The sequence below is a fragment of the Vipera berus genome (genome assembly GCF_964194415.1).
Source record: "Vipera berus genome assembly, chromosome: 2".
NCBI lineage: Eukaryota > Metazoa > Chordata > Lepidosauria > Squamata > Viperidae > Vipera > Vipera berus.
The window spans coordinates 47194834-47339012 of record NC_138203.1 but is presented as its reverse complement, the minus strand read 5'-3'; positions in this window follow the sequence as shown (position 1 = coordinate 47339012).

Here is a 144179-nt window from a genome sequence, read left to right as displayed (position 1 = left end):
CTCTGGGCCCAACCAGGTCTCCGTAATGCAAGCCAGGTCCGCATTCTCCTCCTCAATCAACTCGTGAATGAGAGGAGCCTTATTCATTATGGACCTGGCATTAAAATACACGAGCCTGAGCTCAGGTGGCTGCTCATCCTCGCTCCCGGTACCACGAGCTGAAATCAGAGGGACGGAGCGCATCAACGCTTGAAGACAGCGGGGACGCACTCCCGGATATTGATACGGCCCTCTGTTCATACACCTGCAGCCATTCCCTACCGCCATGGGAATAGGCAATCCCACACCCCGCTACAGGGCCCTGTAGGCCCCCAACCCAAGCCCCACCACGGCGCAAGCAATCCCCGGCCTGGTCTGAGAAACGGTTGGTGGAACCCCCCCAGTCCCCAACCGAACCTTTTTAGAACCCTCCCCTCTCCCTAACCCCATAAAAAATTGAGATAAAAAATGCACCAGGGGCCTCTTATTAAATTTGTGATAGAGGCTCCTGCCCTTGCCCTTGCCAACCATCTCTCAGGGTCCCAATAATTGGGCCCGTCATCAAGAGGATAGGTTGAAATGTAGGCGGGTCGCACCCAGGAAGGGGGGGCACCCCTGAGCGCGAGTAAGTCCGTGTCAGAATAACGTAAGCGTGCCATAACTGGCCATGTGAGTTCGGGAAGTGGCAGTCAGATGTTGAAAGATGATGTCATATCAGGAGGAGTATATGAGTCTAAAAACCGCCAGTCCAGCACCACTCTCACTTGTGCTGGGTACCCCAGAAACAGTCAGCAGTCGATCTCTCACCCCGACCTCGAGGCTGATCTGGGAGGCAGATGGAAACCCCATCCAGGGAGAGAGAACATACCCTCATGGATCTCTCACATCCGGAGAGGTTGTAGATGAAAAGAAACTGAGCCGCCCTCTCACAGCGACTCTTCACCCCGGGTCCTCCTGAGTCTATGGGGGATGGGAGAAATAGCGTACAAGAGTCCATCTCCATATGGGTGATAGGCGAGCCCAGCTCAACTTGGAAGCCGTAACTCCAGGCCATGATTGAAAGCTGCCTCAGATCTCTTAAGGCAGCAAATCTTAATCAACATAGGAGATCAACACCATCCTGATCTTTCCCTCGATAATCTCCAATGGCTGCTTTAAACCAGCAGTGGGTAGATAACAGCAGGTAGCAGCTAGGAGCAAGCGAACAGCTAGGAACAAGGAGCAAGCGAGGCATCGATGGAATTATCCAGCTCCTCCAACAGCATTCACCCATGCCGCGGTTTCTCCGGTTAATCCAGCCATTCGGAGCCATGGCTCTATCTGCCCCAAAACTGGGGCGTTTCAAGCCGTGGCTCCTCTGGCAACAGTCACTTAAGCTACAGTTCATCCGGTTCCCCCAGCCTTTCCAAATATTCCAGGCTGGGGCATTCACTCCCTCCGCAGTTCCTCCAGCCATTACAAGCCATTTCTGATTAAGTTACAAGCAGATTCAAGCCGTGGCTCTTTCCGCCCCGAAAATCAGCTGCTCGGGCGTTTCAAGCCGCGGCGTTTCAAAACGGCCACAATCTCCCGGCAAGACCTCCTCTGCAGTTCCTCCAGCCGTTACAAGACAATTCTGATCAAATTCAGGCCGTTTCGGTCTAATTCAGACAGATGCAAGCAGGTTCAAGCCGCGGTTCTTTCCACCCGAAAATCAGCTGATCGGGTGTTTCAAGACGCGGCGTTTCAAAACGGCCACAATCTCCCGGCCAGACCTCCAGCTGCCTCTCGCCGATATGGAGGGCACCAACGCCCCCAAAAACAGGGGTGACAAAGCAGTCTGATCATCCAGCCCTAACATGGAGGCATTATGCACTCCAAGGGCGCCCCCAAGACCACCAAACCAAACCAAGGACTTCAACCACTATGCATTTCTGATAGTAGGGCAAATCCCAGGAGATCGTGCAAAAAATAAAGTGCCTCATTTTGTTGTGGTTTAAGGCTGGAAGCTGCTCTCTTAGTTTCCATTCTTCTAAAAGTTTATTCTAGGGGGGAAAAAACTTTGCAAAAGCCTTGTAATTGAAGTCTCCTTGCTTCTTGCTTCTTTATTCATTTGCACAACATCTTTTGCAACCCACACTTTGCAGCTAGAGGAAAACAGTGTGAATGTGAGATAATTCTTTGCTTGAATGGCTACAATGACACGTACTAAAGCATTCATATCTAGAGACGATTTTCAGAGGCAAACAATTAGATGTTCTTAAATAGAAACAAACTGTTCTCCAAAGAGTCTGTGACTTTGACCATAATAAGATCACTTACATTGACTATGTCACAGTGCAAACATTTGATGATCTTCCTGAGTTATGAAAGGTCAGCAATTGTGCAGTTAGAGAAAGAGAGTTTCTAGAAATTACAATTAGATTTATTAGGCTTGATTACAGCATGCAAAACAGTTCATCTTAATAAATGATGCATTTATCACTTTTTATAGATAAATTCATTCAAGCCCTATATACATTTTGTTTTGCTCATATAACTTTTTGTTGTATATGCATTAGGTATGTATGTAAGGATCAGGCAACTTTTCACTGGTTGGAAGCTGTGCTATTTTAGGGAGGTGAGAGGGACGCTTCAAGGAATATAAGAACAATGACATGTAAATGCCAGCAAAGGGAAAAAAACATGGCTTAATTTTTGAACACTCTTTGGAGTATTTTTAAAATAGTTGTTTTCTCAAGATAAATCTGTCCGAGGCTTCAGCCAACTTGCTTTTATTATTGTATGCCACCATAATTGCTTTTTGTGAGATGAATGGTTATACAAGTTTGATAAGTAAATAAAATTTGGGAAATGAAAACACTATTGGCTTTTGCTGCGTAAAAATGGTTGCCCATTTCTCACTAAATATGTGCAAATATCCACCAGATGTACAGTAGTCATGCACCATCCAGGATGCATTACCAATGTGTTTTTTATGGCTAATGACTGCAGTGTTAAGAAATTTCCATCAATCCTTCCTGTGTTTTGTATAGCTAGATGTTAAATAGCAGAGCATAAATTCAGTCAAAGAACACCGAAATATAACCTTTTTTAAGTATTCCATAAATAATATATACTTGCATAGATTTGAGGTCAACTTTTCATTTTGCAGTGCCAGAAGAGTTTGAGTGCTGATTGAGTGGCCCTTGACTGTCCAATGGCTTTAATAATCCTTCATCAACTATTTGGTATGTTAAGTGCAATGATCTGAAAGCTTGTTTGATTGTTCATGGGTGGATATTCTGGAAGCACTGCGCCCAACTAATCAAACAAGTGAGGCTCAAACTACTTGTCATCATGTCTGATAATTTTCTGATTTCTGATGGTAAAATTGAACTACAATACTATATAGGCACCAGACCTGATTGAACAAGCTCAAGTGAAGAAGGCTAAAAGATGCAATAAGATGACTGAAATTATGCTTGGCTAAGTAATTGTACAGCTATTTAGGGAAGAAATTGAAATGAAAATGTGATTGCTGAGATACTTTAGAAATGAAAGTTGACTATAGAAGAGCAAACTTTTCTATTCCAGTGTAATGCGTAGTCTTTCCAAAGGAAAAAAAAACCCTTTTAATGTTTTGAGGCAGCTATTTTATTCAAATTCAAAGCATTATAAAACATAAATGTGAGAGGATGGAATGATTCTCTATAAATAAATATCACATAAATAAAAGAATGGCTATTCAGTTATTAATATATTTATAAGAACTAAAGCTACGTGGTAAGTTGCAGATCAGAACAAACAAAGTTTTATAGCATTTTTATGTGAGAAACAAGTTGGCGTAGCAGTTAAAGCTTCAGGCTAGAAACCACGACCTTTACTCCCACTTTGGGTACAAGGCCAGCTGGATAACTTTGCACCAGTCACTCTCTCTCAGACTTAGGAAAGGACACATTGGCAAACCACTTCTGAAATCATGCCAAGAAAACTGTAGGGATTTGTCCAGGCAGTCTCCAAGAATTAGTCAGAAGAAAAGCTAGGGTATTGATTGAAGTATCAGTGACTCAGGGGTGAACTGTGGGGTCCTTGGTACCCTCTGAGCTGGGTTGTTTTCTTGCAGACATTTCATTACCAAACTAAGTAACATCAAGGATCTTACAAAGGAAAGCTGTGTTATCAAAATGTTCTGCAAAGAATATACATTTATTTTTATATAAAAAAAACTCCATAACTGGCCAGGAAAAAAAAGTCACACAAGAGTAAATATTCCTACTATCTGAAAAATGAAACATCTTTGAGTGAAAATAGAGAAAGTCCAGTTACCTTTTGAAATAGCAGCTTTGGGACATTCATGACCTGGATGATTGAGAATCTCCACAGACCTTTGGCAAATTCCAGTTTAGCTCCTGCATAAATAATAATTTAGAAACAGACTAGATCACCACTACCCGTTTAATTCTAATTTTTGATTCTGAATCTGGATTTTAAAATCTCAGCTATAGATTTAGTATTTTCAGGCTGTTTTGTTTGTTTTCTTTATCTAACTACCACTTGCTTATAAAGATAACTACCCTGATAGTTTTTGCTTTAACTTATGGCAATGCTGCTGCATGTGAAGCAATCTACATGTGAGCTCATTCAGCTAATGATCATTGCGTTGTTTGAGGGATTTTAAAATACAGATCACAGCTCATTAGAGGCAGGCTCCTACTAATCTTAAGCAACAGAATGGAGTATTGATGCAGCTGATGCTATTGTACAGAGAGCATTAAAGAGAACAGAAAAGAAGCATTAATATAGTTGAGTGTATTGTATGTATAGCATTCAACATATGCCTTTGGCACAATTGAGGGGAATAAAATGTATAGGTCCTATAATGTTATTTATTTTATGACATTTTGTCTGACACTAAATTGGATACACATTTCCAAGTTAAGGTAATTTTTAAAAAGTATGGATCAATTCATTGATTTGCAGGCTATATTAACTTCTTTTGTGCACCTAAATTGCTATTGATCACTAGTAATATTAATTTGTGGTAAACTAAAGCAATAAATTTTATATATATTTTCTCTCCAGAAGTAGTGATTCTGTATTGGTAGTCAAATTTGTGGAGATGACAAAATGGAAGAAACTCAAGTCCAACTTAACTAATTCTTTGAGCAATGCAAATCAGATAGTTCATTACAAAAAAATATAAATTGGACATTCATAGAAATATATATAGCCTTCTATCAAAAGCTTGCTTATATAGACAATAGTGTTTGTAGGGCACCTTTGTCTTTAAATGTCACTTTCAAGGGAATTTGCCAATACTCATTTGATAAAGACAAAGTAGTCAGGAAATTGGCATTCAAAACATGATCTACAATTTTTTTCCCATTGCTGCTATAATCCTGGGCAATAAAACTTATCCAACAGGTTACACCTCTCCTAACCTTTCCCCTCTGCTTTGATCTCCCCTATATCTGTACAGCATGCCTGCCTTTATAAGCAAAAAAGTTTTTTTCTACCTATTTTTACCTACTTTTCTCATTTTCAGCAATGGTTCCTCTGAACCAGTCCAATGTGGGTTCTTTCCTATTCTCTACTTCCCACTTTTAATTCAAAGCTTTCCCTCTAGCTTTATCTTTGTGTCTTATCTACTTATTTTTTCAAGGAGTCTTCCTATCCCAAACAGGTTAGGGTTAGGGTTAGGATGAAAAATAAATATGTAACAAGATTCTTCCATTTCTTCCTCTTTCTTCTCTGCCTCTTTAGCTTCTGCTCTTGTTAGAACTTCTGGCTTTCTCTCACTAAAAGACAAAAAAGTCTAAATTATCTTAACAGATTAAAAAAAGTGGCTAAAGGTTATAAAATGAAATTTAATAATATTTCATGTCACTTCACTTAAGAAATAGAAATCAAATATACAAGTGTAAGATGAGGAATACCCTCAAGTAATGTCCTGCTTTGATAACAGGATGTGTGAAAAAAGTCTTGAAAGTATAACCAAACAAAAGCTGAATTTAAGTCAATACTACAAGATGGCTGCTAAAAAGGCAAATATAATTTTAGTTTGTATTAATGTATATACAGTATTAGTCTTAGCATAAAAAAGTCAGATTATGGCTAACCATTAAGGAAAATGCAGTGACAACAGCAATTTGACAATGGAATAAATTGCTGAGAGGGATGATAAGCTTCACTGGAGATTTTTCAAATAGATGCTAAATGCCATTTATCAGAGAAGTTTAAAATAGATTCCTGCTTGAGGAAGTGATTACTCCATGTAAGCTTACGTTGTTATGTTCTTAAACATTCCTTTGCTTTATCCTATTTTACCTCTCTGTTAAATAAATTCCAGCTCTTATTTTTATTTTTTGCTAAAATCCTGTAATAAAATGTTTTTCTTACTGCTGTTTTTCAGTTTTAAACAATAGGGCTTTATGTACTAGACGTATTACATCTAGCATTTTGGGATGTAGCATTTCCCATTTCCCATAACTCATTTTTGTAAGAATCCAGAGTGCATGATTCAAACTATTGTAATTCATTATTGACACAGAAAATAGGTTTATACCATTTGGAAGTAATAAAAAGATAGTGTTATTATTGTCCCTATGAACATTACAAAACATCTCTTATATATATACAAATTAATGCACCATTGGGAAAGGATTGTAGCCTTAACTATACATTTTGTTATTAGAGACATGCTGTTGTCACTCATAATAAATTGTAAAATGAGAATGACAGATCTACAAATTGTTACAGCTACCCATTAGCATAATTAACACTGGCGTATGACATAGCAATACTTTTAATCTATCATCACTTAGATCAATTCAGGCAATCAATAGATCACTTCCAGAATGTGTGCGGGTTTCAGAAGTTGTGGTCCTAACCTAATACAACTCTCATGGGTGCTTCAGCAATGTGTGGACAATATAAACAGGCAACACAATCAGGCTTAAAATGAAACATGCACACAAGTCATAGTAATCATGCAAATCTTTTTTTGAAGAGTCGCCAATTCATGGAACGGGCATGTATATTCAGTTAAATATTACTGAGCGACAATCAGTCTGGAAGTTGAACATAATTCTGCAATTGGTAGTCATAAATCAGTTAATTGTGGGAGTAGACATTCTATTAGTCATATGCATGACACTCATAGATCTGTTCCACAAATGTCTTTCAATAAATAGAACACATTAATTCTCTTTGAACTTTTGCAACATGGAATTCAATTGCTACCAAGTACTGATTTTCTTGTTAAAACAGATTTTCTGTTGCAGACAAATGCTGTTTGTAGGGTTATGTCACTTGTGTTTCCTTGGTTCTCTTTTCCTAAAGGACTGCTTTGCATTTCATGTGGTTTCACATCCATAGGTGTGTTTTGTTTTTAATGTTTCAGTTAAAGATAAAAGAAAACCTTTCATATTGGTTGTACATGGCATTTGTTTAAATTTAATGTATTGAATAGCAAAAAAAACAACACTAAAATATTTGGTCATCACTTGCATTAATGCCATAATTCTTGTCTGTGACATACAACCATTTAGCAAATGAATTCCCTTAGTAACCGGTTGTCCAGATAAGAAACACATCATGTCAGCACAGCTTTTTCTTCTTCCCCATGCTCCTATTTCATTTGGTGTATTCAAATGTTTAATGCTTATAATCTGCAATCTTCAAGGGCTACCATAAAAAATTAAGCAATTCAGTATTTTTTACAAAGATATATTATTATTATTATTATTTATTTATTAGATTTCTATACCACCCTATTCCTGAAGGACTCAGGGCGGTTTACAGGGCAAAATAAAAACAGATAAAACAGTACAAAAATTAAGATAACGTTAAAATTAAAATAGGATTAAATAACAATAGCCCAAATTTAAAATTTGAATTTAAAATTTAAAAATTTAAAACCCCTCAGTCCAGGCCAGATAAATCAAACAACCAGGTTTATAGGTCCCGGCAAAATGAACAAATGTCGGGGGTGGTCCGAAGTTCCACAGGCAGGTTGTTCCACAGGGCAGGCGCGCCCACAGAGAATGCCTTCCCCCTGGGGATCACCCGCCGGCACTCACTGACCAGCGGCACCCTAAGGAGGCCGTCCCTGTGGGAGCGCACAGGACGATGGGAGATTGATGCTGGCAGCAGGTGCTCTCTAAGATAACCCAGACCCATGCCATTTAGGGCTTTATAGGTCATTACCAGCACCTTGAATCTCACCCGGAGGGCAACTGGGTGAGACACAAGATTTTTAAATGACCAATAACCCCATAACTCTAATTTTATTTCAAGCAATGGAAGAATAACCACAGGGATGATGGAAATACATTGCAGATGGCTTTTGTATTTATTTACTTCAGCTTCACTGTCCTATAAGGACATTCATTTACAAACAACATATTTATATATTTGTATATTTATGCATGTTTGACTACTCCCAAATACTATGGAATCATATAATAATGACTAGGCCCAATGAAGACCTAGTAGTTATTTTAGGCCAGGATGAAGCACTTAAGACCACATTGCTAATATTTGATGGACCATGAAGCAGGAATTTCAAAAGAAAATTGAAGTTAGCAAAGCTTTTGAGTCTGAAAAATTATGTAATGACCAGAAGGTAATGGGCATTCCTGGACATTTGATTCAATGTCACTAGCCACTATCAGAAGAAGTCACTATAAGAAGAACTTATGAATACACATATTGGTTCAGAATTAGAAAAAGTCTGTAACACAGCTGTATAGTGTTCTCGTTTCTATTAATTTACAAATATGGAAGTTTTTGGCTATCTTAACTTACAGTATGTGAATAAAACTTAGAATAAGAATTGGTGGCAGAAATACCAGCAATTTTAGATATGCAGAAAATACCATTTCAGTGACAGAAAATAAGGAGAATATGAAAGTCAAGAAAGAAAGTGAAAAAGCTAGATTGCAAATGAAAATCAAGAAAACTAAAGTAATAAGTGCAGCTGAAAATTATGATACCAAGATAATAAATAAGAGTGAAGAAACTGAATCAGTTGGTTTTTATTTTCCTGGGTTCCAAAACTGACTGAATGGGAGTTACTGAATCCAAAATTAAATGTAGGATAGCTATGGCTAGCATGGAGAAGATCTAGTAAAACAAGTGCATCAGTTTAAATATCAAGTGTAAAACAATGTTAATGTTTTCCCTATAACTCCTGTTATAAAAGATGAGCAATCAAAAAGGATACAAGAAAACAAGTTTCCTTTGAATTATGAATTTGGAGATGTCTACTGTACATAACTTGGTTAAAAAGCATTGTGGCTAAGAATTTAAATTTCATCAAGTCACAAATATCACTGGAAACTAACATTACCATGTTAAATCTGTTTTGTTTGTGGCATGCCATCAAATTCCATAGAAAAATCAGTTATGCTATGAATGATGTACTAGAAAACAAGACTGCCAAAGAACATGTTGGATAGCTGCCATAAACACTTGATAATGATTTAAAACCACAAAACATAAATTAAAATTGCAAAATATAAGGCAGAATGGAGAAAGCTAATCTATAAAGTCTTTGAAAATTAGGTGTAATTGAATAGATAAAGGCAGACATTATTTATGGATTAGGTCTAATATGGAATGCCTATTGTGCAATACTATTAAACTCTGTGCCAAAGAAGCCTATCAGTTCATATCAAATGATAGATTCCCTTTGAATATGCTCATGCAAAACACTTGTGCAAAATATGAGCAAGGTGAATCCATCTGACTAGCTACTTGTTAAAATTTGTATCCTCCCAATTTCAGACCCACATTAAAAAGAGTTAATATTTCTTCTACCAATGACTGACATTTGATGGAAAGGAAAATGAAGGCAAATGAATCCACAAATCATGAAATCAAATGTCTGGACTTGTCACTGGGACAGAGTAATTTCATTCTTAATAATATACATTTCTGCTGCAGAAGGTTTATAGAAAAGAAATTTAACTTCTCCCTAGGAAGAGACTCCATAGTATTCCTTGATAATGGATACATTTTTTGTTTTCCTGATTACCACTATCATTCAGATAAATCTAAGAAAGTAGGCTGGCTTCTAATTGAGCCTAACACCTCAGTTTGGTTCAGCTGAACATGGTAATTTGGCTATTTAGGGTTTGTCTTGTTTGTTTGCTTAAAAGATTTATTTATCTGCTAGCCAGGAGACTATTGATAGAAGAGATATTGCAATATCGGTTGAAGACTTTACACATTGACATTCATTGAAGATATAGCTGTCTGATCATGAAGGAGGCCCACAAACATTACAGTATCTAGCAGAATTTCTTCTAACAAATAAGATGTCTAGGAATTCTAGAGGAATTTTCAACAGTTTTTTTAGGTATCACTTATCATTGCTAGTTCTGATTCAGGAGTCTCATTTGTTGATGGTGCTAATTAGAAATCAAAGGCTTCCTACTGTCTCTTATTTGAGTGGAATCTCCATTCAAAGGAATTCATTAGTTTGCAACCTTTACTGGTATGGATTGTTTATGTCTGAATCAAAGGAAAGGAAGACAGAAAAGAATAATGTTTGAAAATGTTTGAGAATATGACATTACTGCAAAAGGAGAAAAATGTTATTTTAGTAGTGGAATTATCTTGAACTGATGAAATTATGGAGAAACAGAAGGATATTTCCAGATTCAAGGCTAGAACATGTCTTAGGATATTTGCTGTTTTATTCATTGCTGTTGTAATACGCTGTGTTAGAGATAGAATGCATATGTTCATTTTGATGGCTTTTGCTATTTTTATCTAATGCCATTTTAAATATGTTCTTCTTACAAGACATGATTTAGGTTCTTGCACCTAGCCAAGCTCTATATCTGCTGTGGTTGATGAAAAAGACCTTGAAAAGAATGACAGGTGTCAAGCAATGTGGATGCCAAGCAAGCTATTTTAATAAGGTGAGTCAGTGGTAACAGCTGGCTCAAGATCCATTTCTCTAGTCTATTTGGCAAACTATATTACTCTAATGGCTGATATTACAAACCTGACTGTCAGCCAGCAGTATGGTTTAAATTCACACTGCCAGTCCTTCCATTTCTGGATAACAATGGGCTTTTCAGTAATCATGACCTTGCTTACTGTTTTCCAACAGTTTGTGCTAACATTTTTCTCAGTGATAAAAATTGAAAATATTAAAATATAGACATAAAACACAGAAAAATAGAATTGGAATGGACCTGGGAGGTCTTCTAGTCCAACTTGAACAGGAGACTCTATACCATTTCAGACAAATGGCTGTCCAGTCTCTTTTTGAAAGCTTCCAATGATGGAACACCCACAATATCTGAAGGCAAGTTATTCCATTGGTTGATTGCTATCATTGTTAGGAAATTTATCCTTAGTTCTAGGTTGCTTTTGTTCTTGGTTAGTTTCCAACCATTGTTTCTTGTCTTGCTTTCTGGTTCTCTGGAGAATAGTTTGACCCATTGTGTTTGTAGTAGCCCTTCAAATATTGGAACAGTGCTATCATGTCACCCCTAGTCCTTTTCATTAGACTAGACATACCCAATTCCTGTAACTGTTCTTTGTATGTGTTAGCCTCCAGCCCCTAAATCATTTCTTTTGCTCTTATATTTGTTTGGAAATTCAACCAGTTTCAGAAAGTGATTTAAGGAAGTTGGTTGATACAGGTGGCATTATATTGTAGCCTTTACTTGCATAGTAGGATTTCCCATGATCTAATAATGTTGTCTGTACATTATTAGATAAGGTTGACAGAATTGCCTGGAGTTTGAGGTAACATTTACTTGTTCAGGTAAGGTTCACCAATTATTGTTGGAATTATTTTTCCTCTCATTTTACTGATACATGGTTTTTAAAGAATATAAGAAATGATGCAAATTGAAAAATTAGTTAAAATTAGATAAACAAGAAATCTGAAATATCATAAAACTATATTCTAATGTACCTTTTGAAGTTTATGATATAAGGTATTTCCTACTTATTTTGGAATCAAGTCATGTTGCTGCTAAAATTTACATTAAAAACTTCAGTTCAAATAATTAAAAAAGGATTTTTGATAGTAAACAATCCATTAAACTAGTACTATAAATTGTACTTCAGATTAAGATATGAACTCCAAAACCCAATTTTAAAAGGGTTCATTTCCATTTTCTTTGTTTTTACTATTTTTCAGTTGTTTTTACCTAATTATTAATAAACTAAAGGATCATTAAAGGATGGCATGTTTTCAGTAACCCATGATATTTCTATAATGAATCATGTATTAAAGCAGACATGTCAAACACAAGGCCCGGGGGCCAGATCCGGCCCGCGAAGTGGTTTCATGTGGCCCACGAAGCCATCCTGGAAACAGTGAGGGAACGGCCCCCACTGCCTTGGCCCTGGCCCAGAGACCCTCCTTCTGCCAGAGACCCTCAGATCTGTCCCACTCCTGCCCAGGCCCCCCATAGGCACCCTTGATACGAACGATGTAGAGCTGGCCACGCCCACCCAGTAGGCCATACGCACTCTAGCCACGCCCACCCAGTAGGCCATATGCACTCTAGCCACGCCCACCCAGTAGGCCATACGCACTCTAGCCACGCCCACCCAGTAGGCCATGCCCACCCTAGCCATACCCACCCGACCCTTGAGGGCAACCGCAATGCTGATGCGGCCCTCAATGAAATTGAGTTTGACACCCCTGTATTAAAGGAATTGACTGCAGATAGAAAAAAAATCTAGTTAGATTTATCTTTTAAAATGAAGCTATTCTACACACTGAGCATACACCCACAGTTTAATTAGCCATTATTTCTAAGAGGGAATCAAAGATCTGTTCCCTTTAAAAAAAATCAACATTAGATTTAACAGACCATATTGTTAATATCATATAGCCTCAGGATTACTGGAGGCTACTGGAAAACAAACTGACTTAATTTTCCCCTTTATATTTCCTACAGGAATTTTAAAGAGAGGGTCCATTTTCCTATTTATGAAATTTTCAACAGTGATTTTTTTAATGGCTGGACAACCACCATTCTATAAAAGAATACTTGGCTAGCCAAATAAGTTATATCTGAAAATTTATCTTCAGTGGAGAAATCTGCAGGGCAATGAATCTGCAACTGATTTGTTTGTGATGGCTCTGTGCATAGAATAATTTCAGCTTCAAGATTATTCATGAATTTCTCATCAGAATGAGTCATCATGAAACTGCTGCCACTTTTGTTTGCCATCTTAATCCTTTAAAGCAGAAGACCTGGTCTAGAGATAATCAACAATTTTATATGAATATCTTTTTTAAATGCTCCTGGAATGTAAGCAAAGGTGCACATTTTTTATACAACTTTTAAGAGCTAAAAGGAGGATCTGCTTGCAAAAGCACACTGCAAATGCTTTTGCTCTCTGATTCATTTTTAAACTTAATTTATATTATTATAACTTGTTTTTAATATTTTCTTAGGTCTACAGCCTATATGCTATGTAGGGATGTATTAATGATAGGAACATAACATTTCAAAAAGAAAAAAAAGCAAATAATTAAATATTGGCTAGCATAGTCTTTTTAACTTCTTGTTCCTTATCCTGATGTGAGAAATCCATGCACTGCAGTAACTTTTCATATGATGAGTTACTTTTATACACAGGCTTCTGAACAACCTTCCTTGCTGTGGCTCAAACAAGTAAAGCCCCATCCATGAGATGCAGGCAGCACACAACAACAACAACAGTCTAGAGAAAAGAAGGACTAGGGGTGACTAGGGGTGACATGATAGCAGTATTTCAGTATTTGAGAGGTTGGCACAAAGAGGGGGGGGAGCAACTGGTACCCACAAACAAGTAAAGCCCCATTCATGAGATGCAGGCAGCACACAAATCCATGTGCCAGTCTGAAGAAAAACCTTTCTCCACAGAACCGGTCCCTGGTGCTCAAAAGGTTGGGGACTTCTGCCCTAGTGACTTTCCATGGCTGAGGTGAACTAGAACGTGAGCCTCCAAATTCCTAATTCACAGACTTTCAACACTATATGCTGCTTTCTAGTAATAGATAACACAAATGCTCATATCATCCATTACTCTTTTTAATGCAGTTTTTAAAGAAAAGCAAAGAAACAGTAGATTTGCATTTCATTTCTAATAATCAAAGAGCTCATTCATCCAGTATCTTTTTAGTCAGTTCAGAGCAGATAAATCATCAGAAAGATACCCTGACACTGTCTTGCTTATGACTGTAACCTCTTACTCTGTGGCTTCTTGTGTAAATATAGTATAACTGAACTGTGATAAGAAAGCTTACATCTTATAAAATCCATCATAACTTCTCCTGTTGCTATCACATCAAGATCAGTTGAAACCACAGAAACACTGCTGCTTTATGGAATATTCAGAGACAACTATTTTTTTTCTTTTAAATCAAATAAAACAACCTGTCAGTAATTGATTATAACTAGATATTACCAAATTTTATATTTCCTTGTGTTGGGGGAAAGGAGATGAAGATGCTTCAATTTTAACAAGGAAAGTTTATTAAGGAAGTTACTTTTCTCAGTAGAACACATCCTGCATCAGTTAGGGTTTTTTTGTTGTTGTTCTATTGATGCCAGAAAGAAGAAGGAAGAAGTGTTCTCTTCTTGTATAGGAAGCAACCTGATGGGGGAGCCTCAAGATATTAATCTTCTAACCATAGGAAAGCAATGCAGAAAAAAAGAGGGGAATTAAAAGTTCCCTTCCTTGCTAGTTTCACATCTAATGCCCCTAATGGCCAATAGGATAAATAATGCAAAATGCCAATGCTTTCCAAGCTGTTGCTTCAACATAAATCATTGTTTTTCACTGTCTCAGATCAATTGTTATTTCCCTTTAAAAAATATTGAGAAATCTTGTATTTTCCAAAATCTAGTAGAGTTTTCTATGTAAGTCTAAGACACTATCTTATTAGAGGTCGTGGACTTAGCAATGAGACCGTTAGGTCTCCATGTATCAGATGTAGTGAACTGTAGTTCATGAAAGCTTATGCATTTTAATAATGTTTCTGGTCTGAAAAGCTCCTACTAGACTCCTAATTTTCAACATGGGACCATCTGGGTTTAGGCTGCTGCCTGGAGATTTTCTGTTAGTGATTAACTGATGAATTGAGGTTGGGGAGATGAGTGCTAGCAATTTCTTCCTATATGGGTGGGAAGCTACAGAGAATTTTAATTAATGTAGGACTATTTCTTTCCCCTCCTTTACTTATATGCACCTTTCAGTAACCTATTTGTGATGTCTGTCTGTAGGCATTATTTGCAGCATACGTTTCCCTTTCCTGTGCTCCAACTGTCACAGCAACTTGCAACCATGGTTACGGTTACTGGGGAAAACATCTGATTTTAAAATTGCCAATGTACTATCCTTTAAACATCGGAGCTAACGATAAGCTTTTAAAAGCAATAGAACAATGGTTGCTTGATACTTTACTGATGCTTCTTTATGGCAATTTCTCATAATGCAAATGGCCAGACAAGTGTTCTGGGCTATTGATTGATCAATTGGGCTGGTAGGCAAAGATAGTTTTGTTTTTCCTGGACCTACAGTAGCTTGGAGTAGGAAGCTTACTGAATGTTTTGCTTGAAATATTTGATTCCAAGATTGAACAGTATATGAAAATGTTAAAAGTATAATATATATGCCTTTCAGTTGTGGGCTATAAAACAAAACAGAAATAAAACAAATGTACTTTGTATTGTCATTTTATCTCTCATGATTGTAATGTTTTATGGTGTAAACCACCAAGAGTGGCTTCAAAATGAAATGGGCAGCAAATAAGCTTAATAATGATAAATAATAAATCTATAAATCCACTAGAGTGCAGGACTAAAGATCAGTAGCCCTATAATCACTGCAGGTTGAATTCCAAGCAAACCATGGGGAGAGGGAGTTGGTAAGTTTGGGAAATCTGTGCCCTCCAAATAGTAGTAAGCTACAACTTTCAGTACTACAATCAATGGTCATAAACAGTGAAACTGTATTTCATCATCTGGAGAAGCATAACTTCTTCAAGCCTATTCTATAGTTTTCTTCTGATAGAAAATATAAAGGCAAAATCAAAATAAATAGCATTGATATGCCATATATTGAACCCAGCTCGGGAAATAGTGGGCTTGTTATATATCAGGTCCAAAAGGAGCTCCCCATGTTAGAATATCCTTGGATTTTCTATGTACTAATGTTCAGAAACATATCATAATTTGAATTTGTACATACTTGTGAGATATGTTAATCCATACCAGAAACCTGTGAGATCCTCTAATCCAGGGGTAGGCAACCTTGGCTCTTTTATGACTCATGGACTTCAACTCCCAGAATTCCTGAGTCTGACTCAGGAATTCTGAGAGTTGAAGTCCATGAGTCATAAAAGAGCCAAGGTTGCCTACCCCTACTCTAATCCATAGAACTGTGACTTAAAGCTACTTTTGTTCTTTTTCCCATATTTTATTTAACATGATTTAAACGTGTGTTGACTGCTTTGTAAGTTGTTATGACTATCCAAATACTTCAATTACATCACATTTAATGTTTTTCATTAGCTACTTTTGAACAAATCTAAATATTTGCTTCTTTTAAAAGTGTGTTCCTTTTTTGTAATTACACATACATGTGACTAGAACTACAAGTGCTAGGATCTCCTAATTTAATTTGCATGTTTCATTACAAAATTCTTGCTCTGTTTATTTTGCCATCTAGCATAAATGTTTGAAAGCATAAAAGATAAAGCATTACACAAACCTCTCTGCATCCAATATAATACTTTGCCTCTGCGTAAAGGTAAAGTATACATGCATGGAAAGGATATTTGCAGACATATGGAAATAAAAATCTCTTTTGTTGATAATGTAAAATGGAAAAAGAAGTACAGCTGTACAAAGCTGTTTCTTGAATCTGTTACTACACAGGACACATTTCTGTATGAACACACATGGCCTTGCAAATTTGGCTTTGACATTAAGTCATTGTGAGTGGATTTTCTTTTATGTTCAGCCAATAAATAGCACTTAAAAAGGGTCAAATGAAGCAAATATGAGCTTTCTCTTCATGGGGTCTAATTAACAATGTAAAATGGCTAATTCTGTGTCATTTTCTTTTTTTAAAAAAACTCACTTTCTAAGTAATGAAAAAATGTATTATATAAAAATGTATTTCAATGTCTCTAGAATTTATGTGAGAGCCAGTTTAGTGTGAAGATTCAGGCATCATGTTAGAAACTGGAAGACCTTGAGTTCTAGTCCTGCCTTCGGCATAAAGCCAGCAGAGTGTCCTTGTGCCAGTCACATACTCTCAGTCCTAAGATGGAGGCAATGGCAAACCACTTCTGAAAAACCTTGCCAAGAAAAGTGCAGGAACCTGTCTTGAAAGTTTCTGAAAATTGAAGCTGATTGAACTGAATGAAACAAGCAAATGGCATTTATCCATGATTTTTCTTTTTCTTTTTTAAATATTTTATGCAGGATCAAGTCATCATGAAGGAATGTCAAAACATTTTTCTTTGCCTTCATCATTTACACATTTGTCTAAAATATGTATATAATTGATATTATTCTAGTTAATAAATCAGCTGTAAATGAGATGAGGTTTAAGGACAGTAACAAGAATTGACCTTGAAAGAGATGTTTGCATTTGAAACTAATATGAACAGATTCAAAATCATACCTCTCTTTCTCCTTTCCATTTACATAATATCTTAAATAAATCTGGCCTACCTAATAGAAACAATTGTCAATACAAATATCAAAGTCTTCCTTTTTATAAAAATGGTTTCCTCACTGGGTCATTTATCCTTTAGTTAGTGAAAAAACAAAAATAAAAACAAGGTACCACATAATCTCAGATCTGCGTTGCAACAGTTTTTAAGGAACACATTTCTCCCATATCCATTTATTCCATATGTTTTTATGATAATTTTTAGAATTTATTTGTAACCTACTCAGAGGGTTTTTTTTATTTTATATTTTTTTATTTATCTTATGAATTGGGCAGCCACCCAAGTCAAATGAATCTAAAAGCAAATAATTTGCAATAAGCTCACATGGTCTTGATCTTTACTTAATCAGTGAAGTGCAAGTTTCTAAAAAGAACTATGTATCTGAAAATAATGGGGGTCATATTGGAAATACTGGAACTTGCAACCCAAAACGTATACGTGGTATTTGTTTTGAAAAAGAGTAAAATCAGCTAAGTGGTACAAGATGGCTAAGCTTGGTATTAAGATATTGGTGTTATGATTTCTGGCCTACATGGCTGTTTTGTCTGTTTTTGATATTTGATAGTCATTAGTCATCCCAAAAGGTTTCATGTCTTGCTACTATGCTCCGTATGAAATGACGATAGACCAGGGGTGTCAAACTGCCTGCCCACGGGCTGGAAGTGTCAAGTGGAAGCTGTGCCCACCCCATTGCCAGTAATGGCAAAACTGTCCCGATACATCGCACAACGTCACGTGATGTCATGAGTTTGACATGTCTGCCATAGACGGATCAAAATAAACTGAAAGATGATACACCTATGGATAAGTTGCCAGGTCAAATTGAATAGGAAGTCAAAGAACTTTGAGTAGACAATGCTCAACCTTCTTGTAAAGAAGATCTCATGAGGTGTGAAACACACAATACATTTGTATTGCAATTTATTCTTTATAACACTCCTTCCTGTCAAAAACTTATAACAAGGTAAAATATAATCCTAGGTGGCATCATGAAGCTATCCATGTAGTTTTCATGGCAACTGTATAGATATGTTTGACACAGCCTTTTCTTCACATTCTTGTTTCTTGAGTTCCTAATCTAATTGACAGCCCTGAGATTCCCTTGTAGTCATACATCCAATAACTTAATCTATTTAGCTTCTGAGCTTAGAAAACATCTTAGTATATAGTTAAAATATTCAGTATACGTGTAGGTCTCAAAGATGTCCAAGTCTGGCATCCACAGGGAAACATAGAGGGGCAAATGATGATACAGCCATAATTATCTCATCATAGAAATGGGGCAAGTACAGATTTATGTAATTGTACCTGATATCATGGAATAATTATATAACCTTACTATTTGTTCACTAATTTCAAGATATATGACAGTTAGATGTTATTGTGGTTTGTCACAGATTGCTACATATACATATAATTGTTACACTGATTATTCATATTATTACATTTAAATTATGTAATATAAGCTTCGGAGCCTCATGTCTTTTTGAAAAAAAACATTTTTGAAATGTGTGCAACTGAGCTAGTTTTAAAAGCTAATTAAAACTTTCAGCAGATCAATTGTATACATTTTAAACAGGTCTGATAAAAATGTATTGGAGACCATGGTTTTGTTGGGAAAATGTTTTTTTTTACACCTCTGAAATGCAGTCTTGAACTCAATTCTGTCTTCATTTTTAGTGGGCATTGGGTCAAAAGCAATACTAATCAAGCAGCTGTGCAGAGCATAGCACACAACAGACCAATAAAGTTATTATCACCTCTTCTTACACTGAGGGACCACAAAAAAAAAGACTAGGAAAAAGTTAAAGGTTAAGGATTTGTTATAATCTGTCTTGGGAAAAGGTATCACTCTTTTGAATGATAACTCCAGAATCTAACATAGCAGCTAAGTGACCATTTTCTTCTGAGCCATATTTTTTTCTTCAGTACTTTAAAATGTTGTTTTTAAATTGGGTTAAATGTGTTCAAGAATTACTCCAAAAGACTTTTCTCTCTGCTTTTAAAAATGTGACATTTGTTATAAATAATGTGAGTAATCAGTAGTTATGAAATATATTTTTTTGAATTTTTACCTGATAAAAAAGTAGTTCTGAGCACTTATTCCTCAGATTGACCATTTAATCTCTTTGTAATAAGTGCATTATTTCTAACAGTATGAAAAACTACACTCTACCTGCATAATCTAGAACCTTTTTATACAATCTAACATTAGATTTCAATTTATCATTTCATTTCCTAAAAAAATAATAATTCCATTTTGCTATACTGATTCATTCTCAGTGAATAACAGGAATCAGTAAAAACCTCAGGTGCTCTGTGCACAATGCAAGACAAGGTCAATGGTGATAGATTGGGAGAAGTTAATATCAAGAAAGGACTACTTCAAGGAGATTCACTATCACCACCACTGTTTGTCATTGCACTCATTCCTCTATCAGCCATACTGAATAACTAAGGCCATGGCTATCAAACATCCAAATCATCTGCCAAAATATCCTTCCTCCTTTACATGGACAATTTGAAGTTGTATGGAAAAAGAACCATCTGAAATAGAATCACTGCTCAACACTATCCATATATACAGCTGCAGTGGAGTTTGAACTGGATAAATGTTTCATACTCACCATCAAATGGGGAAAAATAGTGAAAACTGAAGGAATCAAGATGCCTTTGATGGAAATAACATTAAGTGTTTGGATGAAGATGATCACTACAAATATCTGAACATCCTCCAGGCTGACAATATTAATCACATTGGAATCAAGAAAAAGATTAGAAATGAATATATTAAGGAGGTGAAGAAGATCTTAAAATCCAAAGTCAGTAAAGGAAATACCATCAATGCTAACACCTGGGCAATTCAAGTTATTAGATACACAGCTGGAATAGTAGACTGACTCAAACAGAACAAAAAGCCCTGGATAGGAAGACCAGAAAAATAATAATAATGAATCATGTCCTTCATCCTTGCAGTGATGTTAACAGACTCTACTTACCAAGGAAAATAGGATAATAATAATAACAAAAATAACAACAACAACAACAATAGCAACACTGTCTATATATATAGCCAAGATATTTTAATGGAATTTGGCTTGGACAAATGTGCCACACTTACTATCAAACAAGGAAAAATAGTGAAAACTGAAGGAATCAAGATGCCCCATGAAAATAACATTAAAAGTCTGGATGAAGAAGATTACTACAAATACTTGGGTATCCTTCAAGCTGACAACATCAAGCACACTGAAGTCAAGAAAAAGATTAGAGGTGAATACATCAAGAGAGTGAAGAAGATCTTAAAGTCCAAACTCAATGGAAGAAATACCGTGAAGGCAATCAACACCTGGGCAATTCCAGTCATTAGATAGACAGCTTGAATAGTGGACTGGACTTGGGCAGAACTAAAAGCAATGGATAGGAAGACCAGAAAAATAATGACAATGAATCATGGCCTTCATCCACGCAGTGACATTGACAGATTCTATCTACTAAGGCAAATAGGTGGGCATGGAATGCTGCAAGTACATTAGATGGTTGAAGAAGAAGAAATGGCTTTGGAAGAATATCTGAAGGACAATGATGAAGATGCACTGAAATTAGTATATCAGGAAGGCTTATTGACTACTGGAGAGACCAAACTGGCCTACAAGAAAGACCAAATGAAGAACAGAATAGAGGCATGTACTGGAACTACATGGCCAGTACATTAAAAAAAATAGCTGGGAAAGCAGATAATAACAAGACCTGGCAGTGGCTAAGAGCAAGAAAATTGAAGAAAGAGACCGAGGGACTAATTCTGGCTGCACAAGGACAAGCCTTAAGGACAAATTCATACAAAGTCAAAATTGAGAAGACAGCAACAGACAATAAGTTCTGCCTATGCAAAGAAGCTGAAGAAACAGTGGATCACCTGGTAACCTGCTGCAAGAAGATCTCACAGACTGACTACAAGCAGCAGCATAACAAAATAGCAACAATGGTGTATTGGAAGATCTGCAAGAAATATCATTTGCCTGTAAGCAAAAACTGGTGGGATCATAAAATAGAGAAAGTCATAGAAAATATAAAATTTAATTGCTCTGGGACGTCAGAATTCAAACAGACAAGCACCTACAACATAACAACCTGGACTTAACAATTGTCGATAAGAAAAACAGAAAAGTCTGGATAGTGGACATGGCAGTGCCTGGAGACAGCAGAATAGACGAGAAAGAATTGGAGAAGATAATTAAATACAAAGACCTAAAAATAGAAATAGAAAGACTGTGGCAAAGGCAAGCAAGGGTAGGACCAATAGTAATAGGAGCCTTGGGTGCAATCCCAAAACAACTGGAGCACCACTTGAACACCATTGGCACTGACAAATTTGCCATTAGTCAACTGCAAAAGACAGCCTTACTAGGAATTGCTTCCATCCTGTGACGATATCTGTAATACCATCAAACATCCACATCTGCCTATCCCAATTCCTTGGTAAGGACTCAATAGGTAGACAAAAATGCCAAATCCAGTCTGAACATCTGGCTGACTGTGCAAATAATAATAATAATAATAATAATAATAATAATAATAATAATAATAATAATAATAATAATAATAATAATAACAACAACAACAATAACAATAATAATAATAATAATAATAATAATAATAATAATAATAATAATAATAATAATAATAATAATAATAATAATAATAATAATAATAATAATAATACTCAACACAGTTCAACTGTTTAGCAGCGACATCAGAATGGACTTTGGACTTGGAAAATGTGCTATATTATCCATGCAGCGAGGAAAAATGGGAAAAAATAGAAGGAATAGAACTGGGAAACAGAAGTATTATGAAAGCACTAGCAAAGGATGATGGTTACAAATACCTAGGCATAATGGAAGCAGATAACATCTTAAATGGAAAAGTCAAAGAATCAACACAAAAGGAATACATTAGGAGAGTCCACAAAATAATAAAATCAAAGCTGAATGCTGGAAATATAATTAAAGCCATTAATACATGGGTAGTCCCAGTGATACGCTACCCAGCTGGAATTATCAAGTGGACTTTGGCTGAATTGGAACACCTAGACTGGAAAACGCGTAAACTTTTGAATATGCACTACACTCTACAAACACAAAGTGACATTGAAAGGTTGTACCTGCCAAGAAGAATAGGGGGCAGAGGGCTACTACAAATCCACCAAACTGTGGATTGTTGTGTTCTATTTCTGTAGAGATGTAGTTATTTCTTATATAGAGAGCAATTCCACATCCTCTTTTATTTGGTCTGTTTCTTTTAAATAATTTAAATCCCTCTAGCTGTGTGCTCCATTTGTGGGACATAAATTTCCATAATGGCAACAATATCATATCTGCCCTCATTTACCTGAATTTCTAGTTCACCCTGTTTATTACTCAGTGCACATTTGAGTCCTTTATGACTGACCCTGTGTTTACTTTCTATACAACCTGTGTGGTGCCTGATTTCCACTATTTTCTTACCACCTGTTTGATTAGTGCACTTGGTGTGGAATGGAATGTTGTAAATATATCAGATGAAAAGATGTAGAAAAAAGGGCATTGGAAGAATTTGAAGAACAGTGAACAAGGTGCACTGAAGCTAGTACACCAGGAGGCTTACTGAATACTGGAGAGACCAAACTGGCCTATAAGAAATACCAAATAAAGAACAGAAAAGAGGCATGGGAAGAGATACTATTACATGGCCAATATGTTAAAAAATAGCCAGATAATAACAAGACCAGGCAATGGCTAAGAGTAGGAAAGTTGAAGAAAGAGACAGAGGGGCTAATTCTGGCTTCACAGTCCAAGCTTTAAGAACAAATGCATACAAAACCAGAATTGAGAAGACAGTGACAGACAGCAAACAGAAGATTACACAGTGGCCACAAGCAATGATGTGATAAATTAGCAACAATGCATTGGAAGATCTTCAAGAAGTACCATTTGCCTGAAAGCAAGAATTGGTTGGACCATAAAATAGAGAAAGTAACAGAAAACCAAGAAATTAAAGTGCTATGAGAATTTAGAATTCAAAAAGACCAGCACCTGCCACATTCCAGACTTAACAATTATTGATAAGAAAGTAAAAAAAAAGGTCTGGATAGTGGACATGAAAGTACCTGAAGACAGCAGAATAGAAGAGAAGAAAAAACTGGAGAAGATAACAAAATAAAAAGACCTGTAAATAGAAATAGAATGATCCTGGCAAAAGAAAGCAAAGGTAATACCATAGGATCCTAAAACAACTATAGCACCTCTTGGCATTGATAAAATCCATATCAGTCAATTCCAAAAGGCAGCTCTACTTGAAGCAGCTTCCATTGTACAACAATACTATTATCACTATCAAACAACAACATCCATGGAAACAACTCTGTAGTATATAAAAATGCCAAATCCAATCTAAACATCTGGCAACCAACTATAAGAATAATATATTTCTGACCTAGTCTTCTCAAATGCTATAAACCTATTATTTTTATACATAGTTCCAATGAATGTGTGAAGGAAGAGAGGGATTACATCCACAGCCTCCTTTCCTATGAAGGAGTATGAAAGAGGCTTAATGTGACTGTATAAACTCAGCATTATCAGAATTCTTGCTCAACCATCAGAATCTGACTGGTGAATACAGATTCAATGACATGGCCATTTTCCAGATTGCTATTGTGATTGCTACAGTAGAATGTGATAGTCCAGCAGCAATCAGGTTATAAAGATGTGGAAATATGTGAGCCTTACTAAATGATAAATGAGATTTATTTCTAATTACAATTGGGACTACAGCTGTATTCCTAATTCACACAAGCAGTATTGTGACAGCTGCATTAAAAAGCAATTATATGAAATAGTTCAATTTGACTACTTTATACATACCAGTTTACTATCACTGGGTAATTTAATTTTTGTGGTATAACTAAATCTTTCAGAATAGATTCTTTGAAATCATGACTGCCACTACTGTTAAATCTGTTTGCATATTATTTATAATATAAACTGCCAGAGGCTGCTGGGAAAAGCTACAATACTGTGAGTTAAGAAGAAGGTGGGTGAAGGAGCAAAGTAACTAAAAATCAAAAATAGTGGTGGTACATTCAGGGCAAGTGCATCTAGGATTCCTTTCATCTCAGCATGTCTGACTTAGTTCAGTGCAACACTTGTTTTGCAGCTGTCTTTCGCAGCACTCTTTTCAAACTGGGAAACTGTCCTATCTGTACACAAATCACTAGTCTACAAAGACAGATTATTTATCTAGGGTCTGTAATCTGTGCTCTTCAGGCAGAAATTAAGTGTTCAGTTCAGCACTCCTACTCTACTGAGCCTCTGCGCTGTTAGCCCCCTCTACCACAAAGATCCTGAAGGAGAAGGGCAGTGTGGACAACCGTGGGATCTGGCATGGTGAGAACTGTGAACCATAAACCCAAAGGTTTCGCAATGTCCCTGCATAACAGATACAGTGCCTTTGCTGACCTTAATAGGGACATTAAGGAAACAGGTCAAGGTAATTCTGATGATAACTCAAATAAGCAGGAAACCATGATCCGAGATGAACTTGTTTTTGACAGGGAGTCATGCAAGAAAAGAAAGGTACCCAAAAAGAGAAGCCACCTACTGGTAGGTGATTCAATTATAAGGCATGTAAATTTAAAAAGGATACAGAGGTTTCAAAAGAGGTCAGGTGTCTTCCAGGTGCTACTGCCAGTAGGGACAAGAAGCATATTTTCAAAATAGTCAACAATGCCAGCAAGGACTGTGATGTGGCACTAACAATCTGTCCCCTAAGGATGTACTCTCTGTGCAGAATGATTTCCAGAGCTTGGGGCAGAAACTCAGCAGAATAGGCTGTAGGCTCACTTTTTCAGAGGTCTTCCCAGTGTATAAGGAGCAAAATGGAAAAGGCCAGTGTATAGCAGAACTTAATATGTGGCTAAAGGAGTGGTGTAAAGGAGAAGGCTTTGGTTATATTAGTCACGATGTCTGTAGCTGGTCCAATGAAAAAATGTACAAAAGAGATGGTCTGCATCCATCCAAGAAAGGGACTGAGTTAATTGGCAATAAATTCACAGCTTTTCTGGAGGAATATTTAAACTAAACAATGGGAACAGTGAGTTAATTTATACAGAACATCACTGTCCCTGGCAATGTAAGAAAATAGGGAAACTCAGGCACCACACAAGTTATGTAGCAAGTAAACACAGGGTCAGTCATAAAGAACTCAAATGTCTATACACCAATGCGCAAAGTATGAACAGTAAGCAGGGCGAACTAGAAATTCAGGTAAATGAGGGCGGACATGATATTGTTGCCATTATGGAAACATGGTGGGATGAAACCCACCAATGGAACACACAGCTTTTGTTGTTGTTAGCTGCGAAGTCGTGTCCGACCCATCGCGACCCTATGGACAACATTCCTCCAGGCCTTCCTGTCCTCTACCATCTTCTGGAGTCCATTTAAGCTCACGCCTACTGCTTCAGTGACTCCATCCAGCCACCTCATTCTCTGTCGTCCCCTTCTTCTATTGCCCTCGATCTTTCCCAGCATTAGGCTCTTCTCCAGTGAGTCCTTCCTTCTCATTAGGTGGCCAAAGTACTTGAGTTTTAGCTTCAGGATCTGGCCTTCTAAAGAGCAGTCAGGATTGATCTCCTCTAGGACTGACCGGTTTGATCGCCTTGCGGTCCAAGGGACTCGCAGGAGTCTTCTCCAGCACCACAGTTCAAAGGCCTCAATTCTTTGGCGCTCAGCCTTTCTTATGGTCCAACTTTCACTGCCATACATTGCAACTGGGAAGACCATAGCCTTGACTATACGCACTTTTGTTGACAGGGTGATGTCTCTGCTTTTTAGTGTGCTGTCTAGATTTGCCATGGCTTTCCTCCCCAGGAGCAAGCGTCTTTTAATTTCTTGGCTACAGTCCCCATCTGCAGTGATCTTGGAGCCCAGGAAAATAAAATCTGTCACTACCTCCATTTCTTCCCCATCTATTTGCCAGGAATTGAGAGGGCCAGATGCCATGATCTTGGTTTTCTTAATGTTAAGTTTCAACCCAAGTTTTGCACTCTCCTTCTTCACCTGCAACAAGAGGCTCTTTAGTTCTTCTTCACTTTCTGCCATTAGAGTGGTATCATCTGCGTATCTTAGGTTGTTGATATTTCTTCCGGCAATCTTAATTCCAGCTTTTGATTCATCTAGCCCTGCCTTTCTCATGATGTGCTCTGCATATAAGTTAAATAGGCAGGGCGACAGTATACAGCCTTGCCGGACTCCTTTCCCAATTTTGAACCAATCAGTGGTTCCGTGTCCACTTCTCACAGTTGCTTCTTGGCCCGCATATAGGTTTCTCAAGAGACAAATAAGATGGTCTGGTACTCCCATCTCTTTAAGAACTTGCCACAGTTTGTTATGATCCACACAATCAAAGGCTTTAGCATAGTCAATGAAGCAGAAGTAGATGTTTTTCTGGAACTCCCTAGCTTTCTCCATGATCCAGCGTATGTTGGCAATTTGATCTCTAGTTCCTCTGCCTCTTCGAAATCCTGCCTGCACTTCTGGTAGTTCTCGATCCACATACTGCTGAAGTCTAGCTTGTAGGATTTTAAGCATGACTTTACTAGCATGAGAAATGAGTGCAATGGTGCGATAGTTTGAACATTCTTTGGCACTGCCTTTCTTTGGAATTGGAATGTAAACTGATCTTTTCCAATCCTGTGGCCATTGTTGAGTTTTCCAAATTTGCTGGCAAATTGAGTGTAGCACTTTTACTGCATTGTCTTTTAAGATTTTGAATAGCTCAGCTGGAATACTGTCACCTCCACTAGCTTTGTTGTTGCTCAGCTTTTCTAAGGCCCACTTCACTTCACATTCTAGGATGTCTGGCTCGAGGTCAGTGACCACCTCATTGTGATTATCAGGGACTTTAAGCTCATTCTTGTATAGTTCTTCTGTGTAATTTTGCCACCTCTTCTTAATCTCTTCTGCCTCTGTTAGGTCCCTGCCATTTTGGTCCTTTATCATGCCCATTTTTGCATTAAACGTTCCCTTCATTTCTCCAATTTTCTTGAAAAGATCTCTGGTCCTCCCTATTCTATTGTTGTCTTCTATTTCTTTGCACTGTTCATTTAAGAAGGCATTCTTATCTCTTCTAGCTATTCTCTGGAATTCTGCATTCAATTGGGTGTATCTTTCTTTTTCTCCCTTGCCTTTCGCTTCCCTCCTTTCCTCAGCTATTTGCAAAGCTTCCTCAGACAGCCATTTTGCTTTCTTGCATTTCTTTTTCTTTGGGATGGTTTTGGTTGCTACCTCTTGTACAATGTCGCGAACCTCTGTCCATAGTTCTTCAGGCACTCTGTCTATCAGATCTAATTCCTTAAATCTATTTGTCACCTCTACTGTATATTCAACAGGGATATGATTTAATTCATACCTGAGTGGCCTAGTGCTTTTCCCTACTTTCTTCAGTTTAAGCCTAAACTTTGCAAGGAGAAGCTCATGGTCTGAGCCACAGTCAGCTCCTGGTCTTGTTTTTACTGACTGTATAGAGCTTCTCCATCTTTGGCTGCAGAGTATATAGTCAATCTGATTTCTGTGTTGACCATCTGGTGATGTCCATGTGTAGAGCCGTCTCTTGGGTTGTTGGAAAAGAGTGTTTGCTATGACCATCGTATTCTCTTGACAGAATTCTATCAGCCTGTGCCCTGCTTCATTTTGCACTCCAAGGCCAAACTTGCCTGTTATTCCAGTTATCTTTTGGCTTCCTACTTTAGCATTCCAATCCCCCATGATGATAAGGACATCGTTTTTTGGTGTTAGTTCTATAAGGTGCTGTAGGGCTTCATAGAACTGGTCAATTTCATCCTCTTCAGCACCGGTGGTTGGGGCATAGACTTGGACTACTGTGATATTGAATGGTTTGCCTTGGATTCGAACTGAGATCATTCTGTCATTTTGAGGATTGTATCCCAGTATTGCTTTTCCTACTCTTTTATTGACTATGAAGGCTACTCCATTTCTTCTGAAGGATTCTTGCCCACAGTAGTATACCTGATGGTCATCTGAATTAAATTCACCCATTCCTGTCCATTTTAGTTCGCTGATACCTAAGATGTCAATGTTTAGTCTTGTCATCTCTTGTTTGACCACGTCCAGCTTTCCTTGATTCATGGATCTTACATTCCAGGTTCCTATGGAGAAAAAATCTTTACAGCATCGGACTTTCCTTTCACCACCAGACATATCCGCAGCTGAGCGTCCTTTCGGCTTTGGCCCAGTCGCTTCATTCTTTCTGGCGCTACTAGTACTAGCCCTCTGCTCTTCCCCAGTAGCATATTGGACGCCTTCCGACCTGAGGGGCTCATCTTCCAGCGTCATATCGTTTTGCCTTTTGGTACTGTCCATAGGGTTTTCATGGCAAAGATACTGGAGTGGGTTGCCATTTCCTCCTCCAGTGGATCACGTTTTGTCAGAACTCTCTGCTATGACCTGTCCGTCTTGGGTGGCCCTGCACGGCATAGCTCATAGCTTCATTGAATTACGCAAGCCCCTTCGCCACGACAAGGCAGTAATCCATGAAGGGGGAACACACAGCTAGAGGGATTTAAATTATTAAAAAAAACAGACTAAACAAAAGAGGAGGTGGAGTTGCTCTGTATATAAGAAATAACTTTGTCTCAACAGAAATAGACCACAACAATAATGAAAATTTGAATGCATTTGGGTCAATATAAAGGGGGGGGAAATGACATTGCCATAGGTGTATACTATAGGTCGCCCCACCAAGCAGAGGAAATAGATGAACTTTTTGCTAGTCAGCTAACTAAGGTATGTAGGAAGCACATCACAATAGTAATGGGGACTTTAATTACCTGATATCAACTGGGAGACAAATTCTGCACCAAGTGGAAGATCAAACAGATTCCTGACAAACCTAGCAGACAACTTTCTCTCCCAAAAAGTAGAGAAGAGAACTAGGGGATTAGCCATATTGGATTTAATTCTCACTAACAGAGATGAAATGATAGAAGGTGTCGAAGCCACAGGAACCTTGGGGGGAAGTGATCATGCAATATTGGAATTCAACATTCTGGAAGCACAAGCAGTAGAACACATTCAAACTAGAGTCTTGGACTTTAAAAGACTAATTTAAAAGAGCTAATTTCAATAAACTTAGAGAGACCATGGGAAGAGGACTGGAAGAGAGCTGATGTAGTTCCCATCTTCAAAAAAGGGGAAAAATAGATCCAGGAAACTACAGACCTATCAGCCTGACCTCAATACCTGGGAAGATTCTGAAAAAGATAATCAAACAACAAATCAGCGAACACCTTGATGCAAACAAAGTCATCACTAAAAGCCAACATGGGTTTGTCAAAAACAGATCATGCCAGACAAATCTTATTGCATTCTTTGACCAAGTGACAAAATTACTGGAGCAGAGGAATGCTGTAGATATAATTTCCTTGGACTTCAGTAAGGCATTTGATAAAGTAGATCACAACCTACTACTTGATAAGATAGAAAAATGTGGGTTAGATAGCATCATCACCAGATGGATTCGTAGCTGGCTGACAGGCCATACCCAGCATGTGGTCCTCAATGGAACTGCATCTACACGGAAGGAAGTGTGTAGTAGGGTGCCACAGAGCTCTGTTCTGGGCCTAGTGCTCTTCAACATCTTCATCAATGATTTGGATGAGGGGATAAATGGGGAACTCATAAAATTTGCAGACGACACCAAGCTGGCAGGAATAGCCAATACTCCAGAAGATAGGCTTAAGATACAGGAGGATCTGGACAGACTCAAACACTGGGCGCTATCTAACAAAATGAAAGTCAATGGTGAAAAAAGTAAGGTTCTACATTTAGGCAGAAAAAATCAAATTCATAGGTATAGTATACAGTAGGTGGTACCTTGCTCAATAGTAGTAACTGTGAGAGGGATCTCGGAGTCCTAGTGGAGAATCACTTCAATATGAGTCAGCAGTGTGTTGCAGCTGCCAAAAAAGCAACACAGTGCTAGGCTGCATTAACAGAGGGATAGAATCAAGATCACGTGAACTACTAATACCAATTTACAATGCCTTGGTGAGTCCACACCTGGAATACTGCATCCAATTTTGGTCACTACGATGTGAAAAAGATGTTTAGACTCTAGAAAGAGTACAGAGAAGAGCAACAAAGATGATTGGGGGACTGGAGGCTAAAACATATAGGGAATGGTTGCTGGAATTGGGTATCTGTAGTTTAACAAAGAGAAGGGTGAGGGGTGACATGATAGCAGTGTTACAATATCTCAGGTGCTGCCACAAAGAAGAGGGAATCAAGCTATTCTCCAAAGCACCTGAAATCAGGACAAGAAGCAATGGATGGAAACTAGTCAAGGAGAGAAGCAACCTAGAACTAAGGAAAAACTTCCTGACAGTTAGAACAATTAACCAGTGGAACCACCTGCCTCCAGAAGTGGTGAATGTTCCAACACTGAAAGTTTTTAAGAAGAGACTGGCCAGCCATTTGTCTGAAATGGTATAGGGTTTCCTGACTGAGAAGGGGGTTGGACTAGATGACCTCCAAGGTCCCTTCCAACTTCAACTACTACTACTACTACTACTACTATTACTACTACTGCTACTACTACTACTACTTATTATTATTATTATTATTATTATTATTATTATTATTATTATTATTGTTATTAAAGTAATCTAGTGACAAAGTTTTTAGCAGTATATGGAGAGGAGTTTTGTCTCATTTAACAGAACTATTTTTTTAAAAAAATATTTGCCTAATTAATCAAAAGAAAAATCAACTATCAGAGGTACTGCCAACTAACATAGCAATTAAAAGCACCTATGAAAGCAAACACCAAGTGTTAGAAATTAAAAAGCATATTGGACTATAATACACCAAGGACCACTTAGGTATAATGAAACCATAAACCAAGCGTTTTGTTCAGTTTGTGCCTTTTAATGAAAAATTTAATTGTGGCACAAATAACAGGTGCTTGAAGCATTTACTGCATTTTCCTAATCCTCAGCAGAAACTACAAGTGCGTGTGCATGCACTCCCCATCAACATTCCCCCCTTACACAACATGTTCTCCCAGCTATCATCTGGCTGCAATTGAAGTTTTCAGGATGTCTGGGTGAATAATATCTTAAGAGGGGGTTTTTTTGTTCATGGTGGACAATTCTGGAAATACTTGGGTAGGGCATGCAGAATTAAACATGATTGAGGGCATCAAATGAATCAGTTATATCTGGCAACTATAAATTATGATATAAAATTCAATAGTCAGATTAGGGGACTGGAGGCTAAATATATATAAGGAACTTTTGCTGGAATTGGGTATGTTTAGTTTAATGAAGAGAAGGACTAGGGGTGACATGATACCACTGTTCCAATATCTCAGGGGTTGCCACAAAGAGACGGGAGTCAAGCTATTTTCCAAAGCTTCTGAAGACAGGACAAGAAGCAACAGATGGAAAATAACCAAAGAAAGAGGGAACCTAGAACTAAGGAGAAATTTCCTAACAGAACAATTAACCAGTGGAACAACCTGCCTCCAGAAGTGGTGAATGCTCCAACACTGGAAGTTTTTAAGAAGAGACTGGAGAGCCATTTTTCTGAAATGGTATAGGGTTTCCTGCCTGAGCAGGGGGTTGGACTACATGACCTCCAAGGTCGCTTCCAACTTTTTTACTGTTGTTGTTGTTGTTGTCTTAAAATCTCTGTTATTATACCAACTCTACAGGATTTGACATAACTGAGGATCCCGAAAACAAAAGAATAGCTTTTTCTATTCTATGAAAAAGCCATATGTTGAATGTAACTTTTACTTCATAGAGAATGGACATAACACTCAGAATTTCATCAAGGTAGAATTCTCTCTCTCTCTCTTTCCCTCTCCCTCTCCCCCTCTCTCTCGTTGAGTCCATCTACCTACCTTTTTGAGTCCATCCACCTTCTCTTTCGTTCTATCTTTCCAAGCCTTATAGACTTCTCTAGAGAACTAGGTTTTTGCATAATGTATCTAAATTCTTTTCAATAAAAATGCATAAAATAAAGCCAAGGTCCAGGATCTGTCTAGTGGTGGTATATTGATACTTGATACTTTTAGACTTCTATGTGGTGCCCCTCCATTTGGGAACAAAATGAGAATTAGCATAGTGCTATGCACATTAGCCTGTAAAATGCAGAAGTGAGCTATTTAAATAATTAGGAATTACTTAGTATTTTTAAAGGGCATGCAAAATCAGTGAAGTACAGTTGTAACTATATTTCCTGCTGTTGACTGGAGTTAATCTATTATAGTTGATATATATAATATATGAAAGGATACACTAAGTGCTGCCATGTTATTTTTTAAATTGATAAATAAATAGCTTCTTAGTTCAAGGATAATGTACATGGTGAGGTATTTTTTTCTTTTTGTTATAGATAACGTACAAAATTAAGTTGGTTATCCCTGCAGTTACATGAGGCAGTTCAGAAAGATTTTCCTGGAGAAGGAATAAATGCACGTGTTAGAAACTGAATTGGGGTCCAAGTGGTCTTTTGATTTTTTTCAGATTTCTGGGCAGAAAATTAAAGTTAACAACTTATCTACATATCTCCAGGTTAGGTAGAGAAAATCCTCCAAAGAATTCCAAGGAGCAACTCCAGCTTTACAACTGAAACATCCAAATAGGAACAGTTTCCTCACCATTTAATTTAAGAGAGATTATTATAAAACAGAAAACATTTGAAAATATTATGGACTTAATCTCAAGATAATTTTCCTGTAATGATACTTTCTCTGTGAGCATCAGTCCAAAACTTGCCCTTTAGATGACTGCTATCAAAAGAAATAAGTATGACTGTTCTCATACATAGAAGACAGGTGAAGGATAGACTTAAGAGGCTTTGTTTGATCAATGCACATGCTGATTTAGCTGCATTTTGGACTCACTGAGCTGACAATAGCCTCATCTTCATGGAGAAATTTTGGATGAGGAGTATCCAAAGTTTTGTTATGCAACCAACTTTGTTTGTAGTTACTTGTGACTGGAACAAGGTATAGGTGGACACATTGATATGGATCTTTGTGCTTTCACTAAAATAGGCAATTACAGATGGAAATAAAATACGAAAAAAGACAAATTAATAATATGGCTCAGAAATTGAAATAACTACCTTCCACATTTCAGAAGGGGAGGGAGAAGAGAATAGGATCTGCAGTAACCATCAGAAACTAAAGTTGTCAGAATAATACATGGGAGCATAATGCTAATTAAAGTTGTTACAAATATTAAAGATTATGGGTATGAGTAGAAATGTTTAATGTAGCTATTTGGTTCACTTCACAATAATTCTTTTTTAATTCCCCCTGTAACACACCGAAAGAATTTAATCATAAAGCTGTCAGACATATTACTTTATAAGAAGCAGGAAATGTTATTAGTTATGGTGCTGCACAATCCATGATTATGCTTTTATCTAAAAGGCTGCTAATGTATCTTCCAGTAGCCTGATGTTTATTTCTCTACTGCATCTCATACCTAATTAATTTCAACTTACATTTTCACTACAATTGGAGGGGGGAGCGTGCAACAGTCCAGAAAGTTGGTATTAAGGCTGATAGCCAAACACAATGCAATTGTCACGATTTGTCCTCCTTATTAACAACTTTATTCAGTAGATCCTCAGTGGACAAATGACTCAATAGAAACAATTGTCTTTCAATCATTTAATGCCTGAATAAATTGATGTAAGTACTAAATAATACTAGACTATGTTAAATATAGCACAAACTTTTAAAATTATTGTGCCATCACTGAAGCTTCCTAACATCCATTGTTCAAGGGCATTCTGCAATGTTACAGAACTACAATTACAAGAATTACAAATGATTTACCTTCTTGGTGCCATCACAGAAAATAGAAAATTCACAGTGCTAATGCACTCACACTGTTAAGGGTGATGGTGGCAGACCCTTTCCAAGCTTGGTGTGACCTTTCTTGCTAATTAATTAGCAAGAACATGGTGAAATCTCTAGTTCTAATTATTACATTTGCATTGCTTTTAGGTTACATTCTTCAAGTTATAATTCATCCATTTCTAATTGCTTATGTGATATTATATTGTGGTTAATGGTTTCTACAAAATAATCACTGTGATATGTTCAGTACTTAGTGAATCTAAAGGTTCTTTTGGGTCAAAGGTGACTAACTATTGAGTTTTGTAATTCAATAGAGGTGATATTAATTGCATGGTTCTTATTGCAAAGTACTTATTCATTGAGCCTCATGTGGGCAATTGTACTATTCTGTAGTTCTAGTTAAAGCATTTTAGTATATTCCAATAGTTTAATTTTGCTAAATCCATGGAATATACACAAATTAAGTAGGAATGAAGGTTTCTATAGTTTACATTAGGAATGTTTTCAAAACTCTATGCTGTAATTAAAATGTATTTATTCAGTCGTAAGTATCTTAGAATGAATGATTCAGTTCTTGATTTATTATGTCATAGGAAGTGTTATAGAACAGGTTTCTTTAACTTTCAAACAATAACTTTTTTTGTTTGATCCTGAATATTGGATTAAATATATCTTACTATTTGCACGGATGCCTTATGCTGCAAATTCAGTCTGTCTGTTCTGTTCTCCTCTTAAATAATTATCCTGAAAAAACTGAAAAGAAAGGTAAAAATTCATTTCCTTCAATAAACTTTCACCTGTTGCTGAAGCTTCAAACCAACATTTAACTTTTGGAATAGAGATTTAGAAATGTTGTTCCTGCTTTTTCTATCAGCATCTTTATGAAGCAAATATTCCATCCAGTATAAATATCTGAGTTGTGAACATTAGATTCATTAAAGAAGGGAACTGTGTGGAAACTAAGAAGGAGTGACTGACTGATATTTAACTTTATATGAAGTAAATATCATATCTACCAAGATGAATGAATGGCTGGAGGGAAATGCAATTGAACCACACTGCAATATTTTGGGAAGATAGGTTACATTAGAGCCAGTTTGATGTAAAGGTTAACTACCAAGCTATAAAACAGGAGAACAGAGTTCCAGTCCCACCCTAGGCACAAATTCAGCTGGGTGAACCTGGGCCAGTCACTCTGTCTTAGCCTGAGGAAGTGGGCAATGGCAAACCACTTCTTAGAAACCTTCCCAAGGAAACATCAGGGACTAGGCAGTCAAAAACTAATGCAAAGGCGTACACATGCAAAATAATAATAATAATAATCACATTATCCAAGTTTCATGGAGAGAAATCACAAGAATAATATCATGAAATTCTACTCATTATGTCTTGTTACTCTTTACCATCTCAAGGCTACATTTCCCTGTCCCTTTAGTGCAGATTTTGCTAACATGGTGGCATGAGAGTGGACCACATTTAGGAAAAATGCCAGTATGAATTGAAAGTCAATATCTGAATTAACAGTGGAGTTATAAAGTCTCAAGTCATTTGAATTTCAAAAAATGAACTTTGTTAATGGGATCACCAATTTTGCTTTGATGTCAAACATGTGACACTTTTGAATGCATTTTTTAAAAATGTTTTCTCTAGCACTAATCTAGCTCAAATGTTTTTCAATAGAATCAGAAAAACATATGAAGCCAGAATTATAAAGCTATTTTTGTATCTTGAATATTATTAATGTATTCATGATAATGTTGCCAGAATAAATGGACTGGGTGCAGTCTTCAAGCACCTTCAGTTCTATGTAACTTCTTGCAAAAAAAGGGTCAGCAACAATGCTAAAATGGCTTTTGAAATCTGGGTTAGCCAGCTTCATGCTATTTGTCTGGTTATTGGGAATCTCTTTAGGATCAAAGCAAGCCCAGCAATGCATGATATTATTATTATTATTATCATTATATTGTGCAAGTCACATGTTTTTATGGCACCCAGCTATTAAATGGGGCAAGCAGTTATAGTCAGCCAAGTGTAAAATAATAAGCCTGAGAGCAATGAACCAAAAGGAGAAACACATTGTTTCTTCCTTCATAAAACTTAGTATACTGGCTTCAAAAGAAGATTGCTTCATACGTAAATGGGTTCAAAGCTTTCAGATAAGCTTTGTCTCTAGTGAAATATGCATTAGAAAGTTTGCATTAGAGATCTTACCAATTACAGAACTGTTATTCAAGCTTACTTTAATTTAATGCAGTGATTTCAGTAATGTTTATATTTTCCCCCAAGTAAAAACAAATTATAAAGTAAATTGATCAATTGTTGGAAGAATTATTGTAAATAAAGTGAAGGCTGTTAAATATGTGTTGTTTACAACATTTTTCAATAATTAATGCCAGTCTTAAGCACAGCTCCTGTACTAAGGTTTTTGAATCTGGATTTAGCAATCTTTCAGATTTCATACTCTGAATGTTCCAATAAAATTCATTGCTTAATTAATGTACCAAGATACATGTAAAAACACTTGCCTTTAATCCAGAGTATGCAAGAGTAATTGCTACAGTCTCAGATTAAAATAAAAATGTGTAGCTATCTTGGTCAACCATATCATACAGGTGTGTAAATCTGTTCTATCCGTTTTACCCAGAGTTTTTAGATTCAGGATTTTATTCTAATTTTTAAATGAAGAATTATTGTCTGTAACTGATAAAGAAAAATAGGGTTTGCATTTTTTTTAAATCAAGGTAATAAAAAAATGTTCCATTAAAAAAAGAACAACTTTGAATCCTGGTGAATTTAGAGCAATGATGAGCTCACTGAACAGAGATATCTTCCCATATTCATTATCTCCTAGACCAGGGGTAGGCAACCTTGGCTCTTTTATGACTCGTGGACTTCAACTCCCAGAATTCCTGAGCCAGCCGGGAGTTGAAGTCCACAAGTCCACAAGTCATAAAAGAGCCAAGGTTGCCTACCCCTGGTCTAGACATCAGTACACAATATCATATGACACAGATGATATTACAGGAAGCACCATCGATGTGAATTGTATTTTTTTTTAAAATGGGATCAGTGCAGGAAGAAGAGGCCAGCTAAAGAAGAATTCTTGGCCACTGGAGATATTTGAAAAAGTGAGTCCAATCTCATAACCTATGTACAGATAATCATGGTGATTGCTTTGGGATATATTTTAGTTTGTAATAAATTATGCTAAGATGGAAACCCTGTTCCCAGAGGAATTCATATTAAAATCATGTTACATCACACATTGCCCGGATATAAATTGTGGGTTTATGGAAGTCCAAACTCTGTATGCCAGTTGCAATAGTTCACCTCCCTACTGTCACCTGACAGGGACTGATGAAGTCCTTGGATCTGTAAATGAGTTTTGACAACTTGCAGCAAGCAAAAATGGTTTGTAGTTTCAGAAAGGACTGTTACACATAGCTAATGTTTACTAAAAAAATTACTGAAATTGGCTGTCACTGACCAAAAGGTGTGATAGATATGGTTAGGTTAGATAAAAGGAGAATCAGATTATTTTAAAAGTATTTAAATATTTAATTCCAGACAGACCTTGGTTCCTCCAACAACTTTCCATTCAGAAAACAGTTCCATGCACAAATGAAAGGGCTAACTAAAAAACCCACTAGAAAAATCTAAGCTCTTTCTTCTGTGAAGAGGTACCTTAAGTTCCCATAAAGGTTTGTGGGACACAATTAGCTTGAAGATAGTGGCATTTGCATGAATCTTAGCTAATTAACTTTAAGTTCAGATCTTGTTCCAAAGGATGAAAGAATAATTATGTAACAGGACTGAAAAAGCAAATAACTGAAGGATTGTTGCACAGAAGAGAAAGTGGCCTTTTATTTGCTTATCTATTTAGGAAAATTTACATGGACCTTTACTCTCAGTGATTCTGGATACTTACAAAAATTAAAATCCAATATACAATAATAAAAAGCAATAACCCCATACCCTTGTGGCAACAATAGCACTTAGACTTATATACCACTTCACAGTGCATTACAGCCCTCTCTAAGTGGTTTGCAGAGTCAGCCTATTGCCCCCAACAGTCTGGCTCCTCATTTTACCAACCTTGGAAGGATAGAAGGCTGAGTCAACCTTGAGCCAGTGAGAATCAAACAGCCAATCTGCTGACAGTTGTCAGTCAGCAGAAGTAGCCTGCAGTACTGCAATCTAACCACTTAACTACCATGGCTGCACCACCATGGCTCTTCAACAATCAAGTAAGCAAGCCACTTGATGGGGGCCATCCCATTCTGGGTTCCCCAGGCTTATTGACAAAACCAGGTCTTCAAGGCCTTATGAAAGTGTGTCACTTAAGAGTGTCTCTTACTCTCTATTGTTCTAGGACAATACCAAAGCAATTAGATTAAAGCTCTAAGGAGGGAGATTCAGGCCAAACATCAGAAACTCTACTAGGTCCTCCTGATCAGAATTTTGGATTTACTACAGCCTTTAAGGTCAGTTTCAGTATTAAACTTGCATGATTCTGTGAATTTCACAGCTATGTCAAATCCTCGTCTTCGCCGGATCACAAGCACACGGGAAAAACCACGACGAAGTACGGATGACTGGAAAGAGTACCTTTAATAGCAGGATCTCTAAACATGAATAAAGTCAGCGTTGGGAATCACTCGTCCCAACGCTCCTTTTAAATGTCTTTACTAATTGGGTAATAGTCCCACCCGACAGCCCCACCCGTCAGCCCCACCTTCCTCTACGCAAACCAGCAGCTGCGTAAAACTCCACCCCTTCATCCTGTCGCCCCACGCCCCGCTTCCGCCTCTGGCGCCAAAGTCCATACAGCGCGTAAGAAGGTGTAAGTACAATATCTCCCCCCCTCACCCCCTGGAATCCCTAACGTGCTCCCCTCCACCAACCCGGTGTCTTGGCCCACACCCGTTTCAAGCCGCCGCACAGCTGTTACGGCTGGCGTGACTTCCCCATGCGTAGCAAGGCCCGCTGCCGGCCGCCGATCAGCCATGCGAGCAGGCGCAGCCTTGGTGTTGACGCCCGGGGTCCTCGTTAGCCTCCGATTAGCCGGTCGAGCCGCCCGCCGATCAGCCGTGTGAGCAGGCGTGGCCCGGGTGTTGACGGCCGGGGTCCTCGCTAGCCGCCGAGCAGCTGTTTGAGCTGGCCGCCGATCAGCTGTGAGAGCAGGGGCGGCTCCGGCGATGTCGGCCGAGGTTCCTGGTAGCCGCCAAGCAGCTGATCAGACTGTTGCGGCCGGAGCTTCCCTCGGCCGCGGAGCAGCTGTTTGAGCCGGCCGCCGATCAGCTGTGAGAGCAGGGGCGGCTCCGGCGATGTCGGCCGAGGTTCCTGGTAGCCGCCAAGCAGCTGATCGGACTGTTGCGGCCGGAGCTTCCCTCGGCCGCGGATCAGCTGTTACGAGCCAAGCAGCTGTCAGGCGCGGCTTCGGCTGTGGCTGCGGGCTGCGGGCGGCGACCGGAACTCCCTCCCGGCGAGCATGTCGAGCCCGAGGGGCTCGACAGTCGGCCCCTCCTACCAAGGCTCCTCCTGGAAGGCAAGACGTAGAAGTCAAACAAGCACCAAGGAGAGCAGCTGTTTCCCCTCGACCCTCCCCCGAGGGTTTACTAGGGTGCCTCTGGTGGAACGCCTTGACTAGTCTAGGGGCTTGAACGTTCTATTCCGCCACCCAGGATGCCTCAGTAATCGGATACCCCTTCCAAAGCACTAGGTATTGCAGTCGCCCTCTCCGCCTCCTAGAGTCTAGAACCTCCTGTATCTCATATTGACCATCACCTACGGGGCCCGGCCCTACTGGCTCCCCCCTGACAGGAACAGGGGCTGGTTTTAACAGGCTGCTGTGGAACACGGGATGCACCTTGCCCAGAAATTTAGGCAACCGAAGACGCACCGTGACCGGGTTGATGACGTGGGTGACCTGAAAGGGGCCTATATACTTAGGGCCGAGTTTCTTGCTAGGTATCTGTAACCTCAAATATTTTGTGGACAAGTACACCCAGTCCCCGACCCCTGGGGTGTGGAACGGTTGACGCTTCTTATCTGCTTGGGCCTTTACGATACTGGCTTGCTTGTTCAGAGCCTTCTTGGTTGCCGCCCATGCCTTTTTGACTTGTAGCATCCACTCTTGGGGTTGACAAGGGGAGGTCGATCCTTGGTCGCACTCGGGAACAGGAGGGAAGTCGTAGCCAGACACTACTGTGTACGGTGGGAGACCAGTACTACTGTGCACCGCGTTGTTGTGGGCGATTTCTGCAAATGCCAGCAGGTCGGCCCAGTCTGCCTGCTGGTACGAGACATAACAGCGTAGGTATTGTTCCACCGCCGCGTTCGCCCGTCCAGCCGCACCGTTCGTGCAGGGATGATACCCCGTCCCGTCGGGTTAGGAGCCGCGGGTGCTGCTGTAGCCAGCCATCTCCCTCCAGGGCTTTTTTCAGCCGCTGTACCAGATCATCCGCAACCCTGTCCTGTACGGCCTGTACCATCTCTGGGCCGAGGGGAGGAATAAGAGCTTGCACCACCTCCTCCCGCCGATTGTCATACTGCGGAAGCCGCGAGAGGGCATCCGCCAAGAAATTCTTCCCCGCTGGGATGTATTTCAGGGTAAATCTGAACCGCCTGAAATACAAGGCCCACCGTACATGCTTAGGAGCCAACTTACGTGGGGATTGCAGAGCTTCCAAATTCCTGTGGTCTGTCCATACTTCGAAGGGCTTTTCTGCCCCCTCTAGGAGATGCCGCCACGTCTCCAATGCCCACCGAACGGCGTAGGCCTCCTTTTCCCAGATAGCCCAGGCGCGTTCGGTGGTCGATAGCTTTTTGGATGCATAAGCACAGGGTTGCAATGCGCCTTTACTGTTGTGCTGCAAAAGGACAGCTCCGACCGCCACGTCGCTAGCATCTACTTGCACTACGTATGGTGCTGCTGGGTCGGGGTGCAAAAGTATGGGCTCTCGGGTGAACAAACCTTTTAGGGTCTCGAAGGCCCGTTGACAGTCTATGGTCCACGTTACACGCAATCCTGGCCGTGGTTTCACCGCCAACCTTTTGGTTTTAAGCAAGTCTGTTAACGGAAGAGCCACTGCAGCAAAAGATGGTATGAATTGGCGGTAAAAATTGGCAAACCCCAGGAAACTCTGTAGCTGTCGTCTGGTCCCCGGGGCTTGCCACTGCAGTATTGCCTCCACTTTCTTTGGATCCATTGTGATCCCGGCCGCCGAGACCCGATGACTAAATAGTCCAGTCGAGACGCGTGAAATTCACATTTTGATAATTTCACGTACAATCGTGCTTCTAGGAGTTTTCGCAGAACCTGGTGCACAAGGGCAACGTGTTGGTCCATTGTCTCCGTATATATAAGGATGTCGTCAAGATACACAAGCACCCCCCTGTACAAATGCTCATGCAAAACTTGATTTATTAGTTGCATGAACACGGCGGGGGTCCCCTGGAGTCCGAATGGCATTACACGAAACTGGTAGCTGCCCAATGGGCAGTTAAACGCTGTTTTCCACTCGTCTCCTCTCTTGATGCGTACCCGATAATAGGCTTCACGTAAGTCCAAACGGGTAAACACCCTCCCCTTAGCCAGGTGGGACAGCATGTCTTTCATTAAGGGCAGTGGATACAAATGTTCAACACACACTGCGTTGACCCCCCGGTAGTCCACACAAAGACGCAGGCCCCCGTCTTTCTTCTCCCTAAAAAGAACTGGTGCTGCCATCCGTGAGCGAGCCGGTTGTATGAACCCCCGTGCAAGATTTTTGTCGATGTAATTCCGGAGTTCTGTCATCTCCCGTGGGGTCATGGCATACATCCGGGGCTTAGGAAGTTTGACCCCCGGCTCCAGCTCGATCGTGCAGTCCGTCGGTCGATGGGGAGGTAGGAGATCGCATTCTTGCTCACTGAACACCTCGAGGTATTCGGCGTACTCTGGCGGTACGTGTACTTCTGCCCCAGCCCTGCAACTCTCCTCCGGCTTCCCTAGCGGGCCAGACAGCCCTGGTCGCTCATGTTCAGGGGGCTGTGGCCCAATCCCTAAGCGGAGGTGTCGACAACCCCCCTCCCACCAGATGGTCGGGCCCCACCTGTCCAGCCACGTTAGCCCCAGAATCACCTCCTCCGCCATAGAGGGCACCACAATAAATCGTAACCGTTCCCAGTGCTCCCCCATATCCAGCCGCACGAGTTCTGTGACATGGGTGATAGGCACCCCCCCCAGAAGAGACCCATCCACCTGCTGGAAGCGTATTGGATTCCTTAGCCGTACCACCCTAATACCCAGTTTAGCCACCACTTTCCGGCTAATGAGACACCTCGTGCTGCCCGAATCGATTAAAGCCTTAACCTCCACCACCTCCCCCGTGGCGGGGTTTGTTAACGTAACCGGGACTGCAAATGGGCTAACCGAGGCACTTACCATGGGGTCCTCCTCTGGTCTATCCCCATGCCCGTACAGCTCCACCCGTCAGCCCCACCTTCCTTTACGCAAACCAGCAGCTGCGTAAAACTCCACCCCTTCATCCTGTCGCCCCACGCCCCACTTCCGCCTCTGGCGCCAAAGTCCATACAGCGCGTAAGAAGGTGTAAGTACAATATCTCCCCCCCTCACCCCCTGGAATCCCTAACGTGCTCCCCTCCACCAACCCGGTGTCTTGGTCCACACCCGTTTCAAGCCGCCGCACAGCTGTTACGGCTGGCGTGACTTCCCCATGCGTAGCAAGGCCCGCTGCCGGCCGCCGATCAGCCATGCGAGCAGGCGCAGCCTTGGTGTTGACGCCCGGGGTCCTCGTTAGCCTCCGATTAGCCGGTCGAGCGACCCGCCGATCAGCCATGTGAGCAGGCGCGGCCCGGGTGTTGACGGCCGGGGTCCTCGCTAGCCGCCGAGCAGCTGTTTGAGCCGGCCGCCGATCAGCTGTGAGAGCAGGGGCGGCTCCGGCGATGTCGGCCGAGGTTCCTGGTAGCCGCCAAGCAGCTGATCGGACTGTTGCAGCCGGAGCTTCCCTCGGCCGCGGAGCAGCTGTTTGAGCCGGCCACCGATCAGCTGTGAGAGCAGGGGCGGCTCCGGCGATGTCGGCCGAGGTTCCTGGTAGCCGCCAAGCAGCTGATCGGACTGTTGCGGCCGGAGCTTTCCTCGGCCGCGGATCAGCTGTTACGAGCCAAGCAGCTGTCAGGCGCGGCTTCGGCTGTGGCTGCGGGCTGCAGGCGGCGACCGGAACTCCCTCCCGGCGAGCATGTCGAGCCCGAGGGGCTTGACAAGCTATTTTTTAAAAGCTAAAGGGTGGGTGATTTTCTACCTCAATTTTCTCTCTTCTACAACCATCTTATCTTTCCCAGTCCCTATTTTTCAGTCGATTTTCTCTTCCTCTTTTGGTATGTTTTTCCATCTTCCTTCTATCTGTCTAAACAGAATGCTGCTAGATCAATAACAGTCTGCAGTGTAGCACTCAGTTGAGAGCTGAAATTTCTCTCTTTTTATTTTATTTAGTTTTTAAGAATTTTAAAATAATGTGTCAATTCAATACAGTTAATGATCATCAGATTGTAGTGAAGTGTCAATGATAGTTCTGCAATACGTGGTCAATATGTGGTTGAAATTGATTTTTAGAAAAACTAATTAATATTATTTATATTATTTATTTATAATAAATGTCGGTCTTCTTAAATTGCCCTGTTAATTCCATTCACAACACTTATATCTAGAGACATCTAGCCCTATTTGAACCATATGCAGACTTATCACACTCTTACATGAAGATACTGCAAATCAATTACTACGTTCATGTGAAATAAATTTTAAGATAAGGGAATAGGCATGTCTGTCTTTGATGTTACATTTTTCATGACAGTTTATGCAGTTAGGATCTTTAATTTCTCCAGCACTTTATTCCAATTGGAATGGAAAATGAAAGTTCTATTGAATATTTTCTAATTATATGTATAAATCAGCTGCTTCTCCTCTTTAAATACTTTTAAGATAAATTGTAACAGAGTAATCTGGCAATTTCAGAAATAAATCGTCATTATAACTGGATTACACTAATGAGTCCTGTTACATAAATATTCTTCCATGCCTCTGTTGCTAAATTTCTATGGCATGAGTTCAAACCAGAGCTTATCCATTGCAAACTTTCTAAAACTTGGCAAATCAGCTTTTCTTCTATTTCCCCACCCCCACCCCCACTCCATTTCTTTCATTTCTGTCTAAAATGTGCATACTAGGAAATTCATTGCTGCATTTGTTTTATCTTTCAAGAGATTTTTTGCCTCTTCTTCATCCTGGTTTAAATTTCACTTTGCTTACATATAATATCAGCTTCCTTCTCTTTTTTTGTGATCTTCAAAAATATCAGCTCACAGTGCACAGTACTGGATGCGATTTGAGCAATGACTGAGCTGCAAAGAGGTATGGTCACAAGAGGTGAGCAGTGTGAATCAATCTGAAGTCAACAGAATGTTTACCAGGAGATAGAATCACCAACGTGTGGCAAAGCTCATTATTACCACCTTGGAAATGTCCACGGCTATGTGATAAAACATATGTTTTGCATGCAGGAAAATCCCTGGTCCAATTCTTGAAATGGCTGGACATAGATTGAAATCAACCTTTTGAAATCCTGGATAGCCTTTGCCAAAATTCCAATGCTAAAGGAGAGTGAATGGCTCAGTATAAAGCAACCTCCTACGTATAATTTGCAAATCCATAAGAGTTTAAGATATATTGAACTTCCACTGCTTCTTTAAAACAGAAAGCAAAATCTTTTCTCCCTCCCTGGTAATCTAAATGAAAACACACATTGCAAGTTGTCTAATTATTTAAGGGTTTGCTTCAGTTTCGGCTTCAGCTTAAATCTGGTCAAAAGAAATACAAGGTTTCTGTAAGGTTAAAACTACAGAACAAATTCATCCACCTAGTCTAAAGGAGTTGTAAAATTTCATGAGTTTATTGTAAATATCCAGTACTTTCACAAACTTCTTCAGTCTGTGTGTTTGGAAAATAAAAGAGGTATAATCTACTGAGAAGTCTTCTAAAATACAAAATTCTCTACAACAAATGACAGCTGAATAAGATCACATTTCATACATTGCATGAATCCTATTCATTTGAGCTGACTTCACAGTAGATTTGTGTGCATGGTTCTTGAAAGCAAACAGATAGTGTTCCGAACATTGACTGTAAACATACTCAAAGTCACGTATAAAAAATGAATACAATGTGTAAGATGCACAATGGATCAAAATTTTGATTGATAAACATAATCATTATTAAAATCTTGATAAAATCTTAAAATCACTATTCTTGTCTTCATAAAAAGTTGGAGATTTACATAAGAAATATTGTCTATGCATCTTCTTAATCTTTCTTCCATTTCTTTTCTTTTTTATTAAAAAGTTTTAAAGTACATTTTTAGACATAAACCCCATCCCCCCTACCCCTAACCCATACCCTAACCCACCCAATACCCCTACCACCCCCACATGCACCCCCCCTGACTTCCCAAAGCTGAATACAGGGTATTATTTTCACAATCTTAATCTAAAATATACTAACTAACTATAATTACACTTTAAATCCAGTTGTGCTTTAACTCTCCTTAAACATCACAATATATCTCCATTACAAATATTCTTCACATATTCCAAATTCTACCATTTCTACCTAATTGAAAACTTCCAAAATCCATTCTTCTATAATAAACAAATCAGCCTTCTTCCAATATAACAATACCAAAAATTCTACTATAGTTATTAAATTTAGTTTCTATAACAATACAATCTATAATAGTACCCTACAAAAATAGTTATACATAGAAAAAAAGAGAGAAAAGAAAAACCTTATCTTTTTCTTAAAAATCTTACATATTCCACTAAATTACTTTAACTTTTAAAACTGTAATCTTGTACAATTCAGCCATACATAATAATACATTGCATCATCACAACCACATCTCCAACATTTAGATTAACAATTTAAATACATACATACTAATTTTTAAGATCTACTGTAAATACCATCCCCAAATGTCCACCATTATTAGTTCTTGATTATCCTACTATCTTTAACAAGTTCCATTACTAAATCTTGTTTCAATCAATGTCCTCCTTAAATACACTTGACTTTAATCTCTACTGTTATTATTATTGTTATTCCTTGAATCTAGATGCAGCCCGTGTCATTCTTTGAATCTTAAGATCTTTAAATAAAGCCAAGGATTGCACAGTTTCCAATACTATTTCTTGTAACTGTCACCCTTCTTCTTCCTTTCCTTTTTTAACTTCTGAGGATGACGGTAAGCCTGCTTTCAATACATTAGAATAAAAATCACGTGCCTTCCCTACTGTATTAAGACAATATCTTTTTCCAAAAGAATTCACCACAATCCCCACTGGTATCTCCCACCTAAACCAAAGCTGTTGTTTCTTTAATTCATCTGCCAGAAAGAAAAAAATCTGTCCTTTTTCTCAAAATTCTTGGAGGAATCTCTTTGAGAATCAAAACCTCCTGATTGGCCACTTTGAGTCTTTTATTATAAGAGATTTGAATGATCTCATTTCTAATCTTTCTCTTTGTAAAATACACAACCACATCCCTTGGCAGTTTCCTTTGTTTAGCAATCCAAGAATTAACACGAAATACTTTATCTATCTTCCAAAAAAAATCTTCAGGTTGAAGATTTAATAGGCGCCAAGGCATCCACCAACGTCTCTTCCAGAGTCTCCTGCGGGTTCTCTTTCAAACCTCTGATCCTGAAGGCAAATTCCATATCTCTATATTGCATCATCATCATTTCATCTTCAAGTTTTTCCATTTTATTCTCCACTTCACCTATTTTAGCCTCCAGCATCAGTTTACTTTGTTTCACTTCTTGCACACGTTCATCCAGGTTCTCAATACAGCCTGAAAACACTTGAAGTGCCATCAAAGTATCCTCCCTTATTTTCTTGCTTTCCTTTTCAATGAATTCTGCCACCTTCTCAAATATTTTTTCAGACTGGATTTTTAAGGCATTGTTTAAAGCATACTGTAAATCTTTTAAAGTCAATACAGATGCAGCAGCTTCGGGGAGTAACTTCAAAGACTGCGTTCCAGACTGCTGAACAAGCAATGCCTCCACACTTTTAAAAACAGGTCTATGCAGTTTGGGAGCCATTTTTGCAACTAATGACTTTCAATACACACTTTCACTTTCTAGTCCATTTATTACTTTGTAGTTAAACTGTGAAATAACCAGATCTTGAAAATAACTTTTTAGCACCTCTAAATTATAGCAAGCTCTTTTAAGGTTTGAAAGTCCATTTTACATATTCCCACTCAGTTCAAGCAGTCACTTTACTTTGAAGAAAAACACTTTCACTTCTTGTTAGAAAAAAAGTCAGTCAGGCGCCATCTTCCCCTTCTTTAAAACAATTGTTGGAGTAGGAAGAGAGTTGAGTTTCAGAGTTAAAGCTTTGTACTTGCTATTTACACTGCTCCTGCATCAGCTCTGCTGCTACCGTAACTCAAGATGACAATCAGATCCGGCAGAAGTGGATTCAGCATCTTGTTCTGCTTAAGCAGAAGAGTCCTTCATTCCGGAGCATTCCCAGGCTTCGGGGGGGCTCTCACCCTTCATGCCCCAGAACAAATGTTCTGGGGTGCTAGGGGAGCTCTACCCCAACCTGGAAGCTCCCCCCTCCCCTCTTTGCCCGAGGAGAGGGGTTTTTGAGCGGCAGAACAGCTGATCATCGGCTATTCTGCCGCTTCAACAGGATCGAAGGGCTGGCAGTCAATTCCGACCGTCCGCGCCGCTGAAGAGCCACCCAGAAGTCCTTTCTTCCATTTATTTTCATCCAAGTGGTGCCACCAAGATCATTGTCCTGCCTGGAAACCTTTGGAGTCTGTAATTCACTTCAAAAGCTCTGGCTACAGAGGAATGCTACTCACCTCCTCTGAGGTGCTGGCCAAAATTTTGGATGATGTGCTGGTTGCTTTTTCCCAAACTTGCCAAAATATCAAGTGAAGCAGAGAAGGAGACTGATCTGGAAGGAGGCTCCGGGCTAAATTATCTCAGTGTGTGCTTCAGGACTGTCCAGGTTTGCTGAAGCTGTCTAGGAGTCATAGTTGTATCGTGGTAGGAGTGATGCTAAGAAAATTATTTTGAGAAATTGTAAAAGTAATAACATTCTGGATATTAAGGATTGGATTTTAGAAAGGTATGATCTTCACTTTGGAAAAGGTAATTTTAACAGAACAAAACAGAATGGAATGGAATAACAGAGCTGGACAGGAGCTTGGAGATCTTCTAGTCCAACCCCTGCCCAAGCAGGAGACCTTATACCATTTCAGACAAATGGCTGTCCAATCTCTTCTTAAACATCTCCAGTGACAGAGCACCCACAACTTCTGAAGGAAAGCTGTTCCACTGATTAATTGTTCTGTCAGGAACCATCAGGAACTAACTACTAATCAAGAATGACTCAATATACTTGTTTTTCCCTTTATGGAATAAGTTTACAATATTTGGGTTGTTAGAAAAACATTACTTGGGCATCCAGGTCACCAGAATCAAGCAGATAAAAACGGTGAACTTAGCATCAGTATGCACGGAGTTCACAGATGTTTCTGACACTAGCCTTGGAATGTACATGGGCCCTCCGATAGCCTTTAAACTTGATCCTGCTGTAATGCCTATCAGGATCAAACCCCACAGAGTGCCATTTTCACTTAAACACAAGATAGATGCTGAGTTGGACAAGCTAGTTGAACAGGGGGTACTACAGCCCGTAGATGGGGGTGAATGGGAAACCCCCAACTGTCATGCCACTTAAAGCAAACAGGGAGGTCAGGATTTGCGCTGACTATAAGTGCACCATAAATTGGGTACTTAAGCAGCACACGTACATGGTGCCAGTCGTGAGCCACATCTTGGCATTTGCAAGGGGGTACGGTTTTTGCAAAGTTAGATTTGGCACAGACTTATCAACAGCTACCTGTGGATGAGGCCATAGCCGCTGCACAGATTATTGTAATACACAGGGGGGCTTTTAAAGTAAAGCACCTCCAGTTTGGGGTTAGTGTAGCCCCTGGCATTTTTCAAGGTATTATGGAACATATGCTCAAGGGCATTCCAGGGGTCTGCCCTTACTTCAATGATGTACTCATCACCAGTGAGTCCACTGAGGTGCTTGAAAGGAGGCTCAAGGTCGTCTTTCAACGGTTCTGCAAAGCAGGCCTCAAACTTAAAAAGAAAAAGTGTAGCATAGGGGTCCCCTCTACTGAGTTCCTGGGTTTCCGTATTAATGCCGATGGCATCCACCCTGCTGAGTCCAAGCCGAAGGCCATTCAGCTGGCACCTAGCCCCAGGTCAAAGGGAGAGCTCCAGGCATTCCTGGGCCTCCTCATTTTTTACCATGCATGCCTTCCTAACAAGCCTGCAGTGGCAGAGCCATTATACCAGCTCTTAGATAAAAACACCTCATGGAAGTGGACCAGGGTCTACAAAAGCAGCTTTAAGGCAGTAAAGTCACTACTGTCCTCCAATTCAGTGCTCACTCACTTTAAAGAGTCATTGCCTGTATGCCTTATGTGTGACGCATCCCCTTATGGGGTAGGGGCTGTTTTAAGTCATTTGGAGAGTGATGGGACTCAAGTCCCAATTGCCTACTACTCTAGGACCTTGTCCTCTGCTGAGTGCAAATACATGCAAATTGAGAAAGAGGCCTTGCACATTGAGGCTGGGGTGAAGAAATTCCATGATTAGTTGTATGGTAGGGAATTCACAGTCTTCACAGACCATAAGCCACTATTGGGGTTATTTACTACAGATAGGCAGATACCCCAAATCCTGTCCCCTAGGATGTTAAGATGGTCCATCCTCTTGTCATCCAACAGCTTTAGGCTGGTTTACAAACCCGGCAAAGACATGGGCCATGCAGATGGCCTCAGCTGGTTGCCATTGCCACAGATTGAGCCAGATCCAGCTCCAGCAGCTCGCATTTTGTCCATTCAGGATTTGCCTGAGTTTCCCCTCCATGCTGGGGATGTGGCTGCAGAAATGGCTGCAGACAAGGTTTTAAGCAGGGTGCTATTCAGGATTCACACAGGATGTATAGAAAACAGTCCTGGACCCAAGTTCCAGAGCTACTTTACACGTAGACATGAGCTTTCAGCTCACAAGGGTTGTATTTTATAGGAGAGCAGGGTCATTGTCCCCAATTCACTAAGAGACAGGGTACTGCAATCTCTACATGAGGGACATCCAGGCATTGTCCGGATGAAGGCAGCATTTGGATGCCACATGCTCCTGTCCACAGGTGGGAGGAGACACACATTCCTTGGTCGAGGATTCACATCAATTTTGCTGAGCCCTTTCAGGGACAGCTATTTTTCATAGTGGTCGACAGCCACTCTAAATGGCTGGAAGCTATTCCAGTTGCAAGTATGACTACTGCTAGGACCATCCAGGTGTTTAGGAAGCTTTTTGCAACACACAGGCTGCCTGTGTGTTGCAAAAATGGGGCCCAGTTCAAAGCGGCAGAGTTTCAAGCCTTCTTGAGGACTAACCTCATAAGGCATGCTACATCGGCTTCATTTCACCCCTCGAGAAATGGGCAGGCCAAAAGGATGGTTCGCACTACAAAGGAGTCACTCAAGTGCATAGTGACTGGGAATTGGCATCACAGGCTGTATGATTTTTTGCTTTGCCAGCAAACTACACGTTGCACAGCAACAGGCAAGAGCCCAGCAGAACTTCACTGAGGAAGAAGACTTATCACTAAACTGGACAGGCTGCACCCAGACCGGGTAACAGCAGACACCTCTCGCCCAAGGCCTCCGAGGGGTTGCAAGTGGGTGATAGGGTGTGGGCCCAGAACTATGGGCATGGAAACTTGTGGGTGCCGGGAAAAATCGCTAAACTCTCAGGCCCTCTCTCATATGAGGTGACTCTGGAGGGTGGGCAAGTTGTTCAACGCTATATTGATCAGCTGCGGAAGCAGTTCCCAGAACGGCCACAAAGCGAAGACCTTGCCACAGGTCCACTCCTAGAGCCAGAAGCCGGCAGCCAAGAGGGGCAATTCACATGCCCTGAAGACTCTAACAGTCAGAACAACGGGGAGGTGGTCATAGATGGGCAAAGCCTGGGAGTGCAACATGGGTCCCCTGACAGGGAAAGTCAACCTGACCAAGACAGCCGCTGTGCTAACTCTGCTCCAACAATGGACTTTGGCTTGGGATGACCTGGAATGGCCAGCCAGAGGGATTCGAGTCAGTCTGACTCTCGTGGACTCAAGAGTCCTGGTCTACCCAGCCCGGCGGGCAAGCTGGTAGACCAGGAGTTGCCTGAGTCCCCAAGGCGATCTACAAGGTCATGTAAGCCTCCAGCTTATTTGCAGGATTTTGTCCTTAAATAATTGTACTATTGTAAGTGCTGTGTAAGTACTGTACTTGTTTCCTGTTCAGGAAAAGTATCTGTACTACTGAAAACATTTGTACATTGCTGTACTTATTCCTATTACTGTTTTATATTATTGCAAAATCTATAAACTGCTGTATTTTATTTTTTACTATTGTTTTATTAAAATGTGTGTACATTCTAGGGGGGAGGGGTGTAATGTATTGGGCCTAGTTAACTTGAGCTGTACTACGTGGGGTTTGAATGCTGTGAGGTTGCTTAAGCAGGAAGCTGGTAATGGTCGCCAGCTCCTCAGACAGTCAGTCTCCAGGTCCACCATTGGTTGGCTCTAGGGCGGCAATTGGTTGCTTTAAACCTATTGGCCGCTGCCTAGTGGCCAGAGTATAAATAGCTGCGTTGCAGCCCTGGTTCTCAGTGCAGTTCCTGCATTTCAATAAAGCATGTTTCTGCCTGAACTTTCTCGCCTTGTCTCCTGCTTTCCAGCAAGAACCCAGTACACAATACCCATAACATTTGTTAACTGTGACCTGAATTAAAGCACAATATGGAATCAGTACCATCCTCCTTCCTTGTTATTATGCCTCCAGAAAGATCTTTAGCATCTATGCATATCTTAAAAATGGCAGCAAGCAGAGTTGGTTACAAGGAAAAAATAAATAAAAGGAAACATGGAAAGGGAAGAACCTTCTACCAAACAGAACTATATTTCTCAAAACTGTGTATTAAACCATATTTGCTTAAATGATAGCCCAGTTGGAAACAACAATTTAAAGAGATTTGAAACAGAGAACAAAGGGATGAAACCAGGTGTATGTTAGCAAAATCAAGAACACTGAGATTTTTACATTGTGGAAAAAAATGTTAATAACATCCAAATATGCTTGTTTTCTCAGTTCAAGAAAAGAGGGGGGCAAGAACTGAAAAGGTCTGCTTTCATCCAAGTAAAAGATGTTTGCATCTTTTCAGAAAAGTACAATCATTTGCAAATGGTCCTATCTAAACCTCTTACACTATGAGGTAAGATTTTCACAGTATGACCCTATGTTCTTATCATATCCAGGAGTAAAAAATGAATACCTAAGGTAAGCCACCTTAATTTACTCTTTATACATTTCCAGTGATGCTAAGATTGCTTGAATTTTCTTTAAGCCTATTTTTTTTCTACTTTAGCTCACAGGAAATCTCTTTCATTAGATACTCCAAACTCAATAGCCAACCTGTAAAGCTATTCATCTCCTACCTGTTCTATGAATTGCTGTAGTTATCACCTGGAAAGATGTAAAACCAACAGACTGCCCCTATTATCATATCAAAGAAAATGGACTAGGACTAAGAAGAGGGGGAAAAAAATCAAGCAATTTAATACCATTTGTTGTTCAGATAAGCAGGTGGTACAGTTCTTAAATCTCATTTTATCCATTTCTGAGAAAATTTCTGTGCACTGTAAATTCTAAATATGCTGCATATTATAAATAGAGTAATAATGGAAGCTGCACAATTTTGTCTGTGCAGAGGGACTTTGTATATCAGAAAGTATGACTCAAAGATGTATCTATAGAGGACATCTATATTTCAGTGTGTAATGTGAATTATGTGCAATATATAAAAAATAGAAATACATCATACGTAGAACATATATAATGAAGCAGTCATTCTCTGTTCTATTTGCATAAACTGAATGTGCCCAGGATAAGTGACAATATCTTGCTGATTTTGGCTAATCTCAAAAGTTAATCAGGGTAGGATCTGGTTTGTGCTTCGATGAAAGATCACCAGCTAACCCAATATCCAAAGTGAAAAGCTGAGGTGTGCGTGTGGGAGGAGAGGTACATTGTGAAAAAAATAGCAAAATGTTCCTGCTTTGTGCAAAAATATATCCATGAAACTAATCAACCTGGAATTAAGGAGAAGCTTCCTAACACTGAGGACAATTAACCAATAATAATAATAATAATAATAATAATAATAATAATAATAATAATAATAATAATAATAATAATAATAACAACAACAACAACAACAACAACAACAACAATAATAATAATATAAAGTTGGAAGGGACCTTGGAGGTCATCTAGTCCAACCCCCTGCTCAGGCAGGAAACCCTATACCATTTCAGGCAAATGGCTGTCCAGTCTCTTCTTAAAAACCTCCAGTGTTGGAGCATTCACCACCTCTGGAGGCAGGTTGTTCCACTGGTTAATTGTTCTAACTGTCAGGAAGTTTCTCCTTAGTTCTAGGTTGCTTCTCTCCTTGATTAGTTTCCATCCATTGCTTCTTGTCCTGCTTTCAGGTGCTTTGGAGAATAGCTTGACTCCCTCTTCTTTGTGGTAGCCCCTGAGATATTGGAACACTGCTATCATGTCACCCCTCACCCTTCAGAAATTGTGGGCACTCCATCACTGAAGGTTTTTAAGAAGAGACTGAGAAGTCAGTTGTCAGAAATAGTATAGGATCTCCTGCTTGATTAGGGGGTTGGACTAGAAGACCTCCAAGGTCCCTTCCAGCTCTTCTGATTTATTTATGTAAGTCACCAGAGTTCAGGTCAACTGAGAAGTGACTTGGTCTTTTGCCCAGCTAGATGATAACATTAAGTAACCATGGTTCAATCTCAAAAAGTTAAGTAGGATTGGATCTGGATAAAATAAACCCCACTAGGTTGGACTATATGACCTCCAAGGTCCCTTCCAACTTTATTATTATTATTATTATTATTATTATTATTATTATTATTATTATTATTATGATTATGATTATGATTATGATTATGATTATTATGATTATTATGATTATTATGATTATTATTATTATTATTATTATTATTATTATTATTATTATTTTTATTATTATTATTATTATTCTCTGAAAAAGCCTTCTTTTTTTCTTGCATTGTTAATTATCTTGCTTATTGAGGAGTTCCCTAAAATGATAAAACTTGTACATTACATTGTAAATTTTCATTTGGCGGTAATATAGTGTCCTAATGTATATCTTCTTTTCCCAATATTGTTTGGGACAGAAATACAATAATAATAAAAATAACAAGATAGCACTATAGGGAAGAGACACATTCACTTCTGAGTACCATATTTGATTTGTGCTTATTTCTTTTAATGAATTCAGCCCCTAAGATATCAATCTTTGCCAAAAACCATAACATACTGCAGCGTATATTCTTTCCAATCCTCCTACTCTAAAAATATTTAATGAAGCAAGCTATTTTAAATATGGGAAACACTTTTACTACCCCAGGTTGTTTTTTTTCTTTTTTCTTTTGTTTTAACAGTGCAAAACATTTTACAAATCATCCCAGAATTAAAGCAGCCAAGGAAGTGGTATTAAAATAATACGCTGATTCAATCAACAGATTCATGCACTAGGAAAATAGGATTGCTTGGTAGCTATCTATTGAAATGCATTTATTTGTCTGATTAGTATTTAAATTTGCTGCACACAGTGCTTTAGCAATATTGTCTAATGTGCAGAATAATAGTTGGATGTAGCCTTTGGGGGTACACTATAGTATATTAAAATTACAGCACCCCTTAGGTAGAAAGAGGCATATGATGATCCTAAGGCTTTTGGAATGTTACATCAAATTGGAAGCTTACGGAAAATTAATGAGGGACTTAAAGGTGTATACTGGGGAATAAACAAATAGCCGTTGTAAATATGGAGGCTCTGGTGGTAAGAGCCAAGTTAATCTTGACCCGCTAGGCCACTTTGACTATAATTAAATAATCTTTGTGGAATTATATTGAATGGTATTACAATGCAAAAACAGCCTGAACTAGTGCACTCAAATGTCGCAGAGATTTTCATGCCTATACTTAAAACTGTAGTGCTATGCACATTCTCCTGGAATTAAGTTGCATGGCACTGAGTAGACACATTGAAGATTGCCTAATAAATATCTTAGCGTTCTTCCTCTTCCTCTTCATCATCATCTAACCAGGCAGTTTTGCACAATCCTTGGAAAGAAAAGGAAACACTGGAAGCAGATTTTATTTTGATACATTATTATTTCATTTATTTTTAATAACTTAACCTTGATTTTAAAACCTGTTAATCTAATTACATTTTGCTACCTTTTCCTTTTCTGAGGAGCTGATAAGAAAAGCAAATTGCAGTGCAGATACCCAAAATTATTTCTTTATCAATTTAACTCCACAAGTTATTTTATTCTGTGTTTATTCCACATTCATGTTGTAAAGATACATATAATACATATATTGAAAAATGTGGAGAATCACTTAGCAATATATGGAGTAAATATTGGGAGTACTTGCTACGTAACTTTCAAAAATGTTTATCTTACATCTATGCCATATTCAAATTGCACACCAAGTGAGTTATAGTCCTGCTATAGACTTTGGATGACTTTGGTGCAGTCACTTCCTTTTAACCTAACTTACCTCACAGGGTTATTATTTTGAAAATTGAAGAGGAAAATGTACGATGTATATTCACTGCCTTGAGTTACTTATAAAAGTAATGGAGATAGGATAAAAATCTTAAAAATGTAATAAACTAAAATAAATAAATGGAAAGCTCCTGTTTTGAAGTTTCTAAGTTTCCAATGCCTCAAAACAAACTTTTTAAAACTGGCATTTTACTTGTTTATATGCTTATCGTATCTATCTATCTATCGATCATTTATAGTGATTTCTTGTTTTTCATGTTGGCTACAATTCAACTTGTATGTTTTCTTATACTAAAAACACCTATGCAGTTAATTTAAGCACAATGGGATTAGGGCACAGAAGTTCAGATATGGCAGTTTCTTACCCACTTGGTACTTTAAAACCTTCAATTAAGCAATTCTATAGTAATGACTCATAAGGGTGAGAGAAAAGGGTCAGTTCAAATTGTGATTGCTGCTCCGGATAATTTAGTTACTCTTGATCTGAGGATGACCTTTTTAGTTAACTATACTGTCATAAAGGAAAGCTCTTAGGAGAGACAATGACATGGTCAGCCATGAAACAGCTAGATTAGAATAGTCTCAATATTTAATTCTAGTCAACAAATTTTTCACTGATTTCTAAATGCAGTAGGCATTCACAGCTCACAAGTCACCATTAAAGATTGTATACAAATACATGTAAATATAAAATTTGAAAGGAGAGGGCTGGAAATGACAATTAGTCTGGAGTGCTTACACTATAGGTCAGGGATCTCCAAACTTGGCAAATTTAAGACTTGTGGAGATAGCTCCCAGAATTACTCAGCTAGTCATTCTGAATTCTGGGAGTTGAAGTCCATAAGTCTTAAACTTGCCAAGTTTGGAGACCCTGCTATAGGGGTAGCACTGAGCCTGACTTTTGGTAGCCAATAAAATACCATATGCTTTTCTTGATTCTTACATGATAGTGGAGTGACGCTGCCATTTTCTGGGATTTTTTTTTCTTTCCCTGCAGCCCAGCTTACAACACATAGAGTTATAGAAGATCTTTAAACAGACTTAACAATCCCTGAGGAACATTGTATTTGATAAACACTTCTTTGTCTTGTCCAAAAAAACCCTGAAAGTAAAAATTCCATTCAAGCTTTTTCCTGGTTGGATTTCATGACACCTCTTTTGAATCTCACCTCCTGGGTCTGTTGTTAATGCTTTATGGAGCATTTGTGATTTAGTAGTTCCAAAATGTATCAAATTGGCCATAGAAATTCACAATAAATACTGTTCACCTCAATACCTCCTAAAATTCAGGATCATCCAGTTTTGATTTGGATTACTTTATTAAGGTCATTCTATTTCATGGCTATCTTTTAAATTTGGAGTTATTCATAGATGGAATTACATACAGAGATACCGAGATATATCTCACAGAGTAATATCAATTTTGATCTTCAGAATTACAGTAGATTACTAAGTTAAGTGGATAAATTGTTACACTTCAAATACATGGCAATGCTGAAAGAGAAACATGTCCTATATTTTGGTCTGGTAACTCTTTAGTATGAAAGTATCTCTGTGGCCATTTTAATGTTAACTACATTTTACAAGAGTACAATAAAATGCATTTATTTATTGCATAGATAAGAATGATTCCAGAGGGTAAAATGCATATAAACATACTGGAGCTATGAACCACTGAATTTAGTAGAACATACTTCTGACTAGCTATCTATATACATGCACTTTGTGCAACTCATACATTCTGTTATTTAGCTTTATCTTAGAATACACTGTAGTATTTTAATCTATGGAAAGTTATTTTATAGACAACTTCAATGCAGCATTTAACTAACTCAAAATGGGGGATTTGTCCCTAAAGTCATTGAGGTACATCTCATAGCAGTCCCAATTTTCATAGTCATCGGTGAAGATAATGAAAGTTGTGCTTAACACCATCTGGAGGACCACAGGTTCTCAATTTCTGTCTTATTGTTTATTGTCATTAATTTCTCGTAATTTTACATCCCCCTTTCCATCAAGCAAAAACCTGTTCAGCTTGTCCTCTCTTCTCTCAAAGACAGCTACTTCTACCAACTGTTGTGTTATACAGCACACAAAGGATTAACTCAGTCAGCAGCTTATCTCAGTCACCCATGTGTCCACTCAGCAGAATTCACTAGCTCAGCTTTCCAATTCAAAAGAAAAGAAAAATACACTGTTTTGTACCTTTGATCTGCAGATCACAGACCAAAACTAGTCAAAATTAAGTGGTTTGGGTGCTATATGCAGAGGTTGTAGTGATAGTGGCCTATTTAAAGGAAGAATTGGAAATGTAATGATTCTTCCCAAGTAGCTGAAACTATATTTTTCAGCATTGGCTTTTTCAGTTTTTTCAACTGTATTGCTTGTCTTTCTAGATGCCTCATCAAAATTAAGTTTGACCCTGGATTATATCCTTTTAGCTATTCAATTATTATATAATGAGTATAGTAAGTCTTGTTATTGCCATTATATGTACTATATAAAATTGGAAATGTTGACCACAGAGATGGACAAAGGACAAGATCCTAAGATACTTGATTGCTTTAAAGCACAGGCAAACAATACAAATCACCGGTCACAGGCTTGCAGATTCTCCATATCCCCATGACTAATTTCGCCCTGCTAGGGGACCCTAAATGGGTCTAAGTTGCCCTGGAGAGGTGATGAAAAAAGAAGGGTGTTCCAGCAATTCTGGAATGGTGGTGGCCATTCCATTTGACTTGGGGAAAGCCTTCTAACCCAACAGGAGAAAGGCTGGCCATATTGCATTGACAAGCCCAAGCTACCTGCAACCAAAGTCCAAAAGCACTAACCAGCACAACTGTGAACAGCGTGCTTGAAACTGGGTGATGAATTTGATCTTCTCTTTTTTATTTTACATTCAATTTCCTGGAAAAGATCTCTAAGAAGCAAAATACCTCCAAAAGGGACGGAGGGGGATTTCCGCCCCACCCTTATACTAACGAAAGTGGCGAATTAATCTTTTTTTTTTTTTGGATTACAAACATCTACCTAATTGGGACTCTAAAGCTATTTACAGAGAAAAGAAAGGAAGAGGAAAACTGAAATTCTTGGCTATCATGGATCAGAACATATCAAGGAAACATAAATAGATCACAGGAGGATATATATAGTATACTGCAACTAATTCAAACAACAATGACTTTAAATCACAAAGAAATCCAAAACAACTTTGAAAATATAAATCAATCTATTTCCAAGTTAACCCTACAACAAAAAAATTCCCAGAAAACAGAGAAGGAGCAGATAAAACAGGTAAAAGGATATAGAATTGAGAATAAAGACTTAAAGATGGAACTTAACAAAACAAGGAAACATGATTTCATCCTAATGAAAAAAATTCACAAGAATTGGAAAAAAAAACCAACTTATTCCTTAAGACTACAAAATAAATCCGAGGACAAGAAAACAGAATGGATAAAATGGACTGTAGAGATGTCAGGAACATTGGAGAGAAAGGAAATGATAAGAGAAGCGGAGAGAAAGAAAAAGGAATTTTTTTTCAACAAATATAGAAAAGGCAGAAGTCCCGTACAAAGACACTTCTCTTGATTTACTTTTTATATCTACAGCAACATTTACGAACATACAGAAAACCTTTTTGATTCAGCAAAATACATTGATTAAGAAAGACACTGGGCAAAAGAAAAGAAAACTAAAGTAGAAACTAAGAAAGTAGATGGTGGGACTTACAGAGAGAATACTTTAAAAGAAACATTTGTTTGAATATGGTTAAAGAAATAGAAAAGTTTTGGAATATATATGTCACTCTAAGAGGGATGAATTCTCTAACTATATTATAGTATGCCTTTTTCCCTTTTTTCTCTCTTTCTTGATATGAGTAATATAAAAAACCTGAAATGACTTAGATAAAGGAAATGTTTTAGATATTTAAATGTGATTGGATTTAAGAAAATTATAATGGATAAAAAATGTTTTGAATAAGAGTTAAAGGACTAGATGACTAGATGTATTAAATGGAATGCTTAAAGATTAAACATATTTTTAATTATGGTTAAAAAGAATAAGAAATTTAGAAAATAAATACATATTAGATTAGGGGGGATATATATTTTAAGTATGTTAATTTTTATACTTCTTTACTCTTGCTATTTTTCTTTACTGTTTTGTCTATTTCTTAAGAAATGTAAAAGTGTGAGATGGTTTATATGGAAAAATAGAGTTACATTCTTAAATGTAATTAATTTTTGAGAAAATCTTAACCAGTAAGAATATCTAGAATTTGGTGGGAGAAACAAATTAAAATAAGGACTGTAACATGATCTATGATAAGGCAACCAGAATGATTGGATATAAAATAAATATTATATTGACGTGATTGTTATTTTTAGGACTATTGGGGAAAATATGTATTTAATTGTTATCTATCAAAACATAAGAAGTGTATTAATTCAATGTTTGCAAAAGAGGATATTTTGGGAAAAGAGGAAATCAACTAAAACTATTACGTGGATTATGGATTATAGAAATCAATTGTTAGTGATTGTTTTACAAATGTAACCCAGACACACACTGTTCACCAATTATTAAATGATTTATGTTTTTTTAAAAATCAATAAAATATATTACAAAAAACCAAGTCACTGTAATGTGAACAATGTACATTGCATCAGTCATCTGAATGTCACAAATTATACAATTGGTGTTATATACTAGCTGATGTTAGGATACTTGTAATGTCACTTGCTCCTCTTGTTGGATGTATGCCCAGAGTGAATAGACTATGTCTCAAGATCCATTGTTTTGTCAAATCTTGATCAGTGTTAGTCTCCAGGTATTTTAAGCAGCATGGACCATACTGAGAGAAATTTCAGCAGCTTCTGGAAAACATTGATCACCCAATATCAGTTAGAGCAGGAGTCCACCAACTCTTCAGTTCTTTATGAAGTTTCATATTGTTCATTAACCTTCCTGGAGGATATATATATATATCCTCCAAATAGTTGCTTTATGGAAATGACATAATAAATACTACCTCACTATTAGCACCATGAATAATATACTAATTCTGTGACAATAACTTTAATGTCACCAAATAACAACATGTAACCATACAAGGTCATTGAGGTGGACTCAAAAGGTGAATAAAAGTGTCAAATCCAATCAAAACATCTGACTGGTTGTACAACAAATCAATCAGCATAATACCTGCAAATAGAAATGGAATGACTGTGGCAAAAGAAAGCAAAGGTATGGTAGTAATAATAGGTGCCTTGGCTACAACCCCAAAACAAGTGGAGCACCATTTGATCAACATCAGTATTGACAAAAATCACCATCACAATCAATTGTCAAAGACAGCTTTACCTGGAACAGTTTACATCCTGCAAGGATACATTTAACACCATCAAGCAGCAACATCTGCCTATCCCAAGTCATTGGGAAGAACTTGATAGGTGGATAAATGCCAAATCCAGTCTAAACATGTGGCTGATTGCACAATGAACAACAACAAATGTGTATGTGTATGTGTATGTGTATATATATATAAAGTTATGAAACCTGGAGACAGCATTTGCTTACTGACAACAATTACAACAATCTTATTATAACCCCTGGATAGTGTTGGTCATTAAATGAGAAGAGGCAGGGGTCCCAGGCAAGCTGCCATGGGAGGTGCCAAGAGCAGGCACTATAGAGGGCAGGGGTGTGCAGGTGCCCAGGGTGGTGAGGGTCTTGCAAGCAGATTCCAGGGAAGGCTGGAAGGCTGTTGAAAGTTGTGGGTCAGTGCTTTGAAATACTTGTCAGGGGCTAGTGAGCATGAGCATACAGGGAAATTCTTAGAGTGGGTTTGGAGTATAGGTGGATGAGGTAAAGCTATGGATTCCTGGAATCTTGTACTCCATAATGGGGTTTCTCAGGAGAAAAAGTTGCAGCAACAATTTACTTGCAGCTTTATCTGCTGGCTTCCCCATTGACTTTGTTTGCGAACAGCCAGTAGGAAAGGTCACAAGTGATCATGTGACCATGACTCACTGTGATGTTATACTTGTAAGCCAGGCACCTGAGTACAGATTGCAATCATACTACTGTGGGGATTCTGGAATGGCTGCAACATTCCTAAGTCCCCCTCATTTGATGTCATAATAATTTTGAATGGTCACTGAACGAGGGGTCATAACTGGAAGAGTACCTGTACTGACCTCCTTTTGACCCCTACCATCTATTGATTCCACAGATAATCCCATCAATCCTTGGGGGTCAATACTGACCACATTGGCAACTTTGGTTTAGAGAGTATTCATTTCTGTTAAGAGGGATTTTATACCTTCTTAAAAGAGTTGTTAGAAAGTTAACATTTTACTTGCATAATATGATAGAGCTTTTAGTGTCTTCTATATCCTGTTATATTGCATGATTCTCAGAGTATAACACAGTCTAAATCAACTCTTTGCTTTTCCTTCTGCTGATTTATGTTTTCAGCACTGGTCCTGCCTCCCTTTTGTGACTATCTTATTTGACTGAAAAATTCTGAAAGATAAGAAAATATTCCTGAAAGTTTAATTAGGATAGCCAACATATCTTTGGATAAAGAAAATATTGCAGTAGTTTTACATTTCTTAGTGTGCAACCAAAAGAGCCATTGCACTGCTGTAATATTCAAGGAAATGTATGGCATTAGAATAAATAAGCAAAACTTCAAGAAAGTGATTTGATCATTTACTAAGGGGACTGCTGTGAACATTTCGAAAACAACTCAGAAGTGCTTTGGAAGTCAGGGGCAACTTTTTTCCACTGCTTGTTAATGCATTCTATACTTTCAGGCTTCTACACAATGTGTTAATAATTTAACTCTTTAAAGCAGTAGCATTTTTTTCAGATTTGGAAACCTGAATAACAGAGACCCAGCATTTTATTAATAGAAAGTATGGCTGTGCCTGCATTCATCAAAACTAAAACATTTCTTTCAAAACACTTTTTAAACTATATATAGTGCAACTGGCCAAAAATAGTGATGGGTTCTTAATTGTTAAACCATTTAATTTAATCAATGACATTGGGGTCATTTTCTAAACATATGGCAACAAAAAAAACCCTCTGGTACAACTCATATAGCAGTAGCATATGCTGCAAACCAACAGGCTGTTTGCCAGGGTAGGATTCAGGACAAATAATGCCCTAAAGACAGTCCAACAGTAGTGCCCCTCAGCCCTTCCATTGCTTTACCGACAAGATATTAAGACTCAATAAGTGATAAAAAATAAAGTTTGAGTGAGGCAGTGAAAGAGTTAAGGGCATGCTAGCTAGGGGAAAAACGTCTGTGGCAACCCCTTTCCCTTGTTATTTTTCTTAATAGTTAATCCAAGGCTACTCTGTGTATCCTTCACAATGCACAATTTTAAAGAGGCAGAATGAAGGTTAGGGTTTACCCAAATCCTCTCTGCCCAGTGTTTGAATACATGCAGTCTCCTATCCACTATGTCCCATCCAGTATTCAAATACATGCATTATTTTCTTTACAATTTTGCATAAAAATGGAGAAAAGATCTTAACAATAATCAAAGAAGATACTTAGAATGAGTATTCCTGTCAATGATCAAGGATCAATTTTATGAAGTTTCTGCCGGATTACACCACTATTTCTAAGCACATTTTATGAATTATTTAGAAGTCTTTGGCTTCCAAATTAAACTGTGCAATAGCTATGAAAACTCCCAATATATATCATTTAACTGGCACACTATTGAAATGAACTCCACCAATGGAGTTACATAGTATGGAGTATAGGTACAGTGTCTATACTCAATGAAATTGCTATATGTTATAGTAATCAGCTTGTTCTTTTATTGATAGCTTGATTTGCAACTGACATATCTATGGATCACACTGAACCAGTATGTTTTTTCCATGTGTTTGTATGTGCCACCCACACAGATATTTCCACCCACACAAATATTTCCTGTACCCATTTTCAACCCCTTAGTATATTCAATGACATTCATTGTGGACATATAAGGCTGACCAGGATGTGCATGATCAATAATGATTTTATAAAGGTAAACCAATTTTCTTTCTTAGAATCTAGATATGGTAAATCTACAGATATAGATAATTGTTAAATCGATTAACAATACCATAGCAATCTCGCGCATTACAGGCAAATTCATTTAAACTATGCTACTTTTTCTAAGGGGCAACTACCTTATGGAACAAGTTCTTCGACTAGTATTGGTTATACCCTTGGTCCATGCTCTATAGATTCTGCAAAGTTTATGTTCTGAAATTTTTCCTGGGACCAGTTAACAATGAAGAAATAAAAGTTTTTCTTGTCCTCCAAAATGGTCTTCAAAAACAGAACCATCACGAATGTTGTATAGGTTCTTTAGGCAAACAGACAGTTGAAGCTTGGAGAATAATACTGATTTTAATGGCAAGCAGGAGAAAATCAGGGTAGGTCTAAACCTTTTATAAAAAAAAACTTGTATTTAGGCTGTCTTTTTTATACTGAATGGATAAAGAATTTCAAGATGGTAGTAGTAAGCATCTCTCCCCCTTCCATAGATATAAGTTGTTAAATCTTTATGTTTTTGTATGATCCTTAATTAACTTGTTCTTGTTTCATGGAAAGTATTTGCTCATGGTATTTAGTCAGTCTTTTTTTCTGTAAAAATAAGTCAAGTGATTTAAGCAGCAGGGAGCTCAGCATTAATGAGTATTCTAGTAAGCAAAAAAGGGACGCGGTGGCTCAGTGGGTTAGGACGCTGAGCTTGTCGATCAGAAGGTCGGCAGTTTGGCGGGTCGAATCCCGAGTGCCGCGTAACAGATTGAGCGCCTGTTACTCGTCCCAGCTTCTGCCAACCTAGCAGTTCGAAAGAACGTAAAAATGCAAGTAGAAAAATTGGAACCACTCCGGTGGGAAGGTAACAGCGTTCCGTGCGCCTTTGGCGTCTAGTCATGCCGGCCACATGACCACGGAGACGTCCTCAGACAAGCGCTGGCTCTTCGGCTTTGAAACGGAGATGAGCACCGGCCCCTAGAGTTGGAAACGACTAGCACGCATGTGCGGGGGAACCTTTACCTTTACCTAGTAAGCAAAAAGCAAAAAGAGGGAAGCAAGATGCCATCTCATGGCTTTGTGTCATCAGCCTTGTGCTGCTAGAAATGTTCCACTTATGTTATTTGTTGCAATAAATAAAACAGTTCCCAGAATTATCTCGGTCTGCTTACCGTATATTCATTACTGGAAATGTAATAAACTTGGATACATTTAAGAAATTCAACACACATGCAGTCAGTGGGGGTTTAAATATTAAATGCTCACCAAATCCATTATGAAAGAAAGTATTGGGTGCTCTCATTACAGGCATTACCCTACTTAGAAACAGAGTATGTACCAAGAGGCTGTTTATAAATCTATTTTGTTCACAAGTTTAATAAGCATAACAAATATGCACAGTGCAAATCTTGCCTTGCATGGGTAGAAGTCCAGTGGGCTTTGGGTAGTGGCAGGACAGGGCATGGTGGATAGGTCAGGAGAGGGTGGGTTTCTGGTGTTCTGCAATATATACAGTATATGGTATGCTGGAAGCTGTTCCTTCCCTACCTTCTCCCAACTTTCTTTCCTGCTTTTGTTGTAATGCTGCTGCTTGAGTGGGATGAAAAGTGTGTTGCCTGTCAATGTGAACAAAACTGGTAGACTTCACCTGATTTCCAAGTGCAGATAGGTTTGTTCATGTTGGCAAAGTTCACAACTCAAACATTTGTTAGTAATGTCTGTAATGGCAAGAAAAGAAAATTAGAAATAAGTCCTAACTATAACTTGCAACACGATGCGTACCAAAATATTCATGATTAGAACTGTATTGTGAATAACCAAATTGCCAGTATCTGAAAAAGGAGAACATGATATCAATCAGATATCCTAATCTCCAGAATTGTAAATGTCTTTCAGAGATTTTTATTTTGATCTAGGAAAACCAAATGTTTTAAGAAAGAGCAATTAATATCTGACAGTAAGCTTTGACATGGCTAAGGCTGTTTGTCTACTACCTTCTCTGGTAAGATAGTTTATCACTGACACTTATTAACATGAAATTTAATAACATTGTTTGATATAACTGAGTAATGATATTTCCTTCTTCACCTAACAGCTTCTACTTTTCATCCAAATCTCTGGTAATTGCAATTCTACCCCAATACCTCCAACCCAAATACTAAAGGATTTAAAAGCTGTTCTATTAATGAAGAATATTAACAGCTCAGGATTCCCTAAAAACTTTTTTGGCATACATGAGGCCTTTGAAATATGACCAATCAAACCTGTTTTACATTTACATTCTTATTGCATAAAAGTCTTTACAAAACCTGTGCACCAACCTATGTTGAAAGCAATGTTTAGGATTGATGCTATGAAAAAGAAATATGAACATACATTGCCATCACATTTTTACTTTTTACAGATCTACTGTTCTCATTAGATTACTACCTCAGACAGTGAGCATTTGTAAACATAACAATTATGAAAAAGTTAATTGCAACATTTGCCACTTTCATAGCATCTCTCTCTGTTATGTGTTCAGTATTATAGTTAATAAAAACTGTTCTAGGTCCGACTCATTTTTTTTCTCTCTCCACCCCCTTGGCAGAGCAAAGAGAAGCCTAAACAAGCTATCCCTTCTTGATGTGCTTTTCTCTGCTGTGCAATACTTCATAAATGTGCTAATGCAAGTTAACAAGCTCAGTTCTATTGCCTTAATTAGTTGATTAGAATCTTCCACTGGCTTACAGCTGCTACCTAAAATTGACAAGACTCTAATCAGTTTCACACTAAGTGGCTTCTAGCTTACAACTGGGAGAACTGTACACCAATAGTCAGCATTAGTGTACTTCCTTTGAAGCATTCTCCTCATTGTGTGCCTGCTTACTGTCTTGCTCTCCAATGAATGCAAATATAAACATTAGTCAAATTCCAGAAATCACCACCACTTGTGGGGGGGCTTATCTGGCTATTTGGGATTGTATCCTTTTCATGCTGTAAATCACCTGTGTCAAACTCAATTGTGTCATGTGACATATCATTTATTTTTTATTTATTTTTTATTTTAATTCCATTTATATCCCGCCCTTCTCCGAAGACTCAGGACGGCTTACAAGCTTAGCAGTAGCCTTCATTCTATGTATATGCCTGCTTATTAGGGCTTTCACACACACCCCAAGCGGCATTATTACAAAGTCAGCTTAATTGCCCCCAACAATCTGGGTCCTCATTTTACCTACTTCGGAAGGATGGAAGGCTGAGTCAACCTTGAGCCTGGTGGGATGCGAACCTGCACTAATTGCAGGCAGCTGGTGTTACTTAAGGAGGCATTAGCCCACTGCTCCACCAAGGCTCATGGTGTATCACAATGTTTTTTGCCTTTACGGAGCCAGGGTAGGCATGGCCTGCATATGACACATCCAGCCCATGGGCCACCAGTTTGACACCCTACTGTAAAGCAAAGGAAAGCTGAAGTAATAAGCAGACTCATGGTCTTTTTAGTAATTGCTTTGTTAATCACTGAATTTCTGGAACCAGCTGCTGTTGCTAAACAAGGACTACTTGTCTTGCTAAATCACAGTGACTGAATGTGAATAGTAAATAGTAAAAGGACTGCACCTTATATTTAGCCCCAGATCTGTGCTTAACTAAAGAAGACATCAAGGGTTTTTTGCAGAATTATCATTGTGAATGGAGGAGTAATATAGTATATACCGTATATACTTGAGTATAAGCCGACTCGAGTATAAGCCGAGACCCCGAATTTCACCCCCAAAAACTGGGAAAAGTTGTTGACTCGAGTATAAGCCGATCCGCCGTTCTGCAAGCCTCCGCCGCCGGCGGAGGCTGGATCCGCGCTCTGCAAGCCTCTGCCGCCAGCAGAGGCTCGATCCGCCATTTTGCAAGCCTGAATACACAGGAATACCCTGTGTGGCCGCGGCTCTCGGGGAAGCCCTGGCTGTCCGCTTCCTCGCTCCACGCTGCCATTCGGGGCCCGCGCATTCCCCGGGCAAATCGCGGCGCCCAGCAGGCGAGGAAACACGCCCGCTCCAGTCGCCCCCCCTTCCCTCAGGAGACGCGAAGCAAGTGACCGCCCGGAGCTTACCGAGGACTTGCGCGCGGCCGAGGCTTCGGTGCTTCCAGGATCGCGCGCACCTCTCCCAAGCCGCCGCCGTCCGGAGACCTGCCGAAGTTTGGGGAGGTTTGGGGAGGTGCGCGCGCACCTCCCCAAACCTCCCCAAACGTCGGCAGGTCTCCGTTCCTCCGCACAGACCTGCCGACGTTTGGGGAGGTTTGGGCGCCTCCCCAAACCTCCCCAAACGTCGACAGGTCTCCGTTCCTCCTGCCGACGTTTGGGGAGGTTTGAGCGCCTCCCCAAACCTCCCCAGGTCTCCGTTCCTCCGCGCAGACCTGCCGACGTTTGGGGAGGTTTGGGCGCCTCCCCAAACCTCCCCAAACGTCGGCAGGTCTCCGTTCCTCCTGCCGACGTTTGGGGAGGTTTGGGCGCCTCCCCAAACCTCCCCAGGTCTCCGTTCATCCGCGCAGACCTGCTGACGTTTGGGGAGGTTTGGGCGCCTCCCCAAACCTCCCCAGGTCTCCGTTCCTCCTGCCGACGTTTGGGGAGGTTTGGGCACCTCCCCAAACCTCCCCAGGTCTCCGTTCCTCCGCGCAGACCTGCCGACGTTTGGGGAGGTTTGGGCGCCTCCCCAAACCTCCCCAGGTCTCCGTTCCTCCTGCCGACGTTTGGGGAGGTTTGGGCGCCTCCCCAAACCTCCCCAGGTCTCCGTTCCTCCGCACAGACCTGCCGACGTTTGGGGAGGTTTGGGCGCCTCCCCAAACATCGGCAGGTCTGCGCGACGTTTGGGGAGGTTTGGGGAGGCGCCCAAACCTCCCCAAACGTCGGCAGGTCTGCGCGGAGGAACGGAGACCTGCCGAGGTTTGGGGAGGTGCCCAAACCTCCCCAAACGTCGGCAGGAGGAACGGAGACCTGCTGATGTTTGGGGAGGTTTGGGGAGGTGCCCAAACCTCCCCAAAAGTCGGTAGGTCTGTGCGGAGGAACGGAGACCTGGGGAGGTTTGGGGAGGCGCCCAAACCTCCCCAAACGTCGGCAGGAGGAACGGAGACCTGCTGACGTTTGGGGAGGTTTGGGGAGGCGCCCAAACCTCCCCAAACGTTGGCAGGTCTGCGCGGAGGAACGGAGACCTGGGGAGGTTTGGGGAGGCGCCCAAACCTCCCCAAACGTCGGCAGGAGGAACGGAGACCTGCCGACGTTTGGGGAGGTTTGGGGAGGCGCCCAAACCTCCCCAAACGTCGGCAGGTCTGTGCGGAGGAACGGAGACCTGGGGAGGTTTGGGGAGGCGCCCAAACCTCCCCAAACGTCGGCAGGAGGAACGGAGACCTGCCGAGGTTTGGGGAGGCGCCCAAACCTCCCCAAACGTCGGCAGGTCTGCGCGGAGGAACGGAGACCTGGGGAGGCGCCCAAACCTCCCCAAACGTCGGCAGGAGGAACGGAGACCTGGGGAGGTTTGGGGAGGCGCCCAAACCTCCCCAAACGTCGGCAGGTCTGCGCGGAGGAACGGAGACCTGGGGAGGTTTGGGGAGGTGCCCAAACCTCCCCAAACGTCGGCAGGAGGAACGGAGACCTGCCGACGTTTGGGGAGGTTTGGGGAGGCGCCCAAACCTCCCCAAACGTCGGCAGGTCTGCGCAGAGGAACGGAGACCTGGGGAGGTTTGGGGAGGTGCCCAAACCTCACCAAACGTCGGCAGGAGGAACGGAGACCTGCCGACGTTTGGGGAGGTTTGGGGAGGCGCCCAAACCTCCCCAAACGTCGGCAGGAGGAACGGAGACCTGCCGACGTTTGGGGAGGTTTGGGGAGGCGCCCAAACCTCCCCAAACTTCGGCAGGTCTCGGACGGCGGTGGCTTGGGAGAGGTGCGCGCGATCCCGGAAGCACCAAAGCCTCGGCCGCGCACAAGTCCTCGGTAAGTTTTTTTGTTGACTGGAGTATAAGCCGAAGTGGAATTTTTCAGCCCAAAAAGTGGGCTGAAAAATTCGGCTTATACTCAAGTATATACGGTACATATTATTCTATATCTACTGAAAATCACTTGAAATGTATTCTATATGTGTCCAGCATACTCTCTTCCCCAAGAATTTAGCCACTGTTATTTATGAGGGATGAGTATAGCTAAGTGGCATTATCTGATAAAGTCTTCAAAAGTGAAATCATTCCAAAATTAACTCTTATAAGGTGTGACTTACTCCTTGTGCACCTTCTCAGCTCCTTCTAACTTTATTCCTAATTTCTCTGAGTTTGCAATCAATTCACAGCCCTATTAATGAAACAATGGAGTAAAATACATGGGTCCCTACAGAAGTCACCTTTCTTGACTTCTCCAGTGAACAAACTCCAGTGAACAAACAGACACAGGAGCTGAATAGTCAAATTGAAATTAAATGTCAAACTGTTTTACTGTTTTAATTAATTTAATTCCCATCTTTACTATGGGACCAAGTTTAGCACTTTCTCGTTTGCTGTCTAATAAGTAAAAATGAAGGTAACACTGCAATATATGCTTCTCATTTTTGTTGTCAGTCAGCAACATTTTCTTCAAGCTTAAAATTCATAAAATGGTCAAATTACCATCACGTTCTACATCTAGACCTTCTAATAAATGACAGTATGCTATGATTTTTGTCTCTAATTTCCATTCTCATAGTTATCTTCTGATTACACTGGAAATATCACTGTCTGGAAAAATGATTCATCATATGAAGATGTGACTCTACAATTGAATGTGGATAATGCTAATATTTGAGTATTGTATCTCCTGATGCTGAAATGAACATACCTTCTTAACTTTTTCGGGACTACTTTAGAGGGATGAAATCCAAAAAACTATCATGAATAGGATAATACATTTGGGTAATACATTTCAAGGGAAGGGGCCATTTCCCCCCATTTTTTTCTCCTTTCTGTAACTTAAAGATTTATGTCAAAAGATAAGTTTATTGTTTCCATGTGACATTGTCTCCAGCAGTGCTGCTAGTTGCTGTATAGAAAGGAAGTATTTAAAAAGGTAAAGATTGGAGCAAAAAATAGAATAAAATAACTTGGTATTTTGGAACATAGAATTTTGTCATCATATTCTGGCAAATATTTTGAAATCTAGAATTCTACTCTCTAGCTGCCAGCCTCAAATACTATTAAGAGAAGTTAGAGCAATACTAAGCTTGCTTGGAGCTTAGCATAATTTTTTAAACTAGTCTATTTTGAACTGGTACAGTAAACTATGAGGGTAAAGGTTTATTCTCCCACCTTGTGGGTTGGTTTCTGAACATTTTGTTACCAGGCTAGGTAACATCTTTAGCAGAGTTTAGAGGATGTCAATGTCAATGTTTTTCTGTCTATAAGGGCTTCAGGTGTGGGTGTGTCAAGTAAGGTTTTGTGATGTGCCAGTGAGAGGCTTGTGATGACTCACACCTGACCCATCACAAGACCCTCACTTGACACACCCACACCTGAAGCCCTTATAAACAGAACACTGACATCCTCTAAACTCTGCTGAAGATGTTATCTAGCCTGGTAACAAAATGTTCAGAAACCAACCCACAAGCTCAGAGAATGAACCTTCATCCTCATCCTACACCTGAGCTACTGATATTTGCTACTATTCTTTTTAAGAAAATGACTTTAAAGCAATCTGGCAAAATGGTTGAAGTAGGATTTCTAGACCTCTGGCAAAAAGGAGGACATGTCCTGCTTTTGATCTTCATATCCTCCTTGAACTGCTTGAGCTGATGCTTGAAATTGACCAGACCTAAATCAGTTACTTATTGAAGGCTTTTGGTCTCTTAGCCAGCTCTAGCTGAACCTAAAGCTCAAATATTTAGACTTAGACATAGGAAAAGAGAAGGTTTATTGTGGGGAAAAAAACTGATGTTCAGAAAGATTGAAGGTAACAAGAAAAAGGGCTGACAGGACATGAGATGGTTATATAGTGTTATTGATTCACTGGGCATGAATTTGGCAGACTCTGGGAATAGGTGGAAGGCAGTGGGACTGGTGTGCTGTGATCCACAGGGTTGCAGGAGTTGGACATGACTTAGTGACTGAACAAAACAACAACCAGATCTAGCACATTCTTGCTATTGAAAACCAGTCTTTCTGTGGTTGGAAGCAGGTAATTTCATATATAGGTAGGACTAAGTATGTTTCTTTTTATTCTAGTAATTTTTGTCTCAGATGCCAAGAAAGTTGTTGTGGACTCCTTTTCTCCCCATTTGTCTTCTTTCCAATTGCCTATGTTCTCCTTTGCCTATTTAGATAACTGGGAAACTTAAAGTAGGGCTCTTTCTACTTATATAAGAGATTAGAAGACTCTTATATGGCTTAGAGCAAATCATTCAGTTTTACCCATTTTGGAAAGGGGATAGTTAAAAAAAACCCACAAGATGATAGTCATGACTTCACAAATGCTCACCACTTTCTTCTCTCTCAGGCATGTAAAAAAGAGGGTGGGACATTGATCAAGACAGACATAACTGTCATCTTGATTTTTTCCCCCACATCCATCCTTTCCTTCCTGACAACCTGGAAATCATTGTCAGGTTTTTTTAAATGGATTTTTTTAATATTTTAAATCACTATTTTTTTCTAAGAACTCTGATGCATAAAAATAATGGTACATTCTATCTAAGGTCTTGCTTTTAATGCCAAAATATATGATTTAATTACAAATAATGTATAAATATTTTATTGCAGCTAAAATTAAACTCACATATTTTATTTCCTATATTCTATTGCATATTGAATCTGCAATGCAGCTTGAAGTAGTTTTGAGTGACGTTCCCATTTTGTCTTATTTTTCAAATGAGTATTTCCATTTTAGCATTTAGTCTGCTTCTCTTTTGCAGAAGACAATAACTCAGTTTTCTATTTTCATCCAACAAAATAGAAGAAAAAAGGGATCTTGGAATGACAATATAAAACAGAACATGTCAGGATATTGAATATGAATGTTATCCCCAATGAAATTTCTGTTATAACAGGTCAAACAATGATTTAAAAGATGTTACATTTGGAAAGTTGCTATAAATGATTTTCTCAACAAAATTCACAGTATATAAACTTGCAAGTCCATGTTAGTTAAATAGGCAGTTAACTGTGGAATAAAATAAAGTGTAGGCTGGAAAAAGAATTGTATAATTTGTTTTTATATTTTGTTCATGCCTGCCAAAAAATATGCAAGGCAATGCATGGGGAAAAAATCAATAAGATTTAAAATAAAGCATTGGAAATTGTCTCCCACTCAAATAATTCTGTGACACTTGGCAAATCTGGTGTAAGTTTGAAAGTCATATCTTTCATAATAAATAACAGTTTTTAATATATTCTCAGATAAATCAATTTATTTGGTGTTGATGTACTATGACAGCTCCTTAACAGGTTCTGCCTGATATTATATTGATTTGGTTTTAATTCAAGGGAAAAAATGCCCATGGTAACATAAGTTATGTAAAACAGCCTAAAAAACAAGAATGAAAACTGATGAAAAACTGAATCTTTTCACTTCCATCTTCATCTGACTTATTTACCAATGTCAACATCAAGCAATGTTATGGTCCCACAGCATGCTCAGTTAGTTCAGTGTATCTCCATGTGAATCAATGTGCAAATATGAAATGGTAATGACCCAATTAACATATACCAAGGTCATTAAATTAATCCTATAGTGTATCTAGTTTTTAATTATGGCACATCTAGTTGCTTTCTACTCCTAGAAATTGATAGATTTTCTCCATAACAATCTATTCTTAGCCTGTTCTTTCAAGTATCCCAATGGTGGACCGATCACCACATTAACTAAGTCATCTTTGTATCATCTTCTTTTTATTTCTACCTTTCTCAGCATTAGAGACTTTTCTAGAGATCCTGTATAATGTGCCTGAAGTAGGTTAATTGATGTGAATGAAAGTAAATATACATGTCCCAGAATAATGTTGCAGAAATTCAATGTGAGTTAGTCATAAGACCAAAGGTTTATTATTCCAAGCTTTCAGGCCTGTATTGGAGCCCATCATTTGGAAATTTCTCTCTCTCCAGAATATGTGCATTGAATTGTTCCCCATATTGTATTTATACAGTTCATGGTTATATGTAGTTTTTAACTGTTGATTAAGATGTTAATAGCTATTAAATTGTTAATTGTTATTACCTTGTGCCACTGTGTCCTCTGCTCCTAAATACTTGATTGTCTGGTGGTAAATCAGCACCCCTATTGATTGACAAAGGACATGTTTCGTTTCAATCATTTCTCTGGCTATATTTGTCCCTGCTCAGCCAAAAATCATTGTAGCAACAAGACTGAATACCTGTCCTTGTTCATTGCAATGTGAGGCTACCAATGAGTTTGGCAGTTTGAGCCTGATCATTTGTTTCTCAAGTGAGAATTCTGGGTTGATTTGTTCAATGATTCATTGGTTTGTTTCTTGGCTGTCCATGGTATTTTCAGGAATCTTCTTCAATAACACTTCTTTAAAGTCCAATTTCCATCTCTGGGGAATACCATGGCTAGCATGAGCCTGATCTTTGTAGGCATACCTGCATTGTGGTTTTGAATATTTTTATTTTTATTTTTTTTTATTTTAATTCCATTTATATCCCGCCCTTCTCTGAAGACTCAGGGCGGCTTACAAGCTTAGCAGTAGCCTTCATTCTATGTATATGCCTGCGGCATTATTACAAAGTCAGCTTAATTGCCCCCAACAATCTGGGTCCTGAATATCTTTTACAAGGCTGTGCTGGCTGTCATACCAAGTCCTAGCCAGTGGTGTATTTCCTGACTGCTTGTTCCTTTGTTGTTGATGGGGTTAAACTAATCCAGTCCTATAAATTGTATATATCTATGACAATTGAGAAAGGATTTAGTATTATAATAAGTCTTCTTCTTTTTCTGGTCCAAGGGCTCATGGGATACCAGATCCTTCCTGGAAATCTACCTCAATAATACCTTGTAAATTCAGTCAGTGTGACTGTGTTTTGCAGAAATGTTAATAAAGACATTTGGACAGTTTTTGGTCAGTTTTTGACTGTATGTGGTAGGATCAAGGACCATGAGTGATGTGAAGTCACCCTGTTACATGTTTGTGTACTCCTACAGGCAGCAGTCAAAGTTTGTAGAGCAGAATAAAGAAATTTCCTGCAGAGTAATGAATGCCATGTTGTTGTGTCATGGCATGGCATGGCATGTTGTGTCACATGCTTTTCATTTATAGATGTTACTGTGGAAAGAAAAAAGAGAATGACAGCTTTTTCTAGTTTTCATTTCAACTATATTATAGTTTTTAATACAGCAGTTTTGATTCACCATTATTTCTAAATAATTGAGCCATTAGTTTTATAGATATAAAGAGCACTTTAACAACTTATGATTAGGAGTGAGAGCAAAGTTCCCTTCACATTTTAATGTAAAGTTATCCATTTCACATATTCAGTCTTATTTGTGAAGTAGGTGGCAGTTTTTTGAAATCCACACATTTCCACATTCGCAATAGTTTTCTTAACTCAAAATGCACTGAGAAATGATACATTGGGGAAATGAATATGAACACAGAATATGTGCTATATTAGGAAGAAAAAAACTTTAAAATGTATATATAACAAAAATTAAAATGTTTTGTATAAATACAAATGTACTCTGTCTCTTTATGTGTGTTCCCCTCCACCCCCACACACAACAAAAAGACACAGTGATTTGAAAATGGAATAGAACAAACGTTTAAGGTTGCAAAAATGGCAAAGGAAAAAGAGGTTTCATCAATAGCCATGTAAGGCTTCATAGGTGACAACCAGAAGCTTGAATTGCACCTGACTGTCTATTGAGACTCACTGCAGCTGCACAGAGGAATGGTTTTATATGGATGTTCTGAAGAGCACTTAAAACTCCCAGAACCTCTTATTTTGGACCAACTGCAGCTTCTCAGTGGTCTTCAAATTTCATAAAGAGTACATGATAGGAATATGTTTCGAAGATAACTAAGGGATAAGTGACCATGATTAGGGCCTCCTGATTTAGCAAAGGGCACAACTGCATACACGATGAATCTATCAAAGGTTCTTCTGGCCATGGCTGTCACCTGCTCCTTGAACAGGAGCTACAGTCCAGGAGGACTCCCAAGTTATAAGTTGTTCTTTTGGGGGCAGTTTTGGGGGCCCTTTGCTAGACACAAAAGAATTGAGCAAGAATCTGTCCTTCTCCATCAAGACTTTGACAGCTTCCAGATACTGAAATAGAGGTTCAGTAATATCCCTTGCTTGGTCTCTGGTAGAGTTATATATCTGATGATGATACTTAATCCTGTCCCTGCAGATGTTCTAATCTACTCGTTTCATATAGATGTTAAAAAAGAATCAAGAGAGATTTAAGCCCTGAGGAATGGAGAATGGAGTATTGAGACAAATCTTTTCCTCTTTATTGCCATCAACTATAATTAGTCCTGGAAAAAAATGAAGGGAGGGAGGGAGAGAGGGAGGGATGGAGGGAGGAAGGAGGGAAGGAAGGAAGGAAGGAAGGAAGGAAGGAGAAAGCACAGTAATCTTGTATTCACCCCTTCCAAAACAGTCCCGAAGCATACCACAAACTGAAATATGCAAGTACTTCATTTTATTTAATATTTTGTTCACTTAATGCAACAAATATAACTTCATGGACACATTTTTGTATATGGGGTTTGAGCCAAATGCTACTTTTCCATATCAGAGTAAGAGCATAGTCCAAATAGAATCAAAAAAGTATAAAGAAAAAAAATAGAAACAAAATGTCTTTGACAGTCCTTGTTTTGAAATATGATAGGTTAATCTCATTCAATGAATTCTTTTTCTTCCCCTTTGTTAATATTTCTCTCTGAATCATTGTTTTGAGATATTTTTACATTCGATAGTATAATTATCATAATTATAGTTAATATACAATTATTGTTTTAATTAGGGAATTTTCTGTATTTATGCATCATTTTAGAAAAAAAAAAACACTGCTTCTATTTAAATGGTAAACATTTACAATTTACACCAGTTTCACCTGATGTCCATTTAACTACTTATTCACCTACTGTTCATATGCCAAAGTTCTACCAAATATTTTATATTACAGTGTTGTAAAAGCTGTGACATGGTAGGCATGTAGGTACGTAGATATGGTATGTGGCTAACTAGGTTTGGAGAGAGAGGGAGGGAGAGAAGAAGGAAGGGAGGGAGGGAGGGAAGGAAAGAAAAGGAAAGTGAGCAGGTGGGCAGGCAGGAAATAAATATTAACATTTAACTTTCCATGCCCTGATCTTCTGCATCTATATACTCAGTGCTTTTTTTGTAAAAGAAAAAGGTGCCGGAACTCACACATGTCATACAACCCACCTTGCCTACCCTACAAGGTTCCATCCAAAAAAAGGTGCCGGAACTCCGTTCTGAGCATTCTATGAGAAAAAAAGCCCTGTATATACTAATTATTATTAATAGCAATAAATGTAGTGATAATTAGCAAAAGGCTCTATATTTTTACCTCCTTATCTAAAATTATTTTTTAATAATTTCAGGTAATATGCTTTCTGTTTTAGAGTGATATTTTCAGCACGGCTATTGACCAGTTGTTCCCTTCCTTCCTTTTCTTTTCTTTTCTTTTCTTTTCTTTTCTTTTCTTTTCTTTTCTTTTCTTTTCTTTTCTTTTCTTTTCTTTTCTTTTCTTTTCTTTTCTTTTCTTTTCTTTTCTTTTTTTCTTTTCTTTTCTTTTCTTTTCTTCTTCTGTACAATTAAAGTAGTTCCCTCTAGGGCAGTTTCCCATAATGAAGAAGTGGTAATGATAGACAGAAAGCAGAAATGGAGGCTTTCCCATTACCAGTTGTTTCATAATTATGACTTATTATTTTTATTTCATGTCAACATCAGCCAAGAATATTTGTTGCAAAAGTGTAAGATAAAATTTAGCATTTCTGTCCCCACACATTCTTTCTGGTATATAAAGCTATCTGCAATCCAACCAAAAAGAAGTAATCCTATTACTGATTCTAAAAAGCTTTGGTTATTACTTTCCACTGTCCCAGGTTTTATGTTACAGTACAATAAGTATTCAAATATTCAGCTGGTTTACCTCAACTTTTGAAGCATAGATTTTCAGAAATATTCCACTCTAAGTACCTGGAGTCAATGAATTGAGGAAAGGCATAGGATTTCTGCTGCATTTTCCCATCTTACATGACATGATAGCAGTGTTCCAATATCTCAGGGGCTGCCACAAAGAGGAGGGAGTCAAGCTATTCTCCAAAGCACCTGAAAGCAGGACAAGAAGCAACGGATGGAAACTAGTCAAGGAGAGAAGCAACCTAGAACTAAGGAGAAACTTCCTGACAGTTAGAACAATTAACCAGTGGAACAACCTGCCTCCAGAAGTGGTGAATGCTCCAACACTGGAGGTTTTTAAGAAGAGACTGGCCAGCCATTTGTCTATAATGGTATAGGGTTTCCTGCCTGAGCAGGGGGTTGGACTAGACGACCTCCAAGGTCCCTTCCAACTTGTTGTTGTTGTTGTTGTTGTTGTTGTTGTTGTTGTTGTTGTTATTATTATTATTATTATTATTATTATTATTATTATTATTATTATTATTATTATGCTACAAATGTCAGCTTTCCACGTAGAAGTATATAATACATTCCTGTGTTGCATTTTACATTTGATAGTTCATGGTAGATTACTTTTAACAAGATAGTTGTAACTTCCTCTTCTAGCAAGGTACGCTTGCTTTTAAAAAGAAGAGAAGAAGAAATGTAAGAAGTGTAATATTTTTTTATGTGGATCAACAAATATTCCACTATAAGCTGCTCATGATGTGAGTTAAACATAGAAGTTTGCATTATTCTGATATGGCTGCTTACATAGAGCAGCCATTGATTCGACCGCTGTAATACAAAATATCTCTGCAAGGAAAGCATGTTGTTGTCTTTGTACACAAAATCTCTTATGAAGATAACATAATATACTGTCTAGGGACTGATGACATGATTTTGAAACTAATGGTGTGATTTTAATTGGCTGTAATTCAAACGTAGAACACATATTTGCTGTGGGATAATTATACAAATAGGGACCAGTATTATCTGAATAACCCTTGGACTTTTTTTTTAAGGAAACTAGAAATGGTCAGTTCTACTAAGACTGGGCTGTGCAATATTTTCTGTACAAATGCAAATAGCAGTTATAAGCATTTCTCTGGAAGACAGATAAACTAAACATTTTAATGAACACATTTTTATAATGATAATCCCAACTGGCTTTTCAAAAATACACTGGGCATTATCTTAAATAATATAATTTTTACATCATGACTAACTGTTTAATCTTTCTTGAAGAATGTTTAATTTGAACAAATATAATTCTCACCGCAAACTGACCAAAGGCCAAATGCAACTAGCTACATAAGTTTATATCCCTTTTATTATTTCTTTCATTTAAAAGGGCAGCTTCCTTGTATCAATTTAAACTATTGATCTTCCCAATTCAATATTGCCTATACTGTTAATCAATACCTCTCCAAGATTTTAAATAATTATACCCTGCTTCTGTCCTTTCTTTTTCCTGTTTCTCATATTTTTAATTTAGCCATGTAAAACATTAAATTGCCAAATCTTCAGACTAGGCACCATCTTTTTTCCTGCTTAAAATTATTTGAAGTAAATGATATACCTTGTCACTGAATGAAGCAAATTTTGTGAATGAAGTAATTCTAAACCAAAAAAAATGATAATAATGACAATTACAATTTATACCAGTGTTTCTGAAACTTAGCAAGTTTACGTTATGTGGATTTCACGGCTGGCTGGGGAATTCTGGGAGTTAAAGTCCACATATCTTATAATTGCTGAGATTGAGAAGCATTGATTTAAACAAAGACTACAATAACCACACAACCATTACAACTAATGTATATATCATAATATACTTGTAAGGATAATAACCATATTTTATTCAGGCAGCTATGAAAGAGCTACAAAGAATCCTATGTATTTATTCAAAACATGCAGTATTTTTTTTTCACACGAAGAAGGAAACACATAACTGACTGTTAGCTGAAGAAAGGAAACATAAAGTCACCAATCCCTAAACCTCTTTTTGGTACACTGAAATGAAATTATAGTATGACTCTGCTGATTTATGTACATACATGGTTTAAATTTTTTATGTCAAAGTTGCAAATGATTTCACTGTGTATTAAGAGAGATCAATAAAAGGCTTATGGTAGCTTTTGTAGATGTGCATCTGATCTATAATTTGAATCTTTTTGTGTGTTTTAGTTACAGTCCCTGTGACTATGGTAATTGTGTAAAATTCAATTCTTCTTCCATGTAAGTTTGTAACCTGGTTGTTTTTCAAAACATTTTTTTTTCTTTTTCTTGCAATGTGGAATTCAAAATTCACACTTTAAAATTGTATACTAGAGTTCCATTGAAGATCTCCCAACATTACATGATCAGCCCTTCTGCCTTCTTTCATGAAAAGAGAAACAAAGAATTTTTTTTAAAATGTTCTCCTTCTCAATACTTTGTGCATGTGTAATTTGAGTGACAGTGGAAAATAATTTCTAAAATTATGAAGAAATGCTTAAAATATCTTCTGTTCAGTATAGTCCTGTGATGTCTGTAATATGCAAGAAAAACAGATTTGTTTTCCTGAATTAGGCTGAAAAAGTACAAAAGATAGGTTGTCAAATGAAAAAGGGAAATTATCACATGATGATCTCACTTTAATGTTGATTTCATCTTTAGCATGATTATGGAATCCTGGTTTTGGAAGATTAAAAGTAACCTGAGTTTTTACAAATATTAAATAGATCAATGTTGGCAAGCAGAGGGTACCTGTGATAATTATGGCTTGTGTATAGCATCTTAATGGCAAAACACACATAAAACTATTCTGTGGTAAGATTCATTATCATGCAGTCAATAGAGAGAGATACTGTAGCTAAGGGCTTGTTGATAAATATGCTAATTTACACTAAAGGATTTATTAATATCTTGTAAAATAGATAAAGTTTACCTTTTAAAAAGTCCTTTTACTGGCATGAAAAGATGCAGTGTATTGAAACAATATTTGCTCCTGATTATATATAAGCAACTTTAGAATAAGTTCAAAAAAAATTGTCTTGGGGAAGGCAAGTGGGGGATATCATCTTTGGCTCTTGATGGGATTGTTATCTAGAAAGAGCAGGCTCACTTTCTAAGAGTTCTCTAGGACTCTGGATCAGCAAATGAGGACCATGATTAGGAGAGTCTGTCCAGCTTTAATTGGTATATTAGTTGGAGGCCTACTAAAAACTGGATGCACTGAAGTTTCACATTCTTACCACTTTGCAGTTAGAAATTTGTTTTAGATAATTTGCCCTGGACTACCTGAACAATTTGGCATGCAGTATATAAAATGCAGATATGTACTTATTTATGGAGCAATCACAGCATTGTCAAAGAAAACCATTGCTGTAGGAGATTCATTGGTTACTGATTTGTTTCTGAATGTATTTCAAAACATGGGTTCTTACCTATAAAGCCAAGTACAGCTTTTTAAGAACTTACAGGTTGCTTCTCCCAAGTAAATGCTACCCACTCACCTGGGTGAACATACTTATTGAAGGTGTCTCCTCTCTAGGGATATGTAGAAACTGCATGGAGGCAGTAATTCTCAGTGGCTGGAACAATTTACTTCCAATGCAAGGAATACCCCCTGTTATCAGCTTGTGAGTAATGGGTAAGACTTGGCTTTCCAGACTAGATGCAGAAATTCAGCAGGAAGAGTCAAATTTATGCAATTAAGGAGATACTATGTGACATTGTATTGGTTTTTATGGTATTATTTGCATTGCACTTTGTACAGTTTCTCGAGGTTTTAATAAACTGAAATAAATAAATATATAAATATTTTCAAAAGCAAATTCTGGCCATATAGACTGTTCTACACCCATATTGAGTGTGAAGCTCTACAAAGAGTTCATTTTACTGACTGCCACACAATCATGATTCTGTAAAGTTAGGGCTTATATCAATCTTTCTAACATAATTTTCACACAGATATGCCTAGGAATACAGAATATTAAAATTCAATCCTGCCTCATTCACATAGCATGATTGAATGGTCAGTGTACATCCACGCATAGCCATTTAATCGATTCCATCAACAGAAGTATCACTGGTATTGCATTATTCCTTTCAAAAGTTTATTAAATTGAATTATTTGGGAACTAAATGAGAATAAATGCTTCATTAAGGATTAATTACTATGGGTGGTAGCTTGTAGCATTTCTTGTAAAGTGAAACACTTCACTAACTTTACTAAACTTTACTCACCTTGGCAACTCTGTGAGAATTTTTTTAGCTCTGAAGAAAATAGAAAAGTATCAACTTCAAGCATCACTCAGTTGCCCACTATGTTATTTTTCAAAGAAATATTTTAGACTCCCAGGTTCATTTGTTTGGCATTATGTACTGCCAGGATATAAGTCTGGATAACCCAAGACAATTTATTTATATATTTCCTAGGCAAAAGAAATTATAATGTTCATATTAGGTGCTTCCTCGATAACAAATCTACATATTTAAATGTATTAACATGCATTTCTTGTCCTTGATTCATTTTCTTTGTACTGTATCATTGCATCAATATCCTATGCTGCCTATCCATAAACAAGCTTTCAGTACCTGGCTCTTCCTCCAGGTTTTGGCCTTAGCTTGGCTACTTAGAACTACTGGGAGGCATGCTAAAACAGAAACACAAACTTGTCTGTCATATTACAGGCCATCCCATTATCAGTCCAATGTTATTTATTATTTGACTCCTCTTTGTTCTCCCTGCATCTAATTTCAAATGTGTTTAACAGACTTTTGTCAAATAGGGTTCATTGGGAGCCCTCATCCAGACAATCTCAGTTTAACCCAAGCTAAGTTTCAGCTAAACATAGGGAATAGCAGCTTAATCTATCCGAGAACATCAGCCAATTCACAGTCATCCTTCATGCTTATAGAAGTGCCTTTTGCATTTACATTTTTTTCACTCTACAATCTTAACAGATATTATTGGAAAGATATTACTGGAGTGCTACATGACACATGCATGCCAATTTACTTAAAATAACTGTATAGAAAAATGGTTTGACCAGCAGCACTATATGGCATTAGCTAGAAATCAGTTACCCTTAGACATTGGGTACATATGCCTTCATGTGAAACAACAGTGAGACAAATGGGAGTTGATTTTTAAAACTGTGTGGAAGAAATTAAGTATTTAAGATTGTACTGTAATTGTGTTATTGGAACTTTTCAACTCAAGTATTCACTTTGAAGGGAGGGGTTTCAGGCTGTAGAGATGGTAAAACCATGCCAGGTTATTGCTATTCTATTATTCAGATTCTCTCATCCTTAAAGCCAGTCTTGACTCCTGGTGACTACTTGGATGAGTCCCTGCAGTTTTCTTGGCAAGGATTTTCGGAAGTAGTTTAAAGAAGTGGTTTTCCATTGCCTCCTCCCTTGGGTTGACAGAGGTAACTGCTTCAAGCTCCCCCAGCTGGCGTTGTGCCTAAAGTGGGAGGTAACTCATGGTTTTCTGGTTTCTAGCCTGATACCTTAAATAGACCAAACTGGCTCTCTGTATTATTCTACAAAAAATATTTAAGTCTATGATCAACTAATATAATTTTAAAAATAATATCCCCTCCTCGCCACTCAATTTGTAATAGGCTATTGTTTCAATCTTTCAAAAACTAAATGCATAGTTATATCTTAAAACCTCACAATGTACAATATGTTTCTTAAAGGTTTCTTTAAGAAGCTGAATAGCTAATCCATAGTTTACATAAGTCATGTTACTAACAAAATAAAACATTTAAACAATGTTGCATATTGATTTTTATATATATATATATAATATATAATATAATTTTATATTATATGTGAAAAATATATATAATATATAAAATATATAATTTTATTTCAATGTCCATATAAAAGAAGGCTCAGAACTTGTATTTATAAACAAAGCATTTAATCTGATGTAGACCTAGATTATTGGCATCAATTCATATTCAATAATATAAATATATCCATAGAGTTCAAGGAAAACCCATGAATTGTAGAATTATTTGGAAAAGAACAAGTCACCTTAAGAGAAAGGGACAAAGATGTCCTTAATTTATTGGTTGACACATCTCAGCAACTTCACATCTTTATTCCTTAGCATATAAACAATATATTTAGAGGGACAAATGAATGATGGACATATTTAATACACCAGTTTCTTGCTTCTATTGCTTCACCAAAAATGTATTTCTTCTCTCAAACAATAGATGTGGTTGTTCATCAACTGTATGTCATTGGAGACCAATATCTGTTAAGATGTGATTCCTTCCTTTATTTCAGCTTTCACTGTTATGCTGCTTCTGTCATCATGTCTATTTACTATAAACTTTTTAGAGGACATAAATATTATAAGCAAACATTTTAAAAAGAAAATAAATCTAAGGAGCCTTAATTTTTTCATTGTTCTTGCAAAAGAAAATGTGATTTGGCTACCACATATACCTCTAAGATCATCAATATGAACTCAATGATTGAGTTCTTTTTTAAAAAAAAAATTGACTTTTTGAAAAAATTACAAACCCATTGGAAGTACCGGTAGATTTTATTGGTCATATATTGTTTCTGTTTCTTGGTTAACTGGATTTTTATTGGTGGGAGCATCCTTTAAGTTTTATGTAGTACATAAATGCACCTATATTCACCAAGTCATTGCTCTTTGTATGAAATATAGTTCTACTACATATGCAGTAATACTACTTTTGAGGTGCATCTCTCTTCCAGTGAAAATATCAGTGAAATTCTTTAGATAAGTTATATTATTGGAGTTTTAACATAAGTGTTCTTAACAAACAATGTGCAAATCTTTACTCATCAGAATAACATAACAGAATAATAGAATAACAGAGTTGAAAGGGACCTTGGAGGTCTCCTAGTCCAACCCCAACAAGTCATATTTATTTTGTTCTTGTTGTCATGCAGTTTGCTACATAGTTCTGATTGCATTGATATTTTTGACTATCAAATCCTTTCGAAGGATCAAGGATAGTTAAATATGTGATTATAGTACTGTATATGTGCTATTCCAGGTAATCTGATTTTTTAATAAATGATCAGTTAATATCCTCATGTATTATGTCCAATAATTTTCTTTAGACATTTTTAATGTATCACTGAGCATAACCATGTTGTTATTATTATTAGCAATAATAATATTAATGTGGCAAACTTGTTATTCTAAACAGACTTCCATTAACCCTGTGTCTGTAATCTGGATGCAGACACCAGGAAGCAAATGTATAATCTTTCTTCCACAAACGTACACTGGTTAGGCAGAATAGAATAGAATAGAATAGAATAGAATAGAATAGAATAGAATAGAATAGAATAGAATAGAATAGAATAGAATAGAATAGAATAGAATAGAATAGAATAGAATAGAATAACAGAGTTGGAAGGGACCTTGGGGGTCTTCTAGTCCAATCCTCTGCTCAGGCAGGAAACCTTATACTATTTAAGACAAATGGTAGTCCAAGTTGGAGCATTCACAACTTCTGGAGGTAGTGAATTAATTGTTTAATTAATTAATTAATTGATTAATTGTTCTAACTGCCATGAAATTTCTCCTTAGTTCTATGTTAATTCTCTCCTTGACTGAAAATGGTAAGAGAACATCTGCCTGACCTTGATGAATATAAATCACTGGGACCTGACAGATTACATCCCAGAGTTCTGAAGGAGCTGGCAAATGTTATCTCAGAACCATTGTATCATATTTTTTAAAAAAATCTTGGAGCACTGGGGAACTACCAGAGGATTGAAAAAGAGCTGATGTGTTCCCATCTTCAAAAAAAAGGAAAGAAATAAAGACCCAGGAAACTACAGACCAATCAGTCTAACATCAATACCTGGGAAAATATTGGAAAAAAATAATCAGAAAACAGATCTGTGAACATCTAGAAACAAAGTTATAACTAGAAGCCAGCACAGGGTTATTAAAAACAGATCAGGCCAAACCAATCTTATTTCATTCTTTGACAAAGTAATTAAAGTAGTGGACTAGTGAAATTCTGTGTATATTTAGACTTCAGTAAGGCATTTTACAACATAGATCTCAACCTACTTCTTGGTAAGCTAGATAGACAGCATCACGACTAGATGGATTTGTAACTAGCTGATGAACTGTACTCAATGAGTAGTCCTTATAGTACTATGTCTACATGGAGGGAAGTACTGGGGTGCCACAGAATTTAGTCTTAGAGCCAATAGTCTTCAATATCTTCATAAATTACTTAGATGAGGGAATAGAAGGGAACTCATCAAATTTGCAGATGACACTAAGCTGGCAGGAATAGCCAACACCCCAGAAACAAGCTCAGGATCCAAAAAGATCTTGACAGGCTTGAACAATGGGCCTTATCCAACAAAATGAAATTTAATGTGGAAAAAAGTAAGATTTTACACCTGGGCCGGAAAAACCAAAGGTACAAGTATAGATTAGGTGAAATCTGGCTCAAAAACAGTAACTGTGAGAGGAATCTTGCAATCCTAGTGGACAATCAGTTAAACATGAGTTAGTAGCAGCCAAAAAAGCTAATACAATCCTTGATTGTATAAACAGAGGCATAACCTCAAAATCACGTGAAGTATTAGTACCACTTTGTAAAGACCTAGTAAGGCCACACCTGGAATACCTGCATCCAGTTTTGGTCACCACATTATAAAAAAGATGTTGAGACTGAAAAAGTACAAAGAAGAGCAACTAAGATGATTAAAGAACTGGAGACTAAAACATATGAAGAATGATTTGGGTTTGGCTAGAAAAGAAGGACTAGCGGAGGCATGATAGCAGTATTTCAGTATTTGAGAGGCTGCCACAATTTATTTTCCAAAGCACTAGAGGGCAGTACAAGAAACAAGGAGAGAAGCAACCTAGAATTAAGGAGAAACTTCCTAACAGTGAGGATAATTAACTATTTTATTTATTTATTTTTATTTTAATTCCATTTATATCCCGCCCTTCTCCGAAGACTCAGGGCGGCTTACAAGCTTAGCAGTAGCCTTCATTCTATGTATATGCCTGCTTATTAGGGCTTTCACACACACACCCCAAGCGGCATTATTACAAAGTCAGCTTAATTGCCCCCAACAATCTGGGTCCTCATTTTACCTACCTCGGAAGGATGGAAGGCTGAGTCAACCTTGAGCCTGGTGGGATGCGAACCTGCACTAATTGCAGGCAGCTGGTGTTACTTAAGGAGGCATTAGCCCACTGCTCCACCAAGGCTCTTTAACTAGTGGAATAGCTTTCCTTCAGACGTTGTGGGTGCTTTATTACTGGAGGTTTTTAAGAACAGACTGGACAGTCAGTTGTCTGAAATCATATAGGATCTCCTGTTTGAGCAGGAGGCTCTCCCTCTCCTTCTCTCCCTCTCAATACAGATAGATTTTGTTGGGTCACCTCAATCCAATTTGCTCCATTGTTCTCTGAAAGTGATTTTCTGCTTATCTTCATTGAAAACACATTTGGCTTTCTTTTGGTTGATGGAGAAGTCACTATAGATCTTTAGTTAGAATAATAATTCCAACATGTAAAAATATATGCAATAGTGTCTCACTAGCGGAGCTTTCTAAGAAGCTTACAAAGCTGTTATTTGTGAAGGATAAGGGTAAATCAGAATTCAGAAATATATGTATATATGCAGGGCTTTTTTTGTCATAAAAAGCTCAGAACGGAGTTCCGGCACCTTTTTTGGATGCAACCTTGTAGGGTAGGCAAGGCAGGTTGTATGACATGTGTGAGTTCCGGCACCTTTTTCTTTTACAAAAAAAGCACTGTATCCACAATGCTTTTGTGTTATTTCTGTACTCAGGACATGGATTGCTTATTAATGTTGCATCCCTTAAGAGACCTGGAAGGAAGATAGTAATCTTTTTCATTTAGAGTAATGGCCAAAATTGTGGAAACCTTTTGGGAAAAGTGTACTGTAGAAATGCCACCTTTGATTAAGTTTCCACCAATTTTTCTTCTAATTTCTTTATAACTGTAGCTTTGTTCACTTAATAATACTATTTTACATTGCTTTCTGGGCAACCAGTCAACTCTTTGCACCATTACTTTAATTTTATTATGTTTTACAAGCTCACTAAATGAAAGAACACAAAAAACCCTAACCAACTTAATAGCGATCACATAACACACTGCCAAATGTCCTCCTCTCAGCTTCAATACATGACATCAATAACTGAATCATACTGTGATATGATTGGCTCATTGCCAAAACAAAATGACACCTGATTGGCTCTTTAAACACTCAAGCTCATTGGCTACAATCAGATGAAGGAAAGCTACCCAATATCAACCTAAGCAAGTTGTGCTTCCTTTTTCTGATTATTTGGCTATAACTTTTCATAGAATACAGTACAAATAATTGAACAAACTTTGTTGCATTACATTCTTGATTAAAGTATTTTTCCATTGATATATAATTTTATGGTACTACTCCAAAAAAGGTGGTGCTATTAGCCATCAAACCTCAAAAATACACTTTTCCCAAAAGGTTTCCACAATTTTGACCACTACTGTATAGTGATATACTATATACAACATTTATTTTTCATGATGCATACATGAAAAAGCAATTTTAGTTCTGTTTATCACAGGATATCTGTATCATAGATAGATAGATAGATAGATAGATAGATAGATAGATAGATAGATAGATAGATAGATAGATAGATAGATAGATAGATAGTTTTTATTTTGGAAACCAATGTATTGACTTTTACTGGTAACTTTGTTTTAGTCTTTCTTGAAGAATTAAAGACAGATGTCAAAAATGTTGGGTGTATATATTGTTTTAGAATAAGAATTCATTAGTTAAACGCTCGTGACCTCCCGTTTAGACTACTGCAACGCTCTCTACATGGGGCTGCCCTTGAGGACCACTTGGAGGCTTCAACTGGTGCAAAATGCAGCCGCGTGAGTTGTGATGGGAGTTTCCCGTTACTCCCATGTAACACCTCTGCTCCGCGAGCTGCATTGGCTTCCAGTTGCCCTTCGGGTGAGATTCAAGGTGCTGGTGATGACCTATAAAGCCCTATATGGCTTGGGTCCGGGATATCTGAGGGAACACCTGCTGCTGGCATCAAGCTCCCTTCGTCCTGTGCGCTCCCACAGGGAGGGTCTTCTCAGGGTGCCGCCGGTCAAAGAATGCCAGCGGATGACACCCAGGGGGAGGGCCTTCTCTGTGGGGGCTCCTGCCCTCTGGAACCAGCTGCCTGCGGAGCTTAGGACTGCCCCCGACCTTCGATCATTCCGCCGAGACCTGAAGACCTGGCTCTTCGAGCTTTCCGGCTCAGACTGAGTTTTAATTGGGGTTTTAAATGGGGTTTTACATGTTGCAGGGACTTAGTTTAATCGTTTTTAAATTGGTCTTAATTTTTGTATTAATGTTTTAAAAATTATACCCTGAGTCCTTTGGGAAAGGGCGGTATATAAATTCAATAAAAAAAAACCAAACTAAAAGGAGACCTTCTAATAATCAGAAGAAAAAAAGTATGATTATTGGAATGATTCTGAAATTTTATCCCATTTTATCTCCATGAGTATTAAGGATTTGTTGGGGAGGGGATAATATCAGACAATTTTTGATGTTCTTGACAGTTTTCTTTTTCTTCAACATTTCCATCTACAAACCCCCATTTTATTTTAATTAAGTTGGCTATAAGTGTCCATATGATTTTGCCATTAATGCAATTATACTATATCTAACTTGAGAATGATGCCTATGTTGATCACTGAAATTATTAACAGCTACTTGGATTAAGCATTGATAAATAAAACTGATGTCAATAAGAACAAATGAAGGAAACAGCAACAGAGAAGAACAGCAGAGAAGAAAATAGAAGGGCATTAAATGACATTGTACTTTTTGGAAAAAAATTGAATGTACAGGCTGATTTTGAAAGACATATCAATACATGGCTCAGATTTTCTTTACTCTGTATTTTTGAATATATAAATAAATAAATCCTGATACATGTCTGTCTATAGAGGAAGGAAATGTAGGAACCTATAAGTTTACATTGCCCAATATTTCCAAGGTGAAATACTGAATAAATAAAGATGAAATAATTAGGTAAGGAGAAGCCACAGTTCCTGGCATCACATGTAAAGTTGGAAAATGTGATAATATAAAATCCAGCAGAAATATTATCTAAAAGAAGCATTGCAGTAGTATTTTCTGAAGTAAGACAAACAATTTAGTTAACAACAATTTCCTACTAGATTGAAATATTGATGTTATGTAGTTCTAATCTGTGTATCTAATTTAATTTGACATATTGCTGATGTTCTCAAAAACCAGTTTAGATACAAATAGTTTTTACTCATTACAGTTATACAATTTGGGAAAGCATGTGCTCAGAGATTTGTATGGGTCTCAACTTTCTCCTGGCTTTTTTCTGAGATCTTAGATTAGTTTGTTCATGTCAGAAGCATCACAGTTAAAAAAGGCATTCTATATGACATAAAATTAAAAAAAAAACAATTTTAACCAATGCAACAATAACCAAAAATTAAATGAGCTATAACATATAATTATAACTAAATATTATAATTAACTTTTCTGGCACCTGAAACAATAAAGCAGGTATAAAAAGTCTCAAGAACATCCAAATTTTCATGAGTTTCCAGAAGGTTATGAAGTTACAAAACAATTGTATATGTTTTTCCACTATTTTTTCCCCCTAGGTCCAATAAGATTCAGCCTTAACTAGTTCACTTAAGTACAGAAGAATCAACTTATTTCCAATCAATGTCTTCTTTGATCAGTTATAAACTTCTTCTTTTGCTATTTTTTGTTTCCCATGGGAAAATTCACATTTCTGACTTTCTCTGCCATAATGTGCATTGTAAATACATTTTGATTAATGTTCTAGTCTGAAAAGAACTTCACAACATTCAGGAGCTCCAAAAGCTAGGGGATGGAAAATATTTTATTTCCCCATTAGTTCAAGAGACAATTGGTGGAATTTGTACATAAATGACAAATAACAAGCTCTGAAATCTCATTAATTTAAATTCTGTGATATCAGCTGGCATAATTCTCTGAAGCAAGGAGAAGCTGGCACCATCCTTCATTCCACATGGGAAAGCCAGCAGCATTAGCAGCTAAAGCTTAGTTCATTACCAACTGCAGGGGAGGATTATCCAAGATAAATGGAGGGTAACAGGCTAGTTTAGAAGTTCTGGGCAGAGGTGTTTTTTTTTTCTTGCCCCTACAAAATAAATCCTAAGAACTAAGAAGAAACAACTTAGGAGCTCTCACAGAGGCACTTGGTTTGCATTGCCCAGCAGGAAAATTCAATTCGAGAGTATTTACCATTTTATCCAGTATTGAGAATCTTCAGGATAAAAATTCTGAAGTATTCTGAAGTAAATCTGGAACATTCTGAATCGCACTACTGATATAATTCTTCAGTGTCAATCTACTTTGTTTTATTTTCATGTTCTGGTTATTTCTTAGTGAAGGCTAAGTCTCATAAAGCCATAGCTTATTTCCCAAAAAATAAGACCTGGTCTTATATTAATTTTTGCTCCAAAAGATGCACTAGAATTTATTTTCATGTGGTGTCTTAATCTGGGGAAAATATGGTACTAAATGCATCCATCGGGCTGACGATCTTAACTGGGCCTTATTTTGGGGGTAGGGCTTCTATTACGAGCATCCTGAAAAACCATGCTAGCTCTTATTTTCTGGTTAGATCTTATTTTGGGGAAAATACGGTAAATACTATTTGTAAAATAATATAAGAGGATAAACAGTTTTCTTAAGCATTTCTATCATACAGTAGCCTGGGTCAAAACTTACTCCTCTGACATGAACTTCATAGGTTCCCTTAAGCAAGTCTTAAGCAAGTTTCTATCCTTGACTCCCCATCTCTGAAATATTGTCTCACAAGGCTATCAGAGTCTCCCAAGAAGGAAATTAATAACTGAGTGCACAATCAAATTTATAGCTGGAGATAATACCAAGATGCCTAGTGTGGTTTTAGCCACATTTGTATCTTCATTACAGGAAACTGCAGGTTTTTTTTTACAGACTGTAAACATGGTAACCTAATATTTATTTGTATATAAACAAATTAAAAATGTTAAGAATCATAATGTTATTTTTTTATGAATCCAAAACTATTCTGCTCTGAAATAAATCAGTTGCATGAGTTTTATATTACTGTCTGCAGGACTTGTTTTGCTGGAATTTTATATATGGATCACACTCAATATTTGACATGTGTTGCACATATGTTCCTATTGCCACTGATACTACTGCAATAGTTAAAATGAAGGAGCCAGTCTGCAATATATTACTTACTTTAAATTTGAGAGAAGGGATAACTTTGTCCTACTGAACCAGATTTATTTAACTATTTTATTTTATTTTTCTAACCGATCTTCCCTTAGCCCCCCCCCCCCAAAAATAATAAAAGAATGTTGCTTGGGAAATTGAGTCTTCATTGTTTTTTCACCTGTAGAGTTTTATTCCTAAAAGACTCATTCATTTATCACAGTTCTGAGAATAAACTAGGAGTATGTTTGGCCTCATTATGTGTTTGATTTATTTTAAATAAAGAACTGAAGAGAGAAAATAGAAAACATTATTTTTTAAAAAAAAATAATGTTAAAAAGTCAGTATTGTTTAAAATTAGAAATTCAAATAAATTATAGGAACAGCTTGTCAGACTTCTTAAATGTTCATTTTGTGTGTCATTTACAGGGTGAGGATCTTCTCAAAGTCCACAAAACAAGAAAATATCAAAAAGGTACTAGATCTTATGTGTTCTCTACTTTCTGGGGGAATGGGCTATCATTAGGATGCTTATGAGTCCACATGTGGTGATTCTACATTACATTGTCACAGGAGTTTAATGTTAATGTTGAAAAGAAGAGGGGGACAAATTGGAGTTATAACTTATACTCACCACCCAAATGGCCACCTTACCCCTGGATAGTGGGTAGTAGGATGTTGGATTTCATTAGGACTTCTCCAATTTTAAATTTAATTGTTAAAAAAATTGCTAATTCCAAATTTATGGGCCATTGTGGGGGAGAAAACCCTACAACCCTACTCCATGAGGTTAAAAAAAAGATGTTGAACCTCTAGAAAGAGTGCAGAGAAGAGCAACAAATATGATTAGGGGACTGGAGGGTAAGACATATGAGGAACGGCTGCTGGAATTGGGTATGTCTAGTTTAAGGAAGAGAAGGACTAGGGGTGACATGATAGCAGTGTTTTGATATTTCAAGGGTTGCCACAAAGAAGAGGGAGTCAAGCTGTTCTCCAAGGCACCTGAAGGAAGGACAAGTAGCAATGGATGGAAACTAATCAAGGAAAGAAGCAACCTAGAACTAAGGAGTAATTTTCTGACAGTTAGAACAATTAATTAGTGGAACAAGCTTCCTCCAGAAGTTGTGAATGCTCCAATACTGGAAGTTTTTAAAAAGAGTTTGGACAACCATTTGTCTGAAATTGTATAGGGTTTCCTGCCTGAGCAGAGGGTTGGACTAGAAGACCTCCAAGGTCCCTTCCAACTCTGTTATTCTATTCTATTCTATTCAGCCTAGCCAGTTTACGTTTGTGGAAGAAAGATTATACATTTGCTTCCTGGTGTCTGCTTCCAGATTACAGACACAGGGTTAATGGAAGTCCGTTTAGAATAACAAGCTTGCCACATTAATATTATTATTGCTAATAATTATAACAACAACATGGATATGCTCAGTGATACATTAAAAAGGTCTAGAGAAAATTCTTGGACATAATACATCAGGATATTAACTAATCATTTATTAAAAAATCAGATTACCTGGAACAGCACATATACAGTACTATAATCACATATTTAACTATCCTTGATCCTTCGAAAGGATTTGATAGTCAAAAGTATCAGTCCAATCAGAACTATGTAGCAAACTGCATGACAAAAAAATAAAAATAAATATGACCTGTTGGTTGATCTATTCCTCTCCATTTATGGATAAATCTTTCCATGTTTGCCAGTAACTTTATTCCTTATGAGAATAAACAGATAGAATACCAGTTTCTAAAATTTCATCCATTGAAGGCATACACCCATACCCATACCCATGCATAGATACTACTTCACCAGAAAAATAAGTGATATAGCTGAACAAATTTGCCTCTCCTTAAAAGAGAAAAGAAAATTACTTCAAACATGGGCATTTGGTGAAAAAAAAGAATTAAACTGATGTCAAACCTTGTTCACTGCATTAGTATTTGATGGGCTAAGAGAAGTGGCCTCTACATTCTAATATCAGCAACCTGACATTCTGAGATATTACCAACCATTTGAAGTGCAAAGAGCATGCTGTAAATACTTTTACTCTGTTTGGCTATATCTATGATGTAGGTTAAGTTGCATTCATTTTAAATGAACCAACCTTGATGTATTATATCTGACATGCTCCAAATTCTTTATATATCACTTCAGTGGCTGGAAGAAGAAATACCTTGCAATACACCATATTTTCTGAACACTACTTATAGAATAGTAGACATTTCAAATATTATGCTAGTCATTTTCTGGTGGAGCATAAATATCACTATAGTATCACTATTATTAAGAATTAATATTAAGCAGATTACTTCAATTTAAAAAAAATCACATAATTAATTCTATAGCTTCCTGGCAGTATCACATAGTTAAACCTACTGACTATCATATGATTTAGTGATGGCCATGGCAACCAATTTAGATGGCTTTAAAAAGAGATTAGTCAAATTCATGGATGATGAATCAATCTCAAACTGAATAATGTGTGTATATGTGTAATTTTTCTTTCTTTCCTCTTGAAGCAGGTTTGGAAATGAAGGTTAGCAAGTAGGTAGTTTAGCATGTGTGTCCCCAAAATTTGGACTCTCTCACAGTTTTAATAAAAGAGAATCTTTTGAGAAAGAATATGTAGTGTGTTTCTGAAAAGCACACATTCAGAATGAATTGTAAGGAGAGACTTTGTTTAAGACATCTGCATAAGCAGTAAGTTTTTCAGAGGCTTACGTTGCTGAAACATCTAGAACAGAGGTGTCAAACTGCCGGCCCACAGCATGCCAAAACCACACCCACCCCATTACTGGCAATGGAAAAAAAGTCACAATACATCGCAACACGTCATGTCACATTGTGAGTTTGACACCCCTGGTCTAGAAGAACTATTTCCACTGAATTGCAAACAGACAATAAAACTTGATCACAGACATGCTTACATATATTAATCAATAATAGTCAATAAAATAAAATAAAATAAAATAAATAAAATAAAATAAATAATAAAATAAAATAAAATAAAATAAAATAAAATAAAATAAAATAAAATAATAAAATAAAATAATAAAATAAAATAAAATAAAATAAAATAAAATAAAATAAAATAAAATAAAATAAAATAAAATAAAATAAAATAAAATAAAATAAAATAATAAAATAAAATAAAATAAAATAATAAAATAAAATAAAATAAAATAATAAAATAAAATCCCTATATACTACAGTATGCTTCAATTAATTGGGCCACAGTTCATCATTCTGGCTATCAGCTATGATGTGCCCAGTTCTAAGGTTAGAATGGTACTTGGCCTTTGAGTACCATGTTGAGAGATGTACTTCAAAACATGAAGGTAGCAGAGACAAAACCCAAATCAAGGAAAGGTATGTTTTCAAAAACTTCCCACGAAAAGTCATTCTTCCATCAACAAATGATGTCTTCAGATTGGATAAGGAAGATAATTCAGTCATGGTCTATTGATATATCTATCTTAACCATCATCCTTAAAGAATCGGCTGTTTTTATTAATGGATCAATTGATCAGTTAATGGCAAGTGATTTGGAAACCACATGCCATCTATTTTAAAATGATGGATTATAAAAATGATGCAGTTTACAAAAGAACTTTGGAAAATGTCTTACTTGAATCCACTGTTAGAGATGTACAAGAGTCGTACCTATATATTTAGGAATCTTTTCTCTCTTCCCCAAAAAAGGGAAAACATTTTTTATATTATCATTTTGACAAAAATATGTGTGTGTGGGGGGGGTGTTGTCTGAAGCACTAGCAGAAAGCAATGATGCATTGGATAAATAGTTGATTTTATCTATTTTTTTTCCAAGTTGGCATGCCCACATTAGTTATTTCATACTAGGCGTCATCATATGCTCACATATATTTAAAATACTTTTTGCAATTTTCTTTACTGATTTTACTACATCAATAAATATCTGCCCAACAATGAGTACATGGATATTAGGCCATATAATTTATAAACAAATTGTTTCATTTAAGAAATCTTGTTTTCCAATTCTAAAATGAGAGTAAAATGTTACTGTTATATCATAAATCCAAGAAAATATGGCATTGTAACAGAAATACTGCATGGTCTTAAGTATATCAGTGACCATGACAATGATAAAAACAACTTCTGCACAATAAAACAGGAAGATATAAATAATGTCAGGTAGTTCAAAAACATCCTAGTGTTACAGGACAAAGTGCAGAATTTATGACAGCAAATTGCAATTATCTGAGTTTCAGTCTACTGAATCGTCTTCCAAATAAATCAAATCCATAACAGCCTTTGAAATACCAACTTATGTGCAAATTTGTTTTAGAAATCATCATGTTCTAATTAGTTAGAACCTCTAATGATGTATTAGCAAGGAAGTTGCTAGCCTAAGTTGTTTTTCACACACACCTGCCTATTAAAATGCAAGACTTGATCAAATCTGAAAGGATAACATTTCTGAACAAAGATAGGCAATTTTCCTATCAAGAGCCACATTGTTCTATATTTTTTTCCAGTGAAATGTTATGAATCTCAGATCTTTTTTATTTTATTTTATTTTTTGTCCTGGGCAAATTTAGGCTACATCATAATGCTTGACCTAATTTGGAGTGACTGAGAGCTTTAACTGACTCCGTAACAAGAGGAGAGTTGTGCAAAAATTCAATTTGAAGATTCAGATCCAAAGTGATATAATCCAATCTCCAAATAAAATCAACTTTCTGAATTTAAATTAAAAGCCAAATCAAATATTTAAATTGCATAGTACACTTATGAATGGGTTCAATTTATTTAGATACTAGTGGGCATGCACAGAAATCCAAACTGAAATAGTCAAATTCAACTTTTTGAGACAAACATTCAGATCAAATTGCAATGATTTTCTCAATTAAATTAACAGTTCAAACAATAGTTTACTGATTCATATAAGTAAATACAGAAACTAACATTGCATGTTTAGAAAACTTGGATGAGTCTGAACAGGCTTAAGGAAAAACTAGGATTCCTAAAAGGACTACGGGAGACATGATCGCAGTGTTCCAATATTTGAGGGTTCCCTACAAAGATGAGGTGGTCAAACTATTTTCTAAAGCACCAAAATACAAGACAAGAAACAATGGAGGGAAACTAACTAAGGAGAGAAGCAACCTAGGAATAAGGAGAAAATTCCTAATGGTTAGAGCAATTAACCATTGGGAAACTTGCCTTCATAAGTTGTGGGTGCTCTTGCACTGGAGACTGGACAACATTTGTCTGAATGTTATAGGATCTCCTGCTTGAGCAGGGGGGTGGACTAGAAAACCTCTGTGGTCAGTATCAACTCTAATGTTCTATATTCTATATTCTAACTTCCATTTCTATTTGCTCATTGATAAAAGGAATCCATTCATGCATAAAAGGAATCTATTCATGTATCTATTTAACTTTGTATATTAATGTTTCAATATACTTCAAGCAAAATAACAGTAATTTTCTAACAGTAAAAACATATTATTTTTATATAAAGTAAGAAATCATTCAAATACTGTAAGAATCGGGTTGCAAAATATCCTCAAGCTTTTGGCATGAATTTTGTATTACAGTTGGTTTAATTTTCCCATAACACATATATTTAGACCATATAGGTTTCTGGGGGGGGGGAATAGTCTAATTCAGAAGCAGCACTTACTTGAATAGTATGTCTGGAATAAAACTGAGCTTATCTAAGATGCTTTTTCCACTATGGCAAACAGGTGGCCACACTTCGCAAACAGGTGACCTGCTGAGAGTCTTCTTCAGTTTCTCTCTCCATTTAACTGGCATTTTGTAATAGACTGCTTCTAAAGATTAAGCAACATTTAGCGATGATAGGGAACAACTATTCTTCATATCTTTAGCATTAAAATCAAACTGGCCATGAGTGATGCCATAGAAGAAAGTGTTTTAAACATCAATCCTATTTACTAGATTGTTTCTTTCATGGAAGAGAATAGAAGGCTTCAACTGATGCTCTGGTTCTTGATATCAGCTGACAGGTGGACTATAGTGCTTCTTTCTCTTTGCTAGGCAACAAGGTCAAGGAATAGCAAAGGATTGGAAGGTACACAGAAATGGAAATGCTGGTCTACTGTTGAATTTGTTATGGAGAGGATTGCTATGAACTGTAATAAGTCAGAAGTACATTTAGAACTGTTTTGTAAATGTTGATTTCAATCTATTTGAATATTCGGGAAAGAAAATGAGAAATGTCAAGGCTCTATTCTTGCAACAAAAATCAAAATCTGTAACCAGATCCTATTCTGCTTAACAAAAAATCCAGTCCTGAAATTATTTTCAACTTAATTCTGAATATTTTCAATTACCAAGTTTTATTGGTCAGGTCACAAGCTGTATAATACCCTGTTTGGGGACTCATTGTAACTTGTTATTAATTGCTTAATAAAATTTAATACCCAAATATGGAGCTAGATGCTTTATAATTGAGCTTGCTATTTTTCTTTGTCTGTTATAGAAGGAATATGATAATACCTAGCCTCTCTTGGATAATCTCCTAAAGGATAATCCCCTTTCTCCTAAATTTAAGGAGAAAGAAGTGTAAGATAAATTGGGAAGCTTTTTTAAAAAAAGAAAAAGAAAAAAGAAAGACAGCCAATGGGGAAAAACAGCCAATGGCCACCAGCTGATTGGGTGCAGGGACCAAAAGGACACATGAAAGAAGATGGGGATTTGGCCTCTCTTTTCTTGTGCCACAAAACCTGCAGGTTTTGGGGAAGTATAGTTGGAGGTCATGGTGGCACTGAAACAGCCACAGCTTTCTCAAATTTCATTTCCATAGGAGTAATGGGTTCAGCATTTAGTAGGTTAGACCATTTGAGTTACCTTCGTTCAATAATTTTTGACATACTTTCCAACGTCATCCAACTGAAGGTTACAAAAGTACATGAGAGTTTTAGTTAGTTAGTAGATGGTGAATCTGCCTTGTCTTGCCTTGCCTTCCCTTTCCTTTCCCCTTAGCCTTTTTGCCTTTCCCCTTTTGTCTTTCCCTTGCCTCTCCACTTTCCCTTTTCCCCTTTCTGTTTTCCACTCCATTCTTACAAGAAGCATTAGTTTCAAAGACATACATTGAATCAGTTCATGCTAGAGTTATTGAATATTGAATTTCTCACATTTCTTGACTGCTGTTCCTGTTCTTGATAAATACTGCCTAAATTCATGCTGCAGTGCCTTTACTTAAATAGATTTTACACTCACTGAAGTGCTTGCATCATCATAATGGAATAACCATTTCATTAAAAGACATATTAATAGTCACCAAAGGATTACATGTTTATTGTAGATAGAAGATACTGCAAAATAAAGAAGCACAATTTAGTTGTTTTAAATGGCTAGTTAACCTGCAAAGAAAAATGGTTGAGACTGTTACAGAAATTCCAATATTTTCTCATTCCTCTAATTTATTTTGTACTATAAATTATTGTAAAACATAGCAATATGTCCTGCATAAGATGTACTTTGGTTATTGCTTTCCTATTAGTCTTTTTTATAGTTCCCATAATACATCCAAGAATTTCTTAAGTAACAAAACTTAGTTGTGCAATAGTTTGGGTGAGAATTAAAAGTAAATTTAGTGAATAGAATGAATTTTAGTAAAGATCCATTTATAGGCCACGATTCATGATCAGAGCACTCAGGCATCAGAGGCAGGAGTAGATATTTCTCTCTCTCCTTTCTATTTCATATTTTTTTAAAAATTTTTTTATCATTTTGCAAATAGATTTAATTGGCCCAGATTCTTCTGTGCTACTTTGTAAGAGTATTGGAGGATTGAAGACTATTTGATTCAATGAAAACCATCAGTCCTTCTTGGACAAAATTCTCCTTAGGGTGCTTCCCTACATCAGAAAGTAGAAGGCCTCTAACATCAAATTCCCTCCATCCAAGATCAGAGGCTGATTTGTAACCTTTGGGTAGGATGGTTGAAACCTTAATGTTCTTGGATGCTATTCCCAACATTAAAATATTAGGCACAATAAACACAACTTAAGCACCTTTAACAAAAAATAATTCAACAGAATTAACATGATCAATAATAACATCTCCTTTGAAATGATCTTGAGCTATGCAGATCATGTAGGTTTTTTGGCAACAGAGTGAAAGTGGTTTGTCATTGCTTTCTTTCAAGAAGCTTTTCCACTTTTCCTGTCTAGCCAACAGACTGGGAATTCCCTGATGGTCTCTTATCTGTAAATTAATTAGGTCTCATTCTGTTTCACTTTACTGAAGATCAGCCAAAGTCAGCAGGATATTGCCACCCCAGTTGAGACTACACCATTTGAAATCCAAATACTCTGGTTTAACTGATTGTGGATAAGGTTCTAAAAGTATGATGTTTGTTTCTTATTGACCTGTCACTCAGAGTAACCCTGGCCACATCACACTGCTCTAGAGATAGTAGATAAACAAAGATTACAATAATTGATTGCTGCATATTCATTGCTTCAGTTAAGCACAGAATAATTATTTGCACAGTTGCAGAATTGTGCTAATGCAAACGTAACCTTTCCATTAAAAAAAAAACCCTAGTAAAACAAAAATATAACTCCAACGTTCTGAAATAGTTTCAGAAAGATCTGGGTTGGGTTTTTTTTTTAAATAACAAAGATGTTGATTTACCAAATCACTTGTTTCTAGGGCATAAGGAATATCTTGCTAAAAGAGTAGCAAGGTGGAAAATTTATAATCATTTATACTGACTACTTAAGCATTCAGAAATGAAGACACAATACCAAGAGAATTAATAAATCTCCTGCTAATAATATTATATTTCATCAATTCATTTGAATTTGAACAACTCTTTGCCTGGAGATAAGAAGAGCTGACAAAATTGGTATGGTTAAAAACAAAGTAAAAATAAAAAAAGCAAACAAGCAGCACTTTTTGGTTTGAAGGTCAACAAATTGCTTTGCTCTAAAGAGAGCCTGAAAGTACAAGGCGATTTCATCTTGAGAAAATAAGTGTGGATTTTGGAGGCTTCTTGAATTCATGTTGTACAGGCAAACCAATTTCTCTGTTATCAATTTTTACAGAAAACACTGTCTGACAGATTCATAGGGAAACCATGCTTGTTCAAACCATTCACAATTGATAGATATCTGAAATCTTATATCCATCCATCTTACTATTTCCAGAATAGCCATTTTAGCCAGTTGAAACAAAAACAACTCTTGTACTATCATGAAGAAACAATACCTTCATTATAGAATAATTGTTTTTTTTAGATCTAATCTTGACAAATCTGTTAAATTCTATCTCCAGCTATAGGTATAAATTGATTGAGTTAATATGATTCTTAGTATAGCAAAAGTCTGATGATACTTTCAAAAACACTCAACACAATAGACACCATTAAAAGCAGAGAGAAAATAAGCAGCTGCTAGCTAGACTAACTACAGAAATATAAGAATTATATTTTCATATCTTTTAATCAATGTTAACCTTTGATTTTAAACACTGCCAAAAACATGTATAAGGTTTTAAAATAATAAATATATATAATTCATGTAAAAAGACATACATGTGAGCAGGGCATTCATGGAGATATTAAAAAAATCAAGATGGCAACTATGATCAGACACAAAGGCTCTTCCCCCTTTTACCTGCTTTGCATGTTTGACACATGTAAAAGGGCTTTAATCATCTTGATCTTTTAAAATCATACTTGAGGATTCCTCTCCATATGTAATAAAATGAAAATTCATATATATTAAAAGATTGCTGTAAAAATTTAAGCTACAGCCATGTTTATATTTGTACTTTAAACATTTAAATTTTGTGTTGGACATGTTTTCCTCGAGTTATAAATGCAGGATATAAATAAAATAAAAATAAATAAAATAAACCGGCCCATGGGCCAGTAGTTTGACACCCCTGCTCTATAGTATCCTTGCAGAGAATTTCAGACAATAGCTCATAGAAAGTGTTTCACTGGATTTTCATTCATGAGTTTCATATAAAAAGAGAAATGGATAATATATTAAATATCTCATTGAGAGTCCACAATTATTGCAACCAAGGTTAACAGCAAAAATAGAGCTTATACCCAAAGACTCCATATTTACAGAGTCAGTGAAATGACAAAACATTTTTTTTATTTTAAAGTAGGAATTGGAGGAAAATGGAATAATATAGTTTTCTCCTTCATAATTCCAAATTACTATCATATTACTGTGACATATTTTATAGGCTAACAATAAAGGTTTGATAAGATTCTGAACTGATATGTTGCATTTAGAAAATGATTTTTAGTTAATAGAGAAGAGATAGAAAATAGGTTCTTAGGGTCAAATTATATAGTATTTAATCACAATGATAGACAGTTTTGAATTCTCCTATTGATCGGGTGTGATACTATACTTTATTAAAGAAAATAAGTACCCTAATAGGCTGAGAAAGAACAGACTTTGATAAAAAGCAATCATTAATAAATAATAATAATAAACATTTATTGTCAAAGTACAACATGTGTACATTGAGATTAGCTGAGCCTCCCCCCGTGCTCTCTCCCCCCAACACACAGTGACAACAAACCCTCCATCCTACCACACCATGTGAACCAACTACACCACATATCGGCCTCTCAAGTCAATTCTGCATAAGATTATGTCTCATTTAAAAGCCTAATAGCCCACGGATAAAAGCTATTTTTCAGCCTGTTGGTACGGCTGGCTATATTCCTATATCTCCTACCGGATGGTAGGAGAGTAAAGAGATACCGTCCAGGGTGTGAGTCATCCCTGAGAATCTTCATCACTCTTCCAAGGCAACGAGCCCTGGCGATGTCATCCAGTGGTGTCAGGGAACAGCCCACAATGTCTTGTGCTGTGCTCACTACCCTCTGTAATACTTTCCTGTCCGCGGCTGTCAGACCAGCATACCAAACCACAATACCATACGAGAGGACACTATCTATAGTATTATAAGCATAACAAAAAAAACACAAGTAAAGAAAGAAATCCCTACACCAAAATCTACAGGTAGTTTTAAAACTGCAGGATAACACATGCATTATAAAGCTTTTTCAAAATTTTGGCCATTAGATTGAAAGAGGGGCAGAGATTATATTATAAATTGGTGACATTCAAAACTTGATGAATACAAACATGAAAATATATGAACTAGAGCACTCTCCTTTACTTGATATATGAACTAGAGCATTCTCCTTTACTTTACTTGGGTAAAATTTGGACTTGGGTTTGTAGTTATGACATTTTCAGAGCAATGTGTCCAATGCACCCTTTTTAAAACATTTAGTTCCGTAAATATTGATTTATGATATTCGTATTCCATCAGTGGTGGATGAACTGAATCCACATACTCCTTGTACGTTCTTTGCTCACAAAACTATGATCATTGTCTGTTTTATTCCTCTAGTTTTTATATTTCTTTTCATGAAGGCCTTTAAAAGGGAGTCGCATTAGCATACATTGGATCAAATATTAATTTAGTATAACAGATGCAATAAAAATGAACCCCAATATACCATCATTATCTAGGTGGTGTTTCTAGTTTGACAAGGATCTTTAAAGCTAATGGATTATATTAGCAGTTTCATTCTATGTAGTTCCAGTGTTGTAAAGAAAATCAAAGCAAATACATAATCAGTCAGGCATTTAAATGCTAATGATTTTACTGATTGTTTGATATGAGACTTTTTTAAAAAACCTGACTTTTAAAAGAACTGTGTAAGAGGCATTAACAAGTAACAAGCAACTAAGATGATCAAAGGCCTAGAGACTAAACCATACAAAGAACAGATACGGGACATGGGTTTGGCTGGTCTAAAGAAAAGAAGAAATAGGGGAGACATGATAGCAGTATTCCAGTATCCGTGGGCTGCCACATGTAAGGGGGGGTCACATTATTCATCAAAGCACCAGAGGGAAGGACAAGAAACAATGGTTGGAAACTGATCAGAGAGAGAAGCAACCTGGTATTAAGGAGAAACTTCCTGACAGTGAGGACAATCAACCAGTGGAACAGCTTGCCTCCAGAAATCATGGGCGCTCTATCACTGGAGATTTTTAAGAAGAGACTAGACATTCACCTGTCTGAGATGGTATAGGTTCTCCTGCTTGAGCAGGGGGCTGGACTAGAAGACCTCTAAGGTCCCTTCCAGCTCTATTCTATTCTATTCTATTCTATTCTATTCTATTCTATTCTATTCTATTCTATTCTATTCTATTCTATTCTATTCTATTCTATTCTATTCTATTCATACCACAGAACTCATTTACCACTAAATTGTGGCTGGCACAACATTTCTGTGAGACTCCTGGAGATTAACATCAGTAAAACTAAAACTTTTAACAATGCAAATATTATAAAAACAAAAACATTACAATAAAGCACCAATGCGTTATTTACCTTGAATTTTTTTTTAAAAAAAGATTAAATTTAGCCATCAGTATGTGTACCAGCCTGGCTTCAGAGAGAGATTCATGTGTAGATTAATTTGTGAACTAGCATTATGGGTTAATTTGTAGTTTATGACTAGTTTCTTAATGTTTTAGTTTTGTAGTAACCAAGTCTTTGTATGTCATCCAAACCAGAATCAGTAAATTAACATGTGGGTAATTTGGGGTTCTGCCTTCCAGTTTTAGAGCCAACAGGAAGAAATGGTCACAAAGTAAGGGTGCAACATCTCATTTGCTTCCAGAAATGTTTTAAACTATTCCCAGAAGTGGCAATACAAGTTGAAATATAATATGAAGAGCCTCATGTGTAAAAGCTCCAAGCTTTGTTAGAAACCATAGCTAGATTTGTTTTCTTTTTTAATCAGTTGTAACCTAACCTAGTCCAGGCTAGCCAGCCAGCCAACAAAAGAAGCTAAGAAACTATACGGATAGAAAAGGCTAACAAATTACTGCCAGGATTAGTTTCTCTGATCCTTTGTGATTTGGATTGTGGTGCATCAAAGGTCACTAAGCATGGTAAATGGTAATCATGTTTCAAAATGGCTTGTGAACCTAAAATAGCTATATAAGTAGCAAAAAGCATCATCTAGATTTATTATGTTATCTCCAGCGTATAGCCACGTATTTGTTGCACTTTCATGCTATTACACATACATATAAATAAAGCAATCTTTAATAGAAATGATGTTTGAGAAAGCTGCACAATTCATGCACAATTCAATTAGAGTGAATTAAAAGCAACCACAAGAGAAGAATACAACATTTATTTATGGTCAATCTAAAGAGCTTAGGCATGCTTCAAATTAACAACACCATTTCATACTGATCCTTTCTTACTAAGCAAGCAGGAAATTGGAGTCAGGAAAACATTTTTTTTCCCCTGAAACTCATGGATAACTTTGTACTGCTATTGGCTGGCTGCAGCAGTATCAGCTGTTTGAAAACAAATATGTCTAGCTTCTTTGTTCTTTTTTCTCCATTGGAAAGCATTGAGTTATCCTTTCCTTCATTTTCAGCCTTGCTCTTTTATGTTTCCTAGTTGTCTCTGGCCATTAAGCAAAATGTCAACAAAACTGGTTGGTTAACTCCTGGAGCTCCTTCAGTTGTTTGAAGACTTTCTAACCAATTTTAGAAAGGCCCTTTGTAGCTTACTAGCATCATTCCACCCATCTCTGGATGTCTGGCAGTACTGCAGTTAACATAAGGCTCTTGGGCATATAGGTTGAGTTTCTACGTACAGAGCAATTCCCTTTGTATTCATGTTTTCAACTTGATCACTGAGTAAAATGCCATGTAATCCTAACTGTCAACTTATTGTTGTTGTTGTTAGCTGTGAAGTCATGTCCGACCCATCGCAACCCTATGGACAACGTTCCTCCAGGCCTTCCTGTCCTCTACCATCTTCTGGAGTCCATTTAAGCTCATGCCTACTGCTTCAGTGACTCCATCCAGCCACCTCATTCTCTGTTGTCACCTTCTTCTATTGCCCTCAATCTTTCCCAGAATTAGGCTCTTCTCCAGTGAGTCCTTCCTTCTCATTAGGTGGCCAAAGTATTGGAGTTTTAGCTTTAGGATCTGGCCTTCTAAAGAGCAGTCAGGGTTGATCTCCTCTAGGACTGACCTATTTGATCGCCTTGCAGTCCAAGGGATTCACAGGAGTCTTCTCCAGCACCATAGCTCAAAGGCCTCAATTCTTTGGCACTCGGCCTTTCTTATGGTCCAACTTTCACTGCCATACATTGCAACTGGGAAGACCATAGCCTTGACTATACACACTTTTGTTGACAGGGTAATGTCTCTGCTTTTTAGTGTGCTGTCTAGATTTGTCATGGCTTTCCTTCTCAGGAGCAAGCGTCTTTTAATTTTAATTTAATTTAATTTAATAATTTGATTTCTATACCGCCCTTCTCCCGAAGGACTCAGGGCGGTGAACAGGGCAATACACAATAAAAATCAGATACAAAAATTAAAAAACCATTAAAAACCAATTAAACATCATGCCCATAAAATCAATACATATTAAGTTAAAAAACTAATTTTAAAAACCCAACCCCATCCCGTCAGACCAGGCCAGCTTGTTCGAAAAAGAATGTTTTAAGATCGCGCCGGAAGGAGCGAAGGTTGGGGGCCGTCCGGAGCTCAACCGGTAAGCTGTTCCAAAGGTCTGGCGTGCCCACAGAGAACGCTCTCCCCCTGGGGGTCACCAATCGGCATTCTTTGATCGGCGGCACCCTGAGGAGGCCCTCTCTGTGGGAGCGCACTGGACGGAGGGACGTTGACGCCGGTCGCAGGTGTTGCCGTAGGTAATCCGGACCCATGCCATGAAGGGCTTTGTACGTCATAACTAACACCTTGAACCTCACCCGGAGAGTAACCGGTAGCCAATGCAGCTCGCGGAGCAGAGGTGTAACATGGGAGTATCGGGAAACTCCCAAGACGACTCGCGCGGCTGCATTCTGCACCAGCTGGAGTCTCCGGGTGGACCTCAAGGGCAGCCCCATGTAGAGAGCATTACAGTAGTCTAGACGAGAGGTCACGAGCGCATGAGTGACTGTGCGCAAGGCATCCCGGTCTAGATAGGGCCGCAACTGGCGCACCAGGCGAACCTGGGCAAAGGCCCCCCTAGTCACAGCTCCAATATGCTCTTCCAAAGAGAGCTGTGAATCTAGAAGGACCCCCAAGTTGCGGGCCCTATCTACGGGGGGTAATAGCTCACCCCCCATGGCCAATGATGGGATAATCAGAATTTCCCGGGATGCCGGCACGAACAGCCACTCAGTCTTGTCAGGGTTGAGTCGAAGCCTGTTCCTCCCCATCCAGACCCGGACCGCCTCCAGGCAACGGGACATCACGTCGAGGGCATCGCTGGGGTGGTTTGGGGTAGAAATAAAAAGTTGGGTATCATCAGCATATTGGTGATACCCAACTCCAAAACCACGAATGATCTCACCCAGCGGCTTCATATAGATGTTGAACAGGAGAGGCGAGAGAACCGATCCCTGAGGAACTCCACAAATGAGAGGTCTCAGGGTCGATCTCTGCCCCCCTGCCAACACCGACTGCGAACGTCCCAGGAGGTAAGAGGAGAACCACTGGAGAACCGTGCCTCCCACTCCTAACCCCCTGAGACATCGCAGCAGGATACCATGGTCGATGGTATCAAAAGCCGCTGAGAGGTCTAAAAGGACTAGGACAGAGGAACAACCCCTGTCCCGAGCCCGCCAGAGATCATTCACCAGCACGACCAATGCCGTCTCCGTGCTGTACCCGGGCCTGAAACCCAATTGGTACGGGTCTAGGTAGTCAGCTTCCTCCAAGAACAAAGGGAGCTGATGCGCCACCACGCTCTCAACAACCTTCGCCAAAAAGCGAAAGTTGGAGACCGGACGATAGTTGTTTAAAATTGCTGGGTCCAAGGCAGGCTTCTTGAGGAGGAGTCTCACCACCGCCTCCTTCAAGGCGGCGGGAAAACTACCCTGACTCAAAGAAGCAGTAATCACTGCCTGGAGCCAGCCTCGTGTCCCATCCCGGGCTGCATAAGTCAGCCAGGAGGGGCACGGGTCCAACAAACACGTGGTAGAGCTCAGCTTCCCCATGATCTTGTCCACTTCTTCAGGGGTCACAGGATCGAACTCTTCCCAGATTAAATCGACAAGACCGCCCGTATCCTCTTCGTCAGACTCTGCCCAGTCGGAGTCCAAACCGGTCCGGATCCGAGCGATTTTGTCTGACAGAAATCGACTAAACTCCTCGGCTCGACCCTGCAAGGGTTCCTCCCTCACCTCCTGATTAAGGAGAGAGCGAGTCACCCTAAACAGGGCTGCCGGGCGATTCTCTGCGGACGCAATGAGGGTGGCAAAGTGGTTAGACCTAGCCACCCTCAATGCTGCGAGATAAGTTCTCGTAAACGACCTTAGTCGTAACCGGTCGGATTCGGATCAGCTGGACCTCCAACAGCTCTCTAGGCCCCGTCTCCGACACTTCATCTCGCGGAGCTCCATGGAGAACCATGGGGCCCGTTGGGATCTGCGTCGGGTCAAGGGCCGCATGGGTACAACTTGGTCGAGTGCCTCTGTGGCTGCCCTTTCCCAGGCTTCCACCAGGGCATCGACCGAGCTGTGAGCAAAGGAGGCAGGTGGGGGCCCAAGCGCCGTTTGGAACCGCTCAGGGTCCATAAGGCGCCTAGGGCGGAACCATCTTGTTGGCTCAGCAACCCCACGACAGGGAGTGGCAAAACGGAAGACCATCCGCAAGAGATGATGATCGGTCCATGACAGGGGTAAATTAATTGGGGAACCCCCCCAAGATCATCTAACCACCGTCCAGATAGAAAAACCAGATCGAGCGTGTGACCCCCTCCGTGAGTTGGGCCCAGAATAACCTGCTTCAGGTCCATGGCCGTCATGGAAGCCATGAACTCCCGAGCTAACTCAGATGATCCCCCCAGGGATGGTAGGTTGAAGTCACCCAAAACTATAAGTTTGGGGAACTCAACCACCAACCCTGAGAGGATATCGAGAAGCTCAGGCAGGGCTGCTGCCACGTGTCTAGGTGAAATATACACCAACAGCAAGCCCAACTGAGCTCTGGGACCACATCTCAGGAGGAGGGACTCACACCCGGCTATCTGGACTATGGTGGCCTCCCGCGGACATAAGGTCTCCCTCACAACAACTGCCACTCCACCGCCCCTACCTTGAGCCCTAGGCTGGTGCAGCACCCGGAAACCTGATGGGCTAAGATCAACCAGGGGGACCCCGCCCTCTGGGCCCAACCAGGTCTCCGTAATGCAAGCCAGGTCTGCATGCTCCTCCTCAATCAGATCGCGAATGAGAGGTGCTTTATTCATTACAGACCTGGCATTGAAATACACGAGCCTGAGCTTTTAATTTCTTGGCTACAGTCCCCATCTGCAGTGATCTTGGAGCCCAGGAAAACAAAATCTGCCACTACCTCCATTTCTTCCCCATCTATTTGCCAGGAATTGAGAGGGCCGGATGCCATGATCTTGGTTTTCTTAATGTTAAGTTTCAACCCAACTTTTGCACTCTCCTTCTTCACTCGCAACAAGAGGCTCTTTAGTTCTTCTTCACTTTCTACCGTTAGAGTGGTATCATCTGCATATCTTAGGTTGTTGATATTTCTTCCGGCAATCTTAATTCCAACTTTTGATTCATCTAGCCCTGCCTTTGTCATGATGTGCTCTGCAGATAAGTTAAATAGGCAGGGCGACAGTATACAGCCTTACCGGACTCCTTTCCCAATTTTGAACCAATCAGTGGTTCCGTGTCCACTTCTCACAGTTGCTTCTTGGCCCACATATAGGTGTCTCAAGAGACAAATAAGATGGTCTGGTACGCCCATCTCTTTAAGAACTTGCTACAGTTTGTTATGATCCACACAATCAAAGGCTTTAGCATAGTCAATGAAGCAGAAGTAGATGTTTTTCTGGAACTCTCTAGCTTTTTACGTGATCCAGCGTAATTTGGCCATTTGATCTCTAGTTCCTCTGCCTCTTCAAAATCCTGCCTGTACTTCTGGTTGCTCTCGATCCACATACTGCTGGAGTCTAGCTTGTAGGATTTTAAGCATAACTTTACTAGCATGAGAAATGAGTGCAATGGTGTGATAGTTTGAACATACTTTGGCACTGCCTTTCTTTGGAATTGGAATGTAAACTGATCTTTTCCAATACTGTGGCCACTGATGAGTTTTTCAAAATTTGCTGGCAAATTGAGTGTAGCACTTTTACTGCATCATCTTTTAAGATTTTGAATAGCTCAGTTGGAATACTGTCACCTCCACTAGCTTTGATTTTGCTCAGCTTTTCTAACACTGGCTCGAGGTCAGTGACCACCTCATTATGATTATCAGGGACGTTAAGCTCATTCTTGTATAGTTCTTCTGTGTAATTTTGCCACCTCTTCTTAATCTCTTCTGCCTCTGTTAGGTCCCTGCCATTTTGGTCCTTTATCATGCCCATTTTTGCATGAAATGTTCCCTTCATCTCTCCAATTTTCTTGAAAAGATCTCTGGTCCTCCCTATTCTATTGTTTTTTTTTGTTTGGGATGGTTTTGGTTGCTACCTCTTGTACAATGTTGTGAACCTCTGTCCATTGTTCTTCAGGCACTCTGTCTATCAGATCTAATTCCTTAAATCTATTTGTCACCTCTACTGTATAGTCAACAGGGATATGATTTAATTCATACCTGAGTGGCCTAGTGCTTTTCCCTACTTTCTTCAGTTTATGCCTAAACTTTGCAATGAGAAGCTCATGGTCCAGTGGCGTAGCGTGGGGGGTGCAGGGGGGGCTGGCCGCACCGGGCGCAACATCTGGGGGGGGCGCGCTCGCACTGAGCTGCTCGGTAGCCACCGAGGCTCTGTGTCATTTCTGTCCGCGCCGCGGGCTGCGAAGAGGCGGGGCGGGGCCAGGCCGCCGACATACACGCCGCCCAGTGACAGGCGGCGCATGCGGGCCCAACCAGGAGAGGCCCCCTGCTGCAGAGGCCCTCCCCCTCTCCCGGCCCCTGCCCCCTCCCATGTCTCCATCCGCTCCGGGAGAGCGAGCCAGAAAGGGTAGTGGACGGACGGACGGGCGTGCGGGAGGGCGGCGGCAGGGTGACTTTGGATTCCAGTTCCGCGAAGGAAGAAACTGGGGTCCCTTCTTTCTCAACGCACCGGACTGCTCCAGAATAAGAGCCTTCCTTAAAAGTCGCCCGGTTCGGCTCCATGATAGCCGGCGAGCTTGAATGCAGCGGCTCTTGCAGGTCGGAGCCCCGCCCAGCCGCCCTCAAGAGGGACCCAGAAGCATCCCGCATGCGCACGACTCTTCTTGGAAAGTCTACGCCACTGCGGGGCGCGTCTTTTCAGCAGTGCCGTGACGTCACCGCCCGCCCGCCCCTCTATTTCCGCTTCCGGTTGCCTTGCCCCGCCCTGGGTGCTGACAACCCACACTACGCCACTGTCATGGTCTGAGCCACAATCAGCTCCTGGTCTTGTTTTTACTGACTGTATAGAGCTTCTCCATCTTTGGCTGCAGTGCATATAGTCAATCTGATTTCTCTGTTGACCGTCTGGTGATGTCCATGTGTAAAGCCATCTCTTGGGTTGTTGGAAAAGAGTGTTTGCTATCACCATCGTATTCTCTTGACAAAATTCTATCAGCCTGTGCCCTGCTTCATTTTGTACTCCAAGGCCAAACTTGCCTGTCATTCCGGTTATCTTTTGGCTTTCCACTTTAACATTCCAGTCCCCCATGATGATAAGAACAACATTTTTTGGTGTTAGTTCTATAAGGTGCTGTAGGGCTTCATAGAACCGGTCAATTTCATCCTCTTCAGCACTGGTGGTTGGGGCATAGACCTGGACTACTGTGATATTGAATGGTTTTCCTTGGATTCGAACTGAGATCATTTTGTCATTTTGAGATTTGTATCCCAGTATTGCTTTCCCTACTCTTTTAGTGACTATGAAGGCTACTCCATTTCTTCTAAGCACATTGGTTTGTGCTTAAATTGTAAGCTGCCCTGAGTCTTCGGAGAAGGGCAGGATATAAATGGGATTAAAATAAAATAAAAATAATAAAAATTCTTGCCCGCAGTAGTATACCTGATGGTCATCTGAATTAAATTCACCCATTCCTGTCCATTTTAGTTCGCTGATACCTAAGATGTCAATGTTCAGTCTTGTCATCTCTTGTTTGACCACATCCAGCTTTCCTTGATTCATGGATCTTACATTCCAGGTTCCTATGGAGAAAAAATCTTTACAGCATCGGACTTTCCTTTCACCACCAGACACATCCACAGCTGAGCATCCTTTAGGCTTTGGCCCAGTCACTTCATTCTTTCTGGCACTACTAGTACTAGCCCTCTGCTCTTCCCCAGTAGCATATTGGATGCCTTCCAACCTGAGGGGCTTATCTTCCAGCGTCATATCGTTTTGCCTTTTGGTACTGTCCATAGGGTTTTCATGCAAAGATACTGGAGTGGGTTGCCATTTCCTTCTCCAGTGGATCACGTTTTGTCAGAACTCTCTGCTATGACCTTTCCGTCTTGGGTGGCCCTGCATGGCATAGCTCATAGCTTCATTGAATTACGCAAGGCACTTCGCCACGACAAGGCAGTAATCCATGAAGGGGTGTCAACTTATAACATTATTCATTTTCAGGATATAGGCCTTGTTGCTTTCATCTAGTCACAGCAATGCTTTGTTGAATAGAAAGCATAATACTGTATATGGTGCATTAATATAGTTCTGAAGCCAGTAGAAGAAAATATATTTATAGTTCAGGGATTAAACTGTGGAGTTCTTGGTGCTCTCTGAGCTTGACAGTTGTTTGTGTGCAGATGTTCATTATCCAACTAGTAAAATATCAGTTATGGTGCCCTTATGATGTTACTTTGTCGTCTAATGAAACAACCAAGCTCAGACAGAACGAAGGACTCCATATTTCTGAAGCTTTGTAGCAAATGAAATATGTCTTGTATAAACTGGGCTTTTGTAGTTACTATAAAACATCCCAGTTATTGTAATTAATGCCTTCTCGGAAGCCTTAAAATATTCATCATTCATGTTATAGATTATCTCCAATATTTTTTGCATAACCTGGCATTTAATGTGCAGGATATATCATAATTCACTGCTAATCTTTCCAAATTAGATCTTTGAAGTGTCTTTATATAGTATATTACTGCTGTTATATCAAAATCGATATTGTCTGTAGATCAGCAATCAGAATAAAGCAATCAGAATAAAGCAAAACATGCGATGTCACTTGATGTCGCGAGATGTATCGGGACTGTTTTGCCATTGCTGGCAATGAGGTGGGCATGGCTTCTGGATGATGCATCTGGCCTGCGGGCTGGCAGTTTGACACCCCTGCCTTAGATGCTCTTGCTTTTTAAAATAATTGCAAACAAGCATTAAGTATTCAAAATACTCTGAGCTATGATGATGTTTAGTAAAACGGACAACAATAAAAGCTTTCAGTTGTTGTGGATTTTGAAACTGTTTTGAAAGCAAAACAATCTTTCATTTTCCATTATTGGAAACATAGGAAACATCCTTATAAGATCATATAACAAAATGTATTTTGAGAGTCTACAGAGTAAACTTTATGTTATAGAACTTTTCCTCTAGATGACTCAGCAGTCCTGGACACAAGTGATATAACTTATGAATTCCTACTAACTCCCTTTCTGCACTTCACCTTTTCTCTTCCTTTGCTTTATATAGATTTCTAGGAGTGTGAATCATAGAAAGATCAAAGTCAAGAAAACATAAAATTATGATAGATATATTAAAGTGGCTGGACAAACCACTCCAGACAGCAGGTAACCTTAACACGTTTATTAGAACAGAGCGAAAAGGTACAGGAACACTTGGCTATTTATAGTCTGGCGCCGGTCGTACGGTCCAATCACGAGTCGCCCTTCTTCCCGCTTTTCTTCTCTTCCAATCAGCTCTGCGGCTTGTTTGACAGTTCAGCTCCTCGTGCGGCGGCTTGTGTTGTTTTGACAGCCGCGAGCTGTCAACTCGTGCGCATGCGCCAGTCCGGAGTTTTGACAGCTGTCAAAACTCCCTCGTGTTCCGCTGTCAACGATTTACCTCATGTTCCGCTGATAATGCCAACCCTTTATGAATTAATGATGTTAACGCATAACTGCATAACTGAACTATATACATATAATACACCCCTTACCCTTCCCCAGGTTCGTTTCCACCCCCAAGTTGTCGTTTGTTACTTCCTCCCCACTCGTAGTCCTGCAAGTATGCAGGTGCTTTCCGTAATCTGCTGGATCGTCGTAAGGAAGCATCATTTCCGGGTTCTGGTTCCTCTTGTGGTCGATGTGGCCCAGCTTCCTCGGCAGGTGGAATACTTGGTATGAAGGGAGGTAAAAGGGGTTGTTGAGGTGGTGGGGGTGTAATTTGTGGTTTGCGGATACGTAGTTGGTCGACGTGCCGGCGCAATTGGCCTTGTGAGTCTGAATGAATTAAGTATGAGACGGGGCCGGTTTGTTTTATTATAACCCCCTCAATCCATTTTTGGTTGCTGGTGTAATTCCGTGCCCAGATGGTTTGGCCTGGGGAGAAGGTTCGTGGTAATGGTGTTGGGGGTTCTTGGTGGTTTGATGTTGAATCAGGGTGCAGACGATCTAATCTCGTTATTAGTTTCCTGCCCCATCGAAGCTCAGCAGGTGTTTTCCCGGTAGTGGTGCCTGGTGTGGTGTGTTGAGCTAGGAGAAATTGACTAAGCCGCTGGTGCCAGTTCCCTTTTATGAACTTTTGGAGTGCTTCTTTAGTGGACCTTACCATAATTTCTGCCATGCCATTCGACGATGGGTGGAATGGTGCTGACGTTACCAGTCTAATACAGTTCCTCGAAGCGAATATCTGAAATTCACGAGAAGTGAATTGTGGGCCGTTATCAGAAACTATGACGTCTGGCAGGCCGTGTGTAGCAAAAACTTTCCTAAGTGCTTGTATGGTGGAGTATGATGTAATTTTATTTAAGGGAATCACTTCGAGCCATTTGGAAAAACTGTCAACTATTATTAAGAAATTCTGCCCCCGTATAGGTCCCGCAAAATCTAGGTGGATGCGGGACCAAGGATTTTTTGTCGTTTCCCATTTATGAACTGGGGCGTGTGGTGGTTCGCCTCTTGTTAGTTGGCAAGCATAACATCCCCCTACGTGTTGTTCTATGTCTTTGTCTATCCCAGGCCACCATACATAACTCCTTGCAAGAAGCTTCATTTTGACCATCCCTGGGTGTCCCTCATGAAGGGTCCTTAGAGTTTGTTGTATGTTTGTGTGTGGTATCACCACCCTGTTTCCCCATAATAAACAGCCTAAGTGTGAGGTTAGTTCTAATTGTTTTGAAAAATATGGACGGAACCTTTCCTCTGGGCATTTGTGAGGCCATCCAGTTGTGACCCATCGTAGGACTCTGCTGAGAGTGTTATCCTTAACGGAGTTGTCAGCAATGATTTTTGCTGTGAGAGGGCATTCTGGAAGTTCACTGATGGCCAGTATGCCACCTGCGGGGGCAGGGTCTGGGTTGTAGCGCTGTATTGGGAGTCTGCTTAAACAGTCTGCATGTCCGAGTTCCTTGCCTGGCTTGTATATCAGTTTGTACGAGTATGCTGATAAAAAGGTTGACCAGCGCAGGATTCTCGGGGATAATATTTGGGGGGTTGTTTTGTTCCAGGTAAAGATGCCTAATAGGGGTTTGTGGTCTGTAAAGATAGTGAAGGGTCTGCCATACAAATAGTCATGAAATTTTTTAACCCCGGCCACGATGGCCAGAGCCTCCCTATCGATTTGAGCGTAATTCCTTTCAGATTTAGTTAGTGTACGGGAATAGAATGCGATGGGTCTCTGAGTGTCATCCTGGTCTAGATGGCTTAAGACAGCTCCTATTCCATATGGAGATGCATCGCATGCGATGCAAACAGGGGCGTCCTCTTTGAATAAGGTGACAGTGGAGCTTTTGCAAATGATGTTTTTTAGCGACTGGAAACTATTCTCGTGTACTTTTGTCCAGGACCAGGGACTGCCCTTGTCTAATAATCTATGAAGTGGTTCAGCAATTGTAGCCTTGTGGGGTAGGAAGGCGTGATAAAAATTTAATAGTCCCAAAAACGCCTGAAGTTCCTGTTTGTTTTTGGGGCTGGGGGCTGCTTGAATAGCTTTCAGTTTGTCATTGGTAGGGTGGATGCCTTGGGCATCGATTTTATACCCGAGGAATTCCGTGGACGGAACTCCTATAGAACACTTTTCCCTCTTTAGTTTAAATCCGGCAGTTCTGAACCGGTCTAGTACAGCTGACAACCTGTCAGCTAAAATGGCTTCTGTTTCTCCGGCGATGAGTACATCGTCGAAGTAAGGAGAAACTCCGGGGATTCCTTTTAAAGTTTTTTCCATGATACCCTGAAATATGCCAGGCGCTGCCGAAATGCCAAATTGTAGTCTTGTCACTTTAAATGCACCGCGGTGTGTGACAATTGTTTGGGCGACCGCGGTGTCATCAGTCACAGGCAATTGCAAATACGCCTGCGTGAGGTCTAATTTCGCAAAAATGGCGCCTGAGCGGATAGAAGCTAGGACATCCCTTACTGCTGGAATGGGGTAAGAATGGGCATTTAGCGCTAAGTTCACTGTCCCCTTATAATCAGCGCATATTCTAATTTGTCCGTTAGGTTTTACTGGTGTTACGATGGGGGTTTCCCAGCTGCCCCCTTCTGTAGGTACTAAGACCCCCAACTTGACGAGGCGTTCCAGTTCATCCTCAATTTTTTGTTTGAGGGCAAATGGAACCCTCCTGGCTCTGATTTTGACTGGTTGTATGGCGGGGTTCAAGTTAAGGTTGATGGGCGGGCCAGTATATTTGCCTAAAGAACCGTCAAACACGTCTGCATATTTTCTGCAGACGGCCTCGAGGTTTGACGTTTGTACTGTGTTGACGCCAGTAATGGCGATCCCAAGGGGGTTAAACCAATTTAATCCTATTAGATTAGTGCGGTTTCCGCTGGTGACTATTACTTCTAGGGGCCCCTTAAACTTTTTATACTCCACCCAGATCTTAGCTTTACCCTTGAGCTGAATTGGGGTTTTCTGGTAGTCTGCTAATTGAACCTGAGGAGGTTCTAACGGTATTATTTTTTTACTGTTCCGGCAGACTTCCCTAAATGTCTTAAACGAAATTAATGTCACAGCTGAGCCTGAATCCACCTCCATGTCACATGGGACCCCTTGCAGCTTTGTTTTAATTTTTACCTTAGGGCTCAAATTGTGCACCCTGTCAACTACCTCTACTAACTCTTCTGGAATTTTTTCCTTACTGGCTCGGTAGGTGATCGTACCTGGGTTGGTAGCCTCCACTTCATGCAGACTGTCGCGGGGGCGGCTTCGGCAGACGGGTTTGATGTGGCCCGTCTTGCCACAGTTGTGGCATTTAGCGCTCCTAAACCGGCAATTTGCCCGGGCATGGTTGCCCCCGCAACTGGCACAGACGTTGCGTTGTTCGCTTTGAACTGGCACGAAGTTCCTCGGCTTGAACCTGTCATTGGTGTCACTGCGCCTGTTTTGCCTTCTTTCCAATCGGCGTTGTATGGCGTCCGTGTCGGTCAAGTCTATGGACTCCTCATCACTGAAAGATGCTTCGTCCTGGTGGACGCTGCTTTGGGGCTCCGTTGCTGACCGGTTGAGGGACTTCTTATGGTTGTCCTCATATGCCAAAATCTCCCGTGAGACCTGGGCAAGCGTCATCTCAGGTTTTGACGTGAGTTTCTTCCTGAGGCGTTCGTCTCTCAGGCCGATGACCACCTGGTCCCGGATCCGCTCTTCTAAATCTGGGAAGTTGCAGCTTCGTGCAGCGTGCCGGACTCCTGCGATGAAGTCGTTCGCAGCTTCATCTGGCCGCTGTCTTCGCTGGGCGAACTGTACTCGCCAGTACAGTTCCGAGCGAGCCGGCATGTAGTGTTTGCTCAGCCGGTCGATGAGTTCGGCATATGGGACCTCGGTGATCGGTACGGGGCTGAATAGCCCGACAGCAGCATCATAGACGGGTGGCCCGCTGATGTAGAGAAGGGCTGCTGCTTTGGCTCTGTCATCCGTGATTTTGCTGACGAGGAGAAACCCCTCGACCTGCCCCAGGTGCGATTCCCATCGCTCGGGGTGGTGAGTGTCGAATTCTCTCACTCGTCCGAAATTAGCCATGCTGTCAGAGTTCGGTGGTCCGCTTCGCTGAGGAAGTTAAAACTTCCAGTGACTTAGCTCTGTTGGCCGGAACTGTCTTCCTGGCCGTGACTTCAGCTCGAGAAGCGGATCCCACCTTCGTCGCCAGTAAAGTGGCTGGACAAACCACTCCAGACAGCAGGTAACCTTAACACGTTTATTAGAACAGAGCGAAAAGGTACAGGAACACTTGGCTATTTATAGTCTGGCGCCGGTCGTACGGTCCAATCACGAGTCGCCCTTCTTCCCGCTTTTCTTCTCTTCCAATCAGCTCTGCGGCTTGTTTGACAGTTCAGCTCCTCGTGCGGCGGCTTGTGTTGTTTTGACAGCCGCGAGCTGTCAACTCGTGCGCATGCGCCAGTCCGGAGTTTTGACAGCTGTCAAAACTCCCTCGTGTTCCGCTGTCAACGATTTACCTCATGTTCCGCTGATAATGCCAACCCTTTATGAATTAATGATGTTAACGCATAACTGCATAACTGAACTATATACATATAATACATATATGGTTAACTTTTCTATGTTTGCTTGCTTGCTTCTTTCAGGATAATATCTCTGCGTCTCGTGTGGGAATGGAATGGATATAAGAATTTCACTGGGAGTGTCATGGACAATGCACAAGCCAAGGCTATATTCTGCCCTTCTAACATTGAGCTGATTAATGCAAATACTGTGAGTTATACTGTATCCAACATAAGAATCCAGCTAAAAAAGGCCAAGATTTGCAAAGTGATATTCCAATTTAATCAAATTTATCATTGTTCCAGTTTATATCAGACATATATGATTCTGCAAGTTTTTCAGTCCATGCTACCAGATATCAAGTACACATTTATACTAATCTGTAATGTGCTTGATAGATACTATTTTTCAATCCATGTTGCAAGTTTGTCCAGTAATATGTATTGAAATTTAGATTTCACTTTTTTACAATCAGCATAAGTATTTTTTTTCTAGTTGGCCACTGCTTTTGTTGCTTTGATATCAGAGATTCATCAAAAATTTTAATGCAAATGTAAATTTCAGAGTTTGATTATCTGAATATAAATTTCCTGAATATTTGTTCTGCAAATATGGGAGAAGATGGTATTGTGGGTATCTTATAGAAGTTAACGTCACAGCTTCCCTTCATATATTTGAATCACAGACGTAATTATTAATAGCATGCTTTCGCTGTACCAGGCAGGTAGTCCTCAATTTAGGATTGCACCTGAGACCAGAATTTTGGTCACAAGTTACGACAGTTGTAAACTGAGGCACCCATCTGACTGGACCTAATTTTTTACTAGGTCACTAAGTGAATTATAGAGCTGTAAGTCCAAGTCATATAGTAATTTAGTAGTTTTTAAGTGCAAACCAATTCTTCTGAATGGAAGAAGAAGAAAAAATGAATTACTATCACATGACCATGGAACATTACATTCAGTCACAATGAGCTGGTTGCCCAAAATACAGTCCTTGACCATGAGGGAAACAACATTACAACAGCTGAAAGTGCTTTATGTACCATAAATCACCCTTTCTGAGGCAGTCATAATTTCAAACAGTCATTAAACAATCAGTTGTAAGTTAAGGACTACCTGTAATTGAAAGAAGAACAGCATGTAGCTGAAACAAAATTCTACATATCTTTTTCTTGGCTGAGTCTCAGAATGATTTGCTTTTAAATAAGTGTTGTCAAGTGAGAAGTGATTCTCTTTACGTACTGTAATTGCCTAGAAATTTTACTAGAAAACAGCTTTTGCACAAAATGTCATTGGAAAACAAAGGAGCCCTGAATGACATTGTTTGGTATGAATCCTTGAAAGTATTTTCCAAAGTATTTTACATTACCTAGTGTTAACGCTTCATTGCTTCAGCTTACTCATAAAATACTACCAGTGCATCTGAAATTTTAGGCTCTGATAAGCAGATATGTTGAATTATTTCAGATGGAGAAATTATAATTAATCAAAACTGTTTTATTTAATGAGATTATATTTGTTGAGATGCCAACATTTTGGTTTGTATTTTATTTGGAGTCACAATGCTTTATATCAGCCAAGTTATTTCAGAATAAGAGTCAAGATATTCTTACAAAATTAACAATTAACTGAGATCTGGCTGCAGTTCAAGAATATGAATAATCATATCTTCAGTTAAAATATCATTTTGGCCATAAATTCGCATTGAGCAAACTTATTATATGAGATTTAATCTGTCTAAAATGTCCTAAAAATCTGACCTATATTATTAAATTTGGTACAGCTTATAAAAAGAATTACCGTATTTTTTCCTTGTATAAGATGGTATTTTTTCCTGCAAACACCCTGTTCAAAGATCAGGTGCATCTTATACAAGTGCAGCATCTTATACACGAAAAAAATAATGGTAACCTCTGCAGCCCAGGGCATGCTTGTGTGGGTTCTTTACATGCCCCCTGGTGCTGGAGGATTGCACTGCCCCAAAGATGCTGCCAGTCCCACTGAAGCCGCCTTCTATGATCTGTTTTTCACCGGTGCAACTCCAGCTGAAGCCTCAAGAGGCCCTGGAGAGCCGCCTCAGTACAGTGATTGATGGCCAAGGGGTGGGTGGGACTAAGCCCACAGAGTGCCATCTGATTGGAGGAAGTCGCTTCCCTTGTGTGATGGCATGGCCACTTGTTTTACTGCCACTAAAGATGTGGTCTGTTTTCATTGTTTTGATTACCAATAAAATAGAAAATATACATAAAACTAAAGATGTGGTTTGTTTAATATTAAAAATGTTGATTTCTGATTTTTTGTTTAGAAAATTGGGAGCCGTCTTATACAAGGGTGCATCTTATAGATGAAAAATATGGTATATGTGTTATAGTTATCTTTATCTTGAATTCTTTTGTTTAATAATCAATGATCCACCTTGCAATCTATGTTAGAAATACAAACTTTTCACCTGAAGGCTATGCTTTAGCTGGATAACAATTCATACCATATCATTTTTTATCAATTCCACTATGTAGGAATTTAAATATTGAAAACAATTCAAACATACCCATCTCTTCAAAGGTAAAGAGGAGAAAATCACTCTTTTGAGAAATTGGTGATTAAATGGAAAAAAGAAGGGGAAGCACCCAACAAATTTGGTATTGTACCGTGTTCTGTTTGTCTTGTTGTTTTGCCAAGATGGCTAGTTTTGTGATTCTGATTCCTCTTTAATGTAAAGCAGGAACGGGGTTGCTAAAAATATTGAAGAGAGTTTTGATTAATATTTGATGGTTTCTTTAAGTTTGTGCATTTTTAAATAGTAGAATATGTTCCATATTGATACCAGTTACTTTTTGAATTCATTAAGAATGCATTTGGAAATACAAGTGATCCATGTTTCAGGCAAAAATCTAAAAATCATTTCAAATCATAAAGCTTTTTGAGAGCAGATAATAATTAAAGCTCTGATCCTAGCAATTAAAATGCTCTCTAAAACTTGCATCTTTGTTATTAATGTAATGAAAAACTCAAGCAAGCCCAAAAAAGGAATTGTGCTTCATTGTCTTCCAGCAGTTGATATTTCTATTTCTCTTGATTTTTTTTTCCCAACCTTCTCCTAATCTTACCTTTCCTACCTCACTGCGGTATGTGATTGTCTCGCACACTATGGCATTAAACACAGTCTGCTTTTGTTTGCTGGCACTATATATTTCAGAACCCCAAATGAGAACTCTTGGTACCATTTCTTTAGAGACCCATGGCGCTGCCAGTTAAAACCCGATATTAGTGTATGTTCAGTGTATTACAGAACATATGCTAGTGCAGGCAATATATTAAAGTTCATTTTCCACCAGAAATTGTTCTCATCAATGGAATACATTGCTGTTGTTTTTTCCATCAGCTGTCCATGATGTACTGTCTATGCATCCATATGCAAGGACAGATGTCTGGGGACAGTTTTTGAGAAGATATAGCTGGCTAATTTGATCACACTATTGTATTTTCTGAAGTGCCTCTTCTAAATGCTTTAAAATAATGTTAAACACTAAATAATAATGAGGTGTGGAAAAGAGATTGGTATCTACCACACTGAAGCAGCAAAAAAAATGATACATATGGCAAAACATTGACCAAAGAAAAAAAGTGAACAGAGATGTTTCAAGAGACCCTCATAGCTTTTCGAATTATTCCCTTTACAAATTTCTTTAAGAAGGGCAGCAGGCTGAACATGTTGAGTTTCTGAATTTGATCCTGATTGATTGACTAGATCTACACAAATATTGAGTGTTTGTCATGAACAGACTTTAGGACAGTTTGTTCTAAAATTAATTGCTCCATTCCCCACATCCCTATAGTTATGTTAACTAAATAAACATTGGATTTAGTTCTTAATGAACACTCTACCAACATTAATTAAGGCAAAAAAGAATTCACCTTTTTTAAAAAAAGTTCCCTTTTTTAATTTCACCTAGCTGCAATAGGAAATCGCATGATACTGTAGCTAATACAAAAAAAAGGTATCTGATTCCACCAGCATCCTCTCAACTAACTGACATCAACTGAAGGAAAATGTATTTGGGGACACATAATTATTACTTTCATGTTTTAGAACCTTATTCCAGTGCCTGTGTAAAATGTTCTTATATAATAACTTCTTAGAGTAATGAGAGGAAATTGCTTCTATGTGTCAGCCACTGGCAATAAGTGGTAGAGATAGACAGATAGATATATAGATAAACATCATTCATTCATTCATTCATTTATTCATTCATTCATTCATTCAGTTTTTATTGTCCAACTCAATCCTAAAATTATTATAAAACAATTAAAAACATTAGGAAAATAAAAACATTCACAAAATAAATAAGTTCAAACAGTTGCTGTGATGATTAATCAACTAATAGCAAAGCCAAGCAATGGGATCCTTTAAAACACTCCAAGCCCTAGGGCTGGGTACATTGCCACATTTTTAAAGCTTTGCAAAAAGCTTTGCAACAGGGATGGAGCATTCAAATCTATGAGGGAGAATATTCCATATAAGGCAGAAGCTACAACAGAAAAAGCCCATCGTCTAGTTCCCACCAGTTGACACTCTTTGGCTGATGCAACATGCCCAGTCTATTTGATTGAGTTAGATGGGTAAGTTGGACTGAGTTGGAAAAAGACAGCAGGTAACCAAGTCCCAAGCCCTATGGTACTTTAAAAATGACAACCAACAATTTGAAACACACCAGAGCCCAGTGCAGCTCACAAAGTAGTGGGGTTACACGTGCCATGTACTACATTTAATAGCTGTACCCTGGTGTTGAATGAAGATACAATTTTCAAGACAACAATACAAAGTTTTTCTCCTTTAGAACTGTCACTTTTATAAACAATGAAGGCTGAAACTAATTGATTATCTCATAGAATAAATTCCCTATTCCTTTTCAATCATATCTGATCCTTCTCACTTCTGTAAATGAGTAATTAATATTATCTCCATTCCCATGAGTGAATGAAAAAAGGATGCTTAGGATGTCTTTTTTAAGCTTCTTTATATGTAGGCATTAATTGAAAGAATTGAAATTATAATAAATGTCCACATTTTAATGTAAATGATTAGAAAAAAATGTAGTAGAAAATGTAACTAGATCAATCAAATAGACAATATAATAAAAGAGCCCAATAGAAATATATCCCGTATTTTGCTCTTTATTGCACAACACTAGGATATGTCAGCCAACATTTTGCTATGAAAGAATCTGCCCATCCCACCTGATACTTGGAGAGGGCTTGTTGAAAGTCACTGCCCAACTTTGTAGAACTACATCTCCTCTTTGCCCACCCTTCCAATATTACATGTCCCTCCCTTATTAATATATTGAAAGCAAGTTGTTTATTATTGTTATCATAAAATATTGTTTCAGCCACTGTTTGGCTCCTAGTCTTCCGAGTAATATATGCAATTTTTGAATTTTACAATGGTATAATTTTTTATTATTATTCAGTGCCCAGAATCCTTTCAGTTTAAGGTAAATTATGGAAAATCAGGATAAATAATTTCATTCAGAATAATTCATAGGATGCATAGGATCAGGTTGAAGATGTCCTTGATGATGATTATTATCATCATCCATGGTTCTCTGTTGTCCAAGGGCTTATTTGATACCCTTTAAGTATATCCATGTGAGGATTTAGCAATTCTACACTAATATCACAAGCATTACTATTACTTATCAATGATTCCTGCAATGACATGATTATTTGAAAATTGGGCTCATAGTAATGTGGGGAGAAGGCCACATACATTTTTAGTGTTGAAAAAATTCATTTGGAAACACACATAGGGCAAATAATGACTCCTCCTCCTCCTCCTCCTCCTCCTCTTCCTTTTCTTCTTCCTTTTCCATAAAATCATTGAAATTTTGGTAGAGTTCATATACTTTATACCATTTATTCATATTTTCATGATTACAGTTTTATTTATTTTTAGGGCTTATAGGATGCTCCAATAAACCATGAATATCAGACAATTTGCAAGATCCATAATTAAAATTAAAAACTGATGGGTACATCATTTTCAAACCCAAATTGTTTCTTTCATGGTGCAGAACAGAAAAGGTTCACCTTCCTGTCCTCCTTTCTCTCCTTTCTGCTGATATTATGTAATAAAAGGCTTAAAATAAATAATCAGTCATGCTAATTACTCACAGTATTGTTTCCAGGGGCTCTGAAAATTTCAGTATCTTTTGATATAGAGATACATTGTGAAATTGTTGGCTGGTATTCGTATTTTTGTGTTTTTCTGCTTCTGCCTGCCTTAGCCTTTTTTGCCAATTAAATATTGCTACGTTTGTGAGGTTTCATAATAAATATCAAGGGATATTTTTTTTATTTATTTATTTTATTTTATTTATTTTATTTTAATTCCATTTATATCCCGCCCTTCTCCGAAGACTCAGGGCGGCTTACAAGCTTAGCAATAGCCTTCATTCTATGTATATGCCTGCTTATTATTAGGGCTTTTGCCCCCCCCAAGCGGCATTATTACAAAGTCAGCTTATTGCCCCCAACAATCTGGGTCCTCATTTTACCTACCTCGGAAGGATGGAAGGCTGAGTCAACCTTGAGCCTGGTTGAGTCAACCTTGAGCCTGGTTTTTGCTAGTCGAACCCTGTGGCATGCTCTGATTGGACTGTGGAAAGTATCTAAGTAATTTTCAGCAACAAAGCAAAAATAGATAATGTAATGTATTGGGCTTTGTCTTGTTAAAGGAACACCATGTGGGTTAATTGCTGGAAGGTTGCTTAAGCAGGGAAGCTGGCTAATGGCTCCCAGCTCCTCAGACAACCCGTCTTCAGCACTGCCATTGGCTGCCTCTAGGGCGGCAATAGGTTGCTTTAAACCTATTGGCCGCAGCCTAGAGGCCCGGGTATAAATTGCTGCATTCGCAGCCCTGTTTCTCAGTTCAGATCCTGCAAGCAATAAACAATGATCTTTGCTGAACTCACTCGCCTAGTCTCGTCATTGAAGCAACCAACCCAGATAATGTAATAGAAATACCTGTTATTCAAATAAACTTGAAAATTAAACTTTATTATAGCAAAAGGCCAGTATAGAACAAAACAATATAAAAAAGTTTTTTTAAAAAAAAATACTTGGCCAAGAAGGGAAAATTTATAAAATCAATCAGAGTTTAGTACTGATAAACAAAATGATATTATAAAGTATATTACAGGCAAACCAGTCCTTGCATAAATATTAAATGAAAAAGAAATAAGTTAAAGCTAGAATTATTATAAAATTATTATTACATTAATAATAGGTCTTTATTGATTAGACCTTGGGCCATATCAAAGTGCAAAATTCCAGCAACAAATTATTATTAACATTTGATAAAAGCAATTTAAAATGGAATTAGAATAAAATACAGTTTAAAATGAAATGGAAATAAAATACAATCTAAAATGAAATTATAATAGTGTACAATAATTTAAGATATAGATAAAATATTATAAAATTATATTTTTGAGTCGCCCTTGCAATCTACCCCAATCAGTCCCACATATGCAGATTTCAACTGAACCATTTTGTTTAAGTACTGTGCTGAGTTAAATGTTATTTTCAAGTTCTGGCCGGATGTTAGATAAGTTGTTTTGATATGGAGATCCCAATGGGTCATTTGTTTGGTATATAGATCAAGATACCTGTCTCTCACCCTCTTATACAGGCAACAATCAAATAGGATGTGAGCCAGGTCTTCTACCTCTGCTGCTCTGCAAATGCAGAGGTGCTCATTGTAGGGTATAGCATGAAATCTCCCATATCTGACCATTGTGTCAAGCTGTTCAAATCTTGCTCATGTAAATATCTCCCTAAGATGTTTTGGCAGTTGTAACTGTCTACTTGAAAAGTACATTTGTATTTACTCAGCCATTTCAAGTTACCTACCTTACCATATCATTTTGTGCTTCTATATCATTAATTCTTTGGGCAACTCTTTTTTTGGGTTGTTCTCCTGTTACACAAGAGACAGGAAGGTCACAGCTTCTTACAAAATTTGTTAGTTTGGTGATCCAGGAGATTTGTGATTGAAGTTTTATTTGCTTTAGTAGACATAACTTGGGGAGTCTATCAGTCTCCATTTCATTAACTTTGCACCAATAGTTATATGCTCTAATTTTGGATAATACATGAATTGTATGAATTTCCAATTCAGCTCTAACTGCTGCAGCAGATGTTCTTGGATCTACACCCAAAATACATCTCAAATGCTTGGACTGTGTTTGTTCTAGGACTCTGCTCCATACAAGAGCATAGTGGTAACCTTTGCATTTAAACCTTAATTAATGGGGCTAGGGACCCTGGGTAACTATGGTTCTTTAATTCGAGCAGTAAATTCAAATGGGCTTTTGCTCTAAATGTACTCCATTGATGATGGCAAGCCCAAGATCCATACTATTACATTACATAATCCATAAAAAGGAGAATATCAGTTTATTAAAAAGTGAATCTAAAAATTGGAAAAAAAATAGCAACCATATTATTCAAGTATAGTGCTGTGAATTTAAGTATAATGCCTGTCAGGCAATTCAGGCTTAGCACAATTTGCTTATTAATAATTATTTAGTGAACAATCAGTAAACTAGACTTTAATAAACTTATGAAAATTGCAAGCAATTCATAACACACAATTCTCTGACTTGATAACTGGATCATAATCAAAATAATTTCAGTCCAGTAGAAGGTAGAAATAGCTTGCATGCACTTTCCTGAAAGAAAATCACATTAGTAAATTCAGTCTTCTTCACTTTCTTCACTTCACTTCTCTCCTAAACCCCATTATTTTAAATGTTCAAATAACTTTGAACTTTGAAATGGTTATTTATTTGTGTGAAATGGTGAAAATAGCCTTGAAGTATGAACAAGAATTTTATCTTTAGATTTACAGATAGTGGTCTTAGCCTGCTTTAGAATAATGTTTGTTTGAATCATTTATACATTTTTTTCTCCTTTCCTTTCTTTGTTCACATTACAGGATGATTAGAAAAAAAAAATCTTTAGTCCACTGCTTCTCAACGGATGGCGACAGCCCCAATTGATTTTATAATGGGCTTTATGCAAACCAAAATAAATGGAGTAGTTAATTGGAAGAAGAATTCTTCTTTCAGTGCACTGTAGATGTTTTAAGAACTTTCAGACCTGATTTGTATCTGAGAGAATAAAAGCATAGAAAAGAATGCTCTCTAGTTTGAGGAAAGCGATTTCTGTTCATTAAGAAGCACTTTGGTATTTGGGTCTGCAATTTCAATGTATGACTGACAGTTCTGCCATAAAACACACATACATGCAGCAGCACTTCCATTAATGCCTCACAATTTATTTTCATGAAACTTAATTGACCATTTTAGAAAAGGAAAAGGCTGTTTTGATAACAACATAATGAAAGCTTGTAATTGACAGAAATACACAGGCTTTGGCAAGCCGAATCAACTTTTGGGCTAAAGACCTTACAAGACCATAGGAAAGTTTCAAACAGTTGTGACAAAGATTGCCAAACTTTTATTATTATTATTATTATTTAGCAAGACAAGTAACAGAGGAAGATAGATGCAAATTAGAGACTTTCTGAGTTTGAACAGCACTGAGATAAAGAAGAATTGCAACATTTCAAAACTGTTTTCCAATTATTCCAAGTTGCTCATGATACATTGTGGAAAATGATATTATTTGAAAGCTTTCTAGGATAATATTACACTGTCAGGATAAGGTTATTGGATGCCCACAAAGTCAGTAGATATTTTCAGGAGAGGATATCTATCAGATGAGGTCTGCAAGTGAATGTGGCTAGACTGAAGCCAGGCTAAAGAAACCAGTTTCCTACAAGCTAAATTTGAGCAAGCAGCACGCTAAAAGATGTTCTTGTTAGGGGGGAAAAATTGCTAGACATTAACCCACATAGAAAGAGCTGAAACAGTTAAGGCAAAAGTTTTTTTTTAAGGTAAGGACAAGAAAAGAAATATGAAGAACAATATCTAAACCTGTCATTAATGTCTATGTGACTGGAAGGCTCTGTGCTCAGAGACATTGTAGAAAACATAATATAATATTGTTGGAGCTGTCTATCAACTGCATGGAGCATGAAAGCAATATTCCCTATAATGCATTCATTAAATGTACTTATTTAAAGTAATACATTCAATTCTCTTTATTGTTGTCTAGCCTAATGGGCATAGCACTACGCAGTAGTCTTTTTTAAATGCAGAATATATTTCCCTTTGACCAATTTATTTGAAAAGATGTAGTCATTTTTCTTCTTCAACCAACTCCAAAGTACATTTATACAGGCTTAACATATTGCACACTTGAGGCCATTATCACATCTGCTTACTCTTTTTAACCCAGGATTGTCTAGGGTAAAGCTGTTTCTTAAGCAGCTGAGCTTATGTGAGGGAACAGGGAGTGAGGCTATGGCAAAAACAGCAGATCCATCTGTCTTCTTGTGAACTTACACACATAATGCCCAGCTATCTCTGGAACAATTGAGAAGTGAAAAACAGGAACATGATAAAGTAATTGCTCCTTGCTGAGCATGGAGAGAAACAGTTCATGGAGCAGGCACTGTAACTTGATATTTCATGGACTTATCTGTCATGACTCTATAACTTTCTAGATCAATCACTGTTAGCTCAGAGGTCACAAATATATACGTTGAAATTTGGATGTCAATAAGCATCATTTCACAATTGCTTGCATTTTCCATTTAAAAGCCCACTCATTCACTTGGAAAGATTGTGCAATTCTCTATCATTTTTACATTTTACTATCTAACCAGATGGGATCATCTGCAAAACAAAAAAAACATCAATCCAAACATGAATTACTTTTGCACATCTCTCCTCATAAAACTGTATTCCCACTTTGCTTACTTTTTTAATCAAGTTCCACTTCCTAAGAGCACTTTTTTTATCCATGGTTGCTACATTTGCCTGAAACCTTGAGGTATATTGTGCCTTGCATTTTAGTGGAATTTTAAGCTGATTTGCACTGAATGCAAAATCTTTGTGGAGGTCATGGCAATAAGGATGAAAGTCTATTTTCCAAGGCTTGAACATTATTAAAAGATATTTATCCTCATTTCTTTTTATTAGGTTTAATAGTTACACAGTACATAATGTTTTTCTTAATAATTTATTTATCTATAAATGTAGTTTGTGTTGTATATTTTTGCACTTGTTTAAAAATGCATTCCCTTTTTAAAAATGAATTAATCTAACTTCCAGTTACTGCCAAATTAGAGAGAAAGATGTAGAGCAAGGGTTTCAAACTTGCAACATCACGTGATGTGTCACAATGTATCATGACTTTTTTCCCATTGCCGGCAATGGGGTGGGCACAGTTTCGGCATGACGCATCCGACCCGCGAGACGGCAGTTTGACACCCCTAATGTAGAGAGAGCTAGTCTGGTGCAATAGTTAAAGCATCAAACAAAGACTCAAGACTCTTTTTTCTAGTCTTGCCTTAGGCACAAAGTCAGTTGGGTGACCTTGGGCCAGTCACTCTCTTTAGTCCCTAGAAAGGATGCAATGGCAAACCCCTTCTGAAAACTTCAGGGACTTGTAAATCCAGTCACCAGGAGTCAATACTGACAAAAAATATTAAAAGTATACAATAAAACTTATTTAAGAATGAAACCAGAAGCAGCTGGAGTATGTGCATGTGTGTGTGTAAACACAAATATATTTGATCTTAAAAAGAAACAAAAAAAATACATACTTGGTACTCTGCCCAGAATAATACTTCAACAGATAAAGAAAGTCTAATAGAAAAGTTTAATAAGTTATGGCCAAAATTTTATTTTCTATGAAATACAACAGAAATATTTTGACTTTTCAATTTACCATTAAAATCTATCAGCAGAGTAGGATTGAATTAATTTATTATATTGCATCATGTATATGCCTTATGAATAATGAACTGAGATCAGAAGTAATTATATTAAAAATGATGAATTTCCATGCTCTTAAAAAAGTACTGGGTAATTAAATATTTCTGTCAAAAATGGCACTATGAGTCCATGTGCTCATACTTCAGCTACACAATCTAGAAAGATTACGATTGATAGTATGGTTAGAAATTATTTTCCTGGTTGATTCCTGGTAATTTGCTAAAAGTAGTTTAAAAGGAATGCCACAAAGAGTATCCATGAAATCCAACAAGTTCACCTTGCTAGAATTTTGAAGATTTCAAGAAACCCTGTCCTGCTTAACAGTCACAGATAACATGGATTAGCTTCCCTTGCTATTAAATAAAGGAGACATACATTCTGCTTTAAATTCTATTAATAATTTTAATTATTGAATATTTGATATTTTATGAAAGAATGACTGAACATGGTTCTTTCACTTCTAAGCTATTTTCTGTATGTCACTTCTAAGTTGTATTGCTTTATTTTTTAAAATTTATTTTTAAGATAAAGATTGTAGTGTGTAGATTGGTAAAATCCATGGATGAAAAGAATTGTGTTAACTTATTTGACTTGACAAGGAAAATTGCATTACCTCTATGATGCACAGCATCTTGCCAAGGATAAGTTAAATTGTACTGAAAAGATCTGAAGTTTCATTGTAATCGAGTTTCCAGCTAAAATTAATTTTATAAATTTTTCAGTCTTCTTATTCTTAGTAATAAAATCTTTATCTTCATGCTTAAAAGGAAAACAGTCTAGGAATTGTAAGAAGAGAAAAATCAAGATCCAAAACTTCTCTCCATCTTTTCCAAACTTCTGAAGTTAGGTTTTAAATATGGAATTACCATTATACATAATAATTTTTTACATTAGAAAGAATGTTTCCACCCTAAATGATGGAAAATTCAATGCTAAACCATTCACTTCCCAAGGATATGAAAGTTAAAAAAATGTGAATTAGTTAAAAAGCATCAAAATAATCCTTAAGTATTTGAAATACCTAGACAAAGCATTCATCATGAGATTGTTTTTACTATATAGCTTACTTAATTCTACGCATCTCTGATTTATGTTAAAAAAAAGAAAATATATTCTTTGCATGTAGAAAATCTAGTGGTAGAAAATGCAATTTCAAGTGTTTGGAATGAAATAGAATTTTAGGAAGAATATTCATTAAAAATAGAAACTAAACATTATTAATCAAAGTTATTCTATCATTTAAACTCCTTTTAATCTTTTGCATGAGAGAAAGACTTATATTAAATAATACCAGCCTCTTGTAATAATTGTTTGTCAATAGCTAATATATCTAAGCTTAAATTGTTTCATTGTTATCAGTTTTCATTAACATATCAAATTTATCATAGGTAACATCTGAACAGGTACTGGATAAAATTTAAATAATTCTTCTTGAAACTGAAGTACATGTTTAAGAAAAATGAGCATACTGTTTGCAAGCAATCTTTGAATATTCTTATTCTTCATAATAACATGTGCCAATATCTGTATGATGATTGAATAAAAAAAAATGAAAGAAGGCATTCTTGTTTGCTGCCTCTATTTATTTGAAAAACATCTGTATCTAATTCATTGGTGCTAATTACTGCTTGTGCCAGCAAGTAGAGTTGATTAATTATAGAAATGAATTTATATTCACATTCTAGTTCCAACATTTTTTTTAAAAAAAACCTTCCAAATTAGTAAATGCTTTGAAAGCATATGAAAAATAATAAGATTTTTGCATAGTTAGTAAAATGGGCCATGTATGTGTGTATTTGATTAACTTGATGGTGTTGATTGAAGGTCTTCATTTGGTTTACAATATTTAGTCTTTCAATTTGTTTCCAAGAATCAAGCACGTCTGCACCTATGGGAGTCACATACGAGGGCAATTCAGAAATAAACCTCCATCGAGGGCAATTCAGAAATAAACCTCCATTTGGTTATCAATGACATACACTCACAGATACTGAACTTTTAATATATACATTAGAAAACTATGTTACATTACTTTTCATCATAATCACCATTCAAACTGAGGCACTTATCATAATGTCTTACAAGGTTTGAAATTCTTTAGTGGCAGTTGCTCGGTGCCAAATCTGGCTATAGGCAGTGGTGGGATTCAGTGGATTCACACCACTTCAGCAGAACCGGTAACTAATTTTTTGTTGCCCAGGTCCAGAACAGACTTCTGGAAGCAGCATCCACACAGAGAACCAGTTGTTCACATATTTGAATCCCACCACTGGCTATAGGGGGGATCAAAAATATCCCAACGGAACTGCTTCAAAAGTTCTTGGGTGTATCTAGTGGTGTGCAAGCAAGCATTATCATGAACAAATACCACACTGGAAGTGATGCAATAGAAAATCCCACTAAATGTGAAGATGCCAAAGGAGCACTGCTAGTGAAGTTCATGGAGCATGATTTAATTTAATTTAATTTTAATAATTTGATTTCTATACCGCCCTTCTCCCGAAGGACTCAGGGCGGTGAACAGGGCAATACACAATAAAAATATTATACAAAAATTAAAAAGCCATTAAACATTATGCCCTTAAAATTAATACATATTACAATTAAAACTATTTATAAAAACCCAACCCCATCCCGTCAGACCAGGCCAGCTTGTTCGAAAAAGACAGTTTTGAGATCGCGCCGGAAGGAGCGAAGGTCGGGGGCCGTCCGGAGCTCAACCGGTAAGCTGTTCCAAAGGTCTGGCGCGCCCACAGAGAACGCTCTCCCCCTGGGGGTCACCAATCGGCATTCTTTGATCGGCAGCACCCTGAGGAGGCCCTCTCTGTGGGAGCGCACTGGACGGAGGGAAGTTGATGCTGGCCGCAGGTGTTGCCGTAGGTAATCCGGACCCATGCCATGAAGGGCTTTGTAAGTCATCACTAACACCTTGAACCTCACCCGGAGAGCAACCGGTAGCCAATGCAGCTCGCGGAGCAAAGGTGTAACATGGGAGTATCGGGAAACTCCCAAGACAACTCGCGCGGCTGCATTCTGCACCAGCTGGAGTCTCTGGGTGGACCTCAAGGGCAGCCCCATGTAGAGAGCATTACAGTAGTCTAGACGAGAGGTCACGAGCGCACGATTTGACCATCAATTCAAAAGTCTACTATGAAACGTTACAAAAACTCAGATGAGCCATCCACAACAAGTATTGGGGCATGCTGACTTCCAGGATGGTGTTGGTTCAGGATAATGCTCACCCACACACTGCTTGATGCACCCAATAACTTTTGAAGCAGTTCCATTGGGATATTTTTGATCACCCTCCCCCGATAGCCCAGATTTGGCAGCAAGTGACTATTACTAAGGAATTTCAAACCTTGTAAGATGTTATGACAAGTGCCTCAATTTGAATGGAGTTTATGTTGAAAAGTAATATAATGTTGTAGTTTTCTAATGTGTATAATAAAGGTTCTGTATCTGTGAGTGTCTGTCATTAATAACAAAATGGAGGTTTATTTCCAAATTGCCTTCATAGATTAAAAGCAATTAACACCCGGAAGCTTAATATTTATGGAGGTTCTCAGAGATCCATGACATAGCTGTCTCAAAGATGCTTTTTTCAAAAGGCAATTGGATTATTTTTTCTCTGACAAAGAAGAAAACTGCTAATGACCATATGACTACAAAAAAATATGATCCTTCCATCCCTGCCCGCTTCCTGTCAGAACTAATCCTTCTATCACCCCCCACCATCCTGCCCAGAACCAATGAAGCTTCTTGGATGAGAAGCAAAAAGTCTTCTTCTTCGTCAGGAAAAAAAACCAGTCCAGTTGCCTTTTGAAAAAAACCCACCTTTGAGACACCTGGAGACTTCTTCACTTTTATTCTCTGTAACCCAATAGAATATAGAAAATAAATTATATAGACTTAGTGCTCTATGTATTTCTCAGCAGGTTAAGTCTCCAAAAAATAGAACAGAACCAAATGTAATGTGGCAGGAGAAGCTAGCAAAAGAAAAACTCAGTTTGAAAAATGGGTGGATTTATTTTATTCAGTGTATTATTTTCTGAACCCCCAATAGCTGAAGCAATCTGGGAAGTTTATAATTAATTCGTCCTACTGGGGGCTGGGAGAAAGAGAGACCAGGGAAAACCACCTCCTGCATTTCTTAGAAAGAGGCAGTTGGACAGAAGCATTGTCCACTTAACTGCCCCATAGTTTGAAACTGCTGTTTTAAAACTTCTTCCTTCTTCTGTGTTTCCCAGTACATACAAGCACACAAAAATAAATGAGGAGTGCACGCATACAAAAAAGCAACACATATCTGTCTAACATGATAAGACTCTCAGATAAATATGCACATAATCTAATTTGTCCTGAAGGTGAAAATAAATATACACACCTACATGTAATATCCTACTTATAAACTACCTGGAAGAGTGGGGGAACTGGAGGCACTGTTCTGCAGTAGTTCTACTTCATAGGAGAGAACCATAATGCAGATGTTGAGCAGGACTCACAAACCATGTTTGGATGGGGAATTAAAAAGCTTGACCATGAATGATAGTAAGATGCTAAGCTTAATTCTGCTACGATACAGATCTTCCTTGACTGGCAACATTCATTTAGTGACTGTTCAAAGTTATAGTGGCACTGAAAAAGTGACCTATGACAATTTTTCACACTTTTAACCATTGCAGCATCCCTATGCTTTTGCAACTTTGTGACAAGCAAAGTCACTGGAGAAACCAGATTCACTTAACAAGTGCATTAGTAACTTAGCAACTGCAGTGATTAACTTAACAACTATGGCATGGCAAAAAAAAGGTCAGGAAATGGCAAACTCAATAACTGTCTCATTTAGCAATAAAAAGTTTGGACTCTCTTGTGGTCATAAATCAATAACTATCTGTACTACTAAGATGTACAGTATATACATGCTAGTCCTGAGTAGACATAATTTCTAGGAACTAAGATTCTATATAATTCAATCAATTAGAATAATATTTTATAAATCAGAAAGGAAAACCCTTGTATCATGGCTGTTAAACATATTTCAAATGTGACTTCCGGTTTGCCAACGCAGCCACCATGGACATCTGGAAGGCGAGCTCTGTCTTCCGTGTCCATTTTCACTTTGCTGGGGAACCCTGGAAAGGGTCAAAAGTCACCCTTTAGGGGCGACCAGCAAGTAGGGGATCCCCATTGGATCGTGGGAGGATGGTAGCCCTTCCGCTTGATCCATGGCAGCCCTCCAAACCAGCAGACAAAAGACCAGCCATAGCAATATGGCTCATCACTAGGCTGCAGGTAGCCAAAGTCACACTTACCACCAGGCAATTTTAAAGCAGCGCGGATGGGATGGGTGAGATCTACCTCTCTTAAATACTTTTTTTTCCCTGCATGAGCTGCTTAAAGTACTTTCCCCCTTGTGGAGAGGGAAGGGAGATTTCATCCCTTCCTCTAGAAACAGCAGCGACTGACTATCCAGGGAAGTTTAAAACCTTGAAAGAATAACTTGATCCTAATTGGAATTTTATTTTTTAAAGTTTGTTGACTAAAAGATTTTCTATGCTTACTGAAGATCGAGGTTTTTACTTATGGAAAAGAAGCAAAACTGAAAAGATTATAAAAACTTTGGATTTAAAAGAAAACTTTAAATGGTAGGGAAAACATCTTGTGGCTAAACCTGATACTACAATTTGTTATTGCTTAAAAGAGACTTGGCCAGCAGCCCAGACAATAGATAAGACTTATGTAACCTTGAGACATCAGCTGTGAGAAGCCCAGCTGTGTTCTCTATACAGTGACAAAATCATTTTTTTTTTTGTATTCTCTGATTGTAAAGCTTTTAACCTAATACACTACTAAAAGACTATGGATGAAGATCAGGAACAGATTCTCTCTATGTTGAAAGCAATTCATCAAACTATTCTTACAGCTACTGATGAAATAAGAGGTTACAGAAAAGAACAAGATGTCAGCCCCGATATACAAACTCAAATTTGATTACAACTAAAAAAACTATACACAATAAAACAGAAAAGGTGGAACAATTAAAGATTATGACAGAAGATTCAGTTGATTAACAAATATAGTCAATGGAAAACCCAGACAATATGGAAGAAGAAAAAGACTTTCTACATAAATCAGAAGGAACCTGAGGAAAAGATTGAAGAGAAGATAAACAGTTCAGGACAACCACTTCGACATGGAAAAATAGAGATGATTTGTTGGTCCTCTCAAAAAAATGGTAACCGGATGGTCTTTTCTACATCAAACAATCTACATAACAACACAGGGAGATTTGTTTGATGACTCAAAAGTACAGACATGGAAGACGATTTGGCAAAGAAAGAAAGCCAGAATAAGACTGAAAATTGGGGTTTTGACTTACTCATGAGAATTAAAATAGAATATACTCAAATAGATGTGTACTTTGAATACTAGATATTGTTGTGAGATGAGATAAAGAAAACTTTGGTCATTTATAACTTAGAAGTATAAATATTAATAGTTAAATTTGAACATTGATTTGGTTATAAAGGTTAAAAGTAAAGGTAATTAAGATATATATAAGCTAAAAATCTATCGATGAATGTAATAAATATGTTTTTATTTAGTGGTAATAATAAAAATTATTAGCTTAAATATGAGATAGTAGATATTAAGAGAAAAAGACAGGAAGTATTAAATGTTGAAATATGAGGAATTTCGGTTACTAAATTTAAGATATCTGGAAATTAGTAGAAAATAAGAATATTATGTTGTATTACCAATTAGTTGATGTAAGATGGTGAAAATTCAAAGAGATAAGACATGTATCCTGAACATTAGATCTTGTGATGAATTTTGATAAAGGGAATTTGGGTTATTTAAAACTTGGAAATTATAAATATCAAGCATTAAATATTAATATTAATGGGAAACTAAAAATTGGGAAAAATTAACAAGGAAAATGATTGTCTAAAAAGATTGAGTGTTAAAACAACTAGGATATGTATAAACTAAAAATTATTGATAAATGTAAGAAAGTTATTTTTTATTTAATTGATATAATAAGAATTGCATTAATTTAAATATGAGACAGTAAATACTAAGGGGAAAAGAGAAGAAACATTTAATATAATAGTTTGAGTTCTGTATTAAAGATATTTGTATGTTACTGAATTATTGATCAACTCAGCTGCCATGTTGCTTTTCAAATATTTAAATGTAAAACCAGAAAATCAATTTTTTTTTTCTTAAACATATTTCAATTGTGCTAACTCACAATTTACAAAAAGTTTGGGCTAGCACAATTCATAAAATCATAGCTTTATGGTTTCCATTGTTTATAGAATAACCTACATTTGATTGGATCTACCACTAACTTGTACACTGTGATTGTGTGAATCACCACAAAGTTTGTTACATTCCCCATTCCCCACAAAAAAACCAACAGCACTTCAATATGGAATCCTACCAGAATCAGTTAGATTTGTATGCAATTCTACTCTGCATATTTTAAAGATACAATCATGGAACTAACAAATTTCTGTTGGATGGTACATTATCTATTCCTTTATTTGACTGATTCCAAGTCTTATATGAAAAAGCAGATAGGGAAGTCATGCATACTAGAATTTCAGTTGCTTATTCAAACAACTGAAATTCCAGTATGCATGACTTCCCTATCTACTTTTTCATGTTAATTGATTGTTGTTATTGTTAGTTGTGAAGTTATGTCCACCCATCGTGACTCCATGGACAACTTTCCTCCAGGCCTTCCTGTCCTCTACCATCTTCTGGAGTCCATTTAGTCTCATGCCTACTGCTTTAGTGTGTGAATTGATAAGAGTCATTAATTGGCCATTTAAATGTCACATTACTTATAGCAATAGCACTTAGACTTATATACTGCTTCACAGTGCTTTACAGCCCTCTCTAAGCAGTTTATAGAGTCAGCATATTGCCCACAACAATCTGGGTCATCATTTTAATGACCTCAGAAGGATGGAGGTCTGAGTCAACCTTGAGCCAGTGAGAATCGAACTGCCAAACTGCTAGCAGCCAGGAGTCAGTAGAAGTAGCCTGCAGTACTGCATTCTAACCACTGTTCTCTCAGGGCTTATGTATATGTAAGTATCATGATGAAGATATATTGCTTATTACAAATTGTCCCCTAAAATTGTTGGACAATATTATGTCTTTAAGATCAGAATGCTTACATACCTGGAACAATAAGAAAAATTGCACAAATAAAGAATGAAACAGGATGGTTAATGTGTTTTTTTTAGACTTTTGTTTATATTAATCTAATCACAGATGGAAAAATGCATTTCTAAGCAACTTTGCTTAGAACAGCTTCTTATGACAATACCTTGTCATGACAATACCATCAAACAACATTTACTATCCCAAGTCCTTGAGAAGGACGAAATAGATAGATAAGAATGCCAAATCCAGTTGAAATCTGGCTGAGTATGCCCCAGCCAAAATAATAATAAAATCCCTGGAGAATTTTCAAAAATTTATGTTCAAAAATCATATTAGGTAGAATTAGAAATATTAACAGTAATAGACTTGTAGAGGTTTAGGTAAATGAGGAAAACCCTTTTACAAGCAACCAAGGCTAGCTACTCTTCTCTATCTTCTTCAAATTAGATTACATTTTGAATTGCAATATAACAAAGAACATTGATTCTGCAATTTAAAACCCCATTGTATATCTGGTCTTGAATAGATTTAAAATATTTTTTTCTAAGGAACCCATTATCTATTATAACTTTATCCTTCTTTTTTTCCTAATCTGATAGAGGTAGCAGAAAAGAAAAAAGAAATTAAAATTATCCTCTTGAACATTTTGTCTCTCCCACAATTCTTTGTACTTTAAAAAGCACATTGTATCTGTTAACTGCTTCTGCAACACTCTCTATACTTTCTATGCCAGTTTCCTGAAATCCCCATTGAATAATGCCTATAGCGTCATAAAATGTACATGAGATAGGAGAGAGAGGATATCACAGATATAATACAGATAGTCCTCACTTAAAAATAATTGGCCTGGAATTAATAACAGCTGTTCCAGTTCCATTGTCGGTTTCCTGCATTAAGCCGATCCCATGCTCTTGTTAAGTGCAACATCACATGGTCATCATTTGCCACCTCCTATTAACTTCCCTACTGATTTTGCTTGTGAGAACCCAGCAGTAAAGGTCATAAATGGGTATCATGTTACTGCACAATGTTATAAATGTGAGTTCGTCACCAAATACCAAGATTGCAATCACATGACCATGGAGATGCTGTAATGTCTACAACTCTGAGGACTGGTCTTAAAAACCACTCATTCAGCAAATCTTCAAACAAACCCTGAATTAGTTGTTATTGAGGTCTATCTGAAGGTATCCATCCTAATTCAGTTGCTATTCTCAGATGCTTTATATTAATGAATGAACTTCGGACATTTTTCTCCAAAGTTTTGTTGTATATTTTGTTAGATAGGTGAGCTTTCACAGTTCATATATACAGTATAATTAAAGCACAAAGACATTGAAAATATTATTTAATTTATGCATAAAGTGTATTTGAATAAGAAGTAATATACGTTATGCTTTTCCTCAAAATATTGATTTTTGAAATTTCCTGATCTGAATTTTTGTTGTTGGGCATGGCATTTTTCATGTATTTCACAATTATTAATATTTATTTTATTTCAATAGCAAGATATATCAACAGAGCCTGAAAATTAATATGTATTTTAAATAGACTATATTTCAGAGAAGAGATGTATATATATATAAGAGTTTATAACTCACCCATTACAGTTTTTCACATATTCTTATCTTTAGTCTTTATTGTCACATTTTCATGTAATTCATTTTTAAAAATATTACAGATAGATAGATAGATAGATAGATAGATAGATAGATAGATAGATAGATAGATAGATCTATAAACAGCCTCTGCAACTTTCAGCTCCCGATGCCTTGCCTTTTTTAAGCTGGGAAGTTGAAAATAAGGCTAAAAAGAAGGCAATAGAGTACTATCAAGGAAAATGTATAGATATAGCTAGCAGACTTTTAGGGAACATTTATTTTTCATACACTGTTCGAATTTTGTTTTAATGCCATGGTAATACACAATCAAATGCAGTCAGTCTTTTTTTTTAATCCCAAAGCATCTGTTCATTAAATACAGTATAACAAAGTTTGGATGATGGAATTATTTTTTATCTAAGGATAACTAATGATAACAGCTCTTAAATCTGTTATTTTGTTTTATTTTTGCACAAAAAATTGTATAATTTGCATTTGCATTCATTTACAAATAGAATATGTTGTTAAAATGTATTGGTGTTGAAATAATTAGTGCACACATATACCTAAAATCAGTTTATTGCATTTGGCAATTGTACTAAAAAATCTCATTGTCAACCAATATAATCATTTAATTTGAAATCAAGTGAAAAATTGATTTAAATTTATTTATTAAAACAAATTAATGGCAATTCTTTTATAAGAAGTTGCCTCAAACAATATGAGTTTGACATGCCTGCTGTAGATAGTTGAATGCTCCAAATAAATTCAAGACCAGGCCTGTACATGCAGCCTACCAAGCACCCTTGGACAGAGCAAAGACTTTTTTTTAAAGTAATAAAATCACCACCACTGCCCTGAAAGTCATGTTGCCTAGTGCCTCCATGGCTTACCATGACCATGAGCTCCAACACTGTAGATGCTCCTCTAGTCACCAAATCATTGATTAGCCAACCAGCATTCCTTTGCAGACTACAAAGATTTTTAATTTGTCCCTTCTACAAGTTGCACAGATCTCTTCTAGTTTTTCCTCTTGCCTTTCCAAGTTAACACCTTGGTCTGTCATTGAGCAAGAATTGACTTTGTAGGGAAGCATATTATCATTTGATGTATACTTAACATATGTTCTACCTTTATTTACCAATTATATAATATTTGTATGCAATCCACATGGTGAGGTTTGGGGCAACTTACAATAGAAAAAAATATATTTTTAAAATCATAAGATTAAAACATAAAAGCAGGGCTTTTTTTTCTCATAGAACAATCAGAATGGCATTCTGGCAACTTTTTTCGCACAAAAAAAAAGCTTTTGCACAAGCTTTTGAAAGCCTTTCCTTTTGAAAGCCAATAGGAATTGCTGCTGAGCATGCCAAAAGACCTGGTCGGCAAACATTGCACCGGCAAGTTGTCTGCAACAAAGGTGAGTTGGTAGGAACTTTGCATCCCTCCCTGCTGCCCAACTACACCATCTCAACTAGGTAAGTAAGAGAGGACAAGGAGTGGGAGGTGGGTTCTGCAGAGTCCATGTGCACTCCTTCCTAGTGCTCACCCGTGTCAGCCAGGCTGGTGTCCTACCTGGTGCTGGACCTGCACCACCATCATCTCACCCTGCATGCCTAAGTGGCCACCCTGCATCGCCTGGCCTGCACCACCTCTGCCGCCTGACCCACACAGCCCCGCCATATAGAGCAGGCCCTGCTGCTCCCACAGCACCAGCCATGCCGTCTCTGGTCCTGGGGGGGCAGCCTGCCACCAACACCCCTCATACCCGTGACCGCAGCTGCTTTGCATGTTAGGCAAAAGATTTAGCCCATATTTGGGTTGATGAGGAAATTCAAGGTGCTAGTGATGACATACAAAGCCCTACATGGCATGGGTCCGGATTACCTACGGGAGCACCTACTGCCAGGGTCAACACCCCTCCGTCCTGTGCGCTCCCACAGAGTAGGCCTCCTCAGGGTGCCACCGGTCAGAGAATGCCGGCTGGTGGCCCCCAGGGGGAGAGCATTCTCAGTGGGTGCGCCAACCCTCTGGAACTGCTTGCCTGCCGAAATCCGGATGGCCCCCGACCTTCGCACCTTCCGACGTGACTTAAAAACCTACCTGTTCCAGCAAGCTGGCCTGGCCTGATAGATAGATTTTGGGGTTTCATTTGTTTTTACTATTGTTTTACTGTATACTTAGCTTGCTCTGTACACCGCCCCGAGTCCCTCGGGAGAAGAGCGGTATAAAAAAACAAATATATATACATATATATATATATATATATATATATATATATATATATATATAGAGAGAGAGAGAGAGAGAGAGAGAGAGTACGCGGTGGCTCAGTGGGTTATGACGCTGAGCTTGTCAATCAGAAGATCGGCAATTTGGCGGGTTGAATCCTGAGTGCCGTGTAACAAAGTGAGCATCTGTTACTTGTCCCAGCTTCTGCTAACCTAGCAGTTTGAAAGCACGTAAAAATGCAAGTAGAAAAATAGGGACCACTACGGTGGGAAGGAAACAGCGTTCCATGCACCTTTGGCATCTAGTCATGCTGGCCACATGACCATGGAGCTGTCCTCAGACAAGCACTGGCTCTTCGGCCTTGAAACAGAGATGAGCACCATGTGGGAGATGAGCATGTGCGGGAGAACCTTAATCATATATATGATTTGTTTGTTACGTATTTAGAATACCTTGCTAGGCCCCAAACACAGGACAAATCTTATTTCCTGTTTCAGCCTAACACAAGGCCATCTACAGGCAGTGGTCACAGTAGTGACAGCTCATATTTGTGTAAAATTTTTGGATTGCTAACAAAGAATTAAAGGGATATATATATATATATATATATATATATATATATATATATATATATATATATATGTTTCAAATGTTAACTATTT